Below are 123,091 nucleotides of genomic sequence, written 5' to 3'. Positions count from 1 at the left end.
GCATTGAGCTCCACCCCTTGTCTCAACCTGCTCAAATAGTAGAACATGCCTGTTGCAAACACTGGGCACATCTACACCGCAACCCCTTCTCAACAGCCACTCTGAGCCTGGAGCAACTGATTCAGGCTTGCACTACAGGGATAAAAATAACAGTGTAGACATCCCTGCCCAAGTTCTGAAACCTGGCGAGAGTGGCGGGTCTCCGAGCCCAAGTGCAGTCTGAGCAGGAATGTCTACACTTACTTTTGGCCCCAAAGCACAAGCGCTGTAGAAACTTCACACGAGGGGGGAAATGGCAGCCCCTGGCCGATACAGCCTCTGAAATTGCCAGAGCTGCTAGTCTGTCTGTGGAAGCTCATGGGGTGAGGTTAGTTCCAGAAAACCTGAGATGCTATCAGCACAGAGCTCAGCCTATGGAAACAATTAGAAGTGTCACCCGCCCTCCTGTATAACACAGCCCGAGAGTTCAGCCAGTCCCCCTCCTCTGCTAGGCCCAATAACTTGTATCTGCCTAAAGCAGCTTCCAGAAGAGCGTTCAGCCTGGACTTGAATCCAGCGAGCAGTGGGGAAGCCACCCTCATCTACCTTATTTCTGGTTGGAATTGGTCTGGAGGCTTAGCTTCCCTCCAGTCACTCTTGTTCTGTCTTTTCTCTGCTAGAGTAAAGGGCCCTTCAGCACCTGGGATTGTCTCTCTGAGACGTGTAACCAAGTCTCCTTTCAACCTTTTTGAGCAGCTAAACAGCCTGGGCTCTTTCTGTCTCTCCCTGTCCCTCCAGCGTATCTACCACTCTTCCCAGTTTAGTGTCATCTGCAAACCTGCTGAGGGTGCAGTCCACGCCGTCCTCCAGATCATTAATGAATGTATTATGTAACAATGGACAAATCCTCTTCCGGACTCATCCCACTACCTTGCTTACAGTACCTCTCCCTGTGTGTGTGTTAATTTAAGAGCTAGCCTGGAGTGGGTGTTGTAATAACAACTGGTGGACATGTTGTCCAATGCCTAAGCCAAACTCAGCCCATGGACAACTCCCCTCCCGCCCCGCCTTCCCCCTCCCACAGCAAAAACTAAACCAAATAGATATTCTTCAGTCATTGTCAATGGCAGGCCCATAGAAGGTAGACACGTGAGAAAAACGCCAACAAAATATCACCCTGGATGCCCGTGCAGAGTGAACTCTCCCCCTCCCCCCACCCATTATAGAATGTTGTTTAAATGGCCGGATCCCCTGCCGCCTCTTAGAAAATGCTGTCAGCTCCCCCAGTCCCCTGCAGCCTCTGAAGAGTTAATGTGATGCTGTCCTGGGACTTCAAGAACTGGAAAATGCCAAGTGTACCTTTGACTGTCAGAGTCACGTGAGCACAGACACAGGAAAAAACAATGCCTAGACTGTGTCTGGGTCTGAGGCCAGGCACAAGACTGGGTTACAATTTGCAAAACTAAATTACAGGCTCTGGAAACCCCTGTATGGCAAACCAGGTTCTGATGGGTCTGTGTGCTTTGTATTACCTTGGCTCCCAAAGGCTCCCAGCTGGGATCCCGGACTCCTCATGGTGACTGAGTGTGAGATGTGCCACTTGGATAATGTGGGACCCAAATGGGGAAATCCCACTTGTTAATTGGGGGAAAATGAGGGTCCTTAGCAGTAGTAAAAATGGCTTTAAACTTTGTGAATGTTTTTCTAGCTGAGGTACTTACCTGGTCACCATTACTGCAGTAGCTGAGCACCTGGCAATCTATCATTACAACACCTCTGTGCGAGGGACAGCAGTGCCATTTTTCATATAGGGACCTGAGGCAAGAGAGATTAAGTGACTGGCCCAAGATCACACAGGAAGTCTGTGGCAGAGCTGCGAATTAAACCCAGAGCTCCTGAGTCCCAGTCTTAGCACCCTGATGACTTGATCATTCTTTCAGTTTTGGAGCAGAAGAAAAGCAGGTTTCATAGATGTTAAGGCCAGAAAGGATCACCTAGTCTGACCTGCTGTATAACGCAGGCAGAGAAATTCACCCAGTCACTCCCATTGTGCTGAATAATTTGTTTGGCTAAAGCACATCTTCCAGAAAGGCCTCCAGGCTGGATTTTAAGACAGCAAGAGCTGGAGAATCAACCACTTCCCTTGGTAGCTTGTTCCTGAGCATTAATCGGCAATGGTTCTAACTCAGGGGTAGGCAACCTATGGCACCGGTGCTGAAGGCGGCACGCGAGCTGATTTTCAGTGGCACTCACACTGCCCAGGTCCTGGCCACCGGTCCGGGGGGGCTCTTCATTTTAATTTAATTTTAAATGAAGCTTTTAAAACATTTTAAAAGCCTTATTTACTTTACATACAACAATAGTTTAGATATATATCATAGACTTATAGAAAGAGACCTTCTAAAAACATTAGAATGTATTACTGCGCGTGAAACCTTAAATTAGAGTGAATAAATGAAGATTCAGCACAGCACTTCTGAAAGGTTGCCGACCCCTGGTCTAACTCCTGCTTCTCATTATATCCAGCGCACAGAGATTTGGTACAACAGGAGCCTTCCAGCTAATGACTGGATTTTGACTCGGGCGTGATGTAACTTGTGAGCCCCTCATGGTGGAGGTTGTGCTTGCAGGTGAGTGTGGGACCCATTGGTGGTTGTTCCTGTTACTCAAATTGCCCTTTAGTGACTGTTGGGAATGCATATGTATAGGTCCTGTTTTAATGAAACTGAGTAAGTAAAATTAGGCTTGGAAAAATTACATTTTTATTGGTCAATGTCAGTAAACATCAATTTCACTGTACACACACACACACACACACAGAGAGAGAAACAATATTTCCATCAATAATAATAAAAATTCACAGATAGGCACAGTAAGAAAAATGCTGCTTGAAACCTTAGCATCCAAATCCAGTGATTCAGACTTTTGAATCAGGCTTTTTACAAATGGGCTAGCAGATGGACTAGTAAAAACAGGCATGACTTGTTGCTGTAAGGATACTGACTTTAGGTATTGTGATGGATGTTGTTAATAATGCATGTTATAACAGTTATAAAGCTTTCACTTTTTGAATCTCCATGTCACCAATCATTAAATAATTGTTTCTTCTCCAACCACAACATCCTGTAGATTGAAATGTGCTTCAATAAAAATAGAGAAAACTGCTTAACCCATAATCTCTCACAACTGTAAACACTTAAATTGATAAAAATCTTTTAAAATAAACATTGATATCTGTTGAAATTTAAAAAATGGAATTTTGACAAGCCTAGCTAAATGCATCTATTAAATTCCCCTGCTGCTTGCATAGCTCCCTCACCAAGGCCCCCATCCCATCTTTACAAAAACCTTGCAGAACCCAAAAACTAACCACAACATAGCATGTCTTCCCAAGACTGATCATTTGTTCACATGCTAAGAAAAACAAAGGCATGTGTGACAGCGCCACCTGGTGGTGCTTACCCAAGAGTATTTTCATGTGTGTTCTAGATGGCTTTTCTTTTGTCCGAACTATTCAGCACATACAGTGCTGCCTCAGGGCTAGTTTAGGCTGTGTTCAGCTATACATGGGCCAGCCTAACATTGCCCTGGGGAACTAACTGGTTCTTTGCCATGACAGAACAGGAGAAATGTCCACACATGTGCACATCATTAATGGCACTAGCATAGAAGGCACCATCATTGTTACCTAGCAGCTTTGTGTCCATGGGGATCCAGGGCGCAGTACCCAGCCTGTCTGACTCCCCACCCCAGCCTCTGCTTGAACTAAATCTGCATCAGAAGAAAGACTTACAAAAAGCAATGAAAAGGCAGTGGGAGACACACCTTAACCCCTGGGATAAGGATGACAGGATTAAGGAAACTCCCCTGGCTTTTTGCATCAAAGATCGGACAAAGAGGCATCTCCATTAGCATACAGAATGGAGAACAGAGATTCCAAGGCAAGAACCGCACAGAACTCTGGGACCAGAAAAGCAAGGAAGCACGGCATCATGGGGGATCTCTGCTCCAGATGTTAATGACCCCACACCTGCATATACCCAGCTCAGTAGTTATCAGACCAATTCCAGTAATAAATCCTTTAATGGTATCCAAAATAGTGAAGCTCCCTAATTGCGTTGTGAGCTCCCTCCAAGGAACACCATCCAAAGCCAGGAATGATCAGCTCCCATGTCTAGCCTGACCAAAACAACTTTGGTATTCTCCCTTGTTTACACATAAACAAATCTAGTGTTCTCCCTTGGACCATTGTTGTTTCTCTACAAAAGCCCCACCCACACTCAAGTAAGTGTTCTGATGCCTGGATCCAAACTCTGCATCAGTTCCATTGGCACTTCATCTTCTCCTGACTGATCATGCTGGGGGCTCTGCCTGTCTCCAGCACTCTGGACCCTCTGCTACCACCACCACCTGGAACCCCCACTCAAGTCAAGCTCCATGGAGTAGTGGGAACCCATCTCTCTTTCTCTCTAAATAAATATATGGAGATATACCTATCACATAGAACTGGAAGGGACCCCTAAAGGTCATTGAGTCCAGCCACCTGCCTTCACTAGCAGGACCAAATACTGATTTTTTTCCCCAGTGCCCTAAATGACCCCCTCAAGGATTGAACTCACAACCCTGGGTTTAGCAGGCCAATGCTCAAACTGCTAAGCTTTTTTCTCTCTCTCCTCCCTCCCACCCTGAAGAGTAACCCTAATAAATGAGCATACCCCAAAGTAACCGGCAAAGCTGGTAACATCATAAACAAGCCAGCTTTAGGTTTTCCCCCCCTTTAGCCATGTCTCCAGGTGGATTTCCTGTCCAGTAGCTTCAGTGCTACATCTTTGTGAAGGAGGACCACACAAACAAGGCTGACGCACAAGGCTCTGCTGGTGGAGTAGCAGCAAGAGACCCAGCAGCTGGCAATGAGAGTGCAGCCACCTTCTCCAAGGAGTTCCTCAGGCAAGTGACGAGCACCATGGATGGACTTTGTATTGGACCAGTTATGGCACCACTGTTCAGAAAAAGGTGGGTCTCTCAGGGATCTCATACTCTGTGTGCAGAAAGTCTATCAGATGCCCAGAGCCTGAGTCCTCCACCACAGACTTTCATTCTTCTCTCAGGCAGAGGGGCAGGAAAGAAAACTGGAATAAAGAAGGCAAAAGACACAGAGGCAGACACCAGCCGATGCTTCCACCACCATTTTCACTTCTCCAGGAATGTTGCTTCAGTAAAAGTGAAGAAGGAAAAGTTATTTACTTGTTCCCTTATTATAAGAACTAGGGGCCACCAAATGAAATTAATGGGCAGCAGATTTAAAACAAATAAAAGGAAGAAGTTATTCATGCAGTGCGCAGTCAACCTGTGGAACTCCTTGCCGGAGGAGGTTGTGAAGGCTAGGACTATAACAGGGTTTAAAAGAGAACTAGATAAATTCATGGAGGTTAAGGCCATTAATGGCTGTTAGCCAGGATGGGTAAGGAATGGTGTCCCTAGCCTCTGTTTGTCAGAAGGTGGAGATGGATGACAGGAGAGCAATCATGTGGGGAGGGATAGCTCAGTGGTTTGAGCATTGGCCTGCTAAACCCAGGGTTGTGAGCCCAATCTTTGAGGGACCATTAAGGAATCAGGGGCAAAAATCTGTCTGGGGATTAGTCCTGTTTTGAGCAGGGTGTTGGACTAGATGACCTCCTGAGGTCCCTTCCAACCCTGATAGGATGATTACCTGTTAGGTTCACTCCCTCTGGGACACCTGGCATTGGTCACTGTCAGTAGACAGGATACTGGGCTGGATGGACTTTTGGTCTGACCCAGTCTGGACATTCTTATGTTCTTACATATCCTGTCACAGTGAGTACTGGCATGCTGGACAGGCACTCTGGACCTGACTCAAGAGGAACATGTGCTGTTTGTTTTGCTGGGGGAGGGGGCTAGCGATAAGCTGAGCAAACACTGCTGCCTTGGGAGGGACAGAGGGTTTTTTTATTTTTTTTTTTTTTGCTAAGCAAGGATACGTTTTTACTGAGCAATTGTGAGCACAAGTCCTGAGCAAACTGATGGCCAAAAATGTGAAACATGACAGCGTTTTATCTTGAAAAGAAAAAATCAAATAAAATGGGAATTACATGCAAAAAATTCCCCCCCTCCATTAGTGCAAAGAGACAGGTAGGCTACACTGCACATCCAAAAGCCAAGACCTTTCCTAAACTAAGCTCTGTCAAGCGACACTTTCTGTTCCTCTTTTCTTTAACGTTGTCACTGCATCATTGGTTATTTAATCTTAGGGACTGAAGATGCAGCATGTGCAACACGGCAGAGCTAACACAGCAGGAGCAACCTTATACCTTAACAGTGGGAATGTGCCCACTCACCTGTCATGCTGATCTCCTTCCCACACCTACATTCTCTCCCTCCTCTGCCCCTGATCAGGAGGGGGACTGCTGGGGTGGGATTCTCAGGCTTGCGGGTCCTCAGCTGCTTTAGTGGGCACAAGCAGAATGTGCTCTGGACAGGAAGGGATTAAGGCAATTTGGGGTCCTAGGCTTACCCGACATGGAGCCTCCTATGGCCCATGCACTGTGAAGCTTTCCCACCTGTTCCCCCACCATGACCCTATCTTGTCCTTCTCTGGGGTGGTAGCAACAGGGGCACCTGCACTGGAGCTGTTTGGGCATCAGGCATCCTCCTGAGTCTGTCTTGACTGTCATAGATGGGGCCACAGACCAGACCAGACCTGTCAGGTTGTCTAGTTCAGTTTCCTGCCAAGGCAGGTGATGATGGTACCAATCTTACTGGGTGGAGAGGAGGATGAAGTCACTCAGACAGTTGGGGCATGATGGGGACATGGTAGCAGAGGAGGGAGGGTCAGGGTGTGACAGGGAAGGGAGGGTTGGAGTATGACAGGGATGTGATCGAGGAGGGTCAGGGTATAACAAGGTCACAGTTGAGGGTCATGGGGGACACGGAGGGAAGGGAAAGCTGTGACGGACACAGTTGGGGGTGATGGGGACATGTAGCAGAGGAGGGAGGGTCAGGAGAGGGAGGGTTGGGGCATGACAGGGACATGGTCGGGGGAGGGTCAGGTGTAACACGATCACAGATGAGCATGGGGACACAGGGAGGGAGAGGAGAGCTGTGACAGGGACACAGTTGGGAGTGATGGGGACATGGTAGGGAGGGAGGGTATGAGACTGATAGGAACATGATTAGAAGGGAGGGTTGGGGCATGACAAAGACGTGGTTGGGAAGGGTCAGGGTGTGATGGGGATGTGGCTGGGGAAGGGACAGGGTGTACAAGCTAGGGGTGATGGGGACACAGTCACAGAGAGAGAGGAAAGCTGTGACAGGGACACAGTTGGGGGTGATGGGGACAGAGTCGGGGAGGGAGAGGAGAGCTGTGACAGGGACACAATTGGGGGTGATGGGGGCACAGTCGGGGAGGGAGGGGAGAGCTGTGACAGGGACACAGTTGGGGGTGATGGGGACACAGTCAGGGAGGGAGAGGAGAGCTGTGACAGGGACACAGTTGGGGGTGATGGGGACACAGTCGGGGAGGGAGGGGAGAGCTGTGACAGGGACACAGTTGGGGGTGATGGGGACACAGTCGGGGAGGGAGGGGAGAGCTGTGACAGGGACACAGTTGGGGGTGATGGGGACAGAGTCGGGGAGGGAGAGGAGAGCTGTGACAGGGACACAGGCAGGGAACTGGGGGTGATGGGGACACAGTCGGGGAGGGAGGGGAGAGCTGTGATAGCGGGACAGTTGGGGGTGATAGGCACACAGTCAGGGAGGGAGAGGAGAGCTGTGACAGGGACACAGGCAGGGAACTGGGGGTGATGGGGACACAATCAGGGAGGGAGAGGAGAGCTGTGACAGGGACACAGTTGGGGGTGATGGGGACACAGTCAGGGAGGGAGGGGAGAGCTGTGACAGGGACACAGTTGGGGGTGATAGGTACACAGTCAGGGAGGGAGAGGAGAGCTGTGACAGGGACACAGTTGGGGTGATGGGGACAGAGTTGGGGAGGGAGAGGAGAGGTGTGATAGGGACACAGTCAGGGAGGAAGGGGAGAGCTGTGACAGGGACACAGGCAGGGAACTGGGGGTGATGGGGACACAGTCAGGGAGGGAGGGGAGAGCTGTGACAGGGACACAGGCAGGGAACTGGGGGTGATGGGGACACAATCAGGGAGGGAGAGGAGAGCTGTGACAGGGACACAGTTGGGGGTGATGGGGACACAGTCAGGGAGGGAGGGGAGAGTTGTGACAGGGACACAGTTGGGGGTGATGGGGACACAGTCAGGGAGGAAGGGGAGAGCTGTGACAGGGACACAGTTGGGGGTGATGGGGACACAGTCAGGGAGGAAGGGGAGAGCTGTGACAGGGACACAGGCAGGGAACTGGGGGTGATGGGGACACAGTCAGGGAGGGAGGGGAGAGCTGTGACAGGGACACAGGCAGGGAACTGGGGGTGATGGGGACACAGTCAGGGAGGGAGAGGAGAGCTGTGACAGGGACACAGGCGGGACTGGGGGTGATGGGGACACAGTCGGGGGGAAAGGGGGTTACGGGTCAGGGTGATGGGGACACGGTAGGGGGAGGAGGGAAGGGAAGGGAAGTGACAGGGACATGGTCAGGGTCGGGGTGTGTGTGGCGGGCACAGGCCAGAGGGCTGTGCTGGTGCCCTGAGCTACCATCCACCTCCCCCCTACCGCCGGCCCTTTAAATGTCAGGTTCCGACTTCCCCCTTCCATGTGCTTCCGCCACACCCATCATGGCAGCCAACCCGGAAAAGCTTCTTCCCGGGCCGCACTCAAGATGGCGTCCCACGGGCTTAGCCCAGCCCCTAGCGGGGGTGGGTGCCACGAGCGGAAGCGGCAGGAGCCAATGACAGGCAGAGGGGGGCGTGGGGCGGCCCAATGGGAAGACGAGGTGGGCGGGGCGGCAGCCGGGGCCCCCCTCTGGTCCCGTCCCGGGCCGGGCCGCGGTAGGGTTAGGTAGGCGGGGGGTGGGGGGGATGGAGAGGAGGCTCCTCGGCGCCATGGCCCTGCTGCTCTTCCAGGCCCTGCCCGAGGCGCTGCCGGCCAGCGTGGAGCCCGCCCAGGTAGGGACCGCGGGGGGGAGGGGAGCTGCCCTCAGGGGACAGGCCTTGGCAGGGGGCGTCGACCTCTCAGGGGTGTGAAGGGGGGGGGGCTCGAGATGCAGCTCCCTGGGTTGAGGGGCTGGCGAGGGGGTGTTTCTTTGGGGCTCCCTGGGTTGAGGGGCTGGCGAGGGGGTGTTTCTTTGGGGCTCCCTGGGTTGAGGGGCTGGCGAGGGGGTGTTTCTTTGGGGCTCCCTGGGTTGAGGGGCTGGCGAGGGGGTGTTTCTTTGGGGCTCCCTGGGTTGAGGGGCTGGCGAGGGGGTGTTTCTTTGGGGCTCCCTGGGTTGAGGGGCTGGCGAGGGGTGTTTCTTTGGGGCTCCCTGGGTTGAGGGGCTGGCGAGGGGGTGTTTCTTTGGGGCTGCCCCCTCCCCCTTCATACCCGGGAAAGGGGTCTGCTCAGGTCACTGCTTTCACCTTCCTTCCTGTGCTGCTGATTTCCTCGCCGCGCTGCCCTGCCCACCGTCCAGATTTCTCCCCTTATTCTGAGCTCCCCAGGCGAAGAATCTCAACCCTCCCTGCTCCCCTTCCCATGTTCGGTTGAATCTTTTTGCCTCTGTTTTCATGTTCTTGTACCTCACCCCATCGCCCTGTGTCAGCCCTGCCCTGCCATTCTTACTGTGTGTGGAGGTGTATGAAGTACCCTGGGTAAAAGAAAAATAACCAGCCAACCCCCAAACCTGTAAGTAAATCCAACAGGTTATTAGGTTTAAATCCAGGACAGGTAATTATGATCTTGTATTCTGACCTCCTATGTAACTCAGATCATGGACTGTCACCCAGATATGCATCCAGCTCAAAATATATTGTTCAGGACACCCAGTCTTGACTAACTGGAGAATTGACCACAAAATTTATGATCTCCTCCTGATTGTATATATTTACCAAGGTGGTTGAAAATCTTGTTTTGCAGAGTGGCATGAAGGCTGCTGTTTTGGAGTGCTGACTATCTAGAATCTTTTAAATATTTTCAAATGCAGTCTATCTGTGACCATGGAAATTGGAGATCTGTTAAACCGTCATGCCCTTTCCTGTAGGGGCTAGTGCAAAATTGTACCCTACTGGGTATTCTCGACTGTGTCTTTGGTTTGGTTTTACTGACCCAAGTGGTGAGGCTTCTACCACTTCTTTTGGGAGATAATGTAAATACATTTTTCAGCTTACTGCGAATGGCATATCTTAGCAGTGTGCCATTGAGGGGGAGGAATTATTTCTAGAAAACTGGGGACCTCTGTGTTCCCTTATATACAAACAAAGATGCAGTAGTTGCTGTAAAGTGAGTAGAAGATACCTGTTAGTCCCTGCCTCACAAAGTATGTCAAACAAGAAGGAATCAGTGAGGGAGGACATGAGAATGGTAATACAAGCAAGTTTCAGAGTAGCAGCTTTGTTAGTCTGTATCTGCAAAAAGAACACACTTCTTGTGTATGCAATTTGTACATCTAATCTTTTAAATCAATACCACAGCAAAATAGACCTTGGTGGATATGAGAAGTGGGGCTAGGGGGAAGAAGACAGCAAGAGAGTGAATGGGCTGCTTTAAAAAGTTTATGTATTTCATGCTGAAGGTACACTGTTATTGGTAGTGTGTATTTCCTGTGGAGACCAGATAGAGGCAAGAAGCTATTTTATAAAGTTTCCTTTTTATAGTTTTAGTTCAAATATAGAAAATCTGCTTATATTGCTTATTTTAGATCGTAGGTTACCTCTGCATCTCAAACACCTAGTGTTATTTCTTTGTCTATGATGAATTGTCGCCAGAAATGTAAAATCTTGAAAATAAGCTTACCAAAATTTTATTCATATACACCTGCATCCATGCCACTTTATATTTGTAATTCCTTCAGATTTTATAAATAACATTGCTAAAACTAGGTTGGGGCAGTACTTGCACTGGGAGACGTAAAGAATGTTGAGGTATTATTGCAGGGAATGTGTTGTGTAATTCATTGTGTTGAGTCTGTACTGAACAAATGTTCCCAAGAGCATGCTCTGTTGCAAATGATTATGATTTTCAGATTAAAAATACTCCAGTATGCTTGTAGTCTCTACCAAAAAATTTCCTATAGTTACTCTTGTTTTATTGCTCTATATTATCTGGACTTCAGTTTGCTTAACCATGCTCTGCCTCCTTGTCCTTTCCTTGCAATTTCAACTGTATCCAGGAAACTGGAATTAATTTTGAGAGTATGTATTAGTAAATTCAGGGTTAAAATATTGTAGTTATCCAAAAAACAACCACTACAAATAAAGAAATTTAGAGTTAAGGTTAAACTGAAATCAAACAGTTAAGGAGGTTTGGATTCTTTAACTCTGCTCTGTAGTGACACCATAAATGGTGGTGGCAATGAAAAAATAAATATTTCTAAAAATCTGCTTTATCGAATCTGGAACCATAAACTCTAAAATGCATTAATCATAATTCTGTGGTGTTGTATCATGTCACTACAGAGTAGAATAAAAGTAGTTTGAATGCCTTTTCTGTACATTTCCATGCCTAGCTTGTATGGATTTCTTAGCTTAATTACAACTATATTCTGTCGAATGTAGCTTATGCACAGATTTCAATGAGGTATAACTAATGTGAAAAGAGCCTATGTTGTTCCACTCTTAAGATCATTTGAGACAAAACAGTCTGACAGAGCTTAAAGGACACATTTTACAAGTCTTCTCAGTGTAATGGGTTTACTTGTAAAATGTCTCATACCAAGTTCAAAATCAGTGTTCTAATTTTGGGGATGATACTCGTTAGTCTTTATACATAAGAAGGAGGCTGATTCCCTGCTTTAAGTGAAAAACTCAACTCTGCAGCTGAAGCTATGTCAAGCATTATCATAGTATGGCATTTCTGTTTAATGTTCTAAACTTTTGTATAACATGGGTGTACACTGTTAAACAGCTGCCACATTTCACCTGAGGTAAGGCTGAATTTAACACCCGGGGTTCGAGCTGGTATCCTGCCTCAGGTAGAGATCTGTGCCTGAAACATCAGAGCAAGGTAAAAGCTCTATAACCCACCGATGGGTGTGGTGAGGGTACGGGTCCTTCTTTTTCGGCCACGTCTACACTAGAGACCTTACAGTGGCACAGCTGTACCAATGCAGCTTCGCCTTTGTAACATTTCCTGTGTAGCTGCTCTGTGTTGATGGGAGAGAGCTCTCCCATTGACATAATTAAGCCAGCCCCCATGAGCGGCGGTAGCTATGTCGGTGGGAGAGTAGCTCCTGTTGACTAGCGCTGTCCCCATCAGCCCTGCTGTTGGTTTAACGTATGTCACTTGGGGGTGTTTTGTCACACCCCATGAGCAACATAAGTTATACTGACAAAAATGCTAGCATAGCTATAGCCTTAGACTCCAGAAGACCTTTGTTGGCCTAGCCACTTTTATTCAGTGAGTGAAGTTATTCCTATGACTTTAAAAGTGCATTGAGATCCTTCGGAATGAAATCTGCTGTATATAACCGGAGGCCATATTACACCTCTGCCACAATATCCTTTGAGACTATTGGTTTTGGCTCACTGATTTCTGCAGCTTTGGCAGGAGACAGTGGGGATCAAAGTACATTCTGTACTTGCTCAAAATGAGAATCTCTAAGTAACTGCAAGTTGGATAAAGGACTCCATGTACTGTGATAGTTGCACCATAATTGAACTGGCTGTCCACCTGTGCTGGCTGTTGGTTTTTTTTGGAGTAATTGAAGCTGCTTTTAACTTGGACTCATAAGTATCTTTCTGAGAATCCACTACTTTTTTTTTTACTGTATTTAAAAATACAACCCAGAAAATTCTTATAAGACTGGATTCTAATGGGGCTAGTTATAGCTAACTATGCCTGTCAGCCATAGCACCTTGTTCTTTGATCCTGTCAGACCTCGCAAGTCAAGCAGGGTCAGGCCAGGTCAGGGCTTGAATCTCAACATCATCCAGCAGGTGGCATTCTTCCCTGCATTCTTCCATGCATCTGATGAAGTTGGTTCTAGCCCACGAAAGCTTATGCCCAAATAAATTTGTTAGTCTCTATGGTGCCTCAAGTACTCTTCTTTCTTTTTATTCTTCCCTCTGAGTCTCTTCTGAACCAATGGTTCTGTATAGTGCTGCTGGATACATGTATTATTCTGGCCAAATTCCACCAACAGTTATTTATCTGGCCTGCCTACCTAAAATAATCCTACCAAATTTTATTCTTCTCAAAATTCTTCTCTTTCTAAACATCCGTCTCTAATCCCTTATACTGTGTGTAACAATGGTATCTGAAAAAACAAGGAGGAGTCCTTGTGGCATTTTACAGACTAACACATTTATTGGGCATAAGCTTTCATGGGCTAGAACCCACTTCATCAGATGCATGGAATGGAAAATACAGGAGCAGGTATAAGTACATGAAAGGGTGGGAGTTGCCTTACCAAGTGTGAGGTCAGTCTAATGAGGCAATTCAATTAACAGCAGGATACCAAAGGAGGAAGAATAACTTTTGAAGTGGTAATGAGAGTGGCCCATTTCAGACAGTTGACAAGAAGGTGTTAGTAATAGTAGGGGGAAGTTAGTATTGGGGAAATTAGGTTTAAATTTTGTAATGACCCAACCACTCCCAGTCTTTATTTAGGCCTAATCTGATGGTGTCCGGTTTGCAAATTAATTCCAGTTCTGCGGCTTCATGTTGGAATCTGTTTTTGAAGTTTTGTTGTTGAAGAATTGCCACTTTTAGGTCTGTTATTGAGTGACCAAAGAGACTGAAGTGTTCCCCTACTGAGATCAGATTTGTGTCCACTTATTCTTTTGCTTAGAGACTGTCTGGTTTGGCCAATGTACATAACAAAGGGGCATTCCTGGCACATGATGGCATATATCATTGGTAGATGTGCAGGTGAACGCACTCCAATGGTGCGGCTGATGTGGTTAGGTCCTATGATGGTGTCCCTTGAATAGATATGTGGACAGAATTGGCACCGGGGTTTGTTGCAGGGTTTGGTTCCTGGGTTGCCTGTTGTATAGTATTGCTTGGCATTATTAAACCAGGGTCACATTTAATGTGAATGGTAGCTGTGTTTCAGTTGAGATGTTTCTTGTATATGTAATAGTTTATATTTCAATTTACTCAGGAGCATTTTGGTATCCTTTGTGGTACGAGGCATTACATATAGTAAATGTAAGATTATTATCCTTTTCTTGTTTAAATTATAGTAGGCTGAAAACAGAGTAGGATTAAATCAAATGTAGCCGTGGTAAAAATTTAATGGTGTGGTGTATCATGGTTTCCTACTAGGTCCAGTGTTGTCTAATTATGTTTGTTAGTGATCTGGAAAGGGTGAGTAGTAAGGTAGCAAAAGATGCAAATGAGAGAGAGCTGTTAAGGCTAGTTGGAACCAGACAGGACTATGGTGAATTTGGAGAGATATAAACAAGCTGGGTGAATGGGTAACAGGATGGCAAGCAAAGTTCAGTGTTCATAAATGCAGAGTAATGAACTTTGGAGGAATACACTTAACTATTAATATCCCTCAGAGTTCTACATTAACGGTATCGGTGCATGAAAGGGACCTGGGAGTCATTGCAGACAGCTCAGTGAAAACCTGTGCTCAATGTGCAGCTGTAGTCAAGAAAGCAAACAGGATAAGATGAATAAGGAATGGTATGAAGAACATTATCATGTCTTTAATCAATGTTATCTCATCTGGAATGTTGCATAAGTTACTCTCTCTCACAGAATTAGGTGGGGTTCAGAGAATGGTGACAAGGATAATCAGGAATATAGAAAACTGGTGTGAAAAGAGATTGAGAAGACTGGGATTGTTTATTTTAGAGAGGAGACTGTGACTGGGTGTACCTCCCCTGCATTGATCCCACTGGGGTTAACCGCACGGTGTGAGATGAAGAGGCCATGCCCCCTAACGGGCATGCTCAACCTGAGGACAAGATATAAAAGGGAGTGGCCCAGCTCAGTTTGGGCTGGCTGAGGAGAAGAGAGGATGTATGCTGTGGGCTTCTGCCAGGGAGTTGCTGGCTCTACAGACTGTGGAGGCCAAGCCAGTGAGATTGACAGCGGAATCCCTGCTGACCCTGGGGGACGAGAGTGGGCCACACGGCCAGCGCTCCTAGGAGAACTAACAGAACAGGAAACAAAGTTAGGAAGCGACCCAGGGAATGCAACTGTTAAAATAGGAAACTGAGCCAAACCACAGACTACCAGTTTCTTAGGCCCTGGGCTGGGACCCGGTTGAGAACGGTGGACGCAGATCCCCGTACCCTGCCCCACACCTATTCCAGGGTGTGAGCACTGCTCAAGGACTCTGGCCATTAGGCCATGCTGCCCTGAGAGCAAGGGCAGCCCCAAGGACTCTGGCTGCTAGGCTGGATTGCCCTGCTTTATAGGGCAATATCTTTATAACAGCATAAGTATATTTATAACAGCAATATCTACTCTAGCCACTTAGTCATAACCCCTTGTCACACTCAGCCTGCTATCCTGTGAATGGGGTGTACCTACCCCCCACGACAGAGACAAATAAGAAGGTATAAGAAGACAAATATAAACTGCTGAAGATACAAAGACGGTACATCAAAAATTTCTCCCTGTCTCATAACACAAGACCTTCTGTGAAATTATAATGTGGAAAATGCAAAACTAATAATACTTTTTTCAAATAATACATATTTAGACTGTGAAGATTGTCACAAGAAGATGATGCCAAGAATTAACAAGCTTCAAAAAGGGATTGGACACTTATATGGCTATCAAGAATATCCAGTGCTTATGATTAATACTAACACATTTTGGAAGGAATATTAAACGTCATGTTTCAGGGCTTAATCCATTCTCTAAGATTAATAGATTAGAAGGCCAGAAAGGACCATTGTGATCATCTAGTCTGAACTCTTGTATGTCATGGGTCATAGGCAGGGCCGTACCAAATTCATGGTCAATTTTGGTCAATTTCATGGTCTTAGAATTTTAAAAATAGCTGAAATCATGAAATGTACTGTTTAAATCTGAAATTTCCCGGTGTTGTAATTGTAGGGGTCCTGACCCAAAAAGGAGTTATGTGGGGATTGCAAGGTTATTGTACTGGGCTTGTGGCACTGCTATCCTTACTTCTGCACTGCTGCTGGCGGCGGTGCTGTCTTCAGAGCTGGGCAGCTGGAGAGCAGTGGCGCTGCTGTCTGGGAGCCCAGCTCTGAAGGCAGAGCCGCTGCCAGCAGCAGCACAGAAGTAAGGATGACCTGGTATTGGCACCCTTACTTCTGCACTGCTGCCTGCAGAGCTGGGCCCTCAGTCAGCAGCCCCCACTCTCGGGCTGCCCAGTTCTGAAGGCAGCAGCACAGAAGTAAGGGTAGCAATTCCACAATCCCCCCCTAAAATAACCTTGTCACCCCCCTGCAACTCCCTTTTTGGTCAGGACCCCCAGTTTGAGAACTCTGGTCTCCCATGTGAAATCAGTATAGTATAGGGTAAAAGCACACAAAATACCAGATTTCACGGTGGAAGACCGGATTTCATGGTCCATGACATGTTTTTCACAGCCATGAATTTGGTAGAACTCTAGTCATAGGACTTCCCTGAATTAATTTCTGTTTGAACTACAACATTTCTCTTACAAAAAACATCCAATCTCAATTGCCAGTGATGGAGAATCCACCACAACTCCGAGTAAGTTGTTCCTGTAGTACTGGCACAACATTAGCTTTGTTCCAGTTGTCTGGAACCACCCAGTGTTCCAAGAGGTCTGATCTCACAGATCAGGTGGAGACTGTGGGCAGAATATACCAAGTGTGCTCTACAGGGTTCTTTTACCTTCTTCAGAAATATCTGCTACCAGTCACTGTCAGAGACAAGATACTGAACTAGATGGATCTCGGATCTGAGCCGATCTGGCAAAACCTGGGATCTTGTAACAGGCAATAACCTTAGACAAAACTCTTTTTTAGATGGTAACCTCTTTAGGGCAGGGACCATGTCTTACTATGTGTTTGAAAGGCAGCTAGTACTTTTTGGCTACTCATACATGTCTTTGTTCCTGAATGTGAGCCAAGGATCATGACACATGTCTCCATCTATATGATGAGTTCTTTTCTTTACTGGGTGTCTCATTTGCCAGTCTGTTGACTGCTTTCCAAACAGTTAATGCTTGGGAAGAGGGCTGAATTTATATAGCTTGGTCTTCAAACAACCTCTCTATTGTCATTTTGACTGTTTTTGAAAGTTAAGTCTCTTGTGATCTGAAGTTTAGATAAAATAGCCTTTGCAGATGTTACATCACCAGTGATTGCATTCCATTTGCCAGGACTTAGCATTTCACCTCAAAGTCTGTTTCAAATTGCAGTGTCAAAAATACAGTAAGCTCTTAACTTTATTTTCTTAATTTCTCATTTTTTCTCCTCCATCAGCCCAAGGTCTTGATCCCTTTCCTGTCAGTCTCATCTGGATTTTTTTTGCATCTGCTGTGTGTGTGTCTCATTAGAAAAACAAAAAACTTAAGTTAACCTGTCCTTGTATCCCTGTCCTTGCTCTTACTCACAGTGTGGGATCTAGTGGTTAGGCCATGAGACTAGGAATCAGGAGTTCTGGATTCTACTCCTAGCTCTGCAACTGACTCACTCTGTGTCTTGAGGCAAGTCCTTTGACCTTTGGTGACTGTTTTCTCCATCTGTGAAATGAAGATACTTGCTTGTCTCACAAGGGTGAATGAAAGTCACCAAAGAAGTTCAACACTATTTTCGTTCCCATCATTCTCTACACTTGAAAACACCGTGGGCAGCTTTCACCTAATGAAATAATTGAAGTGGAGACCCTCCTTAAATATCAGCATGCTGAAACTTGAAAAATGCAATATCAAAAATAAGTGTGAGTGTTTTTAGATTGAGGGAAGTAAGAGGCAAGTTTTGTGTGGTGTTGCTCTTTGCTGCTTTATCTCAATTCTCTGTTGCCACATAGCTTTGGGCTGAGAGGAGGCATGTGTGGTAGGTGATTGCTAATCAAGATTTCAAGGCTGTGTTCCCTGAGTTAACAAATCACAGCCCAAGCTCACCTGTGTTCATTGGCCTGTAACAAAGCAGATACACTTACAGGAACAAAATGATAGGGAATGGAGAGACTTCTACATACATAATACAGTGTAATGCCTTTAAACAAAAATCTTCCTACTGTGGTTTCTAGTCACAAAGATTTTAGAAAATGAGGAACCAAAGCATTAAATGGTCTTTGTTTCCCAGGGCCGATGTTTCCATTAGGCTACCCTAAGCAGTCGCCTAGGGCGCCAGGATTCAGGGGGCAGCATTTTGTGCGCTCCCCACGGGGCACACAGGATCTTCCAGTTCCGCTCCCATTGTGCCGCCGAAGAAGGGCCTTCTGCCAACGTGCCACGGAAAACAGCGTCAGGCAATTGAGCAACTCAGTGACTGCCGTTGTCGCCTGTGGCATTTTGGCAGAGGGTCCTTCTTCGGCGGCGCAATGAGAGTGGAACCGGAAGCTCCTGCGTGCCCCGGGGGGAGCGCACAAAATGCCACCCCCCCCAAATTCTGCCTAGGGCACCAGAAACGCTGGCACCGCTCCTGTTGTTTCACTGTAAAAGTTGGATAGATTTGTATTTATAAAAAATTGTTTGTATCTTCCCTGTGAAGTGTTTAGAACTGTTGGAAACTGGAAAGTGATAGCAGTAGAAGTGTATTTAGAAAATGAATGTCCTACTTCAGGGTCTTTGAAGACCCTGGGAACCTGTTATGTGCAGACTGTGCAGTGTGTCTGAATCAGTGAGACACATGCTAAGGTTTCTATTATGCAAAGTAATTTTGTAACCCTTTTTGAAGCAGAGATACTAAAGTCATTTACTGACTGTGGGTAGTATTTTCGAAAGCACCTAATTGGTAGGTTTGCAGTGTTGTAGCTGTGTTGGCCCCTGGATATTAGAGAGACAATTGATTTAGGACACAAGTCTCATTTACTTTCAGTGGGGCTTAGGTGCCTGGAAAATTCCATCTTGCTTGCTTGCAGTATATTATACTCTATATACAGGAATTGATGCTGCTTCCTCTGAGTGGAATGCAGAAGTTCTCCAATAGTACATAGTAACATTACACAACAGTTCAGAACTGGAATTGGAGGGACTATTTTATCCATCTGAAATGATGTGGGAAATTAGGGAGGCAGAATGTAAATACATAGATTAGAATTTGACAGAAATACTGGAATTAACACCATTACATTTGCAGAAAGTGCTATGGTATCTTTTAATGATTAGATGAATGGTTAGTATCTTGATTATACATCTCGTACAAAAAACAGAACTTCTGTGACAAAGCACCTCTGCATGCAATTTGCAGTCTTGTTTTCAATGCTAACTGGAAAGAAATGTAGTGGAAGAAGTGGTAGAGCAGGATTAAGGATAAATGTCGTCTATCACCAATGAATACTATGCCCTAAAGCAGTGTTTCTCAACCTTTTTGATACCAGGGACTGGCTTGCTGCCTTCCTAAACTGTGTCAGGGAGATATCGGGGACCTGCACTGGTCTGTGGACAGGTTGTTGAGAAACACTGCCCTAAAGCGTTGAAATCAGTCAGGTTATAATCCTTCCTGGCTTTGAAAAAAGAACAGAATTGTCAGAGTACTGTAATCATCCTGGGGAATTCACTTCAGCAGGGGCTTATAATCAAATACTGTAGCAGGATTGTAAAGGCTAATGTTTTTGAGCAATAATACCTTTGATTAGCTTTGAATACAAAGGAGTTATCAAATATCATGCAAACCAGAGCTCTTGAGCACCCACGTTTTGTTGCACATTCTGCATTACTGCTAATTTGGCCTCCCTGTGCTGCTGTACTGGCAGTTTAGATGATGCTTTGCAGACCTCAGGAGCCAGCAGGGCTGGGAAGAGGAGGTGACCCATCTATGGCAGTTAGGCCCCCTGCTTCTCTCTCTGCTTTCCCTTCCCTTTTAAAGCAGTAGAGCAAGGAGCACATTGTGATTTCAGGGCAGGGGAAGCAGCTGGGGCCTGTATGGTTTTCACAGACAGAGGAAGAAGAGGCCCTAGGCTGCTGTGTTCTTCATAGAGTTAGGAGGCTCAACTTCTCTCTCCCTTCCTATGAAAACTGTAGTGGGGCCCCATTTTTCTCTCTTCCCTTTCCCCTAACCATCGATCCTTACGAGATCTCTCTTTTGGAGGGGAAGTGTAGCGAGGAGAAGGAGCGGGGGCTACAGCTGCTGGAAGAGGAGAGCTGAGGACCTTCTGCACCCTTGGTCGGGTGGTGGTAGCACGACAACAGTACCAATGCAGTCTGGCTGAGTCTGGCCTGCATTTACTGGATTTGGGGACAGCCTGGTCAGGGATCTCCCCTCATGTCTTATGAGAAGCCTGGGCAGGGAACTTCTTTGCAAACCCTTGAGTAGGGAACCTCTCCTTAAAATCCTTTCAAGTGCTGATCTGTTCATTTGATCCACAGAGTGAGAAAAAGTTAAAAATAAGTTTGATAGTTACTCCAGGTGTTCCACACCTAGGTCATATGTCATGCATTTAAATGTCTTGTACATTAGTAGGGGTTGAGGTGTAAGCTAATGGCCACAAGGATCAGGAAGGAATTTTCTCTCTACTGCCTGCGTGTGCAGCACTGCGTAACTGGGTACGTGCATTATATTTTTCACCTTCCTCTAAAACAGCAGTTATTGGCTACTGCTGGCGGAAGAATACTAGAAATGATCAATTAAGGGTCTGATAAATCCTATATGCCAATTACAGATCAAATTATGAACGCAGGTCACAGTATGAACCCCAAACCAATACCTGAGCACATAACATGAGGGGAATGAGTGGGAAGGAGAAATGATGTTCAAAACACATTATCCCTCTAAGAATGGTGTAGATACAGTATTGTGGTCTCTGAATACCTTGATCCTTTGGAATCTAGCAAACTGATGTTGGGCAGTGTTCCCTCTAATTTTTCCCATGCATGTGCAGAATGAATTTTGTTATGTGCACCAATAAGGAGGTGATGTGTGATACACAACCTCCATATTGGCGCACATAGCGAAATTCATGTGGTGGGGGTGGGGCCGAGGGGTTCGGAGTTCGGGAGGGGGCTCAGGGCTGGGGCAGAAGGCTGGAGTGCAGGGGTGTGAGTGAGGGCTCCAGCTGGGGATTCAGGCTCTGGGGTGGAGCTGGGGATGTGGGGCTCAGTGCTGGGGCAGAGGGTTGGGGTGTGACTCTGTGATGGGACCAGGGGATGAGGGACTCAGGGCTGGGACAGAGGGTGCTGGGTGGGAGGGCTCCGGCTGGGGGTTCAGGCTCTGGGGTGGGGCTGGGGATCTGGGGTTTGGGATGCAGGCTGCCCTGGGGCTATGGCAAGGAGAGACGACTCCCCCCAGCTCTCTCTCCCTACAGCAGCACCTGGATGGGGGAAGGACACACCTCTCCCTGCCGTGGCAGGCTGGGGGTGGGTTGCCTGTTCCTCAGCTGTGGCAGGCCAGGAGCTGGGCTAGTTTTGGGCCAGGGGGTTTGGAGTCTGGGAGGGGCTCAGAGCTGGGGTAGAGGGTTGGCTGTGACAGGTATGCCAGGTCAGGGTCCCCTGTGCGCCTGCACGGGGCTTAATAGGCTGCTCTGCAACTTACCGGGACCTTAGATGATGGGTATGTTTGTATTAATGGAGTTACATGCCTGCGCTTGGAGGAAAATAAACATTTGGATGGGTTTTTGGTGAGCTATTTCTGCATATCCAGTCTGAGTCACTTGACTGACTTATGCCTCTTTGTTCCATGCGGAACATAGGGTCTTCACCATTGCGTTCTATCTCTGACAGGCTCTTGCTGCACTCTTAGCTGCTTCTGTTATCGTTTTGATGGCTTTCCGTTCTGCTTCTGTTGTGCATTTTCATGTTGTGCTCGGCCTGCTTGTTGCCTGTTGCCCTGGGGATTTCACTATGTTGTTCAGGTCTTTCCTCCATTTGTGTCCTAGCCCTCTCCATTTTGGTTCTGTAAGTTCCTGTCCTGCATCTCCAGTATAGAGGTATCTAATTTTTTGAAGTCTAAACACTTAAACTGCCATTAAAGTTTTTTTTAAACAGTTGGGATTGATTCCTAAATGAGTGACACACCATCTTTGTCAAAATACTTACGAAGAAAACTTCTGCTGTCTCTTGCACAACTTTAAGTGTTTTCCAATAATCTTTGTAAATCATTGTCCTTTCTTTCAGCACTGGGTGCAGGGTAAAACTTAGCTTGTTTAGGCCTTTAATTCTCACCTTTAATTATATAAATAGTTTTTTTTAAATGTTCTCTGGATTGTACAAATATTGCATATGAAGTCCTCTGGCTGATTCTGCATTTGTCAGCATTTTTCATCCCCACCCCAAAACCAGACATCTTGTCAATTCCAAACTAAGAGCCTTTGAGGGCGCAGTATCTTGATGAACATGCAAATTAGAGATTAGTGTAAAGCTTGTGGTAATAGAGAGGGCTGAACAGCCAGGCTTTCTTAAAGGAGGTACATTTTCATGAGGGCGAACTTTAAAATAGCACTTGATCTCTTGTAACACTTTGAAAAGATTTCCTTTTGTATATTGTCAGACCTTTTAAAGGAGAAGCACAGGGATGGTATTAAGAATTCTTAAATTCTAATCCTGGTTCTGCCATTGACTTGCTTATGAAGCATTATTGTACAAATCACTTCACCTCTCTGTCTCAGTATCAGCAGTTTATATGGTGAAACTAAGGGCTTGTTTACAACTGGAACTTGTTGCAGGTTAACTTGCGTTATTTTGTGTTAAAGGGTCTTGCTTCCACAGTCAGTTGTGTGTTCTGTTTTGTTTTTGGCTTTGGTTGGTTTTTTTTTTTCGGTTGCTTATCATCAGGGGTTTTAACATGCATTAATCAATCCACTTTAAAAGCAGATTTACTGAGAGATGTGGAATGACTTTACCCATCCCAACGCTGTTGTGCATCTGCCAGTTCCTCCTGTTGGTATCCCACACTGCTTTGCTGACTTGGGGTTGGCCTGTCTGTTTACATGTGTGCTCTCTAGTGCCTGGGGTCATCCTAGTTGGAGGTCACCTCCCTGTTTAAATGCTAGTGCAGGTTCTGTGTCTTGTAATTCCAGCTCTTGTGGAGATCACAAAGCTGTCATGTTCTTAATGCTGATCAGTCAAGACTCATACTGCAGTGTGGCCTCCAGGTGAGGTCAGAGACTTCATTGCCCTGAGGGGAGAGGAGCATGTACAGGCCCATCTGAATTCTAGCCACTGAAATGCGCAAATATACAAGCAGCTGTCCAAACAGATGAAAGAGAGGGAGGTACAACTGGGACTTAAGCCAATGCCGCAATAAAGGAAAGGAACTCCGACTGGGTTATAAGAGTGTGAAGTACAATAATAGGACCTCTGGGAGAGCTTGCAACATCTACAGCTCCTACAATGAATAGGAGGGCTTGGCTACACTCAAAACTTCGGTCGCAGCACCAGCGCAGGGAGAGAGCTCTTCCAGTGCTGCACATACTCCACCTCCTCGTGGGGATTAGCTTGCAGTGCTGGGAGCCGCACTCCCAGCGCTGCAGCACTGTTTACGCTGGCGCTTTACAGCGCTGTATCTTGCAGCGCTCAGGGGGGTGTTTTTTTTCACACTCCTGAGTGAGAAAGTTGCAGCGCTGTAAAGCACCAGTGTAGCCGAGGCTGGACTGTCAACTTGCTGGATATCTCACCGCTGACCCCCTGCATTTTGAGGACACCCTCCACCAATGTCAACCAAGGTGCAAACCAAGAGGGAGGAGACTGAATGAATTCTATGATATCGTTGACTTGATGAATTAAGGGCTAGTCTACACAAATTGCTACAGTGGCTGTAGCACTGCATTGCTGTAGCACTGCTAGTCCGAACACTTGATGCCAATGGGAGAGAACTCTCCCGTCGGCATAATTATTCCACCTCCGTAAACGTCAGTAGCTATATCGGCAGGAGAGCGTCTCCCCCTGACATAGCGCTGTCCACACGGGCGCTTAGGTCAGTGTAACTTGCCTCACTCGGGGGTGGCTTTTCCACACCTCTGAGCGACTTAACTTATGTCAAAATAAGCACTAGTGTGTACAAGCCATAAGAGAGAAGCGCAGTCCTGGAAACTCAGGAAATGGCCAGTTCACAACCAGAGGAACCATCTGAATCACAGGAAGATATCTGACCTGGGGTAGAGATCACTTGCAGTAAGTACTGTGTGATCTATTATAATACAGCTGTATTGAGGATGTTGCCATGTTAGTCTACCTTCTTTCTGCTTCATATGTTTTCAACCCCACCATGTTTGTATAGGCGTTTTCCATCACCTGGGCTTTTAACTCCTCCACCCATTGCTCATAGCACTGTCTGTGCTGAGGCGTGTGTAAATTCTACACTTTTCTATCAATGCGAAACACAGCCATAGCTTGTTTGCTGTGTCCTAACTAGCCCCTGTGTTGACTGTTGGCTGTCTATTCCCACCCAGTCTTCATTGCACAATCAACACCCAGTACCCCCCAGCTGCACCGTGTGGGGGGAGGGATAGTTCAGTGGTTTGAGTACTGGCCTGCTAAACTCAGGCTTGCGAGTTCAATCCTTGAGGGGGCACTTAGGGATCTGGGGCAAAATCAGTACTTGGTCCTGCTAGTGAAGGCAGGGGACTGGACTCAATGACCTTCCAGTTCCATGAGATAGGTAGATCTCCATATGTTTTATATTTTTAACAATGAGGTGGTTTTAAATAAAAGCAGTTCTATTGTAGCAGCAGTTGCAGAAAAGAGAAAGAAAGCACTAAGCATTTATCTGGCTCACACTTTCATTAATGCCCTCAGCTTTTAGTCAGTGTGCGGTATTATGGGTTACACCAAAAGTCATGCGTGGTACACAGATATTTTGAAAAAGATATTGTAAGGCACTGTAAGCCTTAGGGGGCTAATGCAGAACATTGTTTATTTTGCGGAGCCCTTTATGCTGGTCCGCAGGGGTTAAAGAGAACTTAAGCCAAAGAGTGCTCTAATTGTCCAGAGACTGCACAGCAGTGCAGCACTCTTGGCACTGCCCCTTCAGCTTATGGTTCCCTTCCATTCCTGTGCCAGCTTTGGGATACCACTCCATCAAACAGCTGCATGGCATATTTTTCTCTGTTTGCCTATTGACTTTTTGATCATAATCCTTTGCCTTTTGAGGAGATGGTTCCTCCAATGTATGGACAGGAAACGAGGGGAGGGATAGCTCAGTGGTTTGAGCATTGGCCTGCTAAACCCAGGGTTGTGAGTTCAATCCTTGAGGGGGCCATTTGGGGATCTGGGGCAAAAATCTGACTGGGTTGGTCCTGCTTTGAGCGGGGGGTTGGACTACATGACCTTCTGAGGTCCCTTCCAACCCTGATATTCTATGACAGCCTGCAGAGGTGATCCTATTCTCGACACCCACAGTCTACCTCACATTTATTATCCCTTTGCCCGAGTTGGCAGAACAACCACCCACCACAGGCCCAGGGCTTCTACACAAACAAAGACGATTGTGAAAAGTCTTACCATCTCCAAGCTCACTCAAGACTGGGAAGAGCTGGGGGAATAGAATTCCAAAATAAAGGAAAAAGCAACATTTAATCACTGCTGGCGTTGAGACTTCAATTTGGACAATAACTAGCTGTTTTTTTCCTACCCTCTTTCCCTGCCCCTCCGAGCAGCTCACAGCTTGTGGCAACTAAGGACAAAGAAAGAGATGAAAAAGACAGAGGAGTGGAAGGAAGAGCATGACAGAGAGAAGGAAAAAGACAGGAAAATGGCATGGTTCTCACAAACACAGCTGCTGGGGATACAAAGGGGCAAAGCTTCCAGGAAAACATGCTAGCTCTCTGGTCAAGGACTGCTTCACAGCCTGTGTGTCCCCAGCTACAATGCTCAGAAACAGGTCCTGCTCCAGGCATTCTGTGCCATGGGACAACAAAGAAAATGGTAGACAGTGGGCGATACCCGCAAGGGAGAGACCCTCCAACATCAAAGATGCAGACAACAGGGTTGAGTTGTCTACATGTGCACATTTGTGACCTTAAAAGCAGAAACTTGTCTGTATGCTATTCTTGACTGTGGTATATTTTTTTCATTTACTATTTGCATATTGGTATGTATGTTAATATTTTTTACTGATCTAAACATTTACATTGGTATATTGTTTATTAAAAATACTTTCAAAATGTTTTTGTAGTCTGGGCTGGGCATCTAGAACAACTAATGAAAATGCCCACCTCCACTTCACCTTTGCATACACTAGAGTAAGATCCATACATACACTATGTTAAAACCCCCACAAAGCATAGTAGAATCCCCTCTTATAGCATGACGGAAGCTTTGCAGCATGGCACGTACATGCTAATATGTGTGTAGTAATCCTGATTTAAGCCTTAAACAAAAGCATACACATTTCTCACAAGTGATCTCTAGCCTCAAAGTAGGAGCACAGTGCATGCCTGACTGTGTGCCCCTGTAGCATGTCATCTTCTCTGGTTGTTCAAAACATTCAGCAAGTCTCCCAACCATAAGAATGTAAGAACATAAGAATGGCCGTACTGGGTCAGACCAAAGGTGCATCCTGCCCAGTATCCTGTCTACTGACAGTGGCCAATGCCAGGTACCCCAGAGGGAGTGAACCTAACAGGTAATGATCAAGTGATCTCTCTTCTGCCATCCATCACCACCCTCTGACAGACAGAGGCTAGGGACACCATTCCTTACCCCATGAATTTATCCAGTTCTCTTTTAAACCCTGTTATAGTCCTAGCCTTCACAACCTCCTCAGGTTCCATAAATTAACTGTGCGCTGTGTGAAGAACTTCCTTTTATTTTTTTTAAGCCTGCTGCCCATTAATTTCATTTGGTGGCCTCTGTTCTTATAGTATGGGAATAAGTAAATAACTTTTCCTTATTCGCTTTTTCCACATCACTCATGATTTTATATACCTCTGTCATATCCCCCCTTAGTCTCCTCTTTTCCAAGCTTGAAAGTCCTAGCCTCTGTAATCTCTCCTCAAATGGGACTCGTTCCAAACCGCTAATCATTTTAGTTGCCCTTCTCTGAACCTTTTCTAATGCCTGTATGTCTTTTTTGAGATGAGGGGACCACATCTGTATGCAGTATTCAAGATGTGGGCATACCATGGATTTATATAAGGGCAATAAGATATTCTCCGTCTTACGCTCTGTTCCCTTTTTAGTGATTCCTAACATCCTGTTTGCTTTTTTGCTGCCACTGTACACTGCGTGGACTGATTGTGCCCCTGTAGCATGTCATCTTCAGAGAACTATCCACGATGACTCCAAGATCTTTTTCCTGATTAGTTGTAGCTAAATTAGCCCCCATCATATTGTATGTATAGTTGGGGTTATTTTTCCCAGTGTGCATTACTTTACATTTATCCACTTTTAAATTTCATTTACCATTTTTTTGCCCAATCACTTAGTTTTATAAGATCTTTTTTAAGTTCTTCACCGTCTGCTTTGGTCTTAACTATCTTGAGCAGTTTAGTATCATCTGCAAACTTTGCAACCTCGCTTTTTATCCCTTTCTCCAGATCATTTATGAATAAGTTAAATAGGGTTGGTCCTAGGACTGACCCTTGGGGAGCACCACTACTTACCCCTCTCCATTCTGAAAATTTACTATTTATTCCTATCCTTTGCTCCCTGTCTTTTAACCAGTTCTTAGTCCATGAAAGGATCTTCCCGCTTATCCCATGACAACTTAATTTACGTAAGAGCCTTTGGTGAGGGACCTTGTCAAAGGCTTTCTGAAAATCTAAATACACTATGTCCACTGGATCCCCCTTGTCCACATGTTTGTTGACCCCTTCAAAGAACTCTAATAGATTAGTAAGACACGATTTCCCAGAAACCATGTTGACTTTTGCCCAACAATTTATGTTCTTCTATGTGTCTGACAATTTTATTCTTTACGAGTGTTTCAACTAATTTGCCTGGTACTGATGTTAGACTTACCTGTCTGTAGTTGCTGGGATCACCTCTAGAGCCTTTTTAAATATTGGCATTACAGTAGCTATCCTCCAGCCATCTACAAGGCTATCCACCTTCCTCTCACAAAAGTTGTGTAAAACACAGCAAACAGCTATCATAAGAGGGAGATTTCTCATCAGCCTTGACATCAGGCTCCTTCGTCTACCTTTCAGTTTCCCAAATGTACTTTCCACTGTTATTCTGCAGTTACTCATGATGTATCTTTCTCCCATCCAGTTGCCCAACAGAAGGCTTTGTAAGTCAGGGAAGAATGGCTGAGGAATGGCACTGCCATAGTCCACAAAGACTATTGAAGCAAAAGTTCTTTTTTTTTTTTTTTTTTTTTTTTTTTTTCATTACAGGAAATTCTCAGGTTTGTAACGCTCCTGGCACCATGGACATTTCCAGACCACCTCACATTAATGTTGGTGAACTGTCCATGCTGATCAACCAGGCCTTGCAGCCCCAGGATGAAATAACTTTGAACTCCACGGCCTGGTGCTGGAGGGTGAAGGTGCAAGGAACGGGCATCTGGATCCCATCAATGGCCCCAATACAATTTGTGAACTCCAATTGTGCAAAACCATTCACCTCCCATGCATTGCCTAGCCTTAGGAATTGGGGGCAAAGCACTTTCTTGATAGCTGCACGCACGTCCATGCCAACAGTCCCAGTGGTTAATCTTACCAAGACCAAACTAGTTAGTTACTGATCAGTAGTAGCTGGGGATTGCTAGCTTCCAGATGGTACTAGCTGTACACTTCTCCACACTGAAGGCAACTCTCACATAGGTGTCCTGCCACTGCAGCCCTGGCCCGAACTCTGCACAAGTTTGTACAGAAGTGGCTTTTGACATCCTGAAATTCTGCCAGCACCTCTGATCATCCAGGTCTACAGCATTATTCTGTCCCACTAGTCAGAGCTAGTTGTCCAAGTCCAAAAGTGGCACTCTCAGTGAAGGCACTTCTGTAAAATATCTAGGAGATGTTTCCTGTATGTCAACCATCGTCTTTCAGGTGACCTGCTTCTTTCGTCACTGCATGACTGTTGACATGCTTGCTGCAGCTTGTTTATAGTCATCATCCCAAGGATTGCAGTGTGCGCCAATGTTTCTTCCATGCTTCCTTGACAGCACTTTGAAAACGGCACTGGCTTGCAAAACCCAGATGGATGATGGGGTGAAAAGAGAGATCATGGGAATGTAGTTTGACGTCTCCCCCTCTCCCCAAACTCCAGAATTCCATTGCCTTCCAGTAGGTATCCTACAATTTGCGGAGTGGGAAATGCCAAAATGCATCACCACAGTAGTGGAGCAGTGCACCATGGGATGTCTGATGAGAATGCTGAGCACTTGTTTCAAACCATAACTGTTGTGTGGCAGCAATGATACGAGGCAAAAAGATACCTTAATCTCAGGATAATAATGCCTATACACTACTCACACAATGCTTGTTGCAAATCGCTTAATGAAGATACACAAAAACCCTGATACTTGCTGTGTCTTCTTACAGCGATATTGTGAGACGAATAGCTTATATTGTGCAGCATGAAGCACATAAAACACATTTTCATTTCCTTCTATTGAGTCCAGTGTGTTAGACTAGATCCTTCAGGTTTAAAATACAATTAATGATTAAGAAACTTGGGGTTTCTTCTGTGATATCTTTGTCCCAAGATGTTCAGAGGCTTTAAATATTGTGGACAAACTTCATTATACATAGCTGTGGAGACTTGATTTAAATTCTTATGTATTTTCTTAGATAGTGTTATCCTTAAGGTAGGGACCGTTCCAAAGCACCTGGCACATAGCAGTGCTACCATAAACAGTAGATGTGTAAAGCACTATAAAAGTGTTAAGTTGCTGATCCTCTACAAGACACATGTGGCATGTTTCACATATGGTAGAGAAGAATTCAGGGTGAAACATTTTCCTCTTCACAACTCATGTTTAAATTGATCCTGTAGTGTAGTTGAAGGCAACTGATGGTGAAGTCACAAAATCAGGACTAAACCAGCAGATCAGAAGGGCAGTGAAATGAGGAAGAGATCACTCAAATACAAACAGTCCAGTTGTAAAGGAAATACAGAAGCTGAACTGGCACCATAAACTGCTTTGTCAGTCAGATTTTTTTTTTTTATCTTAAAAGTGCCTGGAACATCTAGAGCAAACAATTATCTGACTGGTTTTAGCTTCTTAGAGAGTGAACCAGTTATCACATGCACCCTTCCTGGGAGATGAGGAAAGAGAGAATTCCTGAGACGTGTTAAAGGGATACTGACCATTTTCACATTTAAAAAACAAAACTAAAACCCAGCTGTGCCCCTCCCCCACCCCACGCCAACCTGGAATTTCAAAACCAAATATACTTTTCCTAGATCACATTTTGACTTTCACTGCGTCTGGACATGAAACTAGGCTGTCTGCTTTTAATGTGCTAGCATGCTCAAATGCAGTTGTATTTGAGCTTCCAGTGTGTGCAGGAGAATCCGTTTTGTGCGTCATATCTTTGCTCTTCTCAATCCTCCTCAAAACTAGCTACTACTGCTTGGATTTCCATGGTGAACATCTATTTAAAAATACCAACACTTGCATGATTCTCTTGCTAGGGGTAATAATACCAGCTTCTTTTTCTCTAAGTTAGATGGTAAATTTTCTGAGGGCGGAGATGGTCTTTTTTTTTTTTAATATGTGCAAAGTTGTGATGCTACATCATGTTTAATAAAAGCATATGAAAACTAAATTTTGGGCCTGAACTACATAAACATTTCTCTGATTTTTTTCAGACACAATTCATCATGTTATAATCTGCACGGAATATAATTGACATTTGATTGACCTTGTGCAAACTTTGACTGTGTAGTTAGCATATTAAATCAGTGGTTTGAGGACTGATCCACAAGTCGTAAACTGTGGGTATTATTTAGTGGAAATATTCAACAAAGTCTCTTGTTAAAGAACACTTTAATTCTAAAGGTCACTTTAATGAGTTCTTGTGCAGCTGACTTTAACATGTAATTCCTTAGCAAGCCAGGCCAGACTGGAGATTCTATAATAAATGTCATTTTCTCAACAGAAAAACCCACCTGAAATAAATATTCCTAGCACTTCTTAGAAACTTTTCTAGCAGAATAAGTATAGCAATTTAGATGTGATATTCATTCTGCCAGATAAGGTGGAATGCTGTTGGGAAAAGGGTCCCTTAATGTGCTCTGTCACCCATAAGTATTTTTTCTGAACTGTCTTAACTTCTGTATGTAGATAACTGGCTCAGTATAACTCTTAAAAGTAGGGTTTCTCACGCACTAATTCAGTGATTCTCAAACTTTTGTATTGATGACCCCTTTCACACAACAAGCCTCTGTGTGACCCACCTTATAAATTCAAAACACTTCTTTTATATTTAACACTATTATAAATGCTGGAGGTGAAGCGGGGTTTGAGATTGGAGGCTGACAGCTCACAATCCCCCATGTGATAACCTCATGACCTTCTGAGGGGCCACGACCCCCAGTTTGAGAACCCCTGCACTAATTGAAATGAGTGTTCATGACTACACTATGGCAGTCATTTCTTTGAGCAAAACCATCCTTAACAGAATTCCAGACAGTTAATTTAGACCCACATTTTGACCTAACTTAAAACAATGCTTTGTTGTGAAATATTCCACCACCTTGGGGAATCAGACTGGGAAACAAAGAATTCTCATCATATGTAAATCCTATTTTAAGACAGGAGAGTGAGATGATCAGGGTTCTTTCTTCACTGAATCCCCGGCCAGGATGACTGCTGTGAACATCTAGAAAGAGACAAAGGGTGGGAGAAGGTTTGGACCCAGGCTGGGAAAGGAATATCAGGCATTTTAAGCTGAAAGCAAGAGTAGCTCATCTTCAAGAAATTCTGTAATCTGCTTAAAACAACATCTAGGGTAAGAAATTACTACTTGTAGCCAGTTTCTTTAGTGTATTAAGCTTAGTTTGCATGTTTGCCTTTTTTGTTCAGTAATCCGCTTTGATCTGTTTGCTATCCCATATAATCACTTACAATATATCCTTTGTAGTTAATAAACTTGTTTTGTTTTCTCTAAACCAGTTTGTGCAATTCGTAACTCAGGGCAAAAAGCTGTGTATGTCTTCCTCCATAATGAGGGAGGGGGCAATTTTCATGAGCTTACGCTGTACAGTTCTCTGTGCAGTGCTGGACAATACAATTTGGGGTTTGCACCCGAGAGGGGGTATGCACTGTAGTGCTGGGCAATCCCCTAGCTGTTTCTTCCCATGCAGAGCTGATTTCAGTGTCTGTCTCTTTCTGCAGCTGGGCATGTCCCTACCTGTGCGTGCGCTAGGAGAGGCTTGAGGGCCTGGCTCAGCAGGACAGGGTGAGAGAGCCCAGGCTGGTGGAACGGGCGGGATCAGTGGCAACCCAGGACATCAGGTGGCACCCCAGGGTAACCCCTCACAATGTGGACCTGTGTTTTGCTGATGGCGTTTGGGTTCTGGAGACACTACGTGAGCCCTTTGCTAAGCAAGTGTGAGTAGCTGAGCAGTGGATGCTGGTTATTAGCAAACAACATTGGATAAATTGTGTTTTTTAAATGTGTGTGCTATTTCCCTTTGAGCACTGATTATAACTACATCAACATTTTTTGTGTTTATTTTACTCATTGTAAGGACAGTTGTAGTTTATCATTGTATAATTGTAATATTGTACATATGCAGTGCATGCACTTAAACACCTTAATTTATTTACAACTCTTGGATAATGGCAACTTTTTACTGGAAACCAAGAATTTGTGCATAACCAGCATCCATTGTATCTGTGTCTGCACTCAGGGATGTGCATATCTTTGACTCCCTGGATGGTGCTGGTATACAGAGAGAGAAGTAAACAAAATGACCATTTTGGCTTTCCCCCCCCCAAATGCATAATAGTAATGTTTGCTAAATTTAGGGGTGGGTTTGAGGGAATGTATAGGGAAAGAGAAGCTCAAAAATAAAGCTAAGGAAGTATTTAATGACCAAAATCTCCTGCTTCCTACTTACAAAAGAGAGAGCAGATAATGGAATCCTCAGACCTCCTTGAGTCTGGCAGAGAGACTATGCTAGTCACTAGTTGGTGAGCGTCTAGTCTCAGACAAAGGTTGCGTGTCCATGCAGTTCCTTTTCGATCTATCAGCAGCAGTCTGATACCACTGACCCTGAAGTCTTGTTGACTCACCTTCGGATCCTGGTGGATGTATACAGAATTACTTTTGATTGGTTCCTCTTTCTCCTGGAGGTCCTACATGCTCGCTAGTATTGTATATTTGCTCATTGCTGCAAGGGTTTTGCTGATTTAAATATCTGGAGGCTGGAGGTAGAGCATTCTGAGTGGGAGTCCCTTTGGTCTGACCCACTCCTTGCCTCCCCCAGTCTATCAGCCAGAGCCACTGTGTTTGTTTTCTTGGCTTTCTAATGCCTATCTTTTTTTCTCTCTCAAGCTTTTAAGTGAGGAGTGGTTATGGATGGAGTACCATGTATGGTTTAATCATGATAACACTGATCAATAAGCTGTGTGTGTCATTTTTAAAGTGTCCACAAAACACTGCCTAGTGGCTACTTTTTATACATGCTGGGCTTTCTTCTGCTCTCCTCTTTCTCTTAACTTGACAGCAATTATTCTTTTAAGAATTGCTCCAGACTTTGGATATGCGTGTGGGATGATTCCTAATTTTTCCAGTGCATGTTTGTTTTAGAACTTTTGATCCCATTTTCTATGACCAAATTCAGTTGCGTGGAATCTGCACTGGGGATTAATATTTATTGTTTTAGGTGCGTCATTCTGCTTCTGAGGCTGCTCATGCTTTCTTTGGCAGACTAGATGGTCTTAGCAACAACAGAGATTATATGTTAGACTCTAAGATGCAAAAGAGTTAATCAGAAATGTGTAACTGATACAAGGTCACTTGCAAGAACATTTTAGAATGTGATCTGTGCTAAAAGTGTCATCACTGCCTGCCTGAGTCTTCTGATTGTTTGTCTAACTTGTATTACATTTTTCTTTCCTTTCCTCAAACTATTTTTGATATGAACGTAGGTATATAGGATTTCACAAGGAGACCTAAAATGCACGACTCATGATACAATCATGTCCTCTAGTTAGTCTTAATATAGTGGGTTTGGTTCTTTTCTGCTAGAATGTTTTATATGTGAGAGTGAGATGAAATGGCTTAGAAGAGGATGCGAATATCTCGGCTAGAGCTGCTCAACTATAATAAAAAGCAACAAATTATTATTAATTTGTATTACCGTAGAACCTAGGTACACTAGTCATAGACCAGGACCCCATTGTTTTAGACACCATACAGACATGGAACAAAAATGCTCCTGTAGCAGGTGAACGGCTCTTTTCCTATGTGTGACTGTGACGATGCTGCCTATGGGAGCCAGCTCTGGTCACTCAGGGTGAACTGCAAACAGAATGGGGCAGACAAACCCCAAAAGCTGGTGGATATTCCAATACTTAGATTTAGCAAGCCAGCACAAAACAGCTTTTGTATTACCATAGTGATTACTCAAAAGTCCAAATAATGCAGTTCCCTTAAAGTGCCCAGCCTCAGGCATCCATCCAGACACACGTCAGATATGATGATTACTGAAAATCTTATCTCATCATATAAAAGAAAAGGTTCTTCCAACCCCAAAGGATCAGCCACACATCCAGGTCCAATTATAACTTAGATCTTACCCAAAATACACGCTTATAGTCAATTCTTGTTAACTAAACTAAAATTTATTAAAAAAGAAGAGAGAGTGTGTTGGTTAAAAGATCAGTATACCTACAGACTTGAATTCAATTCTTGAGGTTCAGATACATAGCAGAGATGAGTTTGTAGTTGCCAAAAGTCCTTTTAGAAATAATGCACAGGTTATAGTCCACTGTCCATATTCAGGGTGACTCCAGTCAGTGACTGGGGATCTAAATTATTTTGGCTTAGGGTTTCCCCTTCTCGAAACCCAACACAAATCTGAGATAAAACAGGATGGTGTCCAAGGGTTTTTATACATTTCCCAGCAGCCTCTTGGCCTAAGAGAGTAAGTTTAATCTTCTGTCTCCCAAACATCATGGCAATTAGCATAGTGTAATTTATCCATTAAACAGTTAATATACAGTTTATCACAACCTTCAAAGAGACACGTAGACAATAATACTATTTCACTGAAGTGTCATAAACATTAATATTCCTTTTTTGATCTTTGAATCAAAGCTATAACAATATACAAGACTTGTTTGCTTACATCCCAAGACCTGAGCAAACATCTACCCTTCTATCTCTAACAATGCAGGCTTGCATTTCAAAGCTCTGTTCATTTACATATCTTCCTAACAAGTCTTTAAAGTTCGGCCATGGGTCTGGTCAGTCTGTGTGTTGATTAATTGAAAGGTGACATAGGGCCAGAAAGAGTTAAATATTATATTACACTCATAACATCACAGTGGTCACTGGTGTTACTGATTGACAGTCACACAGGTTTTCGAAAGGCATCCCTATTTTGGGAAGGGGTAGAGTGGTGGAAGTAATGGCTAGTCAGGGAAGGAACATCCTTCAACAGAAAGAGGTTAAGGGAACTGTTGCTGTTCAGAATGTTTCTTGCCCATTGCTGTCTATGTAGATAATCTAATGAAGCAGTAAATCTGCATATATAGTAGTCATTCAAAGGTATTGAGTAGCATCTACTCCATTGATGAACATTTTTAGTTGTTTGTGGCTATCCCCTGGTGTGCCAGTCTCTCTGGAAGGTATGACATTGCGAAGTTTAAAAAAATAAAATGATATAAGATACTTCCTCTAGGCCTTGCTCTGCTGATGCCACTTTGAAACACCGTGAGAATTTCCTCTTGCATCATTAGGGCTGGCACGTATCCGTACTGGCATAGCACCAGGGTCTAAATGTAGTGAATATTCATTGGGTAGTGAGAGCCAACATAGCTCTTGGAGGGTAGATATTAGATGCTGGGCTCTGCACATTTAGGCTGTGTCTGCACAGCACACCTTACAATGGCGCAAGCTCTCCCAGCGACAAAATAAAACCACCCCCAGCCGGGGCGGTAAATTCGTCCAGAGGAGCACGACTCCCGCTGACAAAGCACTGCCCACATCTGCGCTTTTTGTCACTAAAACTTTTGTCTCTCGGGGGGGGGGGGGGGGGGGGGCGGGATTTGTATTTTCACACCTCTGATCGACACAATTTTTAGGGACAAGAGTGCCAGTGTAGACGTAGCCTTAGGTGTAGCATCCCAGGATTTCTCTAATCTGTGGCATAGGTATTGTGAAATACTACTTGCCTAATGTATTAGTCAGGGTGTGGGTGGGTGGGGTGGCGCTTGTGCACATTTGAATGGAGCCGAAAAGTCTCATTTTAGAACACTTTGAGATAAATGGGATTTTTTTTTTTTAAATAACTATGATCCGTGTTAGCTGTGACTGAGATACAAAGTAGTATATTGCTCCTGTAAAACCTCTGGAAACTACTCTTCTCTGTATTCAGTCTTTCCCTGTTTGCTTGATATATTTGCTTAAGAACAAAGATCATGGGTTTAAGAGTTTATCTGCTCCTGCTGCTATTCCTCTTAGTAGAGGCATAATCTCCTGTGATTTCAGTGTTTGCTATATGGAATCAGTACAGGTCAAGGAATTAGTAATGAGATACGGAGCTTTTCACCTCCAGGTTGTCCATTCAAATCCAGTCTAGGCTGGTAACAACTATAAGGCTTTACAGAGAGGTAACACCTTCCACTAAGATTCAGGACTAAATTCACTTAAAGTAAAGCCATACTGCTTGCTCTAGAGAGAATTTTGACTTCAAGTGGGAAATAAAGGACAAGGTGGGCTGGTGCCAAAATAGGGGTATACGTGTCATAGCCCTATTGCAGTTCAGGAAGCCCATTTCTGCAAATCCATCCACTATGTCCTGCACACTGCTGAGCTACATAGTCCTGAATAGCCGGACACAATGGCCCTACACACTTGTGCCATAACTATAAAGGGAAGGGTAACAACCCTCCTGTATGCAATTCTATAAAATCCCTCTTGGCCAAAGGCACCAAAATCCTTTTACCTGTAAAGTATTAAGAAGCTCAGGTAACCTGGCTAACACCTGACCCAAAGGACCAATATTTTCAAATCTTGGGGGCAGGGGATGGCTTTTGTTTATGCTATTTGATTTGGTGGTGGTCACTTTTGGGAGTAAGAGGGACCTGACATCAATCCATGTTCTCCAAATCTTTCTGCACAAGTCTCTCATGTTTCAAGTAAGTAAGTAACAGCCAGGCAAGGCGTGTTAGTTTTATCTTTGTTTTCTCAACTTGCAAATGTTCCTTTGCTAGAGGGAGGTTTATCCCTGTTTTGCTGTAACTTTGAAATCCGAAGAAGTGAGCTGTAGCTCACGAAAGCTCATGCTGAAATAAAATTGTTAGTCTCTAAGGTGCCACAAGTACTCCTGTTCTTTTTGCGGATACAGACTAACATGGCTGCTACTCTGAAACCTAAGGCTAGAGGGGGGTTCCTCTGGGCTCTTTGAATCTGATTACCCTGTAAAGTTATTTCCATCCTGATTTTACAGAGATAAACTTTACCTTTTCTTTTAATAAAATCCTTCTTTTAAAAACCTAATTGATTTTTCATTGTTTTATGGTCCAAGGGTTTTGGATCTGTGTTCACCAGGACTAATTGATGAGAGTATACTCTGAAGCCTACCCAGGAAAAGGGGTGTAAGGACTTAAGGGGGAGGAAATAGTCTCAAATCTGCCCAAGAAAGGGGGGGTTGGGGCTTGGGAAATATTTGGTGAAAGGCAGAGTTCCAAGTGGCTCTCCCCTAAGATTTGGAACACGGTTGGTGGTGGCAGCTTACTGTTAACCTAAGCTGGTAAATAAACTTAGGGAGTCTTTCATGCGGGTCCCCACATCTGTACCCTAAAGTTCAGAGTGGGGAAGGAACCCTGACAACTTGTATGACAAAGGTCCACACTGTGGATTATTTGCCACTGACCGGTAGCAATCCAGCAGTGCAAGCTTCCGGAGCGTGGTTGCCACTCTCTTATTTCCTGTCAGTGCAGATCTTGTTCTGGAGTCCATGTGCCTGTGTCATCCCACATTTTTTCACACCCCTGAGTGAGAAAGTTTCAGTGCTGTAAAGTCAGGATCGCCGCAAATTTTTTGCTGCCCTAGACAGCGGAAGGTCCCGCCCCCAAAATGCCACCCCTGACATGGGCAGCGGAAGGTTTGGCTGCCACAGTTGCCACCCCCCAAATGATAGTGCCCTAAGCGACCGCCTAGGTCGCCTAAGGGGTTGCGCCAGCCCTGTGTAAAGTGGCAGTATAGACAAAGTTTCAGTGCTTGTTTCTTGGGCCTAGAAGTGGCGCTCCACCATCTGCAGATGCTCTGTGAGTGCCACCAACGACTGGAATTGTTTTGTACTATGTCCCTCAGCAATCTGTCCTGAAAAAATCGGTCCTGTTCCCCACTGTTGCAGCTCTGATAATAGTGGAGAATCACACATCCTGTATTTGCGACTTTCATCTGAGTAGTACAGAGTTGTGTGGGCTCCATGCTTCTGTCACTGAACAGTCCTGTGTGAGTTTGAGATGTAAAAAACAAAAAAGGAGCGAGGGGGTGAAAGAAGGTGGATTACATTATGGGAAGAAGAAAGTTGCATACTGGGAACTTGATCCCTAACTCCCAGAGATCCCTGGGTGAGTTATATCTATCCCACAACACATTGTGAACACTTCCGGGGAGGCATTGTGCCAGATGGCAGCATGTGGCACACTGGGATACCTACCTGTGGTGTACTGTGGTTTGCATCGACACACAAACTGCTGGTGAGGATGTAGAGCACTGATGCAAGCAGCCAAGCATGCATGCGTACAAGTGATTAACTTCGGCAGCTGTATGTTGGCATAAATTGCGTTAACCAAAGTTTGTAGTGTAGACATGGCCTCAGTCCCCTTTTCCCAATCAGTCCTTGTCCTTGTTTTTACCACTGTCCTAGAAGACTGAGTATTGAATCCAATTGCCTGTATTTTCTCTTACTCTCTGAAGATTGCTCAGTTATTTAGGGTCATTCACTGTCATAGTGTAGGGGATGGCCTTCCACCTGTATCAAGTTTTCCCTGATTAAGGGAAGCCGATAAACCATGGGCATGTTTGAGTTGGTGAGTGGCCAGTTCTAAAACCCAGGAAAATTGCCTTCTTTAGACAAGAACTATTGGAAGTCATAGCATTTATTTGCAACTATATACCAATTAAAAGCAGCAAAGAGTGCTGTGGCACCTTATAGACTAACAGACGTATTGGAGCATGAGCTTTCATGGGTGAATACCCACTTCGTCGGATGCTTCATTGGAGTCCACAGGACTCTTTGATGCTTTTACAGATCCAGACTAACACAGCTACCCCTCTGATAACCAATTAGTTAACATGCCTAACTCAGCATAAGAATATATAATGGTCAGTACATCTATAGTGCCTTGTATATAAGGATCTTGAAGTGCTTTACAAGCTCTAACAAATAAGCTGCCTCCACCTCTGAGATATGTAAGTAATATCCCCATTTTGTTCACTGGAAAATTGAGGACTAGGAAAGCTGTGACTTTGCCAAGGTCAGAATCTGGTGCAAAGTTGAGAATAGAACCCATGTCACCCAAATCTGAGTTATTTTCTATAATCTAAAGGCTATGCTTCGTTTTAAGAAAAGATAGATATTTGTGTAAAATAATGTTCATATTTTCTTTGTCAGAGAGAGAGGAAAAAAAGGATGCGGAAGAATGTAGCAGAATATCAATAGAAAATAACTTTAAGCTTCTGAGATATTCCTGTGTCAAGCAGGGCCGGCTCTAGTGTTTTTGCCGCCCCAAGCGGGGAGGAGGGGAAAAGAAGCTGCTATTGCGATTGTCGGCAATCCAGCAGCAGCTCTACCGCCGCTTCGTCTGCTGCGGCAATTCGGCAGCAGGTCCTTCGCTCTGAGAGAGAGTGACAGCCCTGCTGCCGAATTGCCACCGGGCATGCTGCCCCCCTCTTCATTGGCCGCCCCAAGCACCTGCTTGCTATGCTGGTGCCTGGAGCCAGCCCTGGGGTCAAGTATGGCTGAGCCAGACTTTGCTGAATAAAAATTGAACTTTTTTCCCTGTCGGTGTCATTTAGAATGGGACTATTAAGCTATTTGCATGGATTGGTTTAGGCAGCCAAATAGAGCAGGGGGATTTCAAGGTGATTCAGTCTGAGTTTCTCTTGTGCTTCCAGAGTAACTCTTCTGATTTGTTCTCTGCAGTGGAAGGACCTCTCTGGGAATGTTTGAGATTTCAAGGTCTAAGACAGCATTGTGGATGTGCTACCTGTCCTGTAAGGGAAACCAGTGTGGAAAGGGGTTGGCAGGGATGAGGGTTGCGACACAGGTTAGGAAGGTAGCAGATATAAATCTGCTTTGGTGCCTTGAAAGGAGTATGTCTGTAACCTTGGTAACTCTTGTGCAGTCAGTCTAAAATGTGTGCTTTAATGGGGAGTGAGCGGTGGTTAGAGTGGAAAATACACCTTGTGCACCTCCAAGAGCAGTCTTAACAGTTCTGTAGAGAAGGCCACTTTCTGCTTTCTGGCTTCAGTTCTTATCTTCTTATCCTTTCGTTTCATTGGGGGTCCTCCATATCATTTACAGAACCCTGAAGTTCCTGTAGGTTGCTCTCCTGATTCTTTTTAATCTTGCCATCTTCCAACCCCCCCACATCACAGCCACTGTTCTTCAGGCCATGGAAAACTGGACAGGACTTCTTTTGGAGCCGGTTAAAGCTTCTTGACACCTAAAGAGGTTATCGAGTAATATTGAGGCACTTCCTTAACCAGCCCCTCCCCCTCACTCATGGGCTAAGTGTGCTACTTTTGTGTATGCTTCTAGCCCTTTTTGGCCTAGCGTGTGGAGAATTTGGGAATCTCGTCTTTCTCAGAGCATTTATATAATGCAATAACTAAATAGAATTGAATGAAAACACATGATGAGCTATCGTGTGTGGGTAGGAGGCGTTTCTCCTTTACGCTCACTAAACTTATTTTTTTGCTTTTCTGTTACATCCCTCTCAATCTGACTGCAAAGCTCATGATTTTCACTTCTGCTTCCCTCCTCCCCACATTTCTTCTTGTGTGATTGCACCTCTGAATAACGGAAATTAGTGATAGTCCCTATTTTTGTGGTTTCATAATTTGGTCCTAAAAATTCTTTATCCTGAAATATGACAAACAGTGTCTCAGTATGGAAAAAGTTTGGAGGAGGTGGGCAAATCACCATGGTTCAAATTACATATGACTCTCTTCTTTTAGTTTTTGAAGGTTGCTTTATTTATAATTCTGTAAATGCTTTTTCTGTTTTGAAAAAGTTAAGACTGAAATAGAGACTTTGTAATAGCAAAGAGTCAATGAACTTTTTTGAGTGTGTTCTAGCACAAGCATTAACTACAGGCTGTAATGCTCATCTTCTTTTTAAATATGAAGTGGAAAACATACAGGATGTGTAAGATGGCCAAAATAACATCACTGTGGGAACCTGAACTCTTGCTTTTCCTGGCTCTTCTGTTTCTAACTGCTCAGCCTTAAGATTGCATTGTTAATGTAGCTGCTTTGTATGTGCTGAGGTATAATTGATAAAAATTTTGTTTTATTTCCAGTCTCTGTACAGTAGGTGCGTTAATATTGCAATCAGAACCTGAAGCTTTTCGCTCCGACTTTTTACATTTAAAATCTTAACATTGTAGTGAAGTCATTTGCATTAATATTTCATTTTCCTTGCCCACAATACTACTGATAATGCAACATTTAAGTTGAGAAAACCAGTCAAGTCAGACAATGCAGAACTGAGGGTTCGTGGTTCAACCTTGGCTGTGTCCCTTGAATAGATATGTCCAAATATAAGCTTTTTCTATCATTGTACTAGCCAAATGATACAAACTAGAATTTATTAAACAGCTTTACAGAACATGCATACTGGGCCAGATTTTTGGTTTTACTGGGGTCAATCTAGCATAATTAATTGTCTTCTTTGGAATTACTCTGGTTACCCTAAAAGGAGAGAGATCAAATCTGGTCCTCTGCACATACCATGGTATTCCCACTCCCATTAGGGTTATCAGTGAATATTCTTATTAATTTATAAATTAGTGTTTACTAACTTTAAAAATGGAATCTTACTGTCTAAAATACCATTTCATACTCATGTTCATATTCTAGTAAAGATCAACATTTTTATGAGAACAAAATAAAAAACTGAAGATAACATTTTCAGTTCGAAACTTACTTGCAATTTTCTAGGTGACTTATCTTTAATAGTCTTCACAAAGAAACTATTAAAAACATTTAATTAGTGCCAGTGTGTGTGAGCATAAATTGTGATTGAAACTTATGGGAAAAGTGTATTAGCTAGAATGCACCTCAGAGAGTTTCCTGCTGGGAGGTAAACTAGACGTACAATATCCTTGATGGCCGTGGGTCATCTTTAGAGATATAGATCAATTGTTCTCAAATAGGCTTACCAAATTTGGGTCAGAAAAATTATCTTGCCTCAGTCAAGAATGCCCTTGAGTCCAACACTGCATTAAAAGAGACACTGGGAAATTCAATCTTCCTTGGCAAAAAACTCCTTTGATTCCCTACTATTTGGTAAAGAGAGGGAAGTGGTTTCATTTCAGGTTGTCCCCAAGACATAGGATAAAAACAACAACACAGGCTCAGGTCCATCCTGAATCATTTACCTGGTAAAAGTTCCAACTCTGTATCTGAGAACAAGTGTCTCTTCTAGAAGGAAGTGACCGCTTGTTCTCTGCTCTAGGCTTTGCAGACATTAATGTGCATGTAAAGATGTGCCTGGAGAAGTGCCTTGTACTTGTGACAGTGTACTGCTTTCTTGACTGGCGTTAGCATTGCATGTATTTACTAAACACTTGTTGATATGCCATTATGATCATCATGGGGAGTGCATGTTCTCCCTATTTGGATAGTTGACTGATCAAAGGCAGCACTCCAGAATGTATCAAAGCAGCCCCACCACCAGTTTTCCTCTCAGAAATAATCCTATTTTCCATTCTTTGATTGAATGGGCTGGACTGCACATGTTCCTTTCTCCAATTCCCTTTGTTGTTCAAAGGTCTCAGTCAAGATTAGAAGAAACAAAGGTTCCATATCTGTATAGCCCCTTTCTGGCCCAGGCAGGTTTGGTTTCTAACCCTACTGACTATTGTAGAAGCCACTTTCATCAGGTTGAAAACTTTGCTTTTGAGGCTTCTCCTACAACAGGAGAATTCCCAGCTAGAGTAGTACAAAGGATCTGGCCCTTGGTGTCTCACATCATCTTTGCTGTTTGAAAGGAACCTACCAGAAGTGCATGCTGATTCAAGAGGAAAAGGTTTTCAATCTAATGAAAGCAGCAAAGAATCCTGTGGCACCTTACAGACTAACATACGTTTTGGAGCATGAGCTTTTGTGGGTGAATACCCAGTTTGTCGGATGCATGTAGTGGAAATTTCCAGGGGCAGGTGTATATGTATGCAATAGCCTTGATCAGATTTGGAGGGAACTACATCCAGCAGCCTCTATTAGAAAGGAAGGGTTTGCCCATTCTTTGAGAGGGGTGGTGAGCAGTGGGGTATTTACAGTATTCCCTGTTTATGCAAAAACATAAGCCAAAGTAGAAACAACGAATGTAGTAAATGTGACATTAGATTGTAAGATCTTGACAAGTTTCCCACTGTTTCCTGTAAGCACTTGTACTAAATCAGTCCAGATCTGTACTTATGACAACACCCAGGTCAATCCCTCACTCCCTCCTAATTTGTATTAGATGTTATAACATTTCGGAAAGGAGCAGCTCAGTGTTTGGAAAAACAGATCAAATTTCTTCTCCCAAGTATTCAAATGTGTCATGAGTACGTTAAAGGAAATGCTCTGTAGGGCGATTTACGAAACTTTTAGTATGAGAGTATATTTAAGATTGAGGTTTCTGGGATTGAGGTTCCCTCCCCACCCACCTCCCCCCCCAATCTATGTATGAAAACAAAATTACTGTAATGGAGAAGCATCAAAGAGTCCTGTGGCACTTTATAGACTAACAGACATATTGGAGCATAAGGTTTCGTGGGTGAATACCGACGAAGGGGTATTCACCCACGAAAGCTCATGCTCCAGTATGTCTGTTAGTCTATAAGGTGCCACAGGACTGTTAGTCTGGATCTGTAAAAGCAGCGAACATGGCTACCCCTCTGATACTGTAATGGAGAATGGAAGTTAAGACTGGATTTCTGTTACTTTGAGCCAGGCTTTTGTACAGTAATTTAGAAGTGCAATGTCTTAAGTTTTTAATGTGTGTTCAGAAACTGCTGTTCTTTTGAATAACTGGTGTTGAGCTTTCCTGATGATTGAAATTGTAGTTTCCATTTATTCTTTTAAACTTTGCTTAGGTTCTTTGAAGATACCTGAAGAGACTCTCCTTAAGTCTTTTCCTCTTTGCTCTTCAGAACCTGCACTATACTGGTCAGTGCATGCTAACTCTTTTTGGAGAGGTACCCCTCAAAGTTTATGCTGGAGCTCTGTCAGTATTTCTGTTTTCCCATAGTAGTCTAGTCACAGGTTTGGTTTCTTCTTGTTAGATGGCAACAGAAACCTCAGAGAACCTTGGGGACTAGGTAGACCAGCAGATTAACGGGCTGATTTGGTGGTGTCATCTGAATCCCAATCAGCATTTGTCTCTATAACAGAACCACTCCTGTTTGAGACACCCATGACTGGAATAATGACAGTGGTAAAAGTCAAGATTGAAGTGTATTGTCAGAAAGGGGGTGGAGGGGTGGCATGTCCAGGAGATTACTTCAGGTTGGATTGAGTTGTGGTACATTTGTAGAACTCCTCAGGGAGCTTTTGCTATGCTTAGCTGTAGTCTGTGCTGTTTTACTCCTTCCTAGTGTTGTTTTCAAGGTGTACCACCCAATGTGGTGGTGCTGTGGAAGAGACAGTTACTGCTGACTCTTCTTCCTATATTTATCATCTCCCAGTAAATCAGAGTTTTCAGTTTTCTTCAAAGTATCCACCATGCAGAATTGATACTTAGCCTGAATATGTTTTCAGGCTGAGTCCCAGAGCCAATACAAAAGGAAGTAGAGCCTCTATATTTCTTGTAAAACTGAATGGTAAGAACAAATCTTAACCGTTCTCTTCTGGGTTTCCTGCTGCTTTCCTGAGCTTGCAATGATCTAAAATTATTGCTTTAGGTGATATAAAATTATCAAGCCCAGAGAAGACTGAGGCACTTCAATGGGACCTAACTAAGGACTTGTCTTCACTACAGGGGTAAATCAGCCTAAGTTACACTACTCCAGCTATGTGAATAACATAGCTGGAATTGACATAGCTTAAATTGACTTACCCCAGTGTCTTCACTGCACTGAGTCGACAGGAGATGCTTTCCGGTCAACTTCCCTTACTCTTCTCGGAGAGCTGGAGTACCAGGGTCGACTAGAGAGCACTCTGCTGTTGATTTAGCGATCTTCACTAGACCCGCTAAATCAATCCCTGCTGCATTGACTGTAGCAGCGTGGATCTCCCCATAGTGAAGACCAGCCCTAAGGTAAATGAGTGAGCAACACAATGACAGATAAAATTCAACGTAGATAAATGCAAAGTAATGCCCACTGGAGGGAATAATTTGAAATACTCATACACTTTATGGGATTCTAAATTAACTGTATCTGCTCCAGAGAAAGACTTGAGCATCATTGTGGACAGCTCAATGAGGATCTCTGCTCAGGGTGCAGTAGTGGTCAAAAAAACACAATGTTAGGCTGCATGAGAAATGCAGTGGAGAGTAATATAGAAAAAATTGTTACTTCATATAAAATCATTGACATACCATTACCTGGAACACTGTGTTCTTCAGCTATGGGTCAGTGTGGATCCCACTGCATATGAGATGGGATCTTTTTGAATCGCAGAGTCCATCAAGGCCATGAGTGCCACTTCATGCTTCTCTGCAAAGGCATAAAGGCCTGGAGCAACTGCAGCTGCCATCCTCCCCCCATTCCCTCTTACCGCCTGAGGCAGCAAGACTGAATCTGGCAAGTGTCCAACCGTCTACTTTTTCTTCTTTTTTCAAACTCATCTTCTATATTTAATTGGAGAACAAATACTTCTTCACCCTCCTTATCTTCAGTTCTCTGCTTTGGACATTCCGTAAAAACAGAACAAAAGAGACCCCTTTCCCCATACCCACCCCTGCACAGCGGAACAAGGTACCTCATGCCTACCACCCTGGCAGACTAAATCTGGGTTTAAGGGCTGCTAGACTTCATTCCCCAGTATAGCTGATGCCTATTCTGTCTGCGGAAGAGCCACATCCCTGATAAGCATTCAGAGTGAAAATACTTCTTATCAATCACTTGCAAATTGAGGGACACGTTGCTGAAGCTACACCTGATTGACTGATGCTCATGGTCTCAGACCTGGAGGAGTCATTCACCTCCAAGGAACCCAAAGGGTCATCCTCAGCAAGTGCCCCTTCAGGCAGATGCCACACCCCAGGCTGTAGGGATGCAAAAAAGGCCAGGAAGAAAAATGCATTGAATTTTACACCAGTCACATTGATTCTGATCAGCTTAATGCCGGGATGAGCAGTACTGGCTGTCGCTTTCTCAACACCATATCTGCCAGCTACTACTTTGACACCAGTACCAACAGACCTGACACCAGTGTCAGCACCAGCTCCTCTGGCACTGACAGCATCATCGCTGGAGCTGGCACCCCAACACACAAGGGAAAAGCCAAAAGGAAGGACCAAGCAGTGACAGGGCTCCCAGAATAGAACCGCCCCATGGAGAGAAGAGAGAGACTTTACTCGTCCAATGATAGAGCATCAAGCCCCCTTCTGAAGGAGTGGTGCCAAGTAAGCTGGTAAGCTGTTACTTTTAAGATCGGTTACTTCCTTTTCTACTGTGTATCTAGAGTCTGGATCTTGAGTCGCTAGATTTACTACTGAGCTCTTGTCTTTTGAATGTGTACTGGAGACTCTTGTGTGATTTGCTAAAGAGAGGGAGAACCAGTTGAAATTGTGAGGTTGTCAGAGAGTGTCAACTTTTAACAGTAGGACCATAAGAATTGCCAGAGTAGAACAGACTGAAGATCCACCTAGTCCTGTGCCCTGTCTCCGACAGTGGCCAGGACCAGATGCTTCAGATGTTGGCAAAAGAGCCCCTACCTACCCAAGGCCAAAACAGGAACATGCTCCTGTGTATCATTAGTGTTGTCCATTTGCTTGGCAAAGCAACCTTTGATGGTTTGAATGTTTCATCCATGAGTTTATAGCCATGTGTTATGTGGCATAATCAACATCGGGCTAACGTTTTGGACTGGTCATTTAAAGTTCTGATAACTTGTAAAAGGTAGAAAATCCAATAGCTGAGCAGATGCAATTTACTACTGACTTCTGTCCCTCCATCATGTGCCAGCAATGCCCCTCTGCCATGTACATTGGCCAAACAGGAGAGTCTTTCCTCAAAAGAATAAACAGACACAAATCTGACATCAGGAATCATAACGTTCAAAAACCAGTAGGAGAACACTTCAACCTCTCCAACCACTCAGTGACAGACATTAAAGTGGCAATTTTGCAACAGAAAACCTTCAAAAACAGACTCCAACCAGAAGCTGCTGAACTTGAATTAATATGCAAACTAGATGCCATTAACTTAGGTTTAAACAGAGACTGGGAATGGCTTGGTCAATACACTAATTAAATCTGTTTCCCCATGTTAAAGTATCCTCACACCTTCGTGTCAACTGTCCAAAATGGGCCATCTTGATTATCACTTCAAAAGTTTTTCTCCCCTGCTGATTATAGCTTCTCTTAATTATTTAGGTTCTTACAGTTGGTATGGGTACTTCCACCTTTTCATGTTCTCTGTATGTATAAATATCTACTTACTGTATGTTTCGTTCTATGCATCCGGTGAAGTGGGCTGTAGCCCACGAAAGCTTATGCTCAAATAAATTTGTTAGTCTGTAAGGTGCCACAAGTACTCCTATTCTTTTTTTTCTGTGCCTTAGTTTCCCTGTTGATAAAATGGGGATGGTACCATGTAAAATTGAATTATGCGTTTAGAGGATTAGTTAGTGTTTGTAGAATGCTTTCTAATGCTTGGATGAGGTGTTGTGTAAGTATGAAGGATACTTACTACTTTTCTCCCAACTTGTTTGTGTTAGGAGAACCTCCAGAACTACATGCTCAGTTGGGAAACAATTCAGGAACTTCCAAAGAGAACATGGTAACAGTGGCTGCGGAGTGTTGAAGTTTGAAAAGGGGGTAACTGTCTCAGACTAGTGCTCACCAAACTTGCTTGTGAACGGTTTGGTTGTTTTTAAGGCTTTTTTAAAATGTAATGCAATTGAAAATCAGAATTTAAAAGAATTGTAAGTAGTTTCTTTTCTTTTTGTTTTTTTAAAGCCATGAAATGATTTAAAAACCAGTATTTACTAATACAGGATTTAATAGGCTTCTGTACATCAAGGACTCCTGCTCTGATCCTTCCCAAATATCTTTAATTTGTAGCAGCCTAGAGGCTGAGAAGATCAAATAAAAGAGAAGTTCCCCTTCTGTTAAATGCCTGCTTAGTTGCTGCCTGTGCACATGGGAATGAATGATGAGTGTTCTAGTTTGGCATATGACAGATGAGAGCAGCTGCTGATTTAAGAGAAATTAAAAAAAAAAAAAAAGTCTCTGAACTTTTAAAGTAGGAGGTATAGATAGTTTAAATTTAGGTTACTGTCTGCTGTGTCATCTCCCCTGCTGCTGTAGAACTTGCTGTACCGCTTGTTTATGAGAGGACAAACAAGACTGGCATTCCTGGTGACTAGATAAGTTTTTTTATGAGGTGCAACCTCCCATTGGTCTGAAAGTGTGGAGATGGTTAATGCCCAGAAGTAGGGCGCTGCGGGACAGCAATGTGCTCTTATTGCATGGCAAGGATAAAAATAGCTTCCACCTCACCTCTTTATAGTCTTCTTTGGGGGCCCAATCCGGCTCCCACTGAAAGAAAGGGGAGCTTTGCCATAGTAAGCGAGGTGGTGTTTGTGGTGGTGAATTTGCCAGTAGTGCAGTAAGAACTACTTAAAGAAAATCTCAAAGTGGGCAAAACCAGGGGAGTGGTTTAGATCCGTCTTCAATTTTAGCCAAATCCTCCAAGTTTGGAGATGTTTAAATACCTGGTTCTGGTTTTGATCCATCTTCCCCAAATGCTGCCTGTTCGTGCAGACTACAAAGCTGCTCAAAGGAGCTGCATCCAAAGTAGACAGCCATTTTTGAGGAGAAATTGAGGTATTTTTGCTTAGGGGATTTTAATTAAATGTCATTGAAGAGCTGTTCTTTAATATAGGTTTTTATTCCATTTGGGGCATCTGGTTAGAGCCAAGACAGTTTTCCTTGTTCACCCAAAATGTAGTGTTTAGTCCCTCTGCATAGAGCAGGGTTGCTAAATACCAAGTTGCATCGCAAGTTTGGAGCAAGCCCTTTTCTTGTTAATCAGCAGCTGTCTCCAGTTTTGTGCACTGCCTGAACTGATGTCATTTCCCCCTTGCCAAACCCCACAGCTCTGCTGCGTCTGAGATGTCACAGGGTGTGGGAGGAGAAGGAGGGGAAGGGCGGAGAGCGAGCCGAGTGCATGCTGAGCTCTGGGACCCTGTTTACTTAACATTCCCAGCCGCGGAAGCCCTGGTTTAAATAGGCTCGCAGGCGCACCCTACGCGCACGAGCTGAGGAAATGGTTGTAGGGGGACTTTAAAATTCCTTTGTTCCAAAGCGTTAGTGTGGATGATGAGAATGCAGGATGCCTTTCCTCTTGGGGCTGAGACAGGTAACGAGTTTGGGTTGGTTTGATTGCTGCCGGTTCCGGTGGAGAACTTTTGTTTTTTAGAAAATATTTTCTCACTTTCCAAGGAGAGAAGTGTGTGTGTATGTGTGTGTGTTTTGGTGGTGCTGTTGCAAGACAACTTTCTTTTCATTAGCAAAGACAAAACAAAACTTCACTTCAGGAGAACAAGCTTTTGTTGTTCCAAGCTTCACAAGGAAGGAGGATTCTCCTGTGTGCTTTTTTTTTTTTAACGTCTACTTTCCACAGGCCCTAATATGGAAATGTGTTTACATTGCTTTAAAACTTCTGTCAGTGTTTGAAGAGTTTTTTTTTTTTTAATATATGGGTAATATTTATTATCTGGAGTCATGCTGTGTAGCAAAATAACTCACTGAAGAGAGGAAACAGAAAATGGCAGAGTTAACGTGTGCACTGGTGACTTTAGTAGCTTTGGAAAGTTGTTTCTTGTTAAAACACCAATCAATTTATATTTGGTAATGTAACAAGGAATGAGAAACAGTAGCAACTGACCTGCTCCCTGTCTGGGAGTACATTGCCAACTATTTGTTCTTAAGTTTCTGAGAGTTCCAAAACTTGTTTTGGTCTGGGAGGCATGTCTGTCTAGAGATCTAACTGCAAACTGTCCTCAACACTACTAAAGTCAGTAATGTACAATAAATAGGTATAGCTTTATAACTATTAATATAGTATTACAGTACCAAGTCAATCGAGGCATTTAAAACTAGACACTTTCTGTTGCTTACAAGGACAGCAGAGTCTAACTCAGGGGTTCTCAAACTTGGGGTTGGGACCTCTCAGGGGGTCACAAGGTTATTACATGGGGGGTCATGAGCTGTCAGCCTCCACCCCAAACTCCACTTTGCATCCAGCATTTATAATGCTGTTAAATGTACAAAAGAAGTGTTTTTAATTTTATAAGGGAAGTCACGCTCAGAGGCTTGCTGTGTGAAAGGGGTTACCAGTACAAAAGACTGAGAACCACTGGTCTAACTTTTAGCAAATTTTTTTTTTTTTTTTTTTTTTTTTTTTTTTTTTTTTTTGTAAAACACGTGCTTGCTGCATAAGCAGCCTGGTCACTTGATCAGTTACCAGCTTATTTTTTCTCCAAATGTAGGGGGTGTTGTTTTTTTTTCACTAATTCTAAAACAGTTTTACATGATGATCCGTTTGCAGTTGAACATAATGGTTCACTTGTTAGCACACCAAATCCAACTAGAATCTGCTTGAAAATCTCAGAGTTGAACAGGGAATACAGTGCAGTCATAGCTTTGTGGTGGGAAAGACCTTTGTGATTAAAAGTTGTGTGGGCAGTAGGTATGGAAGAGCTGTTTAGCCTTTGAAGAAATTATTCTAAGGATTTTAAGTAAATCTTCAATCTGTAGTAAAATTCTGCAAGATCAGTTCAGCTTTTGAAGTGGGGTCAACATCAGATGTCCATATATTTTATTTTTAAGATTATTTTTCTAAATCTATGAAGCTATTCTCTCCCCTACCCGAAAAAAAAAAAGAGGGCAGTTATTGCATGGTAGCCAGGTAGCATGCAAAACCAGAGTTTAGGAGCTCCTGAGTTTCCTTTACTCATCTATCTAGCTCAACACGGGGCAGTTTAATGTTGAAGACCTGACTGCTTATCTATTTTTGTTCCACTTGCGGTATACATTTTAAAAAACACCCCCTAGGTACATAATGCATAAACGGGAAGGGGAAACAGCTGGTGGTGTCTCAAGAACAGATTTCTGTATATTTTGATTGTCCTTCACTTGTGGATAAAAACAGTAGTGGGAAAGTATTTTTTCATTTAATGTGTAGGGAAAACACCAAGTTCAGTTTTGTCAGTTTCTAGGATAATTTCCTGTATACAAATGATGTGCAGGAATCACCTCACATACCACTGAAGTGGAGTTCCCTGGGGTATGAAATTGAGCAACTGTTTACCAGGCCATGATGGGAACTACAGAACAGTTTTTGAGACAGGAAGTGAAAAAATATGGTATGCATATCAAGCTGTAAGGGGAATTAAGTAAAGTTACCCCAGTTGGCATCTGGCCAGGACACTTACAACAAGTGTTATGGAGGTCAAAATGGCCACAAGCAGTTACAACCCCCTCTTTTGTAAAGAGAGAGACTCCTCAAGGAGTACATTATTCATTCTTGACACCATGATAGGAGTTTGGTTCAATATTGGGCCGAATCTGCTTATCTTGTGATCTAGTGCCATCAGCATGTAATATGGCTGCATAATACATATAATAAAATGTCAAGTACCATGGTGTAATTAAGCTTGTTAGAATCAAAGCCCAGGCCATCCTTGCTAGGTCACTTTAAGTGATAAGTCCTGTAAATAGCAAATGTGAAATGTCTACTAGAAGCCTTTAATCCAGGAAAGATCAACAATGTTGTGTCTTTGAGTGTCTTTAAGTGTTTAGTAGGGAGACAAGTATAAGCATTTTTTTAGTCCTCCTATGCTTGGAGCTTATGAGCGTTGTTTGCTGGTAGAATTTGCTGTTTCAGTATCTTGGCCTTATTCTCAATTCATTTAATTCTTGGTACTACATAAAGTAGGGTTGTTGTATCCAGAGCCCATTGAAATCAGTGGGAATCTTTCCATTGACTTCAGTGGGCTTGGATCAGGTTTGAAAAGATTAAAGCATCTTGCATTTGAGTAACCAATAGTTTATCAGCAATTAAAAAATTTAAATATTTAATCCAGCCTGGAGCTGAAGGCCCCTTTTACCACCCTTGCAAAGTTCTTATCCAAATTGGGCAGGTTTTTTGACAAGCAAGTAAAATGTCTGTTTTTTCATTGTCAAAAATCTTGGTAAAGGTGGTGAAGTGAGTAGAGTTTCTGCCTGAGCTGGCAAATCTTGCAAGGTTGCTCTTCACTCCTAATCAATATGAGAATAATCCTGGAAAATATCATTGTGTCCTCTTGTTGTGTAGAACTTTAAACCCAAATTTTATCTCTTTTATCCTGTATCACTGTAGATAACCGCTTTTCTTCACTATTTATTCTTCAAAAAATGTTTCCAGGTCTTTCTTTATTATTTTATTTTGTTAACTTTGACGTGTATGTTACAGTTTAGAAGAATTTAAATGCATGCAAGGTTAAGTCAGCTACAGTCTTCTCAAGAACTTGTGCTCCTTATTGGTCTAATCGTAGTGTTCTGCACTGCTATGTAATATATCAGGCAGGGATCAAACAAGTTTTTTGCAAGGATGAGAACTTCATTAGTGCCTGGGGCTAGCAGAAGCCTTGTTTACACTGGAAAAATCTATGCTCAGCTGGTCCTGGCAACAGTGACAGAGCATAGTGTAGGCAGGAGGGCCTTGCTTTTCATGATACAGGACTGAAAATTCTGGACCCTTGTCAGCTGGACAACAGGTGTACACATTTTTACTGTAAATGCAGCCGCATAATAAAAAGCACCCAGGAAAAAAAAAGTTTGCTTGAATCTGTTTCAAAACTCACTGCAAATTAGAAAAATAGAGTGATTTGCTAGACCCCTTTATCTACTGATCCCTTATGAACTTTCAAATGTTAGTGAGTGACAATCGGTTCAAATTTCACTTTTGAAATCTCTAATTTAAAAGGCTGATTTATAAGAGGAGCCTATTTCCGATCACTCCTTTAAACCTAACGTATAACGGTTGGAGGCTCTGGATTTATTTTTGAAAGCCTCATGCAAATATTCTCTTGAATATTAGGGACATAAATCTCTGCAAGTCGTTTAATTTGCTCTTGCCCTTTAAAAGTTTGTATGATTCTCTCAGCTTCTATGAATCTTAAAAATATTTTGATCTGAGCTAAAACAGCATCAGGTTTTGCTCCACTGTTTTGATTCAGTTACATGCTTTACTGAATGTAACCTCTTCCCTGACAGAACTGAGTCTAACAAATGGACTAAATATGGACGAAGGGGAAGAATAAGATCTTGGGAGGGAAATGTGCATATGGAGCCTCTTCTCTAACTCCACTCATTGCAGGCCTTAATCAATTGGTCTAGTTGCTTCTGTTTGGAAGAACTTCTTGAGCAGCTATTTATTCTTTGGCCCCACATTTCCGAGTGAAGTGCTTTTGCCAGGGAAGAGCTGCTGAGAAGGAAAATTGGAAACTGTAAAAGCAGCAACAATGGACAACACCAGTCAAAACAACTGGATAGAAAAAGCAGTCAAGATGAAATGTTCACTTCCCTTTAAAATATAAAAGAAAATGAAGACTCTGTCAGAGAGGCCAAGGTAGTGAGGTAATATTTTTATTGGAGTAACTACTGTTGGTGAGACAAGCTTTCAGGCTTACCCAGAGCTCGTCTTCAGGTCTGATATTTGTGGTATTTGGGTGTTTCTTAAAGCTCCAGCTCCTGACCGCATTTGATTTTTGTAAGAATCCCAGCTTTCATTAAAAGTGAGTTTTTCGCCGTCCTGGCTGCAGAGAGGAACATGACCCGAGTACAACCTAAAGACTCAAAAAGCAAAAGGCAAATTAAACGTTGGATTACTTTTATTTAAAAAAATATTTGGTTAAACTTTAAAATGCTGTCAACTTAAAAAAAAAAAAAATCCAAGCCAGTTCTGAAATGTTCTCTAAATAGCTCTTTCCTGGAAATGACATTACCAATGGGGAGGAGTCAGGACACAGCAAAGACTCCTCCTTCAAGGCATAAAAAAATGTTTTTATACAAGTAAACATTTCCATGTCATGTTTACAGCCCAGACACTGCAGCATTAAGGACCTGAAAATGAAATTTTTGTATAGACAAAAGTGAAAACTGGCTTTAATAGTAGATAAAAATTTACAGCATGATTTTTTTAAGTGACAGGGTACCCTTTTGAAAGGTTAAGTCTCTCTCAAGCATAGAAATGAATGAGTGAGCCAACTTGCTCATGAAGGTGAACTGTGTTTATAAAACCTCTAACATTGTGCTTTGGTGGCTAAGGTTGGGTCCACTGTGGCCAATTAATCTTGGTGATTAAATGGTTGTTAAATATTGTTCTCATGATGCCAGCAGTAGCAAAGCACCAAGCAGTGTGTTTTGAAGCTCCTGTTTGGGGCCCTTCTCTTGTGTTTAGGCAGCTTTGATGTATGTCTTCTTTGCACTTTACTACACTGTCAACATTTGGTGCTGACTTGTCTCAAAATATTTCTTTTATGTGGCATTTTGCCACATATAAAAGGGAACACTTAACATGTCACCATTTGTAATAAAGGTATAACATGCAGGAGAGTTGATAAGACCTCTCTTTATTCCCTAGCCCCAGTCACCTGACTTGGGTCAAACTTACAAGAGGCTATTGCCTGTATGACATGGCACAGATCGATACCCACAGATTCCAGTAGTTACTGTTACATAATTATCATAGTTTGCACTTTTACCCAACTCCTGCCTATTCATGCTTGCATTAAATGATGCTGGTAAAGTCACAATACTTATGGAAGAAAAATGCAAATGCTTGTTAATTTTTCCTGGGTCTGAGGAATTAAGCGCTTCTAGAAATGAAGATCTATAACAATATTGAATAGTTCACTGCATAGTTCTCACAATTATGCCTCAATTCTGACCTGCAACAGTACCTATAAGGTTAATCTAGTGCTGCACACAGCCTGGCCAATGTAATGCAGTCCTGAGTTGCATCACCTCTGCTAGTCCAGTGCTTTATGGTTCTGCCAGTGCATCTCAGTCGTGGCCTGCAATGCTAGCTGGTTATTGTTATTAAGGTGTTGTCTAAGGGGCATCCAAGAGCGGTACCCCATTGTGTTAGGCACTGCGCGCGCACACACACACACACACACACACACACACACTAGTAGATTATAAACTCTTCGGGGCAATGGGCCAATAGACAAGACAGAAACAGGCTGGGGGAAAGGGTGTATAATACAAAAGCAGAGTGATCAATTGATGGCAGCAAAAGCAGCGTATTAGTTCCATGATTTTTGTGGGCATGGGGTAAGTTTAGATCAGTGGTTCCCAAACTAGGGTTTGCAAAATGTTACAAGGGGTTTTCAGGAAAAAATTTCCTAATGGCAGACAGAGCTGTCCCTAGGGACCCCGGGCAGCATGGGGCCAGCAACCCGGAGCCCCTGGACTTCCAAGAGCTAAGCAGATCAAAGCAAGCATATCTACCACAGAGGAGATTTAAACTTCAAGATTCCTTATAAGAAATGGAAAGGGAGGTGGATATTTTTTGCTGTTTTTAAAATTAAATAGGCAGCTAGTATTTTTTAAATTATTATGAACAAGTTTAAGCTTTGTTTGTTTGCCAGGACTGCTTGTGTAGGAGGAACTCTTTGAGTTGGCTTCTTAAATACCTTCATGCTATTTCATATCTGATACTCCTTGAAGAAACATAGGCGCCTTGTCTTATAACAGGCTTATTCAAAGTGATACAAGCTACGAAAGTGAGATCTTGGAAGAGTTTTTTGCCATTTTCATAATGTAATGAAAAAACTGTAATGATTAATAATAATAAATAGTGTGTAATAAGCATATCTCAAAAACAAATTTTATGTTTCCTAGAGCACTGCTTTTATACTCAGGTAAAGGAGAAAATCCCTGGAAATATTCATTTTTAGGAAGGGGTTTGCGAGACTCAGCATTTTAGTGAAAGGGGTTCACAGGTTGTTAAAGTTGTTAAACCACTGGTTTAGATAGATCGGCTAAATGGAAAGGGAAGGGAAGATGAGGAGCACATGGCAGGGGAGAAGAGGGTAGGAACAGGGGCTGTGGAGGGAAGCTAAAGTGAAGAGACTGTTAGGTGGGAGGGGGCGGATGGGAGCAAACAGCTGATCAGCACAGGACAGAGGAAGTCTGAGAACCTCCGGTTTTGACTGGAATGTGCAGCAGTCTCTGCTTTGGCTGCTCCTGCTTCTACCAGCTGGAATCTCTGGCTGGCTCCTCGTCCTCCTCAATTCTCCCCCAAGACCCCATGATGGGAGCAGGGGAGGCACCATCTGGCTCCTAGTGCCCCCAGAGTATATGGGGGAATCCCCTGCGCAGTTCTGGGTCCAGGGTGAGGCTTGGCCTTGACTGGGTACGATTTTACATCTGAGATTATCTTCAGCATGATAGGCTATAAAATGAATTTATGACGTGCACAACTGAGGGCAGTGATGAACTGCTAAATGCAGTTGCTCTTGTGACCTGAGTCGGCATTTCAGCTAAAATCTTCAGCAGTAAAAGACTAGTTCGTTAAACCCACAGCCACGTAAGCCCTCGTTATTTGAGCATAGACACCAGTTTACTTCAGTTCCCTTGTGTGTACTCTGTCATGAGGTATTGATGATGGACAGGGCTAGCCAATGGCTAGTTACAGTCTGATATATGAAACCTAATAAAATCAAGACATAAACTTGCATTTGATATATTTCCTTATGAGTTTTTATGGCTGATGATTCTTAGACACTTTTCCTGTGTTGGTAGACAACCATTCTCCCCTTTTATTACTGTTGGAGGTGTACAAAATATATAATATAGGAGCTGATTGTGAATTAATCGAAATACAAAGTTTGTGTCTATCCATTTTCTGAAAGCTTTCTGATTTACTTCCCTAACTCTGACTAATCTCTGACTAATAGTGGCTCATAAATATGGCCTCTGTACTGCTTTCCCCTTTTTCATCCACTTGTATGTCAAGTTCAGTGCAAGTGTACCTTTGCCCCTGGAGGGCACTCACCCTAGGTTCCATGCCTCTCAGCCACCACTTCTCCTGTGTAGAGATCTGTGTCTCTCCTTCCTGACCAAGGTTTTCCCAGGCTACTCAGTCCCCTGCTTACGCTGTGAAATTCCCAGCAAGCCTGTCATAAACAGATAGCTAAGGGTTAATGTCTCTTTCTCCTGAAAAGAAGTAACCTGAAACACCTGACCAGAGGACCAATCAGGAAACCAGACTTTTTCAAATCTGGGTGGAGGGAAGTTTGTGTGAGAGTCCTTTGTTCTGGTCTTGTATCTGTCCCTCTCGGCTATGGGAAGGATTTCTCTATTTCCTGCTTTCTAATCTTCTGTTTCCCAGTTGTAAGTACAAAAAGATAGGTTTGTTTTTTTGTAGTTACATGTGTGTAGTTGCTGGAGTGCTTTGAATTGTATTTTTTTTTAATAAGGCTGTTTATTCATATTTCTTTTAAGCAATTGACCCTGTATTTGTCACCTTAATACAGAGAGACCATTTTTTATGTATTTTTCTTTCTTTTTACATAAAGCTTTCTTTTTAAGACCTGTTGGAGTTTTTCTTTAGTGGGGAACTCCAGGGAATTGAGTCTGTGCTCACCAGGGAATTGGTGGGAGGAAGAAGTCAGGGGGAAATCTGTGTGTGTTAGATTTACTAGCCTGACTTTGCATTCCCTCTGGGTGAGGGGGGAAGAGAGATTAGCTCTCGGTACTTCTGTTTTCCAAGGCTGGAAACAGGGAGGGTGGAATCCCTCTGTTTAGATTCACGGAGCTTGCTTCTGTGTCTCTCTCCAGGAACACCTGGAGGGGGGAAGGGAAAAGGTTTATTTCCCTTTGTTGTGAGACTCAAGGGATTTGGGTCTTGAGGTCCCCAGGGAAGGTTTGGGGGGACCAGAGTCTAATTTTTTGGGTGGTGGCAGCTTTACCAGGTCCAAGCTGGTAACTAAGCTTGGAGGTTTTCATGCTAACCCCCATATTTTGGACGCTAAGGTCCAAATCTGGGACTAAGTTATGACATGGTGGCAGCATTTGTGGGAAAGATAGAATCCAGAAGCCAGTAGGAATATTATATTTTTCTTTTCTCTGCTAGGGGCTTTTAAGCAGAGAGAAACAGTTTGGTTTTAAAGGGAACCAGAGAGAATTTTTTTTTTCTGCTCTCTCTGGCAGTTGTGGCTTGCATATTAAGCAAGGAACCATTAAGGAGCTATTACGGGTCTTTTGTCAGACAATAGCACTCCCATTAGGGGGCAATTACCAGCACTATACACATGCAAATAAAGTGGTTTTTCTGGTTTACTTTACATTGAAAAGATTAGCTAGAGGAAGAAAGGGAAAAAGGCACTGTTGCTAGGCAGACCCCAGGAGGCAACAGAGAACCTGCAGTTCAGACAACAAACACCAGAGGGCACCCCAACACAAGAAAACAGGAACCATGACTTCCAAGGAAAAAAGGGAGGCAGAAGAACAATTCAAAGAAGCTGAACACAGGCGACAACTGGAAATAAAACAAAAAGAGATGGAACTAAGAGAGAAAGAGAGGCAGCCTACAAAAGAGAACAAGCAGCCAGAGAGGCGGCCTACAAAAGAGAGCAAGAAGCCAAAGATGCAGACCACCAAAAACAGCTGGAAATAAAAGAGAAAGAGTGGGAACTCCAGAGGGAAGCCCACCGACAGGCCATGGAATTAGAAAAGGCTAAGCAAAACACAGCCAACCCTAACAACCCTGCGCCAATGATTGTTCCACAGCACAGGAAATTTCCCACCTACAAGGCAGGTGATGACACCGAGGCCTTCTTGGAAAATTTTGAAAGAGCTTGTCTTGGGTACCGCATCTCTGAAGACCAGTACATGGTAGAATTGAGGCCACAGCTCAGTGGACCTTTAGCAGAGGTGGCAGCTGAAATGCCTAAGGAAAACATGAACAACTATAAACTTTTTCAAACCAAGGCCAGATAGAGAATGGGGATAACCCCGGATCATGCCCGTCGGCGTTTCAGAACCCAAAAGTGGAAACCAGATGTGTCATTTTCCAAACACGCCTACTACGTTGGGAAAAATTATGAGGCCTGGATATCCGGACACAATATTAAATCCTTGGAAGAACTGCACCTCCTCATACAAATGGAGCAGTTCTTGGATGGTGTTCCTGAGGACATAACACGGTACATACAAGATGGAAAACCCAAAAATCTCACCGAGGCGGGGGAGATTGGAGCCAGATGGATGGAAGTGGCAGAAAGCAAGAAAGCTACTGTCAAGGGGAACGAATACCCCAGAGGGCACACCAACCATAAACCCTACAACCGAGGGCAGCCATAAACCCCACCTACAACCCAAGTAAAGCCACAGACACACTATTCTTCCACCTCACCAGTCTCCAGTAACTCACCTCGACCCAGTGACCCATCAGATGGAAGATGCTTTAAGTGTAATGAACTGGGACATATCAAGGCCAACTGTCCAAAGAACGCCATCCGAGTGCAGTTCATTACACCACCATCACCCAAAAGATCCCTAGGCCCAGATGCCTCTCCAATACCCTTGGAGCGAAGGGAAAATTTGAGAGTGAAAGAAGATTACTGTGTGGAGAGACACGGGAGCACAAGTGTCAGCTATCCACCAATCCTTCGTAGACCCCAAATTCATCAACCCAAAGGCCCAAGTGACAATTTACCCCTTCATGTCACAAGCTGTAGACTTGCCTACAGCTGAACTGCCTGTCCAGTACAAAGGCTGGTCAGGGATGTGGACTTTTGCAGTCTATGACAATTATCCTATCCCCATGCTACTGGGGGAAGACTTGGCCAACCAGGTGAAGCGGGCCAAGCGAGTGGGAATGGTTACACGTAGCCAAACCAGGCAAGCTTTCAGACCCATTCCTGTTCCTGAGCCGTCCACAGACGCCCCGTCTGTGTTACCAGAGACCCAGACAGAGGTAGTGGACCCGGATTCCATGCCAACCACTGAAACAGCCACAGCATCTCCAGTCCCAGGCCCGGAACTGGAACAGCAACCAGCACCAGCAAGTGCAACCACATCTTCAAACTCAACGCCAGAGGGCACCAGCGAGCCAAAACTGGCAGAAGCAACAGACAGCCATACCCAAAAGGCTCAGCCAGAGCCTGAAATACCCTCAGGTGCACCAGCGGAGAGCGGTTCACCAGCAACGGAAACAACCCCATCACCTACATCGCTTCCAGAGGGACCAAGCCCAAGTCCCCAGTCTGAGGAAGAACTGGTGACCCCAACCTCAAGGGAACAGTTCCAGACTGAGCAGGAAGCAGATGACAGCCTTCAGAAAGCGTGGGCGGCGGCACGGAGCACCCCACCGCCTCTCAGCTCTTCTAATCGATCCCGGTTTGTTATAGACCAAGGACTTTTATACAAGGAGATTCTTTCTGGTGGACACCGGGAAGAATGGCAGCCGCAAAAACAGTTGGTGGTTCCAACTAAGTACCGGGGGAAGCTCTTAAGCTTAGCCCATGATCATCCCAGTGGCCATGCTGGGGTGAACAGAACCAAGGACCGGTTGGGGAAGTCCTTCCACTGGGAGGGGATGGGCAAGGACGTTGCCAAGTATGTCCGGTCTTGTGAGATATGCCAAAGAGTGGGGAAACCCCAAGACCAGGTCAAGGCCCCTCTCCAGCCACTCCCCATAATTGAGGTCCCATTTCAGCGAGTAGCTGTGGATATTCTGGGTCCTTTCCCAAAAAAGACGCCCAGAGGAAAGCAGTACGTACTGACTTTCGTGGACTTTGCTACCCGATGGCCGGAAGCAGTAGCTCTAGGCAACACCAGGGCTAACACTGTGTGCCTGGCCCTAACAGACATCTTTGCCAGGGTAGGTTGGCCCTCCGACATCCTTACTGATTCAGGATCTAATTTCCTGGCAGGGACCATGCAAAAACTGTGGGAAACTCATGGGGTGAACCACTTGGTTGCCACCCCGTATCACCATCAAACCAATGGCCTGGTGGAAAGGTTTAATGGAACTTTGGGGGCCATGATATGTAAATTCGTCAGTGCAAGTGTACCTTTGCCCCTGGAGGGCACTCACCCTAGGTTCCATGCCTCTCAACCACCACTTCTGTGTAGAGATCCGTGTCTCTCCTTCCTGACCAAGGTTTTCCCAGGCTACTCAGTCCCCTGCTTACGCTGTGAAATTCCCAGCAAGCCTGACTGCCTAACCAGGCCAGTGTGTGAGCATTGTTTTCTCTTTGAAGGCTTACAAACAGTGTAATTATCAGCAGTTACAAGTTACCATACAGCCTTTTATCAGCAACCACATTTATTCTTAAAGTGAAAGCATTACAGAAAAAACACATTAAATACAATAAAAGAATTTACAGGCATGCTAATAAGTTTACCAGAGATCACCCCAGCAAGGACTCTGGTAAGAATCAGTTCCATCAAACCCCAATCAAGGGAGTTCTGTGCAGTAACAAGTTCATTGCCGTGGTGTTGTCCGTTCTACCAAATTCTGTTGGTCCAATAAAATATATTACCTCACCCATCTTGTCTCTATTACAAGTTCATGTAATAACAACCTCCACTCCAAACTAGCATACCTATGAATAGATTAGTCTTTGCTTTATACAGCTTGCACCTTTGATCCTGAGACTCTGGAAACAGGTTATCCATAGACAGTGGTCCACTTCTCAAGGTGTGGCATCAAAAGGCTGGATTTTTCCATAATCAGGGTGGGGAGACGAGGAATTAGCATTCACCTCCCCCTATGGATTCACGGGCAAATCGCTTGACACTGTTTGCCCCGGAAGACCATTGTTTAGCACATTGTTCAGTATACTACTTTGAAGTTCATGACACTTCCATGGGTTCGCATCCCCATTCCCCTCTTAGGGAGAAGTTGCACACAGTCCTGGCCCACAAAAACCATACAGTGGATCCCAAACATACTTAAACTTAATTCCGTAAGCTCTCCTAAGGATATTGCAGGAAATTGCCATATTTGTCAGTGTCCATTTAATTCATTGCTTGAACACAGACTAATGCTATATGATGAAGACCAGCCACAATGGTGCAGAGTGAAACTTGTGAAGTGAGCATGGTTATTTTGATTTTGGATAGTTTAGTGAGGCCAGATAAGGAAAATCAGTTTGAATTAGAATGATAAAATAAAAGTACTTTTGGTGACTCTCCCAAATCTCATCATGGGAATTGTTAAGTGAACTTGTGGAGGACAGGAGAAAGGTACTATATTTGCCCTATCTATAAAAAGGGGAATAAGGACAAGCTGGGGAATTACAGACCTGTCAGTTTAACTTCAATAGCTGGAAAGATAATGGATCAAATAATCGGTTTGTAAGCAGCTAGAAGGTAATAAGTAACAGTCGATGTGGATTTGTCAAGAGCAAATCATGTCAAACCAACCCAATATCCTTCTCTGATAGGATAACAAGCCTTGTGTATGGGGGCAAACAATAGATTGATATCTCTACTTCAGTAAGGCTTTTGATATTGTCTCACGTGACCTTTTCATAAACAAACTAGGGAAATACAGACTAGATGAATCTACTATCAGGTGGGTGCACAACTGGTTGGAAAACTGTACTCAGTAGTTATCAGTGGTTCACAGTCAAGAAGGGAGGACATATCGATTGGGGTCCCGCAGGAGTGTGTTCTATTCAACAGCTTCATAAATGATTTGGATAATGGCATACAGAGTACGCTTATAAAGTTTGCCAATGATAAGCAGGGAGGGGTTGCAAGCACTTTGGAGGAGAGGATTAAAAGTCAAACTGATCTTGAAAACCTGGAGAAATGGTCTGAAATAAATAGGATGAGATTCAGTAAGTACAAATGCAAAGTACTACACTTAAGAATGAAGGAAGGAATCAATGAAAAAATACAAAACGGGAAATGACTGCCTAGGAAGGAGTACTCTGGGGGGTTATAGTGGATCACAAACTAAGTCAACAATGTAACACAGTTTAAGAAAAAGTGAACATCGTTCTGGCATGTATTAGCAGAAGTGTTGTGAGCAGGACACGAGAAGTAATTCTTCCGCTCTGCTCCACACTGACTAGGCCTCAGCTGGAGTATTGTGTCCAGTTGTGGGCACTGCACTTCAGGAAAGTTGTGGACAAATTTGTAGAAAGTTCAGAGGAGCGCAACAAAAAATGATTACAGGTCTAGAAACATGACCTATGAGGAAGCATTGAAAAAATTGGTTTGTTTAGTCTGAAGAAGAGAAGACTGAGGGGGGACCCGATAAGTCTTCAGGTATGTAAAAGAGGATCACCACTGAGGACAGGACAAGAAGTAATGGATTTAAATTGCATCAAAGGAGATTTAGGTTAGATATTAGGAAAAACTTCTAAAACACTAGAAGAAATTACCTAGGGCGATTGTGGAATCTCCATCATTGGAAGTTTTTGAGAAGAAGTTAGATGAACAGCTATCAGAGATGGACTAGATTAATTCTTAGTCCTGCCTCAGTGCAGGAGACTGGACTAGATGATCTATCGAGGTCCCTTCCAGTCCTGCATTGCTGTGATTCTGTGTCAGCAGCTAAGGACTGGTGACCACAACTAATGAGATTTTCATACTAAGAAAAGAACGTGGCCATGATTAATGTAGTTGCTGTTTGTTACGATCTTTCCTGAGATCTGTGAAACCACATGGAAAGTGGAGAGCAGCCAGAAATTTTTGCGTATTCATGGATTTCAGAGGAGCCATAAATCCTTATGAATCACTTTAAATCAGGAGCAGCTAACACCAAAGCCGGATTTTGGGAGAAAATATCATACTTTAATAAACAATCTTTGTTAGTACATTGAAATTCCACATCAGTGGATAGTGCATCAAGAGCAGTAGTGGGCAACCTGCTGCCCATCAGGGTAACCCGCTGGCAGGCCGCGAGACAGTGTTTACATTGACCATCCACAGGCACAGCTTCCCGCAGCTCCCAGTGGCTGCAGTTCACTGTTCCAGGCCAATGGGAGCTGCAGGAAGCGGCATGGGTGGTCAGATCAGAGGTGGTAGTTGAAGTGTGTGTGTGTGTGTGTGTGTGTGTGTTTAAAAAAAGGGATGTGTGTAAACTCAAATTTCTTGTGTGTTCTGAGTGTTATCTAGAAGATGCTTGTGTCATGGTTACAGGGCTAACCTCGCTCAGAACACCATCCTTGCCATCTTGGATGTCACCTCCCTGTACACCAGCATCCCTCATAATGACAGCTTTGTTGGCTGTCACAAATATTTACAAGACAGTGGACAGCACTCAGATCCCACCCCAAACATTGCCAACTCATCCATTTCATCCTCACCGATAGCAGTTTTACATTCAACAACAAACACTTTTTCTCCAAACCATGGGAACAGCCTTGGATAGTAGGATGGCTCCCCAGGATGTGCCAACCTTTTCATGGGCCGCCTTGAGGAAGAATTTCTGGACAAAGGCATCATGAAATCAAGGATACACCGACATATCAATATTTTCATCATCCTCTGGACAGATGACCTGAACTCCCTCATAGAATTCCACTACAACTTCTACCACCACCACCTATCCATTAAATTCTGTCTGAAACACTCCCACACCAACATCAATTTCCTGGGCACCACAATCAGTTTCAATAATGGATCCTATAGACAATTATATACAAAAAAACGGATCCAGAACCATCCCAAACACGCCAAGAAATCTGTTAGCTACAGCTAAGCACAGAGACTCCCGAATGTGCTCTGAGAAGTCCCAGGATACACACCTAATGCACTTAAAACCGCGTTCACCAAACAAGGACATACCACCAGATAAGTAGATTGCATCAGGACCAGGCCACCAAATACCCCAAGAAAGCATGCTTCAGTAAAGGGAGAAAAAAAATCCCTCTGACCTCATCCTCCAAGGAAACGTTCCCAAAACCTTCTAAAATCAAGCCTGGGAATTTAAATTCATAACTCAGCTAAATACCAAAAATAATGGACTTAATAAAGACACTGGATTAGTGGCTCATTACAACAATCTGTAACCCACTGTAACCCTCCTTTGTCCTACGACTGTAGATGTGTTACTGCCCACTTCCTCTTGACTGGTCTCTTGTGCCGTGTGTTAACTCCTTTTCTGTTCCACCTTGTATTTAGCTGTGACATTCCAAGTACCTTTCCTAGACCTGAAGAAGCGCTCTGTGTAAGCTCAAAAGCTTGTCTCTCTCACCAATAGAATTTGGTCCAATAAAAGATATTACTTCACCTACTTTGTCACTCTAATTCTATAGTTATCTAAATGTAATCTTATTTATTGCTCATTTGTGACTGGCAGTTCAGGTAGCATACGTGTGAAGGTTAGAGACATTAAGTAGTTTAGTCTCAAAATTGACCTTTAAGTTTATGACTTGGATACACAGTGAGGTCTGAGTGCAGAACTAGGAGTAAGAAATTTGATTCCTAATCCCAGCACAGATGCATTAGTGTTCTCTGTGGTTTTAAATAAATTGCTTAACGATGCTGTCTCAGGTTCTGCATGTGCCCATCTCCAGATGGGTGTTACAAGGATTGTTTATAAAGCATTCTGAATATGAAGTGTTTATAGAAATCCTAATTAGCCTTTTATTAATACAGTTTTGAAAGTCGTATACTATAAAATTTGAAATCACTATTTATACAAGGTGTAAATAAAAGCAGCTTTGCACGTCCCCTGTTAGTTGTGGAATTGTCAACACAGCAGTGGGTTTATTATTTACTGGGAAACGAACCAAAATAGCCAAGTTTACTTTATTTATATAGTGTGTATTATAAATACTACGGGTGTAATGCAAAAATAATCCAGATTAACATGTCAAAATAATACAGAAAGGATCTTCAGACTGTGCCAACTCAACCTCAGAAAAATCCTGAGCAATAGATGGGCCTTGCAGCATGTCTATCAGCTTGCTGTGCTTGCTCTGTTGCACCAAGTGGGTGTAGGAACTGAGTGCCAGGCTTGAGGGCCTTCCACTGAAAACGCCTGCCCCCAGAATGGTATGTATCAATGTTCTGTCAACTCACATGCAAGAATGGCATTAGATTTGGTGGGGTCAAGGGCAGAAACGGAGTGGGCCCCCACCCTGCCTTCCTTACCTGCTTACACATTGGATTTCTGCAACGTTTCTGAAGCCAAAGCCCCAGCCTCACCAGGCTGAAGCTGGAGCCCTGGCCCGGCAGCTTGGAGCTGAAGTCCTGTGGCATGGAGCCCTGGGAATTTGCCCTACTTGCTATCCCCTAACGCTGGTTCAGCTCACGTGTCCCAGATAGTCATGGCTTTTGGAGGATAGCCTAAAAGAGGTAGTCTGTAATATATCTAGAACTCAGAGTATACAGAGCTTTATGGAGAGAACCAACTCTTTGAATTGTACCTGGAAAGTAGCTGGAAGCCAATCAATCTTCCAGAATAGATGTAATGGGCACATGCACAAAATGCTAAGTAAGGAGACTGGCACTTTCTGCTCTAAGCTGAAGTTTGAATGTCCTTCAAGAGTAGTCCCGTGTAGACTCCACTGCAGGAATCTTTTCTGGAGGTGACAGTAAATGGATAACTGTGGTGAGGTTACCAGCAGAGAAGAATGGTTGCTATTAGTCCAGTGAAGATTGAGGTGGGAGAAGCATGCTTGCAAATTGCTGCTATTTGACAACCAGACACAGCCAGTAGTGTCCAATAGAATCCCTGCATTGCAGCTTTAGTACCTATGGCAAAGAATAATGCTTTAATAAAACGAGGGGGGGAATTGGTCAGCTAAGATTCCCCCTCCCCCATTTCTGATGATAAAACTTACAAGTGAGTGCAAGAATAAAACATAAAGCGGCATTTGCCGATGTCCTTTTTAAAACTGCAGCTATCTAATTGTTCCATTATTATTAGCACAGAAAGTCCTTTCTCTGATTAAAATGACCTTTACAGCTACTCCTCTAAAAATAGCTGCAAGACACGAAAGCAATTTAACACAATGCATTAATCCTTTAATTTTTGCCTCCAGGAGACAATAATTTTTTGCATGCATGCATTCTCTTCTTACAAAAATATTCTTCCTGTCCTTTGTCTTGCTCACACCTGTTTTTTTTTTCCTTTTGTGCCTCACTTTAATAATTAATAATAACAAAGGTGCATGGTGTTTGCCCAGGAGACATTTGAAATATAAGAGTCACATTGTTTGGGGTATGTTGGTAACTGATAATTCAATGGCTGCGATTTTGTAAAAATTAATCTTCATTTAAAAGAGCTGCAGTTGAAGGCTACCTTAATTATTATATAAGCACCATGTGTTTACAAATGCATCCCTTGCCCAAGAAGAGCTTGGCCTAAATTGCAAAGTCCGAACAAGAACATGTTTGGAGGCTTGGGATGGTGATAACTTAAATCTTTCATATAATATAGATGGGAATGGGAATGGCATGTTGTTGAAGTAAGTTTTTAACATTTGTAGGCCTTGTGGGAAAAGAGGGTTTTCAGGCTGTGTAATTGAGTTAAGTGGGTGGCAGCCTGGCATATAAAGAGAGGAAAATGTGATATTCCATGCAGCCCTCTGTGCCTACAAGACATTGAATATTGTGGGGGGGGAGGGAAGGGCGAGGGGGAGACTCTAAATCAGGTTTGCATCACTTGTGGAGTAAAGGGACAAAGTGGGATGCAGTGAGAAATCAAAGTTTAACAAAGTGCCTGATGGTCGTTACAACATACTTAATAAACAAGACAAAACATTCAGGGTCACCAAATGCCCACTGTAAGTATGTATAGGCAAGGATGATACCATGCAGCATTGGACTGGAAAGGGCAGTTGTCTTAAACTTGATTTTTGTAGGCAAGGGGGAGTCAGTGGGGGGAATTCAGAGGGTTGGTGATGTGGTTTGAACAACTTACGATGAAATCCCCCAAAATAAAATTGAACTTTAAGTGAGTGAGACAATCCAGGGAGGTTTATATCTTTGTTACAGATTGTTGCCACAAAGTCGTAGTTTTTGCTCTTTGAAATGTTATACTTCGAACAGAAGAAAATGTGTATAAGAATAAATGCTGTTTAATTCCTTGAAATGTGTGACCTGGTGCAAAGCAACGCTTAAAATGGCAGTGCGAGATTCGAGTTCTGGCCTGTCTCTGACTCTCACTCACAGTTGTTCATTTGACACACGTAATGTTGCTTTAGAGTTTGTCACGGCTGCAAAGCCAAGTTTCTGATCTGAAAATCAAGTTTTGCATTTTATTGTGCATCATCAACAATATTACAGATTTTAAGTCTCAATTCTGCTGATGTATGAGCCAGGAAAGAATCGATTCATTCTCCAATAGCATTGCTGCTGCATGGCTAATAGGGGAAAAAATGGTTAGTAAATGGACAGATATGACTTGGGATACATCAGCCACAAAGACATTGCAAAATGTACCATTTCTAGTGATTTCCTTGACCATAATTTCACGTTGGGAAACATATGCTGTGGTTAAAGAAATTGAAATGTAAAATGCTATGATAGCGCAGCAGAGTGACTTGCACATTTGACTGTCATCTTAGAAATTACAGGTGGAAAAGACCCTATCAAGGCGTGGGACATCTGCTTTCTGCACCTAGCATTTAAAAAAAAAAAAAAAAAAAAAAAAAAAGCCCCTCCAATAAAGAACCTAAAACGTATGGCACTTTGTAACACTGTTTAATTGCATTAGCACTTCATGACTGAACGAACTTTATTTCAAAGCAAGTCTAGCATCAGGGATGTGGGTGGAAAAAGCAGCCAAGCTCTTTGGGAGGTTTTGGCAGAAAGTTCTGCTGCCTCTGCAGAGCTAGCAGGACAGGCAGCCCTCTCTCATTCTGTCTATTAAGCAGGTGGATTGCTGATATCTTTTCATGGCCTCTACCCCAATTCAGATTAAGGGAAAGTAGCACACTGTTCTGTATTTTCATGAAGCTGTGCACATGCTCAAAACTCCTTTACAGTTTGCAAGGCTTTACGATAATAGCGTAGCTGAAGTCAACGTATTTTAGATCAAATTAAAATTACTTACTTCGTGCCCTTGTGGCGTGCTGCGGCTCCCCCGTCAACTTTGCTTCCGTCTCTCGCCGAGTTGGAGTTCAGCAGGTGACAGGAGAGTGATTGGGGATTGATTTATCACATCTGCCCTATAAGCGATAAATCGATCCCCGATAGATCGATTGCTACCCGCTAATCCGGCGGGTAGTGTAGACGTGCCCTTAGAAACTACACTCCTACTTCGATGCAGGCTCTGGAGGAGTTGAAGCCAGAAGTGTGGCTTTTGTGGTGTGTGCTAATTCTTGATTGGGTTGGTGGGAAGGGTGGGAATGTTTTTAATACTGATATTCACATGTTCCTTGAATCCAAAAATAGAATGTCATCTTTTAAAAAAAAAATAGCTTATGGGTTTCATTTACATGAACTATAATTGGTCCGAGTGGTATGTTCAACGAAAGTGAAATATCACTTGTTTAAAAAAAAAAACAACCCCAAAATGAAGGAATAAAAAATACACAGGGTATCCAGCGAACCTGTTAGCCTTGGTAAATACCAAGAACTGACAGTTGTTCTTCACCTATTATGGTGTGTACTTGAAAACACATCACTTAAACATGTAGTCCTGTTTGTAGTAACACGTAAACCCCGTGGTTCCCAACTATTTATCATTCTGGGCCACATATGCGGTCCACAATGTGTTACCTGGGCCACAGGTTGAGAACCACAGTGATGGAAGACTGCAAGGTGATAAAGTACAGCTGATTTGGCTCCACTCCTAGAATGCTGAAGCTTCCAGGAAGAAGCTTTACCAGAAAGCTGATATAAACTAAGCTACTAATTATAAAGAATAATTCCAGAGCCGAATTTTACAAGGATATACCGTAATTGCCACTTGGATTTAAATAAACTCAAGCAGTTCTCACTCAGATTACAACTTTCTCTATTTATAAAGCGTTTCCTCTGCTTGACACGCGGCCTCAGTAATACAACAAAGTAAAATGTGGAACAAAATCTCTCTCTCCTCAAAATGTGATGTCTTAAAAATGAACCAGAGAGTGTGTAATAAAAGGTGACGTGGTCTAGTCATTAAAGCCTGGGACCATATACAATTGGTAGACCTGGGTTCTTATCTCAATTATGGAATAGACTTGGGCAGTGCTTTCGCGCTCTCTGTTTGTGTAAATTTGAGTTGATACTTACGTACCTCACTAGTGTCTTGAGAAATCTAATGCATGTGTTTAAAATGCTTTGAGAGCCTTGTGTGGAAGGCGTTATATAGTTACATTTTAAAAATATAATGTTAGTAACTTGTGTCTCTCTGTTTTTAATTTTAGGACAAGCAAACCTGCCTGGGCGTCAACAATCAAAGTTATATATGTGAAACAGGCCACTGTTGTGGACAGTCACAGTGTTGCAACTACTACTATGAACTCTGGTGTAAGTCCTTCCTTGTTTTATAGACTCCCTGCATAATCTGCATGACCATGACCCTTTCTGAGCCTTCTTCTGGGTTGCCTTCTTAAATTCCTTTTATGTGTTGCCATCCAGCTGTGCTACAACAGTCGCAACAACTGGATCCCTGCTTTGGGCTGGGCGAGAGTGTTGTGGCAATTAGGACCTGCTTAGCCTGGCATCTTCTGGTGTAATGGCAGTGGTACTTCCTACCAACAGCCAAGACAGAGTGCTTGGAGTTTGCAACAAAAAAAATCTTCTCCATTTGGTTCAGGCAGATTTATTTAGCTTCAGAGACAAGCACAGCTTGAGCTTTCATCATTTTAGGCTATCTGCAACAGACGCCCTGTACAACACTGGGTTGGTTTACATTTGATTCACTTTGTTTAGAAGTAAGGCTAAGCTTTTGTCTTGGATATTTTTAGTAAATGTCAGGGACAGGTCCTGGGCAATAACCAGAAATTCACAGAACCCTGTGACTTGTCCCTGGCTTTTACTAAAAATATCCCTGACAAAATGGGGAGGGACGGAGGGTCTAGCATCTGTAATGGCTGAGCAGCTCCTGGGTCCCCTTCTCCCATGCCCGCTGCAGCTGGATAGCTCTGGGGGTCCTTGCCTCCTGCTGTGGCAGGGAGCTCTTGGGGGAGTCACAGCAGCAGCTGTGTGGGATCCCAGGTCCTCTTGCAGAGGCTGGGAGCTCCAAGTCCCCCTGCTGCCCAGGGGCTGGGAGGTGCGGGGGAAAGCAAGGGTGCTGCTGCTAGCAGCAGCTGAGAACTGCCCCAGGGCTGAAGCGAAAAATATCCTGGAGATCTCTGGAAGTCACGGATTCCATGACATAATTGTAGCCTTATTTATAAGGTTTTCTTAAGCATCAGGACTAGAAATTTCATCTTTCTAAAAAAAATAAGTTCAGATTTGGAGCACAATTCATCTGGCGAAGAATGGATTCTGGGCAGATTCCATGGATGTAGAGTAGGTGTGTGGGGCCCTGATTAATGTACACTGTTGTCTACACTCCTTGCTAGCTTTTTTTACCCAAGGAACTGAGAGTGCCCATATTTTGTCTTCTAATTGAGTCGGAGGACAGGATTCCTTTATGCTGCAAATACATCTACTGACTCACAAGGACTGGAGATGTCAGATCTAGAGTATGTTTACACTTAAACCACTACAATGGTGCTGTAGCACTTCAGTGTAGACACTGTCTATGCCAACGGGAGGGGTTCTCCCATCAGTATAGGTAATCCACTTCCCCAAGAGGCAGTGACTAGAGCAACGGAAGAATTCTCATGTTGGCTTAGTGCCACCTACACCAGGGGTTAGGCCAGCATAGCTACATCTCTCAGGGATGTGGATTTTTCATACCCCTGAGGGACATAGCTATGCCAGTGTAAGGTCCCAGTGTAGACTAGCCTATTTCTGGAGGGCACCAAACAGAGAGAGAGAAGCTGATTAAAGATAGCAGGATTCTTATCAGAGGTGTAGGGGAAAAGGGAGGCTCAAAGGACAGGAAGTAAGAAAGATCACTCCATCTTATATGACCCGAGAAACGAGGTGGTGGTATTCTGTATATTTCTATAATACCAAAGGGTTAGGTAGAAAGGAGGGCCTGTGCACACGCCCCCTGGAACTATTGTGAACTGATCACCTATCTCTAATGTGCTGATACTATTTATCACCACACCTTGTAGTCTTGTTGCTTTTATGTAACTGTTGTACTTACTGCTTAATCCCTCTGATATTGGCAGTCTGTTTCCCACAATGAGATACTTACTTACGTAAAAAGTAGTAACACAAACATGAGGAGTTCCAATCTCTCCAGATTCAACGGCAGTAATTCCTGATTTTTCATCCTTTGTCTGAACCTAAATTTTGCAACAGGGCCCTTGAATACAGCTGCTCCTTAGAAGAAATAAGGAAATCAGAAGATAGCTTCCTATATGTTTTAAAATGGAGATTGTACTGAAGTGAAAACAAACAATGCAATCAGCATAGTAGTGCCTGTTATTTTTTTAATATTAAACTCATTTTATTTTACACTAGGCCCACATTATCAGTATGTGACAGTTCTTTGCATTGACAATATCTCACTGCGTCATAAAAGCAGTTGGAAAATCTGAAGATTTAGGTAGCTGGGAACCAAACGTGTGGGACATTTGGCTGGGGAAAATGAGGAAGACAGTTGAAGATTATGGGGGGAATAAATGCATTACCTGGATATATGTGCTAAAGTGTTCATCGGGGAATAGCTAACAATATAGGGATTCAAACTGGCATTTTTAGATTTGAGTCCTTGCCCAGTTTATCTCAATGGGGCAACTCCTGCCTCAGAGCTGTTATTTCAGGCTGGCTGCAGGCCTAGGTAGATATCACTTCAGCTTACATTTTTTCAAGGGTTTCTTTCCACCCATGAGAACAATTTTTTTTAAAATTAAAGTTCAGATTCTGGAGCTCAGCTCTGCATCTAGAGACTTCATTCGTTGCCACATAAATCACAGAACAGCAGGATCCTGGGTATGTATATCTGGTGAAACACTTTGAGATCCTTCAAGATGAGAGATGCTATATAAATATTATGGGCAGTTAAATGACCGTATGGAAAGCAGTGGTTGTGTTGAAGCCCTGTTGGTCCCAGGATGTTAGAGAGACAAGTTGAAAGAGGTAATATCTTTTATTGGACCAACTTGTGCTGGTGAGAGAGACAAGCTTTCAAGCTTACAGAGCTCAAACGCTTGTCTCTCCCATATGGAAAGCAACAGCCATTGCGTGCATGGCAATAGCTTTGCTCTCCACACAGCCAGCATGGGGACTCATATTAATAATTTTTACTGATGAATGATTAAATTGCCATTTTAAATTGTGGTTGCTTTTGACGTTAACCAGTGCAATCCATATACTGAAATAGCTGTAGAGAAGTTGCAACTCATATTGACCTTTTCTGGGCCTGTGTTCCCTCTAAGCTGCGTGGTCACTTGGCTGCTCAGGACTGAATCAAGTGCCGCGCACTCGATTAGCAGAGCCGCCCACAGTGGCGTGTGTTCAGGTGCTCCTCCCCACCACTGCTTTGCAGCCGCGTTGCTCCTGCCCTCTGCCTTGGCGTGCCTGGCCAGCTGCTCCCAGGACCCTCCTGCTTGCTGTGCAGCGTGTGTGTGTCTGGGGGCGCTGCTGCTGTCAGGGTGTCCCCCTTCCCCCGCCTCCTCTGTTCCCATGTACCCCATCTCCACAGAGCAGGGGAGGGGAGACAGGGCTAAGTAGCAGGTTAGCTGCTGTGGTCTGAGCCTTCAGGTGAGTGCCTTGAGTGAGTGTGTGCTGTCTCTTTATAGACTTCTCCAGCAGCCAGCACACAGTCTCATACACTCCTGTCTGTCTCTCTCACGCCCACGTCTCTCACACACTCGCCTCCCAACACATACTTATGTTGTTGTTGTTACTTCTTTGTACTTCCTGCAATGCACATTAAGGCTATATCTACACTACCTCAATAAGTCAACCTACGCTACGCAACTCCAGCTATGTGAATAAATGTTTTTTGGAATGGAAGGAAATTTAGTCCAGGCTGGAGGTGCCTCCTGTAATATGATCCCATCTTGTGGGCAGTGGGAGAATTTCCTGTAAACAGGTTCTCTTTCCACTTTAAGGAGTTGGAGGGAGTCTTGGTTTAGAAATCGGGGGGTCTGAAAAGTTCTAGAAATAACTGGGAGTGAGAGGTATGTAGTGTTATGAACCAATTAAAGGAGATGATGGTATGTGTGTGGCAGCAGGGGGAGAATAGGAAGCAAAATCATTGTATTATTTTGTTAAGGGATGGAGTGGAGAAGTAAAGAACATATGTCAAGCAGGTGAACAGGCTGTGTTTAAAAATAGATAACAGCTTAAATATACATATAAAATAAATATATGGAGATCTACCTATCTCATAGAATTGGAATGGACCCTGGAAGGTCTTTGAGTCCAGCCCCCTGCCTTCACTAGCAGGACCAAGTACTGATTTTGCCCCAGATCCCTAAGTGGCTCCCTCAAGGATTGAACTCACAACCCTGAGTTTAGCAGGCCAATGTTCAAACCACTGAGCTATCCCTCTCACCCCCGTTTCCCCACCCATCCCCTAGTAAAACAAAATTTGAATGCCTTGGTTCCAAAAATTGAGCTATACAGCCTGAATTATCTGTTGGTAAGCACAAGGAGAAGATGAATAGTGTCTTCCTTTTATTTAGATGTGGATTTGAAATGGAGAGAACACCTACGTTGCAGGAGTATTGAGTTGCCTTAATTAATGTTTTTGAAGTGCTTTTGGAATCCCCAGATGGGAGGCACTATCCAAGTGGTAAATAGTGAGGGTGCAGTAGCCCTGTAAATAGGTTGCAAACAATTTCCATTCTAATCTCCTTTTCAATTGCTTATAATTTGCTCGAAATTTCTGAGTTTGGCCTTTGTCCCAAGGTGTCATTTTTGAATGTTTAAGCTGACACTATATATTAGTCAGGGGACCAATCTTATTTAACATTTTCATTAATGTCCTTGGCACAAAATGTGGGAGTGTGCTAGTGATATTTGCGGAGGACACAAAGTTGGGGGGTATTGCCAATACATAGGAGGACTGGAATATCACATAAGTAGATTTGGATAAAATAGAAAACTGAAGGAATAGAAATGGGATGAAATTTAATAGTGCAAAGTCCAAGGTCATCAATTTAGGGGCTAAAAACAAGCATTTTTGTTGCAAGCTGAGGACTTAGCCATTGGAAACAACAGAGAGGAAATACCTGAGGGTACTGGTCGATCACAGGATGACAATGAGCTGCCAATATCATGTGGCTGTGGGAAAAAAAGCTAATTCAATCCTAAGTGCGTCAGACAAGGTATTGCCAGTAGAGAGAGACAAGTATTAGCACCATTATACAAAGCACTGGTGAGACCTCATCTGGCATACTGCATGCAGTTCTGATCTCCTATGTTTAAGAAAGATGAATTCAAACTGGAACAGGTGCAGAGAAGGGCTACTAGGATGATGAGAGGAATGGAAAACCTACCTTATGAGAGGAGACTCAGAGCTTGGCTTGTTTTGCCTAACCAAACGAAGGCTGAGGGAAGATATGATTACTCTCTATAACTACATCAGAGGGATAAACACCAGGGGGAGGAATAGGAATTATTTAAGTTAAGAGCCACTGTTGGCAGAATAAGAAATGGATATAAACTGGCCATCAATAAATTTAGGCTTGAAATTAGGCAAATGTTTCTAACCATCAGAGGAGTAAAACTCTGGAACAACCTTCCAAGAGGAGTAGTAGGGGCAAAAACCCTAACTTGTTTCAAGACTGAGTCTGAGTTTATGGTAGTTGCCTACGATGGCATATGGCCCATCTGTAACTATTAGCAAATATCTCCAGCCGCCAGAAATGGGACACTAGATGGGTAGAGCTGTGGGTTACTGTAGAGAATTCTTTCCCAGGTGCCTGGCTTGTGAATCTCACCCACATGCTCAGGATCTAAGACATTTGGGATCTGGAAGGAATTTTCCGTAGGTGAGATTGGCAAAGACCCTGGGGTGTTTTTGCCTTCTTGGGCAGCGAGGGGCACGGGTCACTTGCTGGTGTTTGAACTGGAGGAAATGGCAGAATCTCTGTAATTTATAATCTTTAAATCAAGATGTGAAGAGTTCAGTAACTCAGCCAGAGGTTATGGGTCTATTACAGGAGTGGGTGTTCTGTGGCCTGCGACGTGCAGGGTGTCAGACAAGCAGATCATGATGATCCCTTCTGGACTTGAAGTCTGAGGGTAGATCTACACTACAGGGTTAAGTTGACCTAAGTTACGCAATTCCAGTTATGTTATTCATGTAGCTTGGGTCAATTTATTGCAGTGTCTACACTGCGCTGAGTCCACAGGAGAAACTGTCCTGTTGACTTATCTTATGCTTCTCATTCTTCTGGAGTACCAAAGCTGACGGGAGAGCGACCCGCAATCGCTTTAGTGGGTCTTCACTAGACCTGCTAAATCGACTCCCGGTGTATCAGTCGCTGCAGCACCTATCCACGGTAAGTGTAGATATGCCCTAAGTCTGATGCCTGACAAGGCCAAGAGACCCTAAAGGGTGTAAAAAAACCAAACCAAAACAACTTAGGGCTGTAGGAAAATACTGTACATTGGAAGACTAACTTCATTGTATCAAGAATGAATCATAACACGTGTGCAATTAGCCGAGTCAGGTTGCATGTGCAATCTTAATTATGGCATTTCATGGTTTGTGAGTGCTTAACTGAGTAGCCATAGTGTTTTACTGGCAGTTTTATTCTGGAGCTTTTATACAGATAGGTGCTCATTGAGCAAGAATTCTTGGCAGTTAGAATTATTTCTAGATCTGCATTTCCTCTCTGTTGCCTCTGCTGCTTTTACTCCTGAGCAGCGATACTGATCACCTCAATTCTGAAAAAATATATATCTTTAATATGCAGCCACTGGGAGAAGGATTATAAATGAAAAACATTCTCCATTTGCAGACAGCACCATTTATATTATTTCTGTTCTGAACTATGTTCTTACTAACCCTCTACATGTGTTCCCTGGAACCTTGAGAGAGGGTGGTTGTTTTTATTTCTCCCCCCTCCCCCCACCCCAAAAATAAATCCTCAGTCTCAGCTGAGACCCTGTTAGTTTCTAAAACCTACGCTGCAGTCAGACACCCGTGGCTGGCCTGTGCCAGCTGACGGGGACTAAGGGGCTCAGGTTAAGGGGATGTTTAATTGCAGTGTAAACAGGGTCAGGCTGCAGCCTGAGCTCTGGGACCCTCCCACCTTGCAGGGTCCTAGAGCCCAAACTCCAGCCCAAACCTGAATGTCTATACCGCAATTAAACTTCCTCTTAGCCCAAGTCTGGCTGGCCTGAGTCAGCTGGCACGGGCCAGCCACAGGTGTCTTAATTGCCGTGTGGCCATACCCTCAATGGTCATTTTACTTCCAACCTTCTTCTGCACCTCTGGCCGCTTTGGTTTGCCTGTGTAAAATATTATCTTGGAGTTGGTTCTCCAATGGCCTGGACATGTTCTGAAACTTGATGTGCACCTTGGATTCATTTGAGGCCATTGTTCAATTTGCCATTTGTATTCTAGTAACGGAGACTGGGGATCAATTGTCCTACGCTGGTCCTCACTAGGCCTGTAGCATTGTTATTTCATCTAGAGAATAAAGTTATTTATCTCTAGATAGTCTTTCCCCTGGACACAAACATAGACTTAAATAGTGTTTGCTGATTTGCTGCCTCATATTTGACTATAGTTGAAAGATGATGAAGCTACGAGCAGAGATGTTCAGTACTGTTTGTTATGTCTCTCTTTAGGTTTTATACAGTAGTTGCATCGTGTGTATATTCACCACCATCCAGGAGGCTAAGAATTAGCTGCAGTTAACCTCCATCGTCACCTGTTCAAGTCAGCAGCTCTGAGGGCAGATAGGCAGGGGTTGGAGTTTTGACCATTCCACTCTACAAATATTTGTTACACTTGGCAGCTTCTACTGTTGTATGATAATTTACATTGTCAGTAGCCTCATAATCCCTTCTTAAGGGACAGTACTGATTTGGAGCAGCCTCCTCTCTGAAAAGGCAAGATATTGACATGACCTTTGAGATCAGAGATGTCTTTTTTTCCTGGCGCGATCTGCAAAACTCCAGTACACCAAGATTGCAAAATTGATTTAAAGTGGTCTCCCATTCTTGGGTGACAAAAATATTGACCTTTCAGCTAGCTTTTATTCAAGCATCTTTGAGGAAGATGTTGCTACTTGGAAGTATGCCTTTCCATTAGTGAAACTGCCCCACATCCCCTCCTGTTGGACCAGATATTGTGAATCCAAGATCATTACCCAACGTGCTTGTCAGACAGAGAAGCACTCTGTGGTGTATTTTGGCTTGGCCTTAGTGAGCTTCCTGCCAACAGAACAGTGGCATTTACCCAAGTTTACTGTGATCTCTAGGGCAGATTATTCTGTTCTACCCTTGCAACACGAACACAAAAGAACACACATTTTTTCATTTTGCACTGGATAAAAGGAGCTTCCCTCAGTGAAATCTTTGCTTGGAATGTTGCCCTTGGTGAACATGGTATTTGTGCGTCCTGTTGTCAGACAGAAAATGACCTCCTCCCCCCTCTTGGTGAAATGTTGTTATAGGTATCTCCAAAGACACCAGTGTGTAGTAGAAAAGGGTTTGATTGTATTGGGAGCAGAACCTCCACCTACAAAAATCCTAGGATAGCACCTGTTTTGGCTGCGATCGGTATTCATACTGTTGCTACCTGAACAGTGCGTTTAATGCTGTGTATGGAGCTGACGAATATCTTTTAATAAAAGCTTTTGACACTGTGGCACAGAGCTCTTGTGGAAAAACTTAACTCCGTGGCTGTTACTGATGCAATAAACACTTTTGAATGCATCACTATTGCCATATCCTCCACAGATTGCGGTTGATACCAGTTTGTCTCGGAAGTTGACCTTTTTTGAGATGAGGTCAGCCTCTGTTTTTGACAAAACTGTTTTAATGAACTGAGAAATATTCAGAAATGTCTGTGAATTCAATGATTGTCCTGTACATCTTTTTAACCAAGAATATGAGCCGCTCTGTCGTTTGTCTATTTGAGAAATCTTGATGCCATTGACCAATAGGCCAAGAAGTGATTGGTCATTCTTCCAAAGAAGGCACTTTCCATCTCAGGGTAGCTTGATCCCTGCCTGTTCTTTTATCACCTTCCCTGGAAGGATAATTTTGCTCAGCCCAAAATAAAGCCAGCAGGTGTCTTCCACGTGGGAGGGAGAAAGTTGTTGAAACACATCAGGGAAAGATTTTCAAAGGCACAGAGGGCAGGTAGGTGCCTGACTCGTATTGACTTTCACTGGGAGTTGGGTGCCAGACTTCCGTTTTGCCTTTTGAATATCTCCCCCATTGTTTGTATGAGGTAGACTTGCTCTCTGCTTTCTCGGTCTTTGAAACAACTCTTGAAAGGCTTTTATTTAGTCCCTCCAGAAGTATATTTTATCATGTGTGTAATAGAAAACATGTTTTCTTTTGTGCTCATGTACCAAGGGTAGGAAACAAAAACAGGCCATACTTAGAGGATTGGTGGTGGTTCTGAAATCTCTGCTCTAGGAATTATTCTGGGGAAGTTCTGTGGCCTGTGTTATACAGGAGACTAGATGATCATAATGGTTCCTCTGGCCATGGAATCTATGAATGTTTCTCCAAATTAGGAGTGTAGCTGCTGCCACTGTGCTCAGCCATGGTTTGCCAGCTCCGGATCACCACCAGTCAAGCAATAGATCATTCTCTCACCATTTTTCATTTCTGTGGGTTTTCTGTGAACTGCTATGTGGCCAGTCTTGCGTGGATGACTTTGGAAATCCCCAACTCTCCCCTACCCCCAGAAAGAACAACCTATTCTGTGCATGATCCTGCATGTGTTTCTGTTCAGATTTTCACCATCACTCATTCCAGGTCAGTCAACACTCAGTGCACTCACATACAGTTCACTCCCTAATGTGCTTTCCCCCCCTCGTAAACACAGTACAGTATTTTCAATGTATCTTACTAGACATCTTTGCGCTTAGCCTTATATTAATACTTTCACTTCAAATAAATCATTGCACTAAATATTTGATAGGCTTTAAGATTTTTATGGCCTGCAACTTTTAACATCTTGCACTGTGATTCTCTGATCTAACAAGCTACTCTGGGCTGAGTCAGTAATTGGAGGCCACCTATGAATACCTACAAGATGCAAGAAGTGTTGGTAGTCAGTGAACCAGTCCCTCCACATGGTGGTTGCTGGCTCTGGTTCCAGAAATTCGTACGAGGAATACAGCAGGAGTCTTGACTGCGTCTGTTCAAGAACAATCCCATGACCCTTTCCATAAGAATAGGGTGTGTTCCTGGTGTGTTGGTCAGACAAGAAGCCAGTTAATTATGTTCTGCCTCCCTCAAAGTGCATGTGCAGTTTCAGTGGAATCCAGCATTAATTTACTATCCTGAACTGTTGTGTGATATTGCTGTGCATTATACAGTTGCCACACTTCACCCCGGAGATAACCATGCTTTACTTGAGTCCCTCCATTCAGCTTGTCTAACAGTTTGTCTTGTAAAGCACTTTGGGTTCCTTTGCAGTAAGATTCATATAGAAATATTTGATTTGTATCTGGAGGACTAAGACGTGGGAGGGAACAGCTATCCCAATAGAAGAATTCTGCTGCCTCAGCTGCAATTGCTTACCAGTGGCATCTCTCCAGCACATCTTAGCTGAACATGCACAGCTTACCAGTACGTGAATAATTCCTGGGGAAATTAACTGATAAAATGTTCTACAGTAATCTGCTTCTGTGTTTATTTTAACAACCCTGTAACAGTTGGAAAAGGGTGGGTGTAATTCACAGCTGTTTTTTGAGTATGGCTATGGGTGACTTTCTCCAAATCTCTGCTCTCCTCTTTTCTTTCTCTGTTCTTCTTGAGATTAAATTCAGAAAGTTGATTAAATGAAACCTAGGCCTGCCATGGTGCTGACTCCATAATGATGCTATGTGAAAGACCTGATTTCAATGACTGATTTCTCACTTCCTAGTCTAGCTAGGGCTTGAGTGAGTGGATATCATCTCTTTCAAGAGGACTTCTATCCAGTCTTCTTCAACCAGAAAGGTGCTGGTTGCAAATCAGTCCCTCCAGGCAGTGTTGGAGATTGGAGTAGGGCAATCCTCAGTACTCTGGATAAAGGCTTCTTTGGAGTGAGAGTGACTGCGGGAGAGAGAAATACCAAAATTCTGACATCAGGCTGGAACATTGAGTGCCACAGGCATTCCTTGTCACTCGTGTCACTCAAAAGTTCACGTTCTTTTCTGAATGGTAGCCATGTTAGTCTGTATCAGCAAAAACAATGAGGAGACCTTGTGGCACCTTAGAGACTAACAAATTTGGGAGTGGATGGCTCACTACAAAAAGTCATTTTCCCTCTGCTGATACTCACACCTTCTTGTCAATTGTTGGAAATGAGCGATATCCACCTTAACTGCATTGGCCTCATTAGCACTGACCCTCTACTTGGTAAGGCGACTCCCATCTTTTCACGTTCTGTAATATATATACTACTTACTGTATTTTTCACTCTGTGCATCTGGTGAAGTGGGTTTTAGCCCACAAAAGCTTATGCCCAAATACAATATGTTAGTCTCTAAGGTGCCACAAGGACTCCTCCTTGTTTTTACATTCTTTTCTATCACCCATACAATAAGCCGGCAGAGTGGACTAGCTGGGAAAACTGCATGGGAGCTTTCAATAGGACTTACCTACAGATATCAGAAGATGCAGAGTACTCATAAAACATTAACACTTTGGGGCACAAGATAGATTTCCATTCCTCTAGGAAAATAATGAAGGAGAGATCCAGTACTTCAGTCTGCTTGGCCAAGATAGGAGTTTTGGCTGATTTGTGTATCTCGCTATGTCAAGACAAGGCGCCATTCTCAGAACATGGTGGCACAGTATATTGTATTTGTTTGTTTGAACTGAGAACAGTGAACTTATTCCAGATTAGTGCTGTGAGTGCACTACTTTCTGTCCTGAGTTTGGAATGAATGATTGCTCATTCCTGAGATTCCTAGGTTTTTCTTCCTCCCTCTCCCTACCTTCTAAAAATAAACATTTCTTTTCTCAGGAGGGGACCTCCTGAATTTAATATTTTTTTCAGTTATTAATACAACTTGGCAAAAAATAGTTTTGTTAGTGTATAATTACAGCATTTGAAATGGGTGTTAATGTTAATATGTATTGTGTGAGAAAGAGAGTGTAATAGAAAATTGCCAAGGTCCCATTAAAAGGAAAATCTTGTTGCACCATTAACTATGGAAATGGTGTGTGTGTGTGTGTGTGTGTGTAAATTATATATGTATGCTAAGTAAGTTAGGCCAAAATTTAGGTTTAAAAAGAATTAACCAGAGATGAATCTGAACCAAACACCCCTAAATATTGTGGCTAGGAAGGCAGAATCCTATGTAAAACACACATTTCTAGAAATATTGTCTTGGTGTAGAGTAGTTGGAGTTGGTTTGCTTTTCAGAGAGAGTTGGATAAGAGTTTTGTTTTAAAATTCTCTTGTGAAAAAGCATTGTGTTAATTCACTAAGGCCAAAGAGTTTGAACAGTTGACTTTATGTTGTCCAGAATGAGAGAAATGAAAGCAGCAGTGACCACAACCAGTTTAAAACACTGGTGGGTTGTGTTTTTTTTTTTTAAAGTTTCCTTTTGGATTATTAAAGATGCTGGACTCCAAAAGGTTTGGCGGAGCTCAGGGCTGGGGTAGGGGGTTGGGATGCAGGGAGGGGTCAAGGCTGAGGGTTGGGGTGTGGGGGTGAGGGCTGCGGGGTGGGACTGGGAATGAGGGGTTCAGGATGTGGGAGGGGGCTCTGGGCTGGGGTAAGGAGTTGCGGTGCAGGAGATGGTCAGGGCTCTGGGCTCGGTCTGGGGATGAGGAGTCTAGGGTGCAGGAGAGGCTCTGGGTTTGAGAGGGGGCTCAGGGCTGAGGCAGGGGATTTGGGTGTGGGAGGGGGTCAGGGCTCTGGGCTGCGGGTGCAGGCTGTGGAGTGGGGTTTGGGGTGCAGGAAGGGGTTCCAGGTGTGGGGGGTGCTCAGGGCAGGGGCGCGGGGTTTGGGCATGGACTTAGCTCTGGCAGCTCCTGGTCAGCAACTCAGCTGGGGTGCACCGCAGACCGCGCTGCGCCCTGGAAGCAGCCAGCAGCAGGTCTGGTTCCGTGTGACTCTCGCCTGTAGGCACCTCCTTCACCCCTCCCCTAAGCCAGCCAGTGGGAGTGCAGAGCCAGTGCGCGGGGCGGGGCAGCGTGCTGAGCCCCATGGCCCCCCTGCCTAGAAGCTGAACCCGCTGCTGGCTGCTTCCGGGGCACAGCGCAGTGTCGGAAAAGGAAGGCACTAGCCTGCCGTAGCTGGGCAGCACCACCGATGGGACTTTCAATATCCTGGTCGGCAGTGCTGACCAAAGGAAAGTGACCCAGCTCCTTACATGCCGCTACCCATGGTTTGAAAAACACTGCCCTAGAGCTGACCCCGGGAGGCCCTCTGGGGGGCTGGCACTGCTGTGGCTCCCCTGTTCCAACCCCATGCCATGCCATGCCAGAGGCACAAGTACTAGTCCCCCCACCTGTCTCCTCTCACCAGAGCCTCCCATATCCCATCTCTTAGGCAGCCACAGAAGGTAAAGTCCTCAAGGTCGTTCGTCCTTGTCCACCCCCTTCATGTGTGCCAGGTCACACCAAAGTTTACAAATTCAATAATTTACTAATGAGAAATGTTAGTCTCCAGTCAGATCAATATCAGACTTGTTCTCTGTCCTTAAATGTTAGACTTGCTTTGTAATCTGTCAGGGCCCTTCATATACTGCTATAGGCGCCGACTCCAGGGGTGCTATGGGGCTGGGGCACCCCTGGAAAAAAAAAGTGGGTGCTCTGCATCCTCCAGCAACAGCTGTTTGGAGGTGCCCCTGATTTGCTGATTGACAGCTAGAGGAGGGGCTTGAGATAGGGCAGAGAGCAGCAAGCAGACTGGAGAGGGGACGGAACAGGGGCAGGAAGAGGCAGAACAAGGGCAGGGCTTCAGAGGAGGGAGTTGCATGGGGTCGGGGCTTTGGGCTGGGTGGGGTTGGAGTTGGAGCACTCCTTGGGGAAAAGAGAAATTCAGCACCGATGTATACTGCTGCTTGGGTGAGATCTATCCTTTGAAGGTGGCAAAGAATCCTGTGGCACCTTATAGACTAACAGACGTTTTGGAGCATGAGCTTTCGTGGGTGAATACCCACTTCCTCAGATGCATGCATCTGAGGAAGTGGGTATTCACCCACGAAAGCTCATGCTCCAAAACGTCTGTTAGTCTATAAGGTGCCACAGGATTCTTTGCTGCTTTTACAGATCCAGACTAACATGGCTACCCCTCTGATACGTTTGAAGGTGATGTATCCTTCCAGTCTAGAGTCATCTGTTTTGCCATCATCAGCTCTATATGGAACCATATTTTTTGGCTAGAACAAACATTTATGATGGGTGAGATTTTTGACAGGAAGCACGGTGCCTGGACACAGGGCCGGTGCAACCGCTAGGCAGCCGCCTAGGGCTCCAAGATTTGGGGGCACTGCCACCGACTGGCTGCAGATCACAGACTGTAGGGAGGGAAGACGTATATACTCCCAGTTGATTGCTCTCCTGCCTTTAGAAAGTCCTTTGATTTAATTGCTGTGTTGACAGGCACATTTACACAGTAATAGCTCCTTTGTCTTGTAGATTGCACAGCAGCCAGAAGGAGAGTGGAGCAGCTTGCTGCAGGACGTGTTATACCCCTGCTGGGGCTAAGCTGTGCTGTCAGAGAGGTGCAGCCGGGGCATGGCATGCTCAGAGAGCGGGCTGCAGGATTTTCAGCCAGAGTCTCTGCTCCCTGGGGAGAGAAGGGAGGGACACCAAGGCTGGCAGCTCTGTGGGCTCTCTTCTGCACTCCAGCTTTCTACCCTCCCGACCCTGCTTTGGCATGAGGGCAGCACACACTCTGCCTCACAGCCCTGCCTGCCCCACTCCCCCTGCCAGAGCGAGAGCCCAGCATTCAAGTCCCCAGCCCGGGTGCAGGACAGACTCATGAAGGCAAAGCAGGCGACACTCTCCCATTGCCCTGTTGCAGTTGCGCTTAGCCTGCTGCTGCTGCATGCCAGGGACTGGAGAGGAGAGCGCCCATTTCACCTTGCGGCTCTTTGAATCCTACCCCAGCCAAACCCAGATTGAGCCCTTCCCCACTCCACACCGAAACCTAGTCTGCTCCCCTTCCCCTCCCCAGCCAAACCTGATCCTCCCAGTTACTGAACTGGTCTGCTCCCCTTGCACTCCCCAGCCAAATCCAATCCCCTACTGACCGACCCCGGTCTGCTCCCTTTGCACTCCCCAGCCAAACCCGATCCTCCCAGTGACTGAATCTGTTCTGCTCCCCTTCCCCTCCCCAGCCAAACCCGATCCTCCCAGTGACCGAACCCAGTCAGCTTCCCTTCCCCACCAAACCCCATCCCCCACTATGACGGAGTATCTGCCATTCTAATTTTATAAAAACAACGAGGAGTCCGGTGGCACCTTACAGACTAACAGATTTATTTAGGCATAAGCTTTCCTGGGTAAAAAACCCACGTCTTCAGATGCATGGAGTGAAAGTAGGCATTATATACTGACACACGAAGTGAAGGGAGTTACCTCACAAGTGGAGAACCAGTGTTGACAGGGCCAGTTCAGTCATGGTGGATGTGGTCCACTCCCAGTAATTGATGAGGAGGTGTAAATTCCAGGAGAGGCAAAGCTGCTTCTGTAATGAGCCAGCCACTCCCTGCCCCTATTCAAGCCCAAATTAATGGTGGTAAATTTGCAAATGAATTTTAGTTCTGCTGTTTCTCTTTGAAGTCTCTTTCTGAAGTTTTTTTGTTCAAGAATAGTGACTTTTAAATGTTATAGAATGACCAGGGAGATTGAAGTGTTCTCCTACTGGCTTTTGTATGTTACCATTTGTGATGTCCGGTTTGTGTCTTTTACGTAGGGACCGTCCGGTTTGGCCAATGTACATGGCAGAGGGGCATTACTGGCACACGATGGCATATATCACATTAGTAGACGTGCAAGTGAATGAGCCCTTGGTGTGGCTGATGTGGTTGGGTCCTCTGATGTCGCCAGAGTAGATCTGGGGCCAGAGTAGGCAACGACGTTTGCTATAGGGATTGGTTCCTGGGTTAGTGTTTCTGTGGTGTGGTGTATAGTTGCTGGCGGACTCGTTTTTGTGGATACAGACTAACACGGCTACCCCCTGATACTTGACACCATGCAAGGCTCTAATTTTATAAATTTTATTAATAACAATAATTGGATATTATAAAGGTAGAATAAAATGTAGTAGATTTTGATATGAAGGAAGGAAGTGACAGCGCATTATGTATAATGTATGTGATTTATTTTAAGATCCATGCTATGCTGTGCAAAGTGAAAACAATGTCAACGCTGTCAGGTTATTCATTTATTTTTATTAAATAAGTAGACTAAATAATGAAATTAAGAAATTTTCAAGCCGAACGTGTATTAATTCTAATGAACAATGCCATATTATGCAGTATTCATTTTTTAAAGTTCATATTCGACTTTCTGGGGGGAGGGGAAGAGGTGGGGGGCGGAAGGTGGGAGTTTTGCCTAGGGCACAAAATATCCTTGCACCGGCCCTGCCCAGACAAGTTGGAGCTGTGTCCTCAGCATGCTCGTGATCTCTCCCAGAACTCTGCTCTTTGGAGTGCTGAAGCACATATAAAATTGCCTAGTTTGTTGTTAGGGTCAGTATGTCGCCGTGGAGCCTGGTTGTAACCTGTATATTTTTGAACACAAGTGTAGAATATAGAACATCTGCTGACATTGCAGCTTTAGGTTTGCAGGTCATTGCTTTAAATATTATCCCATAATCTCTTCCACTGTGTCTTGTGTGTATTTTGCATTTTCCCCCCCCCAAGGAAATGAATTATACTGTGAATAACCAGTTTTTCCCTCCCTGTTTGTTCCCAGGGTTCTGGCTGGTGTGGACTATCATCATCATACTAAGCTGCTGCTGCGTTTGCCATCATCGGCGTGCCAAACACCGCCTCCAGGCACAGCAGCGGCAACACGAGATTAACCTGATTGCTTACCGAGAAGCCCATAACTACTCAGCCCTGCCATTTTATTTCCGTATGTACTTCCTACAGATCTTCCTAGATGCAAGAGGGAGCAGGCTGGCTTTTGAAGGAGTAAAAACCAAAGAATTCGACATACCGGGTGGAGGTGGGGAGAAGCTGCTGGGGCAGAGGGAGAGGTTGGGGCTGCTGCTGTCTAACCTGTGGTTTGTGGAGAGAAGGAGGTACATTCTAGCTGCCTAGAACATGTGGCCCTGCTGACTCTGGAAGCAGAACTGTGCCAGCAACAGGGCCTTTATCACGGGCATTTTTCTGCTCCTGGGTTACCTTTACTTTTCCTGGAGCCATGGAGAGGTTTTTAAAAGACCATATTCAGGAGAGCTTGGAGTGATCTTTCTTTGATACGCCTGCTTTGTAACCTATTTTTGCAGCTGGCTTGACTGAGGTAAAGAAAGTAGCTTGACAGAGGTTGGTCACCCAGGGGCCAGACAGGAATGGTGACTCAGCTGGGACCCTCCGGATTCCCAGTCCTATACTCTGCCTACTAGACCATGGTAGATTTCCAGTGAATTAACAGATTCATTGTTACTGCATCTCGGAGCTTTATTGGCAGAAAAAGAAGAGTGCAGTTGCCCTGGTACATTATGATATAAGGACATTTCACATGAAGTTATACTTTTTAAAGAGTGTTTTGATCAGTTGCTTAATTCAGTCCACTTTAGCCCATTTTGCCTCCTTTGGAAAATCTTTAATTGATTTGTAAGTCCATTATAAACACAAATATAATGTTCCCCTCGTCACTCATGGTGATAGGGTTTCACTCTGGCCACACTACAAATACCGAATCCAATGTTAAAACAAAATATGGACAAATATCTTAATTTTCTTTTAATTGGTGCCTCCTTCAGGGGGTGAAATCTTTGATTTTTTTTGGAAATGTAAACACTAGTGATTGTAGAAACCCAGCATAGAAATCTATGAAGTCACCTAGTCAATTTCCTGCAACCAATACAGGATTATTCTCTGGTGTAATTTATAGTGCTGTGTCCAGGGTGGTCTAGTAGCTAAGCATGGGACTGGGAGTCAAGAGATCTGGATTTTATTCCCAACTCTGTACAGACTCCGTCTGACCTTGATATAGTCATGTTGTCTCTCCGTGCCTCAGTTTCCCCTTCTCTAAATGTGATGATTACGTCCTCACATAGGGGATGATGCTAACTCATTATTGCTTGGTTTAGAATCCAGGGGTTCTCAAACTTTGTTGCACCGCGACCCCCTTCTGACAACAAAAATTACTACGCAACCCCAGGAGTGGGGACCAAAGCCTGAGCTCACCTGATCCCCACCATCCTGGGGGAGAAGAGGGGAGCAAAACCCAAGCCACGCTGCCCCAGGCTGAGGGGCCAGGGCCAAAGCCGAAGCCCAAGGACCTCAGTCCAAGGCAGCAGGGCCTGTAACCTGAGCCCTGCCACCCAGGGCTAAAACCCTCAGGATTTGGCCCTGGAAGGTGGGGCTTTGGCCCTGGGCCCCAGCCAGCCCTGGCTACCCTATTAAAATGGGGTTGTGACCCACTTTGAGGTCCTGACCCACAGTTTGAGAACCGCTGGTTTAGAAGCTGCTAGAGATGGGCAAAGTATCATAAATTATGTGAATGACATTGATTTATTTTAAATAACAAATTTCATGAAATTGCACATGAAATAACTTCTACCTCCCCGTTTTAGGATTTTTGCCAAATTATTTACTACCTCCCTATGAGGAAGTGGTGAACCGACCTCCAACCCCTCCCCCACCATATAGTGCCTTACATCAGCAGTGTGTCCCGGCAGGCAGCAGTAGCACAATCCCAGATACTCCAAGAAACCTCCAGCCAGCACAGACAAGCTCTCCTCCACCACCGGGTGGCAATAACAACAGCACTGACAGCACTGGGTCCCTCAGCGTCCGGGACCCTGAATCCTCCATGACACTGGTTGAACAAACTGTCACCAAAATGCAGGCTACCGAGCCAGGCAACTCCAGCCCCGGAGCTGAGTTGGAGGAGACGGCCGATCCTGTGTCCTTCCCGGATAAGGATTCCGAGTGCAAGGAGGAACTGCTTAAAGATTACAGCTGTGAAAGCTTAGATCATAACAGCGCTATTCCCGATGCCAGGGACAAGACTCCCGGCAGGCACCGCCGTTTCACTGGCGACTCGGGCATCGAAGTCTGCGTCTGCAACCGGGGCCACCATGACGACGACCTTAAGGAGCTTGATGGGCTCATTGACGATACTTTGGGTGGGCCCCTGGACTTCTGTGACAGCTGCAGTGGCCGCCTCCATGGGGATGAGGAAGAAGGGCTTTTCAGTGCCTCTGAAGAGCAGCACCGTGAACATAACCACCACCATCTGCCTCGGCAGCAGGTGTGTGTCCTCCTGAACACCATAAACGAGCAGGACTCTCCAAACTCTCATACTAATCACTCTCCCAGCTAAAGTGGCTGAGTCCCAACGGAGAGTCTATAAAAGGATTAAGAACAACTTTTAAAAAGGTGACGCAACCTTTTTTTTCCCCCCAATGTAATTTTGGGAATATCCCCAAAAACACTGTTTGGGAGGGTGGGCAACTGTGCCTGTTTTTTTAAAATCACATCCCTCCTCGTACACATAGTAGGGACTGCAGTTTCAAAAGGAGACTTTTTTGTAAAATGGAACTTTGCTAATGATGATTTTGGTGATGGATTTTTATTGTTTGGTTGGTTTTAGTTTTCCAAAACCTGCTTTATCTTGCAAGTCATGAAGCTCAGCAAGTCTAACCCTGTGAGGATAAGAAATACAGTACGGCTCCACTCTCCAGGTGTCTTCCCAGAAGCACACAGCTTCTGATAGCACTGGCAGTCAGCAGTCCAAGAGTTCTGCTTTGATAAGGGTTCTTGAGGGGAGTTGAGCACATCCACTTTTCCCCAAACCGAGAAATCACTAAATCAGAACAGCGCTGTAATCTCTGGTGCTTCAGCAACAGGTAGGGGTGCAGGAGATTCCCCACTTGAAGCTGGTAACTGAAGGACCAGTTTCTTCCAGACAGAATATTAGTCTATAGCATGCAAGTTGCAAAAAAGGTTGCAGATTTTGCCTTTACATACTTTTTTTTTTTAAGGCAAATATATTCCTTTAATCAGTGCCTCTCAGAGCACAGCTGTAAGTTAGAATCCAGGCAGCTGGGCTGCCTTTCCAAGTACTGTGGTCTCTCTACATGACATTCAACTTGTGTGCTGCGAAAGGTTTGGCCTTTAATTTTATTTTTGTCCCCTCAGGGCAGCACTTTAGTTAAGATGACAAAATGAAAACCAGGGCTGTCTTTGGCCAGTGTGCCTTCAGGTTTCAGTGATGCATGTTGAACAAATGGAGACAAAATCTCCGTCCGTTGCAAAAGGATTACTTACAGCGGAGATCTGGGCGGTATTCTTTTTTTAAATCCAAAAGTTTGGTGCGATTCTAATGCTGACCACTTACAAGAAATGAATGTCTAGGGTTTTTCCTTTTTTTAAGGTGGCAAATGGCTACTGTACAATGTCTGAGTGTGTATGTGTGTGACTGCAATACATGCATGCATGTCCTACTGGTAATATGAAACCTGCTGTAAGACTGCAAGAAAATTTACTGTAGCTTTGCTTTAATAAACAGTAGAGTTTTTGTTAGTATAACCAGAAGGGGAAAAAAAAAACTGCTGAAACTAACATTCCCTGGAGCATTCCTGTGGAAGAGGGCAGGAGTCAGTCTATATATGAAGTGTGCTTGGGTTTCCCTCTGGCTTTCCTTCACTTATGGTCATCTTGATCATTACTGTTATGGAGGGAAATTGAAACCTTGACGCAGGCATTCAGATTTGATTGATCAAAACCAAAATCAGTTTTCAGTAACATGGAAACCAAATATAATGCCTTTTCTGATAACTGTGTGTGTTTCATTTTGTGAATGGAGAACAAAAATCTGTGTTTACATTTTACTTGACATACACAATGTTCTGCTCATAACAAATGTGGATTGTCTTATTTAAATACTTTGTGTCTCTACTGAAGGTAGGCAAGCAGTATGTGCTTGTTCATCTGTAATGGGCAACTTTCTTTAAAGAGCAGCGATTTCTCTCTCCTCCCCCAACAAACAGCTGTACATCAAGCAGATGTCCACTGGAACTAGAATTGCAGTGTCTACATTAGGATGCAGTGAACAGTCCTTCATTGAGATTCATCAAAGCCCGTTCCATGCTGTGGTGTGTGCAGGTGGTTTAAAAAATACTCCATGGCACGTTTAATTGTTCGGACTGGCTCTTCGTATAGTGTGACTAGACTTATGGTGGCACACACAAGTAGGGAACTGATCATTTGCTGGAAGCCTAGAAATTCTGTTCCTCACCCTTCCCCCATGGCGAATTGTCACCAGTTGCTGTGCTCATTGATCATTTCTTCCCTTTTGAAGAGAGAACTAAAATCTGTCAGCTACAGAATTATAATATATGGAGATATACCTAGCTCATAGAGCTGGAAGGGACCCCTAAAGGTCACAGTCAAGTTCAGCCCCCTCCCTTCATTAGCAGGACCAAGTACTGATTTTTGCCTCAGATCCTAAGTGGCCCCCTCAAGGATTGAACTCACAACCCTGGGGTTAGCAGACCAGTGCTCAAACCACTGAGCTATTCCTCCCCCCTCCCCCCGAAAATTGTTAAATTCTCTTCCTCACATATTTCAAGGAAGCTTAAAGAGCATTTAACAACTTTCAGAAATCAGGATTTTAATAGTAAGAATCCTCTACCTCCACCTCTCCTCCCTCCACATTTCCTACCTACATCCCATGTGTTGAATCTGGCCTCACAGACATTTAGAAGAAAAGCTTTCCTTATCAGACGGCCACCGGTGTGGTGCTCTGCTCTGTTCAATGTTGATACCAGTCGGCTGTGTGCGTGTGTTCCCTCTGTGTGCTGCCCCAGCTCTGCAGATCACTGGCACAGCAGACCCCGAGAGAACCCCCAATGACCACAGACTCCTATAAGGTACGAAGGCACCTGGCCAGGTTTATTTTCAAACAAAAGCTCCCTGGATTGGATGTCTACAGTTCTGCTAGTACATATGTGCTCCCTGACAACGGACTGGCTCAGTCAGAGGCGGGACTCTCCACTGCCGCCTAGGCCAGACAAAGACACCGCGCCAGGGATGCATTCTTATACACCAGTACAAACAAGTTACACAACACTCCTGATATATTGAGGTGCAACCCTTCTACGTAGCAAGGTGCTGCCTCTCACCTTGTACATGTTGGTTCGAACAAAACAACTCTATCCATCATATTACCCTTTTGGCCCGGTCATTGGGATGGGTCAGCTTGTTCCCTGTTATCTGTGTGGAGTGTACAAGTATGCGAATGTTTTGATATCTGGTGTCCAGCACCTTTTAGGTCTGTCTCTTTTTGCAGCATCAGCCCTTTCCTTGCCAGCTTCTGTGAGCAGGGCCTGCCTCTGGCTCACAGCTTCACTTTGCTTTGTGTTAGCAAAGTCTTGACCATTATTTTAGTTCAGGCCTCATTCCAGGCCTCTGATATAAGGGTTTCTGTTTCAGGGCCTTATCTTACTACAGTTAGTTTGCAGCGCTCCTGCCTTTTCAGTTTGAGGGTAAGGAAGCTCCCACCTCAGTTCTCTCAATCTTCAAGATCGTCTCCAGCAAAAAAGGAAAGTGAGTTGATAGTCCTGACATCTCTAAGATGAGAAACAAGGACTTTCGTTGTGCTTGAAAAACCCTTTCAGGCTGCTTTTTTGTGCAAAAAGGGCACAAACCACTCTTTTTTGTTGTTTTTTTTCCAAACCATCTTTATCCTTGTGGTAGAAAGATCCTCTGACCAGGGTCTCAGATGGGCTCAGGGAAAATCACTAGCCTAAACGTGGCCAGGTGTAACGGGACAAGAAGAGGTTCATTTGGCTGCCACCCCGTTCACGCAGGGCACCATGTGCCATAGTCGTACCCCACCGCAGCAAGCAAGGCACTGGTAGCAAACAGTCCCGCATCAGGTCTACCTCTCCTCAGGGAGGCTCTGACAGGCAGCAGGCTCTCAAGAAATTCCTGGCTCCAGCCAGGCCCCTCACACAGAGTGGGGGCCGGGGGTCTGCTTTCCATCCTAGCCAGCCCTAAATGAGCTGTGCTCTCCCCTCTTAACCCCTCCCTCCAAGCCTGACACCTGCTGCAGGGATTGTGGGACTGAGGGAGCCCACAGCACTTTAACCCTTTCCTGACCAGCGTGGGGTGTCTCTTCTCTCACACCCTCCCCCTCAAGAGGGTACCATCAGCTCTCCCCACCTGCCTTGGAAGAATATGCAGGCAGTTGGGGAGGCCTTTCCCACCTTATGTGGTGTCTTAACTGAGTACAGCTGGATGGATAAAGCTTTCAAGGTCTGCCCTTGATCGACAAAGGGCTGGACCTGCCCTTCCCCAACATGTACCCCAGGTAGGTGGTTTTCTCCTTCCCTATTTTGTACTTAGCCGGGTTTGCCATCAACCCAGTGTCTTCTAGGTACCTGAGGGTGGCCACCACATTATTTAAGTGGATCTCCCCGCCATGGCAATAAATGACCACATCATCCAAATAAACCATAGCATATTGGGCCTGTGGTTGGAGGACCCAGTCCATCAGCTGCTGAATGGTTGCAGGTGCCCTGTGGGGGCCACACTGCATGACCTGGCGTTGATAGTCCATACAGAGCAAAGAAGCCAGTCTTCTCATGGGATTGGGTGCAAGAAGCATCTGCTAGTGTGGTGATGTAGTTTGCTTCACCCTACCACTCCAGCAGGTTGTCCACTCTGGGCATGGGAGAAGCTGATGCAGAACTGGGAGATGCCATCTAGTTTGAAGGCCAACATTGTAGCACTTCTCCATTCCCGAGGGGACTTCTTGGTAACTCCCAGTTCCAGCATGGCTTGGAGCTCCTGTTTAACAACTTACCCCATCTTGCTGCAAAGGAGCCAGGGGGTGTCCACCTCTATGACCTGTTTGGTTTCAATAGCATGATAGGTTAAGTGGGTTTGCCCTAATTCAGGTGAGAAAGAAGGGAATGAGTCTGCTGTACTTGAACTTTCAATGCTGGCGGAAGGTTCACCCCTACATGTATAGGCTCTGCTGCCTGGGCTCCTAACTCTAGCAGAGCAGGGTCTATGAACAAGGCTATTGGGCTTCCCAAGGTTTCTTGGGCATTCTTTTCAGTGTCTGCTATAAGCACTCCACAGGACTGTCCATTTAAGGGTGGTACAAGGAGGTCTGGATGGTTTTAGTCTTTAACAGGCAACATAACTCCTTCATCAGCTATGACATTAAGTTGGTCCCTGGGTCAGTGAAGATCTCCCAGCTCACCCATACCCTAGCAAAGACCTTTATCAGGTTGGTTGCGATGGTCTTAGCCTTCCTAGAGCGTATTGGGATTGCTTCCAGGCACCTCGTGGAATAATGCAGTGTCACCAGTGTGGTGCCATATTGGCGCTGTTCTCCAGAGACCCAACCAGGTCAATCCCTGCATATTCAAAGGGAGAGGGACTAGAAAGTGTGGGAGGGATGGGGTGGATACATCTGTGTAATATAGACAGTGAGTTAATGTCTGGCTTGTGATTGTGTTTCAAACAATTTATGCAGCCAACACGCTTCAGGTGCTAGTGACAGTAATGTTAAAATACACACACACACTGCCTATTTCTAAAGGATTCTGAGGTATTAAAAATATTTATAGCAGGATCTGTTCACTCACTTTTGAACTTCAGTTGCCTCTGGGGTAAACCCCAGTAACTTTTCAACAGTACTCGGCAGTCCACAGCGTCCATCGCTTTAGGACAGGAAGAGAAGATACATTTGAAGCTGCAGGAGAATTTAGCTTGTTTTTTTTCCAAACCATCTTTATCCTTGTGGTAAAAAGATCCTCTGACCAGGGTCTCAGATGGGCTCAGGGAAAATCACTAGCGTAAACATGGCCAGGTGTAACGGGACAAGAGGTTCATTTGGCTGCCACCCCGTTCACGCAGGGCACCACGTGCCATAGTTGTACCCCACCGCAGGTAGAAGGTAACGAGCAATCAGAATTTAGCCACCCTGATATGCACTGCCTGGAAAGTGGAATTGCTATATCATGGTCTGAAGTGTCAGCCCTGGGCATTTGCTGGGCATTTTTTACTTTAGTAGAACATCAATGGTCTCACGCAAACTCATTGTAAGGCTGTTTTGTAATTGCTCATAATATGGTTACAGGATTATTACACGTTATTTTAAACTTTTTGTGTGAGAGAGAGAGAACACAACAAACAAAATTCAGGAATTTAAAATCTACCCAGCAGATGAACGTAAACCTAAATCCAAAGAGTATTTTTGATCCAAATCCAGAATTTCCTAAAACATCATCTATCTTTACTCCTCTGTCCACCATCACTTCGGATCTGCAATCTGTTCCTTTGTCTCTGCTGAGTTCAGGGCACACCCTCATGTGAAATGCTCCACATTTAGTGCCCAGCTGCCTGTTCCTTGGCTTGGAAAGGAAGGTGAGAGGCCCATGTCTACACTCTCCCGTTTAGGTGCTCTATGCTGGCAGGAGAGCACACCCCTGACCCACAGAAGTGCTAATGTAGACATAGCCTGAGTGTTTGATGCTTTAGTAGATCATGTTTGCCTAATCCAAGGGCTAGGCCAGGGTAAGGGGAGGAGTGTATTTCAGCCCTTATCAGCTTCTCAAGTAATACCATAGACACTTGCTAGGAAACATGAGAAACTGGATCATTGTTATGACAGAGGCTAAATTAGCAGTTGGCACTAAATATGTTAGCAAGTGGCATCTGGAGCAGCCAGCCATAACCTGCCTGGAACTCTCATTCTGGATCAGGAGCCAAGAGGCTGCTGGATCTCTGTACCAATGACCTTGGGAGCATCACTAATCTGCCTACTTCCTAAATGTTTCAAGATTTTTAAAGGGTACGAGAACTTCTCTCTCTTTCTCTCTCTCGCATGTACTTGGTGAGCAAGTTTTGCCAGTGGGCCAAGCTAATTTGGGGGTGGAACACCAGCCTGAGGGATGGTTCCATCTTACTTTTTACGCTTATGCCAAGGCCAGCAAAATAGGGAAACTCTAAGATGTGATTACAAGAAACTAGGACTTCTCTCTCTCTCGTGTGATTCAAAGCCCCCATCTCCTCCTCCTCTAGGTTCCCATCAGGCTCTTATTCAGTTTGACTTGATCTCATATCTCCTGCTCCAAGGCGTGTGGCTTGACATTGGAAATGAAACCTGTTGCAGGTCCCCAGACTCTCTCAAGCCCTTCCCCAATCTGCCAGCAGTGCCCCACCCACCCACATCCCCAGCGAGCCAGAACACAGAGAGGTTAGTCATTTCCATCTGGGATGAAGCACCAGGGTAAAGCCACTGTCCTTCACAAGCTGCAAATGGGGCTGCAGTGATTGTACACCAGCTGGCCATCTGCCTTCAGCTTGGAGGGTGGGTCCTGCAAAGAGGGCCAGTGTAGCCAGGAAATGGATGGTGGTGTCTGGGAAGGGGCCTCAGAGAGGATTCCCAGGGGGTGGCCTGATTTGTGGTCTCCTTCAATCTTCGTAGAGAGCCCTTGGAGGGAGCTAAACCTTCCCCCCACGCACACACCCAATGGGGAAACTGAGGCAGCTCAGTAGCAATATTACATGTCCTCTAAAGTTAATCTCTGCTTTGGCAAATGGGACTGTAAGAGGGGGAGGGATTGCTCAGACCTGACATGGGGGGCATGCGGGATCACATCCTTCCTGCTCCCAGATTTGCTGCTTGGCTTGTACTGAGCAGGCCCAGTAACACTGCTGGAGCCAGCTGCCCTCACTCTGCCCCCACCTCACCAACTATCAGCAGGTGCTGGTCATATCTGGGATCGCCTCCAATGGCTGGAGTGTCTGGGGCGAGCCAATCCCGATTACTTAAGAGGTTACACGTGGGAGAGGAGCTGTTTCCCTCTGAAGAGCAGCAGGTGGCTGCAGCGAAGAGATGCTCCGAAAAGAGAAACCTGAGAAGCTGGCTTGAAGCAGCAGCTCCAGGGAGCAAGTCTGGCTCCTGAAGCGACATTGAGCTGTGACCCAGCTCTGCGAAATAGGGGAGAGACTCACTGAACTGGGATTGGGGGCCTGGAAGGCCAGTGTGCACGTGAGGACTGAATCCATTTGACCCCAGGTGGAGAATTTTCTTTGGGCTGAGTTTGTTTACGGAACCCAGAAGAAGGGGCAAGCAGGCTGGAGTGGATGCTCGGGTAGCAACCTCCCCATATTACAGGGGCTCGCTATGCGTCTTTCTCACCTTCTGGGGCAGCGGCAACCCCACTGAAGCCAGCGTGATGGCCGGGCTTGTGAAATTAACGATGCAGTGTTTCTTGTTTGATTTTGTTTTTGATCAGAGAACAGCTGTGTCCAGAGGGTAGGGGTTGGCTCAGTTCATCTGGCCAGCTGCCTGGAGCGCAGGGGCCTGCAGGTATTTGAAAGTTATCGCCTACCCTGTCTAGCAAGTGCTCTGTCTGCGGCAAGAAAATAGCTCTCTGCTCTTGCTTACCCCGTCCCTAGTGAGTGTTGTGTAACCTTGTGTCGAACAGGACCAAAAAGAGAGGAAATGAGCACCAAAGGAATGTCTGCAGCAGGGAAAGTCTGGCAAGGAGGGAGCCATAATCTGGTGCATGTTGAAGACCTATTGCTGGGTGTTGAGTCAAAGTGGAGCTGTAGGGTAGAAACTGAGAGTTCGTAACTATTTTTTTAGCTGACCTTTTGGATCAACTGTATGTAAGATGAGCACCTCTGGAGGTGGCCTAGTCCTGGTGGGAACCCTTTCCCTATGGAAGTCCTTTCAGTCCCACTAGGGCAGCACTGCTGACCGCGAGCTTAGCTGGACACTCATTGAAAAGCACTCTGCTGGGGCCTGAGCCCTGCTGGCACCAAGCTGAAAATACCAAAATCATTAATGGGTTCTCTGCCCATGCCATGTTTGGAATGAATGTATGGGCCAGGCCTGGGCAGAGCAAACAAACAGCTCATCCCATCCCTGGGGCTGGACTGGGATCCGCCTAAGGGCCCACGCCAACTGATGTCAAGGGCAAAACTCATTTGAGTCGATAGCAGCAGCAGGGGCTAAGTCTGCTGCACTTCACCCACATGGTGTATGAAAGGCTCTCCCCCGAGGCAGGAGACCTAGGCTGTAACTCTGTTTCTGTCAGACTTGCAATGCAACAAGTTGAGGGTTCCCACCTCCATAAAATGGAAAATTGATACTTTCCTATCTTCATAAAGCACTCCACGGTCCTTTGCCCACAAGGGGGATAGATTAATTCACATTGTCATCAGCTTATTACCATAGCACCTGTGTATTCTTTAATTGTAGCTTCCAAAATGTTCAGAGGCTCCATTGCTTTATCTACATTTGGGAATTCACAGAGCACTCAACCGCGAGGGGCCTTGGTCTCTTCTAAAGCTGCAGATGTTCAAGAACATTTAGAATCCTCTCAATGCAGAAAACACCGTCAGCACGTTGCATTAGCTTGCTGGGTTCTTGACTGAGCGTTACTTCTCATTCATAGAGCAGCCATTCTGAGTTGTAATTACATTTCGTTCCCATCAGTCACTTCCCTGGTGTCACACTGAATTCCATTTAACAAACCACATCTTGCTGCAAGCGCTGCGTTGGCATCCAAGCTACACTGAGCCATTGTTCATGCTACCATCCTCAGCTAAGGGATAAGTAAGGTGGTTACTGGAGAAGATTCAGCTTTCTCTGGGACTTATGAAATGCGTTAATTTAGGGTTTTTTACAACCTTACGGTTTGACATTCCAAATGAACTTGGCAAATGTAAAAGTGAAGGGTCTTGCAATTCTGCTAACTTGGCCAGACTGCACTTTCTCTGTTGGGGGCAGTGTACATTGAACGTGGTGCTCGGTACCAAGTGGTGAGTGCTCTCTGAATACCTCCCTGGGAGGAATCTATATTAAACACACTATGCTGCTTACAGGAGGAAAACATGGCAGAATTAACTTTGCTGTAGGAGTCTTAACCTTTGCATTTCCTTTAACTATGCAACCTTAGTATTACATGAACAGAGGTGTTTGCATTTAATTTCCTAGGTTTTTTGCAGGAAAAAGGAGAGGGGGATGAGAAGAGAGAACACACCCACGCACTTGTGAGGCACTGGTGCTTTTCTAGAAAGTATTGCACTATTGTGCCTCTGTCATAAACAGATAGCTAAGGGTTAATGTCTCTTTCACCTGAAGCACCTGACCAGAGGACCAATCAGGAAACCGGATTTTTTCAACTTTGGGTGGAGGGAATTGTGTGTCTGAGTCTTTTGTCTGTCTGCCTGCTTTCTCTGAGCTTTGGAGAAGCAGTTTCTACTTTCTAGTCTTCTGTTTCTAAGTGTAAGGACAAAGAGATCAGATAGTAAGTTATATGGTTTCTTTTCTTTGGTATTTGCATGAATATAAGTGCTGGAGTGCTTTGATTTGTATTCTTTTTGAATAAGGCTGTTTATTCAATATTCTTTTAAGCAATCGACCCTGTATTATATCATCTTAATACAGAGAGAACATTTGTATGTATTTTTCTTTCTTTTTATATAAAGCTTTCTTTTAAGACCTGTTGGAGTTTTTCTTCGCTTCAGGGAAATTGAGTCTGTACTCACCAGGGAATTGGTGGGAGATCTGTGTGTTGGATTGCTAGCCTGATTTTGCATTCCCTCTGGGGGAATAGGAAAGTACTTTTTGTTTCCAGGATTGGGAACAGAGAGGGGGAGTCTCTCTGTGTAGTTTCACAGAGCTTGTGTCTGTGTATCTCTCCAGGAGCACCTGGAGGGGGGAAGGGAAAAAGGATTATTTCCCTTTGTTGTGAGACTCAAGGGATTTGGGTCTTGGGGTCCCCAGGGAAGGTTTTTCAGAGGGACCAGAGTGCCCCAAAACACTCTAATTTTTTGGGTGGTGGCAGCAGGTACCAGGTCCAAGCTGGTAACTAAGCTTGGAGGTTTTCATACTAACCCCCATATTTTGGACGCTAAGGTCCAGATCTGGGACTAACCTCTACAGTACAGCCTCCTTTAACTCCAGCTTCTCCATACCTCTGGTCATTTTTGTTGCCCTCTGTACTTTTTCCAATTTTAATATATCTTTTTTGAGATGGGGCCACCATATCTGCATGCAGTATTCAAAGTGTGGCCGTGACATGGATTTATGTAATGGCAAAGTGATATTTTGTGTCTTATCTACCTTTTCCTAATGGCTCCTGCTGGTTCTGTTAGCTTTTTTGATTGCTGCTGCACATTGAGCAGATATTGGGAACTATCCATGATGACTCCAAGATCTTTCTTGAGTGGTAACAGCTAATTTAAATCCCCATCATTTTATCTATATAGTTGGGATTATGTTTTCCAATGTACATTACTTTGCACTTATCAATACTGAATGTCATGTGCCATTTTGTTGCCTAGTCACCCAGTTTTGATCCCTCTTCGCAGTCAGCTTTGGACTATCTTGAGTAATTTTCTTTCATCTGCAAACTTTGTGATCTCACTGTTTACTCCTTTTACCAGCTCATTTATGAATATGTTGAACAGCACTAGTCCCATACAGGTCCTTGGAGGACACCATCATTTACCTCTATCCACTGTGAAAACTGACCATTTATTCCTACTCTTTGTTTCCTGTCTTAACCAGTTACTGATCCATGAGAGGACCTTCCCTCCTGTACCCCATGACTGCCTACTTTGCTTAAGAGCCTTCGGGAAGGGACCATGTCAAAGGCTTTCTGAAAGTCCAAGTCCGCTGTATCCAGGGGATCAGCCTGGTCCATGTTTGTTGGCACCCTCAAAGAATTCTAATGGATTAGTGAGGCATGATGTCCCTTTTACAAAAGCTATGTTGACTCTTCCCCAGCATATTGTGTTCATCTGTGTGTGTGAGAATTCTGTTCTTTACTATAGTTTCAACCAGTTTGCCTGGTACTGAAGTTGGGCTCACTGTTCTGTAATTGCCAGGATCGTCTCTGAAACCTTTTTTAAAAATCAGTGTCACATTAGTCGCCTAGTACCAAGGCTGATTTAAGCGATTCGTTACATGCCACTCTTAGTAATTCTGTAATTTCATAGTTGAGTTCCTTCAGAACTCTTGGGTGAACACCATCCTAGTGACTATTACTGTTTAATTTATCAATTTGTTCCAACACCACCTCTTACTAACACCTCAATCTGGGACAGTTGCTCAGATTTGTCACCTAAAAAGAATGGCTCAGGTGTGGAAATCTTGACATCATCTGCAGTGAAGACCGATGCAAAGAATTCATTTAACTTCTCAGCAACAGCCTTGTCTTCCTTGAGTGCTCCTTTAGCACCTCACTTGTCCGCGGGCCCTATTGACTGTTTGGCAGTCTTCTTGCTTCTGATTAACTTAAAAAAAATGTTGCTGTTGTTTTTTGTGGTGTTTGCTGGTTGCTCTTCAAATTCTGTTTTAGCCTGGCTAATTATACTTGACTTGCCAGAGTTTATGTTCCTTTCTGTTTTCCTCAGTAGGATTTGCCTTCCAATTTTTTTAAAAATGTCTTCACACTATGGAAATCAGTAATTACTCCAGGAATAAATTTGCTCCTTTTCTCCCTCAGCACACCAGTGTCCAGTCAGAGAGCACGTTTAACTGACAGTCTAAGATATTGGACATCATTGGAGCCTTGTCTACACTATTAATGCTTTGTGTTATAACCACCCCTTGGGGCCTCCACTGAGATCAGGCCCCGGTGGTGCTAGGCACTGTACAAACATACTGCAAGAGACAGCCCCTGCCTTGGAGAACTTGCAAAGAGTGGGAGGGGAAACAGAGGCACAGAGTAGGGCAATGAGGTGTCAGAGTTGGGAATAGAACCCAGGTCTCCAGAGTTCTAGTTCAGTGCCCTGCCTACTGCACTGATGCCGCTGAATCAGTGGGAAGTCTTCTTGTTAGTGTCTCATGTGCCCTGAGGTATTGCCCTCCCCAAACACACATCATCCAAATAATTCCTCTCCTCCCTTTTATGTCTGAACCCTTGAAATATTCGAGTCCTTATGTTTTCCATTGAATAAATTGTCATTCAACCAGACTATCCCAATGCTAAAGTACAACAGTGCTGATCACCATATACAGTCCTGGACAGATCTTTGGTCATGTTTTCGTCTTCTCAAACCATCCTGCGAACCCCTCCCCATATAATCACGTATTGCTCATCTCTGCGTTCCCACCAGGATGCAGAACTAAATCTGCTTACAGTAGGTTTGGCTTTATTTTTGTACAGGGTCGTTAAGATTTCTAAACTTTCACTTCATATGATGCCAAATGCAATTTGTGGGAAAGCATCCATTCTGATGCCTCATGGAAAAAAGGCTTGAAAAGCCTCAAGTTTTCTGCAGTCATAAACACATTTTTCTGTTGTTTCTCTCATCTTACGAACATCCCTAGTTAGCAAGAACGTGAAGAAAGCAGGATCTTTTGTTTTGTAACATCCCTGCCTATTCCCCATCTGAACTCTTCAGAGACGCACACTCATATCCTGTTTTTCCCCATGCAAATATCCTGAACAGCCCAGACTGTGGGAAGAGATGCAACATAACTGATGTCATTACATAAGCAGAATTGTATCTAAATAGAAGGCTTCAGCGTTCTCAGCTGGTTTCTGAGCAGCCGACGGCCATTCTGTCCCAGAAATCACAATTAGCGGAATCAAACTGAATAACGACTTCCAGTATCATCCTTGTATTTGTTTAACTGATGTACATTACCAGCTGGCCCTTTTCACTGTCGAGACATTAGTTTCTGAATAAATGCTGTCCTTTCTAGGAAGTTCTGAGCTAAGCTAATAACTGCGGCAGCCCCGGTTACAGCCCAGAGCGTAAAAGGGAAATAGATCGTTTGTAAAACCCTGCTAAGCCCTTATGATAGTGGAGGCAACTTGGACAAGTCTAGTGTGGTCCCTCTCCTGTGCCCCCAGGCATGGAGTGGAGCCTGATATCACCAGCAGCAGGACCTCAAACTGAACAAAGCTCCTCTCTCCACATTTACATGCCTCACAAAATACTCCCATTCGGGGGGTCCATCCGTCTCCTCCCTCTGCTTCCTCTCCTGGCTGCCCTGCCCCACTCCCTGTCACTCTTGTAATCAACCCAGATGGGGTTTGAAACCTGTAGCAGAGAGGTGGGTCACCTGAGGAGCACAGGCCTGGGATCAGTTAGGGTTTCCAATTGCCGAAGAGAAGGCGTGTGGGACTGGCTTCACTTCCTACACTACCATCCCTTAGGTGTCCCCTAAAACAATCCCTCGAAAGCAGCTGTTTCACATAGATGTGAGCTGGGCAGTTGTCTCTGGGCTAATCCCCCAATTTGAGATGAGCAAAGTGTTTAGACACAACAAACCCTACATCCGGCAGAGGCTGAGACTAGCTGATCCTTGGGGTCCCTTTTACTTTTTGACTCTCTCAGTGGAGGCAATAGCCAAACCCCCACTGACTTCAGTGGGGCCAGGATTTCAGATCTGGAGCATAAAGTCTCAGGAGTTGGATGTGGGATTTGATCCAGACCAAGTTTCGAAGGAAGCTCTGCAGTCTGGGAAGTGCTGCCACGGTCTGAGTCCACATACACTCTTGGTGCCTGGGCAGCAGGTTCAGGTTGGTTTTCCCCCATCAAGTGTTTGTGCAATGAGAAAAATTAAGTAACTTTTTTTTTTTAAAGGCTTTATAAAAACTAGGACATAAACTTCCTCCCCCGTTGTAGCCAGTGGTTGTGATCTGTCCCAGCACTTAATAACTTGCACATGCTTCGACTTGCATCAGTGTAATTCTTCTTGCCCAGGAAACGTGTAAAGAGTTGCTGACCACCCCCACACAAAAGAAAATGTCAAGAGAATGGGTCTTCTGTTTTCTCCTGCCTGATCTTCCCCATGCTTCTCTCCCTTGGCTTCTTGCTGGCAACATCTGCGTCAGAACATTTGTCCCATAGGGCGTCTACCCTTACTGCTGGGTGCGTGGTTACCAGCTCAAGTTGATGCGCTGGTTCTCATTGAGCTAACATGCTAAAAATAGGATGTAGTCACCAGAGTACGAGTGGTGGGACAGGCTAGCTCTCCCGAGTACGTGCCTAGGGTCTTGGACGCGGCTCCTCTTGGCTGGGGGAGGGACTTGCATGGTCTTCTCCATCTCCCAGTTCTCACAGTTCACCTTTTCTGCTCCTTCTGATCTCCAATCACAGCCCTTCATCTGCACATGGCTGTAGTGTGCCAATCGCTAAGCACCCTGGCATGCTAGCGCAGGAGCAGAGAAACGCCGATCGGCCCCTGATGTCAGCGTCCATCGCCCACTCGTTACATTTCCAAACAAGCACCTACCTGCTTTCTCCGGTGTTTTCCCTTGTGCCTGAGAGAAGCTCCCTGGTAAACACTCACAATCCAAATTCATTATTTGCCTTTAAAACTCTCCTTTGCCATGAGGCCTCCAAAACCTGGACAGCTGCAAAGCCGCCGGAGTGCTCAGACCACTGCCTCGCGTGCTGACCCCTGTTGTCTCTTTGTTTTCTTGTGCTCGCCCATCTGTCTGCATGCCATCGATTGTCGCTTTTCTTAGACTTAGATTGTCGACTCTTAGGGGGCAGGGACAGTATGTGTTTGTACAACACCTGGCTACCACAAGGGGGCCCTGGTCCCTGATTGGGGCTCCGAAGTGCGGCAGTAATACAAATAATCATAAATATCCATTCAGCGATGGGACCCTTCAGTCTCAGGGGTCTACCCCCAGCCCAGGGCCATTAGTGGAGCCAAACCCGAGTGAGCTGGTGATGTCTGCAGGGCAATTGGGAAGAGGGTGGGGGTATTGGTGGCTGGGAGGGGTAGCAGGCCAAAGGGATGGGATGGGCAGCTGCATTAAGGTTAAGCCCTTAGGAATCGACGATCTGCCTTTTTTTTGTGTTCAGCGAGTGAGATGAAGGGAAGTAGATAGACAAGAGTAGAAAACTGCAAGAAATGTGATCTGTGTTTGCATCTCCTCTCCCACCCCTCCGTCTGTGCCATGTGTGTTTAGGATGCAGTCCAGCTCCCAGTGGACGGGGAGTTGGATCAGGCAGTTCGCTGTACCTTTTGGGGGCCAGGGCTCGCCTTTCTGCACGTCGAGCACGTGCTAGGGAAGGGAACGTGCAGAAGTAACATGCTTAGGAAACCAGCATTGCTTCCCTCTGACTCCACTCGCTGTGAGGCACCAGCAGGATTTTATCTTAGTAATAGGTGACTGGGGGATTAGTCGGCTGCAGTGGGGTATCACAGATCCCTAGGATCTGTGCTAGACTCCCAGATTTGGAACAGTCTCTTGGAAGAACCTCTTTGTGCCACACCCCAGAGGGGTCTCACTCTTCCTGTCAGGCCTCATCCCCTCCTGCGACTGAATCTCTGGGCTTCTGGCTTCACACCATGAACTCGGCTCAGAGAGTCCAGCTGAGACAGGCCCTGCTGGAGACTTGCCCACTCTTCAGGGATCACCAAGCTTCTGCAGACACACTCAGGCAGCGTTTTCAGAACAGGCAAATATATTATCCCATCAGCTGGACAGCATGGGCAATCCTCAGGTTAGCCCAGAGAAATTAAGGTGATAGCTTGGCTCTACCTGGAGCCCAGAGCCTGGGTAGAGCCCAGAGCCCAGTCAAGCTGTAGTGAAATTCTGTTTTCATGCTGCCTCCCCTCCCTAGTCAATTTCCAGGTGAGAGAGCTCCCAGTTTCCTCCAGAAGCCGGCACTTTACCTCCCTCCCCCATTACACTTATCAGTCTTTTGTTCTCAAGTGAGGGTCTTTGCTCAGCCTCCCAGCTGAGAGGCGAGGGAATTCCCTGAGTCCTAGGAGCTGGCCTTGTTTCTCTCTCCCCATCCCCTCCTTGTTAATCTGGTCTGGTTTCAACCAGTTCCTTAACAACTCTTCATTCTACCCAGAAAGAGAGGTGTCACCTACCTATGGATTTTAGTTTGCCCTGAAGCAAACTTAATTCCTTCCCCAGCCCCTAACTGGGTAACAATGCAACATTTAGGTGAAACCGAGGCACACATGGGCATCTTTAAAAATAAATACAATAATTCCACTTCGTCCCATGGGGTCTTTCAGAACAAAGAGGCTGCATCTGAGCTGATTACAGGTTTGAGCACCTGGCAGGTTAAAGCCATGGGGGATCGAAAAGTCACTACTCCCACTAGAACTTCCCCCCTTCTTTCACACTTTTGGCTAAAAAAATGGGGTTTGTCCATCAAAATTTCTACATTTCCCCCTCTGTGATCGGATCTCTGAACCTGATGAGGGCTCGAGGGTTGCCTACTTTCTAATTGCAGAAAACTGAACACGCTGGCCCTGTCCTTCCCCGCGGCCCCACCCTGACCCCAAGGCACCCCCCCCCACTCCATCAGCCCTTCCTCCATCGCTTGGGTCAGGGGTGGCATGTGGAGCCCCCATGGCCGCCCCTGCACTTAGGAGCCAGAATGCCAGGGCGGCCGCTTCCAAGAGCCTGCCAGCCTCGCTGCCGGTGCCCACCAGACTTTTGACAGCCCGGTCAGAGGTGCTGACCAAAGCCACCAAGGTCCTTTTTCGACTTGGTGTTCTGATCGAAAACTGGACACTTGGCAACCCTGGATGAGGTCTCGGTCTGGGACACGATGTTTGACAGACCCAGAAGAAGGATACAAAGAAATTATTCCTGCAGGGAAAGTAGTATGCTGTGGAATCGATTACTTCAGTGTTTTTATCCATTTAAGGGACTTAGCTGACCCCCATCACTGAAGTATGCGAGTGCTTCCCAGTCTGTAATGTATTTACCCTCTCAGCACCCCCAGGAGGCAGGGCCCAGTGGGGAATGGAGGGGCAGGAGACTGTGGCTCGTGCCAGTCACACAAGTTGCTTGTGGCAGAGCTGGGAATGAACCCAGGTCTCCCATAGCTCAGGCTAGCCCTCTAACCACTGGGCCATCCTTCCACTCTGCTGCATGTAAATGACTATAAGCTCCTTTGTCCCACGTAACTAGTGTTAAACAGTAAAATGAGGGGGCCCCAAGTTGTGTGGAACATGGGTAACTAGGGGCTGAGGATGGGTGACATCCGGCCAAATGAGAGAGAGCATCTAAGGACTTGTCTACATGGCCAGTTACTGCCTAGCAGGCCCAGGTGTGAATCTGCCCAACAGCAGCACTGAAGTCGTGGTACCCGTTGAGCTGGACTTTGGCTGCACTGGAGCAGACATGGTGGGATGTTACTGTGCAGCAAGCCAGTGCACTGCGCGTTCACACCCCTGCTTGCACACAGTAACTTGCCATGCAGACAAGCCCTTTGTAAATGGAGACTGGTTCTTAAGCCACCATGATGGCATAGATATTAAAAATTGCATGGCACATTTCTGAAGAGTAAGTGTTTGCACCAGTGTCCTTAACCAGCACTGCTCCTCTTCCCCCCACCAGCCTGAGTGTGGCTGGCTGGCTGGTGTGCTCCTCTCTAGAGGTGGCTGCATTATGTTGGTTCTCTGTTTAGGGTTTGGTGCTGCGGGTCTCTCTTCATGTGAGTAGCACAAAGACACTTCTTTGTGTAAGGGGCTGAAGGGTCAGGGCCAATGCCTGTAAGACTCTTGGCCCTTTGGGAAGAAAGGAGATAGACGAGGAGTCAGACTTGATTGAGAATTTCCTCCTCAATTTCCTAAGCTTGGGACCTCACATCCCAGTTCCCTGAGTTCTGGAACGGTCTGAACAGCAATAACTGAAACCAGCTGTGATATGTGCCAGTGCCCTCAGTGAGGTTATAAAAGCACCGAGTCCCGTCAGCTCTTTTCCTTCTGTTCCAGGCACTGGGCCATCTTTCCAATTCATTGTTTTCCTGTAGCTTGTTCTCCTGCTTTGGTCCATTTTATATAGAGCCATAAAGAAGTGTAGGTCAGTTGCTAGTCATTCCCATCGCTCTCAGAAAGGGGCAGTTCCCTCCTGGGTATCTCGTGAGGCCTGCAGTAGCACTCTTCTAAACCCCGGCCGCTAACACTACTGGTGCAGTGGTGTGTGGGTATCACGTCTGTCACAGGGAGGGTGTCCTCCTTGGATTGGGGCACTCGCCATGTGAAAGCCTGGGAGAAATAGAGACTGCTGACCTCTCCTGCAGGGTTCTGGGGGTAAAGCCCAGACCTTCTGCCTCTGTAGGTGGTTAGCAACAGAGAGAGGTGCCTTGTTCATACCCCAGTATTCAAACCCTGTGCTTTGTGAGATTGAAATTTAGCTTTTCCTCAGTCTCATCACATCCCCGCCCATTTGAGACTAGTGGGGTGTGTCCTTTTAATCCTCTCTGTCTGAAAATGGCACTTGTGGTTGCAGTACCTGCAGGCAAAGCTAGGCAGGGGAGTGAGAGTCAGGAGTTTATGCCCAATCTAATCTTTTAGGGAGAGCGGTTCCCTTAAGGACAAAGATGGTGGCCTCCTAAATTCTCTCCCAAATGGTTTGACTTCAACCAATTCATTGTTATGGAGGAAGTGTCTGGGCAGTGCTGTTTCACAGACTCTCTCAAGTCTTTTTCTTAGCCTGCAGCTGGGGGGCTTTGGATAAACAGGAGGAGTGTCTTTATGGGAGCTGTTGCGAGCAGCAGGAGTTTGCTGCATGCCTTCATCTCACTAACAAAGATCAATTTAGAGGACAGAATTGCCACCTGGGATCCAGGTTTGGGTGGAGATTCCTGACATTGGGGCTTGCCTGCTGCCAAGGGCTTGGTGTGTGTACTATGGAAATACCCAGACTGCATCACTGATTTCTTCCCTAAGCTGAGCTGCCCTAAGGCCACAGTATCTGTTATTGCTCAGTCTGGGGGCAGCAGCAACAACCACACTTTCTCCTTCCCAAGCCCATGGTTTAAGCTCCCAGCTGGACATAATTTGTATACATGGGGCACTCAGGTAGAGAGAGACAAGGTGGCCCATAGGCGAGTGGGGAATTGAACCCAGGTCTTCCAAGTCCCAGGCTAACACCTGAACCACCAGACTGTCCTTCCTCTCTGCTAACTGTATATTTTTGGGGCAGATACTCTTACCAGCCGGAGACCTGGGCACTAGCAGCCACTGCCCATTACCTTCTGCTGTCATGGGCCTTTTGCTGGTGGTAAGTGCAAGGCTTCGGAGGAGCCCAAGCTCCTTGGGGAGTTGGTCCATGCCCCAGTGAATGGGAGGTGGCAGCAGCCCGGGACCGATGGCAAGCGTGGGTGCTGGCTCTTTAAGATGGGAGCTGGGAGCCTGCTGAGATCAGTCTAATCATGTCTCAGTCAGTGTCTGTGCAAGGCTGCTAGGGGGGCATGGACTTGACACAGTCTGCTGACACCAGCGTGCCCAGATCGGCATCTCCTTCCTCTGTCATGCAGGCCAGAGACTTGGTACATGAATCTAACCAAAGGCCTCATATTCAAAGCACTGAATGCTCCCCATCGCATTTGTTACACTCGCTAATGCTCAGCATTGTTGTTTTGGCTGATGGAGCCCAGGTTTCAACGTGTGATGGTCAGGGGCAGCCTGTGTACCTGTGTACACTGTAATGATGTTTACTTGCAATATATTATTCAGTCACTAGAGATCTCTGCACTGTATGGAGATCCAGACTTGGTGAACACGATGACAAAGCTGGAACTCAAGTTGTGCGCAAGTCTGTTTATGGCTATGAACATAGCTTGGTTTAATCAACACCTTCTTCTCAGAAAGCCAGAAATTCCATCTCATGGCATATGCTAGAAATTCTCCAAACAATTGTATCATAAGACCTGGTGCAAAAGGAATCTATGATCAGCCCTTATCACTGCAAGAAACCAGAAATGAGCTCCACCTTCCAACTATTAATATTGTGAGTAATTCAGCTACTGCAACGAGGATACAATGTGCTGGCTTAATACATCCACTTGTCTCCCTCCAGTAGCTGACCCCAATGAAGATAAAATCCTGCTGCTTACCAGTAATTAAAGTTAGCTCCTTTAGATCAAGACAAGCGGCAGGGGCTTGACTGTGGTGCCATCAGTCCAGGGTTTGACCCACTCTGCCTATTGTCTGTGTCCCCAATTTTCTACAAGCACTACAGAATCAGGGAATATTTTTTTCCCCTTGTCTCACTTCTTGCAGGTTCACTTCCCCAAGACAATTTCACTGTGACTTTGAGGGCTGAACAAACCCAGAAAACTTTGTGCCAAATCCAGCCATAGCATCAGGGTCTGGCTAGGCCCTTGTGGGGCTGCTGACAGACGGGGAGAACTGGCTCATTTCTGCTGCGGAATCTGGCTCACATTTTTCTAGATGGCAGCGACTAACCTAGATACTTCCAAAGTAGGTTACTCTATTGCCTGTGGCTGACTGAATATTGCAGGAGCAACGAAAGTAAATGGCTGGAAAGGCACATTACCACTGTGATGGGCACAGACAGAGATAAAGGGAAAGGATCCTACCTCATTTATTGGCTTTTATTAACCTACAAGTTAATTCCATAGTGGAGTGGGTTTCCTAGTGGCCAGAGCTGGGAGCCTGCGTATCAGGAGCCCTGGGTTCTGATTCCTACTCTCTCACAAACTCTCTGTGTGGGGTTAGGAGGTCAATTACTTTCCCTGCACCTCAGACTAGGTTTGTGCTGAGGAGAAGAGATCAGTGTTGAAAATCATTGTGATATTTAGTGGTTTTTTTAAAGCCCCAGCTCCTGGAGTCAGGTGATCACGTGAGAATCTTGGCTTTTATTTAAAACAAAACAAAACCCACATATGATTCGAATCCTTGTGGTCATGGAGAAAAGCTTGCCACTGCGATGGCCACAGGCTCAACCACATGATTTTTTTTTTTTTTTGAAGTCAACCTGGTAATTATTGGGGCTTGTCTCCTGGCTTGTGAACTCCTGGGAACTGGCCACAGGGGGAGCTCTTTCAGAGCTGCTCAGGGCCAGTAACATGCCAGGTGTGCCACAACTGAGGCAAGTCTTGTCGGCAAGGGAGGCAGTGGCGCTCACCCTACCACTCCTAATGGGAAGGGGTGGCATTAGTCTAGGTGCAGAGTGTCAGTTCAAAGGGAGCGGTAGTGGGTTTTATGTGGACCCCTGGGGCAGTCCAGTTGACAGGGCTCTCCGGGCCTAGTGCCTCTCTAGGCTAGTCCTCCATTAAAAGCAAAGAGCTGCAGGCTTCCAGGCCAGGATCAGGAAGTGCTGTATCTGATAGGGGCCTCTCGGCGCTGGCCCCGGCCCTGCCTCTGCTGCTTCCCCATATGTACTGCACCGACCTGCTCCCGGCTGCATCATCTGACAATCACACCCTGCTTCCCCCGTGGTTCCCTGGCTGTGTCTCTCCCCGCTCGCATCCAGCTTCCCTGCTGCACCTGGCTTGCCTGGTTTGCCTGGTTTCCCAGGGGCCAGGCACCTACCTGGGACAGGCTCTTTGCACAGAGCTTGATGCCCACTCCCCTACTTGGCATGGGGAGTGGGGATGTATCTGCATCTGCCCCCCGGGCAGGTCTTAGATTGTACAGCTAGAAGGGACCACTGTCATCACAGTCACCCCCCGGCAGCCTCTGCCCCTGTCCCCCGGCAGCCGAGCCCAGGCAGGAAGCAAGCTGCTGCGGAGGTCTCCCAGTCAGGCTCTGTCAGGCAGAAGTGGCTCCATCCTGTTCCCCGCCTGGCTGCCAGGGAGAGCCACCAAACATGGGAGGGAGAGCGCAAACTCCCCCCCACCACCACCATCCCTGGAGGTAACATGGGGCCAGGAGACCACAGTGGCTTGAGGAGGGGAGAGTGTCACTGGGCAGAAGAGACGTGGGGCAGTCGCATGTCTTCCATTTTAGATTGTGCCCCCCAGTACAGGGTGGCACGAGTCATCTACCTGCCACATAGGACTGGGGGATGGGGCTGACGGGAATGATAGTTGCCCTCTTAGTGCAGTCATCGCAATGACCTCAAATGCCCCCTTTTCCTTCTGCAGACACACAACTGGTCCACCCTTCCACGACCTGCCGGCTAGCGATGTCAGGCACCTGGAAAAAATCCCCTCTCAACTGACGTGGCTCTGCTGCCAAAAGGCCAGTGTAGATGGAGTTATACGGGTATAAAAAAACCTTTTGCCAGTACAGCAGATTTTGTTTGGGGAACTACATACAACCGTTCAGAGAACTTCCATCCATCCCCATACACCCTCCATCCAAACCCTTTCTAAATTAGATGAGGCCATAGATAAAATCTAGCAGGGTTGGAAAATAGAAGGGTTTTGTGTTGGTGTTTTTAAGTCCATTTACAAACCTAAGTGCCAGAAATGTACAAACTGTCCCCTTCCCCCTATTCCCTCCTGTCCCTCTGCTGTGAGCTGGGTACTTGCCATCCAGCACATCCTTGCTTTTCACACCATCTGAAAGCAGAGGAGCCGCCTGGATCCCTATTTTGCTCTTCCTCCTTTAGAGCAAAACTGCACCCAGCTGCATGATGAAGGGCCACATGCTAAATTCTGCCCTTGGTGACGTGGGCACGTCTCTCCCCAGCAACATAGCAGGCCTGGCATGCAGCTAGCCGAGGGCAGGGTTAGACCCTCTAGCTCGTTTGGCCGCGTCTGCAGCACCATTTACTTTGCAAGCTTTGCGTGCACTAAGGTAGTGTTGTAACAAATCTCTGGCCAGTCGGGAACTACTCTGCTGTTGCTATGCGATGCACCCTTGGCCATTCAGAACTCCATGGCGACTGACAATCTAGGGTGATGGAACCCAGACCCTTCTGCCCCAGAGCATGAGCTCCTGCTATTTGATCTGAAGAAGAATCTCCATTAGCAGTATAGGGCCTTTGACTCATAGTTGAACAGTTCTGATTTGATCCAAAGGAGGGCAATGGTGGCTCAGACTCACTAGCCAGCTCATTAATTTTCCCAGGTGTTTCTGATGGTGAGTTGGATTTTTGGGGTAACGCCTTACAGCTAAAGGTTTCTTTCAGATTCCCTCCCCTCCTAAAGTGCTGGAAATTATTACCAAAAAAACTAGGCTTGCAAGATCGATTGTATTCAGTACTGAAGCCAGAGATCCTAAATCCAAATAGCACAAAGCTTTGGGTTACTTAGCACTTAGTTCCAGATCTGGTTTGAACTTTTCTGTTTAGGACTGTGGCAAAGCTGCAGCACCAAATAGCCTATTTTTGAGCGGGTTTCCCAACAAAAATGAAGAACATAAAAATGGGCCAGACTGGGTTAGACCAAAGGTCCATCTAGCCCAGTATCCTGTCTACCGACAGTGACCAATGCCAGGTGCCCCAGAGGGAATGAACAGAACAGGGAAACATCAAGTGATCCATCTCTTGTAGCCCATTCCCAGCTTCTGGCAAACAGAGGCTAGGGACACCATCCCTGCTCATCCTAGCTAATAGCCATTGATGGACCTGTCCTCCATGAACTGATCTAGTTCGTTTTTGAACCCTATTATGGTCTTGGCCTTCACAACATCCTCTGGCAAGGAGTACCACAGGTTGACTGTGCGTTGTGTGAAGAAATACTGCCTTGTGTTTATTTTAAACCTGCTGCCTATTAATTTCATTTGGTGTCCCCTAGTACTTGTGTTATGGGAAGGAGTAAATAACACTTCCTGATTTACTTCCTCCACACTAGTCATGATTTTATAGACCTCTCTTTTCCAAGCAACATGTGAATATGGCACCATCTAGCGAATGCCTTGGGTAAATCCCATTGCCACATGGGCCAGAGATCAAGTTTGAAAATGCTACGTTCCTGGTTTCACTCCCTTTTACCACTCCTGGGGGACAGGACTGTTGAGGAGGAGACAGAAGACACACAGGGATTCTAGGAAGCAAAGAAAGCGAGGGCCTGGTTTTTCAGAGGCACTGAACACTGCAGTTCCCACCAGCCCCGCTCCTGGAGTGAGTCCCATGCAGATGCACAGATCCTGCACATGTGAAGCGCTGTGCAGGATCAGATTCATAGACTGTGGTGACTTTGACAACCCTGGCCACTTTTGATACAGAAAAGATGTCCTTAGAAGGGCATCTTGCCAGGTTAACAATAATAATCCCTAGTTATTATACAGTGCTTTGCAAATCTTAAAGGGCTTCACCAAGGAGTTCAGTATCATTAATGCCATGTCACAGATGGGGAAACTGAGGTACAGAGCAGCAAGAGACACTTATCCAAGTCACCTGATGGGCAGAGACACGTGTGTGTGTGTTATAAAAATCTCATCAACAGAAATTGTTCCAGACCTTTTTTAAGCAGACAAATTAAATAGAACTTAAAACAAGATTTTATTTTATTTTTTTTAAGTGAAATTTCCCCTGATTCCAACACTAACAAAATCATTCTGGTTTCATTGGGGTAACATTGTGTCAGTATCCCAAAAGTCATATGGGAGTCGGGGGAGAGGGGAGAATCTATGTGGGTTTGTTGTTTGTTTCATACCAGCTCCTGTTTTTGAATACAGGGGAAGAGCTCATTTCTTTCTATGCTCCCTCTGCTGCTGCTGGGTTTTGTTTTTTTTTTCTTGTTCTAAGTTGTTGCCTTGTTGCTATTTAGTTAAATATTAAGAGCTCAGGTAATGGGGGTGGGGAGGGAATCTAATTGCATGGCTCCCTCTTGTATAGTCTGGTTTTTACGGCGAGAGCAAACACAGACTCTTTACTCTAGTAAAAGGTTATCCCAATCACTGAGGACATGCTGTAATCCAGCCAGATTGCTGAATAGCTGCGGATCATAAAACCATAGACAGTGAAAATGCCAGCTCGCTGCAGGGTAAATGTTAAAAGGCACCAGCAGATAGGTGATAATACCATTTATTTATATAGCAACACACTTTACAGGGGGCAAGGATGGGCTCGTGGCTAAAACTCCCGCCTGGCAATGGGCAGAGATGGTTTTGATTCCCAGCTCTGCCACACACTTCCAGTGGACTCTTGGGCAAGTCACTTAATCTCCCAGTGCCTTAGTTACCCATATGTAAATTGGGGCTAATGCTGCCAGTGCGAGAACTTAGGGATTGTCTGTAGCTCAATGGGGCCTTGATCGCTGCTGGGTGCTACTGTGATATAAACAATGTGGACCAAAGTCATGCTCCTAGAACTGAAAGCACCGCCCTTTGGGTGGAACATGGTGGATGTCTATCGGCACACGGCAACCTGACATGGCTAATTAGGACAGCAAGGCAAACGGAGAGACAGAATGTAGTTACCCACGTCGGAACTTGCTTGGCACAGCAGAGCTATTTTTGTCAACCTTTTATGGCCGCAAGCAGACAGGAGCACAAGCTGTAGGAAAGAGGAAGGTTGGCCTACTGGTTAGAGCCCCAGCCTGGGACTCAGGAGAAGCGGATTAAATGCTCTGCTCTGCCTCAGTCTCCCAGTGCCTTGGTTTTCCCATCTGTAAAATGAGGATAATAGTGACTGTGAGAACAAACACATGGAGGATTGTGAGGCACTCAGCTACTACGGTGCCATTGGAGTGAGCGAGAGGGGTCTGAGGGCTCTTTGGAAGAGCCATGTGATGTCAGCGGTGACAGATGCAGCCTGGGACAAGCTCCTAGGTCAGCAGGTCCAGTCTCCTGCTAGCTAACCCCAGCACATACACTGGAAGCTGGCTAAGGGGGTTGTTCCCTGGTGGAAGGCTGCTCCAGACCCTCCCCCACTCTCATGGGTAGAAACCTTCCATGAATTTCCAGTCTGAATTTGTTCATGGCTACTTTATCCTCGTTTGTTCCTGCCTGCTAGCGGCACAAGCTCTTCTCCCTCCCTGGTGTTTACCCCCCTCCCCTGCTGTATTTATAGCGAGCTGCCAGAGCCCTGCTCAGCCTTCGTTTTCCTAGGCTCTTTTCGTCCCCTCTTATAAGACAGGCTCTCTGGTCCCCTGACCGTCCTTGGAGCCCTTTCCTGCACTGCTCCACTCTGAATTCATCTTTCTGGCGTTGCCCCCAGTATTCCAGACGAGGCCGCCCCAGTGCCTTGTTCCAGGACATGGACGCTTCTCTAGCTCAACTGACCCGCCCCCCAGGGTCGCAGCTGCCCACATCAGCTTTCCAAAACACCTCAGGAGCAGCTGCACTCATGTTTCCATTAGATGACAAGGGAAAAAGGGGAGCTGTCCCCAGGCTGCCCTCGCCCTGCACCGGTGAAAATTGCTGCTCTCGGGATTCCAGAGTCCTGATCCTTTGGGGCGGCCCAGCTCAGAGAAGGCAGGGGCATTTTGGATGAAGTTTTGTCTCAAAGGCCTGCTTGGGAATGCCGTTGTCTCTCACTAGCTAAGGGACGCATTCAGGCCTTGTGCCATCAGTGCAATCGCTCTGAAGCAGCTGTGGCTAGTGAAATGGCTCCATGTCTAGTTGGCAGCCGGTATCAAATGGAGTGCCCCAAGGGTCGGTCCTGGGGCTGGTTTTGGTCACTATCTTCATTAATGATCTGGAGGATGGTGTGGACTGCACTCTCAGCAATTTTGCAGATAACACTAAACTGGGAGGAGTGGTAGATACGCTGGAGAGTAGGGATAGGATACAGAGGGACCTAGACAAATTGGAGGACTGGGCCAAAAGAAACCTGATGAGGTTCAACAAGGACAAGTGCAGAGTCCTGCACTTAGGATGGAAGAATCCCATGCACTGCTACAGACTAGGGACCGAATGGCTAGGCAGCAGTTCTGCAGAAAAGGACCTAGGGGTTACAGTGGACGAGAAGCTGGATATGAGTCAACAGTGTGCCCTTGTTGCCAAGAAGGCTAATGGCATTTTGGGCTGTATAAGTGGGAGCATTGCCAGGAGATCGAGGGACATGCTCATGCTCCTCTATTTGGCATTGGAGTGGCTGAGGGAACTGGGATTGTTTAGTCTGCAGAAGAGAAGAATGAGGGGCGATTTGATAGCTGCTTTCAACTACCTGAAAGGGGGTTCCAAAGAGGATGGATCTAGACTGTTCTCAGTGGTAGCAGATGACAGAACAAGCAGTAATGGTCTCATGTTGCAGCGGGAGGTTTAGGTTGCATATTAGGAAAAACTTTTTCTAGAAGGATGGTGAAGCACTGGAATGGGTTACCTAGGGAGGTGGTGGAATCTCCTTCCTTAGAGGTTTTTAAGGTCAGGCTTGACAAAGCCCTGGCTGGGATAGAACCAGTGACTCCTCTGGGGGCTGGGAGCTGTAACAGACCTCCATCCTCTGCACATCAGGCAGAGAGGATGTAATATGCAGATCAACGATTTCCAGTAGTATACACCTGTGAATTACGCTACTGTCTGTCGAAGGGCTTGTCTACACATGAATCTTATTCTGGATTAAGGCTGGGCGTGAACTCAGAGTGGAATTGTTAGCCCCCTGAGGAGCTGAGCTGGGTCCCTGAGGGCCGAGGCCCCTTTATGAGGTTTTTTCCCCATCTGCTCCCATGGAACAGGAAACCTGCCTCTCCTGGTCCCCTAAGCCCCTCCACTAACTCACTCCCTCTGCACCCTGCCTGGCCCCTGAGGGACTGAACCCCCCTGCAGCCATGGCAGAGCAATGAGGGGGGAGCAGCACACTATATCCTGGTCCATGCAGCCAGGGCACAGCCTCTGACTGCCGTTACAGGGGCTCAGACACCCTGGAACCAGCAGCAGTTTCCCCTGGAGCACTGACCCACTGGGCCCATCCCTGCCCAAATAACGACCCAACCAATGCTCCTTTCACCCGTCCAGAGGATAGAACCATCCCTGGGGTTGGACAGAGCCCTGCCCTGTCCAGCCGCCTCCCACGCTGTGTCCCTGGAGAGGCTGGCCGGGTCCATGGTGCGGGCAGCTCTACACGCCATCCCGCCAGGCCGCCCGCAGTCTGGCCTTGACCTTGAATGGCTGCACTTGGAGTACCACGCCGAACTTGCCCTCCAGCGAGGGCAGCAACTGGCCTGGCAGGGCCTCCAGGGTGAACCGCTGCAGGATCCAGGCCAGGAAGAGGAAGAGCTCCATCTTAGCCAAGCGTTCTCCTAGGCACACCCGGATCCCGGCTCCGAAGGGCAGGTAACTGGGTGAGGGGGAGTAGAGCCGATTGCCCCGCTCGTCCAGGAAGCGACCTGCAGGGGGCACAGCAGCCTCATTAAAGGGTGGGACGGCATCGTTGGCGAGACGGTTCCTTATGCGCGAGGCGCCTGGGACTGTGGTTGGGGGGCAGAGCTGTTCTACAGCAGGACCAAGGCAGCCCTCTCTGCTTCCTTCATGTTCACCTGCTGGGCAACCGGCCCAGGAGACCCCCACTTGTGTGGGGAAGCGGGGGCTCTGGGCTGAAGCTGGCCGTGGAAGTGCTGGCTTTCCCCCTCGGCCCCAACCCAGAGGGAGAGGTGTAGGGCGTATCCCAGCCAGTCTCACTGTGCACGTGGTGCGTCTCATAAGGGCAGAGACCTGCCAAACTCACCTCACACGTCCCTCCAAAGGGCTGTGCCGGGGTGCCGAGGCCCGAATCGTAGCAGCAACCTGATGGCGTGAGCTCTGCACCCTCCTGCACATACCCCCACCCACAGACACACTTGGGTCTGTCCTGAGTCCCTTGCTCCATTCGAAGGCGCGAGACAATGCCTCTGCACTTGGAGCCTCTCCGATTTATCACCGGATCCTGGCAGCCCTCGCCTCCCGGGAAGAAGCTCCAGCCTGGCACAGCCCAGACTGCGTAAGGTCAATGCAAGGTGGGCCAACCTGGTGCTCGAACACAGGAGGCTCCGATGCAGCTGGTCACCTGTGGGCCCAGCGCTGCCCAAACAGAGGGACACAGGTCCCCTTGCTCAGCAGCGCCCCCTGCTGGATGCTTGAGGAGCAGCGTCGCTAGGCTCCATACAGCCCCGCGCTGTCCTCCGCCTGGGAGAACGGGGACTGTGGCCTGGGGACTCGAGGGAGGGCAGCACCTCCTAGCCCAGGGATCCCCCCCAAGCTCGAATGAGCCCCTGGCCGCAGCTCTCCCCACCAGTGATCTGGGCTGCAGCCAGCTCCTGGCTTTGCTCGGCGGTAACAGACAAAGAGGCAAAGTCTGGCACTTCCCTGGCTCAGCAATGACCCTGTCGGCCCGGGGGGCAGAGACGGGCGGCTGCTGATGCTAAGCCCAAAGCTTCAGCCAGGAAGGGTGGAGAAAAGGACCCACCTGGGTTAAACTCTTCTGGTTTGTCCCATTCCTTCTCATCGTGGTGAAGGGACCAGATGTTGATGATGACCTGGGCTCCCTTTGGGATGGTGTATTCCCCGATGCTGCAGCGTGGGGGGAGAGGGAATAATTCAGTGCCTTGCTCAGCCATCACCTCCTCCCCCTGTCAAAGGAGGGATAGGGTGGGGCCATGAGCTGGGATGTGCCCAGAGAAGTCTCACCTGGCGTCCGTAAGGGCCACATGTGGGATCAGCAGAGGGGAGATAGGCCGGATGCGCAGGACCTCGCTGATAGTGGCCTCCAGGTAGGGTAGCTGCTGCCTGTCGCTAAGCTGGGGGTGTCTCTCGAAGCCGATCTTCTGATCCAGTTCCTCCTGGATCTTCCTCTGCACCTGGGGGCACAGTCCAGCCGGGCCAGCGTTAGCCGAGCAAAGGGATTGCTAAGGGCTACAGGTCTCCCTATGGCAAAGCATGTCACTTTGATCCAGCTACTAAATGATCTGGGTAGGGTACATATACTACTGCCCCCTAGTGAATTGAATCAGGACCCTCACTGTGTGTCCCGGGCCCTGTAAGGCCAAAAGCTAGTGGAGATTCTCTGTAGCGACTGTCTGAGTTCTGTCCCTAGCTTGGTGTGCAGCAGAGCCCCATTCGATGGTCCCAGCAGGGCCCAGCTTTGTCACAATATTGACCCAGAACAGCTTGTTTGGCCCCTCCAAGCAGGACAGATGTGAAGGATCGCTGTTAAATGCTCGCCAGGGTCTGAGGGGGGGTTCCAGAGACCCTGGGATCATTGAGGGGGACCCCAGCCCAAGCTAGGTAAGGGGTAGCTATTCCAGAGGAGATTGTTAGTCTAGGACAGACAGGAAATGCCTGGGGACCGGGCCACTGGGCACACGCTCATCCTGCCCTCCATGTTCCACAGCCAGCCCTGGGGCCACGCAAGGAATGGCCTGGAGGAGGGGGCACCCTGGGTGCTCTTCTCCAGCAGGCTCTGCGCTTCGGGGTGGGCGCGGGGCAGCAGGGCCGGGTGGGCGGGGGGGGGGGCGTGCGCACCTCTGGGTAGTGGAGCAGGTAGAGCACAGCCCACTTGAGCCCGGTGCTGGTGGTCTCGACGCCCGCCCCGAAGATGTCGGCCACGGTCATGAGGAGGTGGTCGTCCGTCAGCTCCAGCGGCTGGGCCAGCCGGCTGTTGTTGTTCTCCAAGTTGAGCTGGGCGCGCAGCAGCGCATCCATCAGGTCGTTGGCCGAGTCGCTGCCCAGCGCTTCCTGCAAGGGGGCAGGACAGCAGAGGTCAGGGGTGGCTGCCGGGGAGCTGGGCAAGTGGGTCCCTCCCGGCCCCCTGCTACCTCTCAATGTCAGTTCATACGCCAGGGCGATCGGATGGGCCTAGAGCCGGTTGCCCCCTCCCCACCCAGAAAGACCCCCACTGGGGTGGATGAGGGGTATGGGCCCAACACTCCAAGCCAGGTGAAGGTGGCCATTTAAGATGGATGGGAGCAGTGTCTTTGCCCCTGACCTGTGGCTAAACCTCCCACCTCCCCAGCACTCCCTTCCCCCACCCGACGGGGGCTGGGGACAAGGGCAACGTTCGGTCCTGCCTGGGAACATACTAAGCCTGGGTAATAACACCTCGCTCTCACCAGTAGGTCTCACAGCACTTTGCAAAGGAGCGGGCAGTACCATTAGCCCCATTTTACAGATGGGGAAACAGAGGCACAGGGCAGGGACAGGACCTGCCCACAGTCACTCAGCAGGCCAGCGGCAGAACCCAGCCCTCCTATTCACAAGGCCTCTCAGTGTGGCTGGGAAGTTTCATGTTACAGGTGGGAAACTGAGGCATGGGGGGGGCCGGGACTTGGCTCAGGTTACACAGTGGGTCGGCAGGAGATCTGGGAATTGGACCTAGATCTGCGCTGCTGCAGGACGTTTCTATGCTACCCACTCCAGAGTGGGGTGTGGTGGCAGAGCTGAGCATGGGGAGCCCAGGACTGGGATAGCAGCAGGTGCTGGAGTTCAGGACGGGGGGGCACTAGCAGTGCTGGGGCAGGCAATCTCATGCTGTAGCCCCCTCCCCACTGTACACCACGCACTGTGGGTGTGGGAAGAGTTTCTTTTCCTTAGAGTAAGGTGAGGGTTGTACACAGAGTGGGGGGCATGGTTCCCTGGCACTGCTAAACCCCTCCCTTCATACAGTCACAGCAGGTGCTGTGTGCTCCCATCCCCTGGGTCACGCAGGTAGCTGGTCAGCTGAGGCTCCTGCTGCCTGGGGACAGATCAGCAATGGTGGGTGCAGATCCCCATGGCAAGGCCTCGATGATTTGGAAATGTGGGGTGCAGATTGTTGCAACACACCCCCCCTGCCCGGCGGCTGGGACCCAGGCCCAGCCCTGGGTCTGTGCAGCCTGTGAGCAGCCACGCAGAGCCACCTACCTTGTGTTCCTTGAACTGCTTCTGCAGCAGCCGGTCTCTGACCTCCACGCACCTCTTCAGCAACGCCAGGTCCTTGTTGGGAAAAACCTGCGGGAGGAAAGACCAGTGGTGACACCCATTCGCTCCCCTTCATCTCAGCCCAGCCCCACGTGCTCCCTAGGGGCGCTGACATGCCCTGCGAAGTCTGAGGCAGGTGTGCATCCCAAGCCAGAGCAAGTGCCCCCTGGTTCCCAAACTAGCCGTTTTCTTCCAGAGCCCTGGGTCTCCCAGCAGGTCCAGCTGGGGGGGGGAGGGAAGGTGGCCCACCAGGGTCCGTAGGACCCTTAGTGTCAGGTGCCTTGTTTGGGCAGCAAAACGCTGTGGGCTAAAGTCACCCACTTCTTCTGAATGGCTGGGGTAGGTAGCAACAACCACAAATGTCCAGCAGCGTCCGAGAGCCAGCACGGTGCCGCGGCAGCGAGCCGGGGACTGTCCTTCAGAGAGCAAGACGACAACCTTCTCTTGGTGCTTCTGGGAAGTGCTGGTGTTTTCTGTGCTCTGTGTTTTGTGCAAATCCACCAATGTACCAAGATTGTCCACTGGCTGCTGGACATCGCTTTGCCGACCTCCCAGTGAATGTAGCAACGATTTTATAGTCACTCACTGACTGCAGTGAATTCGTGCCTGGTGCCGCTCCAGCCAGAGAGAGGTTCTGTGGGCTACTAGGCGAGTCAGCCAGCCTACTCTGGCCAGTGAAAACTGAGGAGGGGCAAATCAGAGCTGGGCTAAGAGCCCCTCTTCCACCACCGCCT

At 45.7% G+C, this 123,091-nt stretch overlaps 2 protein-coding genes and 1 long non-coding RNA gene across 4 annotated transcripts in view; 2 read left to right on the top strand and 1 right to left on the bottom strand.

Annotated features, from left to right (window-relative positions):
• The first annotated feature begins 8,933 nt into the window (after positions 1-8,933).
• On the top strand, positions 8,934-91,699 carry WBP1L (WW domain binding protein 1 like). Of its 2 annotated transcripts, none has more exons than XM_050958179.1 (4): positions 8,934-9,066; positions 70,943-71,045; positions 87,660-87,821; positions 89,491-91,699. In XM_050958179.1, the coding sequence occupies exons 1-4, from the start codon at positions 8,980-8,982 to the stop codon at positions 90,240-90,242; spliced, it is 1,104 nt and encodes a 367-aa protein (XP_050814136.1). In that variant the 5' UTR covers positions 8,934-8,979; the 3' UTR covers positions 90,243-91,699. The 2 variants fall into 2 exon arrangements, with proteins under 2 accessions (XP_050814136.1, XP_050814137.1); XM_050958180.1 differs by lacking the exon at positions 8,934-9,066 and adding an exon at positions 49,748-49,977.
• LOC127053480 (uncharacterized) lies at positions 23,556-30,814 on the top strand. Its single transcript, XR_007775048.1, has 2 exons — positions 23,556-24,269; positions 25,754-30,814. It is a non-coding gene; the product is annotated as an uncharacterized LOC127053480 (long non-coding RNA).
• Positions 91,700-115,041: 23,342 nt separating the features above from the next.
• Positions 115,042-123,091, bottom strand: part of LOC127053424 (steroid 17-alpha-hydroxylase/17,20 lyase) — a 13,180-nt gene continuing 5,130 nt past the window's right edge. Inside the window, exons 4-9 of the mRNA XM_050958142.1 lie at positions 122,301-122,387; positions 120,924-121,136; positions 120,090-120,259; positions 119,869-119,972; positions 118,587-118,813; positions 115,042-116,152 (exon numbers count right to left, since the gene is read on the bottom strand). Coding sequence (XP_050814099.1) covers positions 116,105-116,152; positions 118,587-118,813; positions 119,869-119,972; positions 120,090-120,259; positions 120,924-121,136; positions 122,301-122,387 — 849 coding nt within the window. The 3' untranslated portion in view covers positions 115,042-116,104. The remainder of the gene's footprint in view (positions 116,153-118,586; positions 118,814-119,868; positions 119,973-120,089; positions 120,260-120,923; positions 121,137-122,300; positions 122,388-123,091) is intronic.

Source organism: Gopherus flavomarginatus, chromosome 6 (genome assembly GCF_025201925.1).
Source record: "Gopherus flavomarginatus isolate rGopFla2 chromosome 6, rGopFla2.mat.asm, whole genome shotgun sequence".
Lineage (NCBI taxonomy): Eukaryota > Metazoa > Chordata > Testudines > Testudinidae > Gopherus > Gopherus flavomarginatus.
This window is presented reverse-complemented; position numbering and strand designations above follow the sequence as displayed.

Excerpts from the sequence above, each read along its gene's own strand:
- WBP1L (XM_050958179.1), top strand. The coding sequence starts at position 8,980 with ATGGAGAGGAGGCTCCTCGGCGCCATGGCCCTGCTGCTCTTCCAGGCC. Across the intron at positions 9,067-70,942 it reads CCAGCGTGGAGCCCGCCCAG|GACAAGCAAACCTGCCTGGG; the intron begins GTAGGGACCGCG and ends TTTTAATTTTAG. Across the intron at positions 87,822-89,490 it reads AGCCCTGCCATTTTATTTCC|GATTTTTGCCAAATTATTTA; the intron begins GTATGTACTTCC and ends TCCCCGTTTTAG.